The sequence below is a fragment of the Lepisma saccharinum genome, chromosome 24 (genome assembly GCF_977018435.1).
Source record: "Lepisma saccharinum chromosome 24, izLepSacc3.1, whole genome shotgun sequence".
NCBI classification, from domain to species: Eukaryota; Metazoa; Arthropoda; class Insecta; order Zygentoma; family Lepismatidae; genus Lepisma; species Lepisma saccharinum.
In genome coordinates, this window is record NC_139252.1 from 42,187,355 (window position 1) to 42,291,775 (window position 104,421).

At 38.8% G+C, this 104,421-nt stretch overlaps 3 protein-coding genes across 10 annotated transcripts; 2 read left to right on the forward strand and 1 right to left on the reverse strand.

The window, feature by feature from the left end:
- The first annotated feature begins 1,038 nt into the window (after positions 1–1,038).
- LOC145978230 (heat shock 70 kDa protein cognate 4) lies at positions 1,039–16,876 on the forward strand. 2 transcript variants are annotated; one of them, XM_083110704.1, is made up of 4 exons: positions 1,039–1,195; positions 11,386–11,602; positions 13,238–13,605; positions 15,230–16,876. In XM_083110704.1, exons 2-4 carry the CDS (start codon positions 11,395–11,397, stop codon positions 16,616–16,618), a joined length of 1,965 nt encoding a protein of 654 aa, XP_082966830.1. In that variant the 5' UTR covers positions 1,039–1,195; positions 11,386–11,394; the 3' UTR covers positions 16,619–16,876. The 2 variants fall into 2 exon arrangements, with proteins under 2 accessions (XP_082966830.1, XP_082966831.1); XM_083110705.1 differs by having other exon boundaries at positions 13,238–13,596.
- A 13,661-nt stretch (positions 16,877–30,537) lies between these two features.
- LOC145978051 (uncharacterized) lies at positions 30,538–52,137 on the reverse strand. 3 transcript variants are annotated; one of them, XM_083110457.1, is made up of 4 exons: positions 52,066–52,137; positions 39,957–40,155; positions 38,528–38,670; positions 30,538–35,216 (listed from the first exon to the last, which is right to left on the reverse strand). In XM_083110457.1, the coding sequence occupies exons 2-4, from the start codon at positions 40,150–40,152 to the stop codon at positions 34,731–34,733; spliced, it is 825 nt and encodes a 274-aa protein (XP_082966583.1). In that variant the 5' UTR covers positions 40,153–40,155; positions 52,066–52,137; the 3' UTR covers positions 30,538–34,730. The 3 variants fall into 3 exon arrangements, with proteins under 3 accessions (XP_082966583.1, XP_082966582.1, XP_082966580.1); XM_083110456.1 differs by having other exon boundaries at positions 52,020–52,072; XM_083110454.1 differs by lacking the exon at positions 52,066–52,137 and adding an exon at positions 51,907–52,050.
- A 1,659-nt stretch (positions 52,138–53,796) lies between these two features.
- On the forward strand, positions 53,797–101,861 carry TBC1D5 (TBC1 domain family member 5). 5 transcript variants are annotated; one of them, XM_083110504.1, is made up of 17 exons: positions 53,797–53,922; positions 59,903–60,020; positions 60,534–60,648; positions 61,282–61,543; positions 62,661–62,831; positions 64,979–65,067; positions 68,417–68,467; positions 68,993–69,101; positions 71,764–71,897; positions 74,586–74,728; positions 80,140–80,246; positions 84,417–84,524; positions 86,101–86,173; positions 87,781–87,856; positions 89,532–89,619; positions 95,098–95,247; positions 101,121–101,861. In XM_083110504.1, the coding sequence occupies exons 2-17, from the start codon at positions 59,999–60,001 to the stop codon at positions 101,373–101,375; spliced, it is 1,953 nt and encodes a 650-aa protein (XP_082966630.1). In that variant the 5' UTR covers positions 53,797–53,922; positions 59,903–59,998; the 3' UTR covers positions 101,376–101,861. The 5 variants fall into 5 exon arrangements, with proteins under 5 accessions (XP_082966630.1, XP_082966633.1, XP_082966634.1 ...); XM_083110505.1 differs by lacking the exon at positions 53,797–53,922 and adding an exon at positions 54,080–54,153; XM_083110506.1 differs by lacking the exon at positions 53,797–53,922 and adding an exon at positions 54,638–54,659.
- Positions 101,862–104,421: the final 2,560 nt, after the last annotated feature.

Below are 104,421 nucleotides of genomic sequence, written 5' to 3' on the forward strand. Positions count from 1 at the left end.
ATCCCCACCTTGGAAACCGTTCTATTAACAATAACAGGGTTACAGAACGTTCTCCGCCTTGCCTCGATAATTATTTCTCTCCTTAAATTATCATCACAATATTTTATTTCACACCACAAGAAACGAAAAACCCCATTTTATCTAGTTTAAACCGAAAACTATCGGGGGGGCTCGCCCCCTTTGGATATGTGCCTGGTTCTGGGCCCTGTTATCATCACTCTGAGACGAAGGCTTTCGGAAATTTCGTAGTTGGAGGACATGGGTTTTCAAAGTACTCATTGCCATTTATTTGATCATGTACTCATATCGCTCATACGTATATCTGTTCTTTAATTTTTAAAGGAAATTATGCTAAAAGGAGTGAAAAATTAATTGCAGGTCCGGTGTCCAAGTCTCGTTTAGCTTACCTGAGCATAAAGTAAACATCTATTTATCTTTTGAAGACGCATTAGAGTGGGGGTACCCATGCACTCCCCTTTGTGCACGCCTATATTACTCATATACATATGCGGATGAATTCCATGATTGTGTGTGCTGTGTGTCACGACCTTGCACCATGAAAATAAAAAAAATAGCATAATCTCTCCCCAAACGTTTCTAAATCCTGTTACTTCCCTTATCATAATTATCGATACTCATATCAACGCATTTAATCAAAAGTGTGCAGCTTAAAACATTCGCGAATATTCGCCCAATTTTCTCAAATATTCCCGAATCCCGCGAAAAGCCCAGAGTTTTTTTTTGTCCTCCGGACAGCTCATCAGCAGCTGCCGTGATCCTACCACGTTGTCAATTTTGCCCACGTGATAATTAAAAGTGTGACCTATGTAGTAAATCATACTCCAGGCACACAGATAAATTAATGAGTTCGTCATACGTTGCGGGAAATAAGATAAACAATTAGTAAAATAAAAGCAATAATGCAATGAAGTATTCATAATCAACTAATTCTTCGCCCTCGTAAGCACAAGCTGTCAACGCTGGAAACCGTGATGCAGCATAGTGGAAATGGAAAGCACTGGTTGGCTAATCGTGGCTTGTCATTGGTTGAAATGTAGGAAAGTTCCAGAACGAGCGCGGGATATAGGCGTCCTGTTCCGCGCGTTTTCCTCTGATTCAGTTCAAGGATTTTGTACAGTGTAGTCGTTGTGAAAACGATCATCAAGTTTTGTCTGTAATACTTCAAACCAAAGAGGTATGTAATAGTTCGGATTCTTTTTAGAACGTTCATACATTCACAAATTGCGGTATTATGTTATAACTGGAAAATGTATGTAGGAAAAAACTTATTTTTTCACTGTTTCTTTGTTCACACGTGGCGGTTCTAAGGACAAAGAGTAAAAATCGATATAATTCATGTCATAACTAGAGCATGTATGTAATAGTGGTTCTTCTTTAAAAAAAAAATACCTAATCAGTTTTGCAAATTATTGGAAAGGTTTGCTTAAATTTAAATGTGCCGATACATACACGTAAATATCGGGGAATTTAAATCCCCCGTAACCTGCACGTGGCTATCGGGATAATCCATATCCACTTCCACACCTTATCGTTATACGCATTCTTCTTTGTTGAATCCTATCTGTTTAAGCATTTTTCTGCGTTCTTTTAGTTTCAAAGCTATGTAAATTCTCTTGAAATTGATTTGTTTTAAGTTCCAGAATTGATGGTAACGTGAACTTGATTAGGACGCACGTACAGGCCTAGTTTAAAGTTCAAAGTATTTTTGTTCGCTCGAGAAGTAGCAACTTGTGGTCATCCGATTTCTTTCTATTGGAATTATATTAGTTATTGGCAAGCGAGGCATTCGCAGCCATGCCGCGTCTTTTTGCCTTGTAATCTGGCAAGATGGCGCTTGCTGCTTGCGATTTCAATCACCATGGGAATAGCTAAAAACCGTACAGTTCGGAAGGAATGTACTAATTCTGGGAGATGGGGACATTTATTTAGTTTAACACAAGACTATAAAGTTGTAGGACATTTTGGAAGTAAGGCATACGAGGAAGCAATAATTACGTAATGGCGTGGGCCGATATTGACAATGCAAGATACCCCAATTGCACTTGGGAAACTAGAACATTCTAGTATAAGACCGAAAAGCGTGCTTAGAGCATCATCGGTTCCATGACTAACTTAACGGGGAGTGGTCTCGTTTAGTTTGAGTTTTATCGAGTTTGCATTGCAATTTATAGATATCCTAACCACTAGTGCTGAACAGGGGAGGGGCCATGGGGTGTTCCCCCCTCGAGCGGTGAAATTTTTAAATGTAAACCTATAAAAAGCTTGAAAAATACTTCAATTTTGTCCTTGCATGAATGAATGAATGTTTAGAGTGGCAGACTCCAGAAGTGTGGGTAATTGTGTAGTATTGCCCGGACACCTCTCACTAGTTTATTTGGTTAATTTTAGTATTGAAACTTACCTATTCTGCATTGTGGAAGAATCTTTGGTACTATTATCGTATGGGTGAAACACCTACGAATCATATATTTCGGACTTCTTTACATTGCTAACGTGTTGCGGAACATTTCTTAAGGCGAAATAATGCATTTCTAACTAAGATAATGTTTATTTTCTCTATTTACGAGTACTTACTGTTACTTGTTGTTTCGAATCTGTAACACATTATGGCCGTGATAGCATACTGGTTTAGGGAGCGTTCTGAGTGTGTTTTGTCGATTTATGCAGTGGTGCAACCTCGTTAACCGGAAAATATCTACTTTCGTGCCCCTATTTGAAATTATGCTAATACGTCGCATTTACATGTAGAACTTGTAAAATAACCTTGCGATTTACGACGTTCATTGTCCATACACAGCAATTCGGAACCATCTTTCTTTCGCAATTCGTTAATGCTCTTCCTTTACGCACAACACTCTTGCAACCTTGAATATTGACATCAGACGAGGAATGCCTACGTGGTTAGGTTAGGCCTGTTAGGTTAGGTTCCATTAGCATAAATACAAAGAAAAAATATTTTCGCTAAGAGACGCGTTACCTTTGTATTGCCTAACATGAAAAAAGGTCTCTCCTGTGACGTCAGAACACAATGTTGCTAGTGTTGTTTGATAAGTGACACCCATTCGGGTCTGAACCATCTTTCTTTCGAAATTGGTTAATGCTCTTCCTTTACGCTCAACACTCTTGCAACCTTGAATATTGACGTCAGACGAGGAGTGCCTTCCTTCAAAATGCCGTGTTGAATTACAAAATCAACAACATTTTCAACACCTGGCAACAACTTCACCGCGCATCCTCTACACGTCATTTTGAAGCGACACTCGCTACGGGGTTCACATCATCTTACCCAGGGAACAATGTGCTCTCGTGCTAGTGAAAACACGGCGAACCTTGAATATTGACGTCAGACGAGGAATGCCTACGTGGTTAGGTTAGGCCTGTTGGGTTAGGTTCCATTAGCATAGATACAAAGAAAAATTATTATTTTCGCTAAGAGACGCGTTAGCTTGTATTGCCTAACATGAAAAGATCTTTCCTGTGACGTCAGAACACAATGTTGGTACAGTGTTGTGCGATAAGTGACACCCATTCGGGGAAAAATGGCTTGTTCCGAGCTCGACAGGTGGTTCTAGTGAAAACACGGCGAGGCTGAAACACTGGCTACGGGGTTGCATCGTCTTAACACACGGAACATTGCACTCTCATGCAAAAAGCAAATGGCGGGAGCAGAAACAGCGTGTTGGACAGAGATTTTCGCAGAAAACAAAACGCATTCACATTAAAATGGATCAAATCTACATTCGGGAACTTCCAAAACGCTCAAGAAAATGATTTCCGTAAGTACTTTCTCCTGTAAATTTGAAGGAATCCGTTTCACCCATACGATAATGTTACCGAATCTTTAAGATGAAGTTATGCCTTTTTCTATAAAATAGTGTAAACTTTTCACATGAAGTCATTATTTGTCTTCCTTGTTTCGCTTGTGTAACAGACAATATGGCGTGCACTCGTCAAGGATCATCACGTGCCGTGCTTGTGTTTTGTAGATTTGCAGTGCGAAAGCAGTGTTTCAAACCTTGATGACCGAAAACTAGGTACTATTACGATTTTTTTACAAGTTTCCATGATTCTTGCATGATTAGCTCCACGAACCATGCACAATAAGGTTAGGTTAGGCAAACACAGTTAAAAAAAAAACAGAAGGGTTTAAGACATTTTTTACATGTCTCCATGATTAGCACCATGAACCATGCATGATAAGGTAAGGTTAGGCAAACACAGTTAAAAAAAACAGTGAGAAGGGTTTAAGACATTTTTTTTACAGGTCTCCATGATTAGCACCACTGTAAAGGGTTTGACCATTCGTCCGGGAGACCGAAGTCCCCAGTTCGAGGTGCCAACTACTCTACCGCTGGTCCATAGGTTCAGGGTTCCGCGGCTGCCCGATTGGACGGTCGTCGGTCCTTGGTTCGCGTCTCCGGTTAAGGAAACAAGATTCCTACCACCAGCTAACGGTTTAATTCCAGGTTCATGTCACCGGGTCGGTTAATTACACCTCCGGCGGTAAGCCACGTCGTGCATAAAGTGGTGCTGTTATTTATTTATAGCAATAATGATAATAATAATAATTGTTGTAATAATAGAAAACTATAACCCTTCTGGTCAATGGAGACAAGCTATACAGCTTCAAACTCAGGACTAAAACAAAAAATATTGACCATACGAGGATATACATATATGTATAAATGAATCAAGAACACCTGTAGGATAACGAATATATACGTGTATTTGGCAAAAATAAACCCAACAATGATAATATAACACATTACTTGTACATATCCCCTCGCTCTAATTCCATCATGCACACACACACACACACACACGCCGCAGGGGTTAACACAATATACCATTACATGATAAAATATCTAACCGCCTCTTTGGTTTATTTCCTGTGTACCTTCGAATTTGAGATTTCTATTAGCCCCTTAGGCTTGCTTCCAATGTAAATACGCGCGGCCAGCACTCTGTCACATACGAGATGCGATTAGCTAGGCGTCATAGTTTCCAAAAGTAAATAATAATTGACATTACACTTGTTGAGGCACTACTATGGAAAAGAATAAGCATACACTAAATGAATGACAAGAGGAAATTAACTTGATTACAAGTACACGAGTGCTGATAATACAAACGACCGTAATATAAACTAGGATATATTCAAAATGATTAACTCAGCTATACTATTGAGTACCTAGTTTTCTAATACCTATATATATCAAAGAGCACGGTAAAAAGTTAAATAATTAATTATATAAATACTCGGCCCGAGAATAGGAAAACAATAACAAATAGTAGGTCTTTTACATTTATAGAATTTCAAAGGGTGAGCGAAATAGGTTCTTAATTTATGAAGATTTACAGTACTTTCGATTTGATTGGCCTAAATAATTAGTAGTTGCAGGCAACATTGTTAGATTTCATCTCGCTTTGTGTTATGACAAACCAGTGGCGACGTAGGTGGACATATGTTCACTCACACATAAAGACATAACTGGAGGATACTATACCGACTCAATGGCGGCGTGGTCCTCGTTGCGGCATCCTGACTATACTCGTGGCTATGCCAGTCTGTCCTCCTGGCGGGCAAAAACTGTCTCTTCGACTTAGACGTAACATTCACTTTTCTTCCTATTTTCCATCGCGGCGACGAAGATGGGTGGAAAAAGCACCTCGCTTCCATCTGTCTGCTCGGGGCGTTGCATCCGATCATGGCTTCAATGGCCGTTCGGGGATACGCAGGGCGTCAGGTCGTCTAAGGGCAGACGTTGTTTCATCTCTCTCTTTTCTCTATCTCTTCTCCTTTTCTCGACGTAACATCACGTCTCACTGTTGTACTGTCGTCTCCCACCTGTGTTGGCAATGCGAGTTGTTGCTGCGGCGTGGCTTTCATCTCACGCCGTTATGCAAGCGTCGTGGTGCGGTTCTCTTGACTTAAGGCGTGGTATACTTAAGCAGGCGTCGTGGCTTCTTCTCTTGGCTTCATGGCAGCAGTAATCGGAAACCCGAAGGTCCCGTCCCTCTCGTAGTTTTCAACCGCCCATATTTATTCAATGTCCCTCCTTACAAAAAAAGGGGAAAACACCTGGAGCACGTGAAACACGTAATTAACACAGCCTCAATTCCTGGCACTGTCACTGTGATCACACACTCACGACAATTAACACGACGCGGTCGAAAGGTTAAAACAAAGCAAAGTTCTGTAACTCGCGCAAAGTGACGCGGAGAAGGTGTTCGGTCTGAATATGGCGCTAAACTGCGTCGGTCCTCTGGAGTCAGGGGTATTTAAGGAAAACGAGTATTTACGAAATTCTAAAATACACTCACATAAACTACAAAAAGGACTGGTGACAAAAGTAATTGTCACACCACGAACCATGCACGATAAGGTAAGGTTAGGCAAATACAGTTAAAAAAAAATGACAAGGGTTTACAACATAAACAGCCACTACGTGTCGAACAGATGGTTTTAGATTACGGGAAGCATGGGGTTACGTCATTGAATGCAGGCAAATAGCAAGGAAATGGCAGCAATCTCCTCTACGTGTTGGAAATATTTCTCTGGAAAGAAAAAGGAATTCTGGGTCGGAAAGCTTGATCACTGGACCCCGCTGATTTTCTTCATATTTGGCATACTCAATGAGGCCTCCTAATCACGAATCTGAAGTTAAAATTTTTCTGAAACTGCTAGAAATTGGAAAATAAGGCTTTAGTTTTCGGAATGGAAAGTCTGTTTTCGCAATTTTTTTGTTTCACAAGCAAATATATACACTGGTGTGCAAAACCTAAGGACGAAAGTAAGTTTCGCATGCTGTGTCAGTTACAAACGGCATAGATCGGTGAGACTTGAACTATACATACAAAGTAATGTTACAGTATGATACAAGAAAGAACAGAGAAACACGTGATGATCAGAACAGAAAATGACGTTTTTAAGCATAGACCGGAAATTACACGGAAGGCATTGCAACTCATGATGGCCCCGTGACATTACAGAAGTATTGAAATGGTCCTTAGAAGGGTGTGTGATCACCACGGACAGCGATGCATGCTCTGCAACGTGCTCCCATGCTGCTCACAAGGTTGGTAATGAGTTCTTGTGGTATAGTAGTCCATGCCTCCACCAGCGCTGTTGTCAACTGTTGGATGGTTGTGGGTGTATATGGACGTGCTGCAAGACGTCTCCCCATTGCATCCCACACGTGCTCGATGGGATTCAAGTCGGGGGAACGGGCAGGCCAGTCCATACGCCGAATATCCTCTCGTTCCAAGAGCTCCGCCACTTGCGCTGTTCTATGCGGTCGCGCATTATCATCCATAAAGATGAATTCGGGGCCGACTGCTCCTCTGAAAAGTCGCACGTGGGGAAGGAGAACAGTGTCAAAATAACGTTGACCGGTGACTGTACCGCGTTCAAAAATTTGGAGGTCGGTACGCGCATGCAACATTATGCCTCCCCACACAAGAACACCTGCACCACCAAAACGATCATGCTCGACAATGTTCCTAGGTTCATTGCGTGTTCCCACCTCTCGCCAGACGAGTGTACGTCCAGAATCACTACTCGAACTGAATCTGCTCTCGTCTGAGAAGAGAACGCGACCCCACTCCTCAGTCCAGTCCTGATGTTCTTGGCACCACCGCAAACGGTGCCGCCGATGCGCGGGTGTCAACGGAACACAACGTAATGGCCGTCGGGCAAAGAGACCACACCCATGCAGTCGATGTGTCACTGTGGATCGTGAGATTGGACGAATCGCGGTCCTGTTAAATGTGTTCGCAATTCCACCCGCTGTTTGACGTTGGTCCCTGCGTGCCTGTTGCACAATGTAGCGGTCGTCCACTGCTGTAGTTGACCGTGGTCGACCACCACCTCTTCTTTGCACAGCAGTGCCTGTGGTTCGGAACGCTCTCCATGCACGTGAAACAATGCTGTGGGCAATCCCAAACTCCTGGGCCACAATCGTCACACTTCGTCCTTCTTCCAGTTTCCCGATGATTCTTCCCCGTGTGAACGCATCCAAATGTTGTCTCCGGGCCATGTTGTAACACCACCACAATGCACCTTAACAGCACTCTTGACTGATACACACTGTCTCGTCCCATTCATTCAACTGCTTCGTGTTGTTGGAGCTGACCCATTCGGCGCAATGGTCACGCTGGCGTCATGCCATGCAACTTCTTGGTCCCTGTGCATGTGTAGTCAACCTCTGGCAACATGCTGCCGGGCTTTCATTCATTTGCACAGACTACAAATTATTTTATGTTACTTTATCTATCTCGTCCTTAGGTTTTGCACACCAGTGTATATTCCTGAGGTTACTATTGTTTGGACAGATTTTTTCATTTCTGCAGAAGAAACTACTTACCGTAAGTTCCTGTAGTATTGTCTAACATCGGGAAGGTGTTAGGTCAATTACCCCAGGGTGGGAACCTGTTATTCGTGGGAAATTGGGACTCAAAAATTTCAAATAAAATAATAATTTTTAAGTTTAAATTTCCCACAGATTCGAGGACTGATAGCACCACAAAACATTACAATTTTCTTCGTAAATCAATGCGAAAAAGTTATATATAAAAAAATTGGATCGTATGAGATTTGTTCACGGGTATTTTTTGGGTTCTGAAGGTTGAAACACTGCATAACAAATGAAAATCTACAAAACACAAGCATGACTTGCGATTATGTGGGAAGGTGTACACACAATATTCTCATGCAAGTGAAAAAACTAAGAGAATGAAGTACTCGTAATGTGAAAAATTGCAATTACTTTGATGAAAAAAAACTTCAATGCACCTTAAGGAATGTTCCACGAAGCAGATAGGTACGTTCGAATGTCAAAAGTTGACAAAACGAAGAAGTTATAGGTGTCCGAAGGATAGTAAATTTTTACCAATCCGGATACTGCCAAGACACCAAATTTTACTGTTTCTTTAATCTAACCACACATCAATGGTTCGTGGGACTAACGTCAATGGTTCACAATTATTTTGCAATTTCTAGATCCTGATACTACCACGGCACAAAATTTTAACTATGTTTGCCTAACTGAACCTAACCTAACCACACTTCAATGGTTCATGGTGCTAGCGTCAATGGTTTGAAATTTCTAGACGTTTCAGGCAAATTTTAACTTGAGATTCATCATTAGCAGGTCTCAATTAGTAAGTATGTCAAATATGAAGAACATCTGAGAGGGGTCCAGTCACCTTAAGTCATACCCAGTTTTTCAACCTTTTTCGCTGAAAAATACCTAATTTTGTGGCTGGATTGGAAATTATGCTAATACCTCGTTAGCCCCACAAACTATTTCCGGTAGGGAAAGGTTTGGTTTGGTTATGTTAGGCAAACATAGTTTAAAAAAACTTCGACTCATCCTAGACACGTAATCTTGCGAAAACAGTGATTTTCAGCATGTTCTTGCACTATTTTAGTGTACATACAGTTTTTAGTAACAAAAAGCTTCAAAAATACTCCAAAATTGCATGTTTTAATTTTGCGTGGGTCATTCTTTGGGATCCAATATATTATTTGTGCTTTCCTAATGCTGGAACCCCTTTTACATTGAAATCTGTCTATTAAAAAAATGAGGTAATTTTCTAGTGGGGAAACTGCCCCATTATTTTCTGAACATGGAATTATCATGGCTGGTCAATGGTTCAGGTATAAGAAAATAAAGGAAATTTGAAAATATTTTTAATTTGTGAAATTCAGAACAATTCATACTTCTGACAGTATCTGCGATTGGGTGCCAAAACTGGGAAAGGGGAGGGGCAAGGACAGTTATTTTATCAGACTAGCATTAAGAGACCATAGTATGGGTCAAAAGTGGGGGAAAATTCGGGGCCAACTGACCCAAAGTTCCCTCAAATAGCTGCTGCTGTGTGTGTGTAAAATATATATATATATATAACACTGAACTGGCCCCTCCCTTAAAGAAATCCAGGGTACAGACCTGGTGCTCAAACAGTTGATTGTATGCATATTCAACATTCGAAGCTACTTTGAAAGGAGGAACTAAGCATAGTTCTATTTTGTTATTTTTTCAGAAGTGTTTCGAAATTTCGTCCTGTGCAACCATGTATACATGAATTTGGATAATGAATGATTGATCTTGGTTTTCCATGCACTTCACACGATCTTATATTCACTGAAAAATGAATAAACTAGGATGCAATTAATTGCCACCAAATGGTTCAGCTAGTAGAATGATTATCAACTACATACCTACTGTTTTAAATGACCTAACCTAGAATTTTCTCTAATTGTTTTGTAGTCAAATTAACCTGCTTTGTCTTATCAACTGGTGCACATAAGAAACAACCAAAGCAACCTCTTTCTGTTGTACTTCCTCAAAAACGCACTCTCGTTATTCTGTACAACAGATGTTCCTTCATGTAACATGCTGATGGCAACGATGAAAATGAAGTCATAAATAGTACAATCAAAAAACTCATTACTCCACTTTACGAAATCTCCTAGAGCTAAAAACAACCCAAATAGTTCGTATGGAACAAAATCTTCATAAATGACTCAAAAATCCAACACCTTCTCACAGGGGTTCGGAGGTCCATGGTACCTCATTCTTATGGATCAGAATTGGGAAACTGCCCAGGATGTTTTAACAATTTTCAAGTTTAAGAGCATTTCTAAGTCTGGTTCTGATGTTGAAGTGTTAACCGTAGCAAGGCAAGTTGACTGCTTACCATATAATCCCGACTACCATTGTCAATATATATTTTTTCTTTGTGAAGCTAAGCATTGAGGAACTAATTAGCGCAGAGTTTTACAAGCACTTTCGGAAGGATGTACTAAATAGCTTCCATCAGCACCTAGCCATTCCTTTGTTACTGTTGTCTTGATCATGCAAAACTCGTATTTTCAAGTGTTGAAAAGTTGTTTTTACTTAGACAGACCAGGTGGTAAGCTGTGAAAGCATTTAGGAACATTATTTTAATGCACATAAGGGCCCTAAAACTGGCACACCATAAAATTATGCTCACAGCAGGAAAACCTCTTCAAGCCCCACACACATTAAATGGAAACAGCATTTGATCCAACATGGCGATCATTTAATGACTGATCACTAACACATGCATAAAGGAATATATTGGACAAAATGTATTCTTCAGGAAACCCAAAAGAGGCTTCCTAAGCAGCGGTTTTGACAGAAATTGAACCATGTTAGAATTGTGTGTACCATGATTAGGTCATGGCTAATTTGAACTTGGACCAGATTTCACTGACCCAAACTTATTTGCATTGATTGTCAAAGTCTGGATGAAGGGACACTTATGGTATACATTGTTTAGTAAATTAATTGGATGTTAATGCAATATTTTAATATTTTCTTCCTCTTGTTTCAGTAAACAAATATGGCGGCAAAAGCACCTGCTATTGGCATTGATCTTGGGACCACATATTCCTGTGTTGGAGTTTTCCAACATGGCAAGGTTGAAATCATCGCCAACGATCAAGGAAACAGGACCACACCAAGTTATGTAGCTTTCACAGATACCGAGAGGTTGATAGGAGATGCAGCCAAAAACCAAGTAGCAATGAACCCTAATAACACAATTTTTGGTACGTGCAGATTTCAAAGCACCTGCTTTTGTTTTATTTGGATTTTGATATTGTGGTTCGTTATAAACTGTACTGTCATGTCTTGTTACATGGTGTATGGAAAGATGGTGGTAATTTTAGCAGTCACTGGGAGTTTGATTACAGGCAAGGAAGTTTAGGGTAGCCTAGCCTGCATGCAAACTATCAGTAATTTGTAGGTGACCCTCAATGTCCATGGTACCACTATGGTGACCGTTAATGAAATCTTTCAAGGTGTATTAAGTTTTATTAGTAATACTTTTTTAAAGATGTTGAAAGAACTGATTTGTTAGAGGAAAATGGATTGGTTGCATGACCATTGTAGGAATACTAATTTTGAGTAGGTTTTCCAGGGTTGTAAATGTCTTTGTGCAATGCAATATTAGCATACTCTTTCAAGCAGGAAAGGCAGTGTTTGCCATTTTCCATGAGATTTAGCATGCACAATTTTGGCCAAAAAGCTTAAAGGCTTGCACACAATCTAAATGAATACATTTTTAAACTCAAAATCTATTTAAAAAAAAAGTGTTGAAAAATCAGCTTTCTTGTGCTCTATTTTCATATGTATCTAATTTTGGATGTACTTGAACATGGCTTTGGGATAGTTTTCTCACAGTATCTAATGCGGTAGGACATTTGGAAGCATGGCTGCCATGCCTGAATCCGCAGTTAGTAGGCATGTTAAAGCTAAGGCCACGATCGTACTATATCTTCAAACTTTGACTACACATAATCTTCCATTGCCCATCTTGCAACAGCCAGAAGATTGTATTGTTTGCAGGTAGTTGGCTGAAGTAGCTATTAGGATCAGTCAAAACTAAGATACAATAGAATATTTAAAAATGCAATCTGTACCCTAGTTGTAGTTTTTAAATTTTTTTCCTGAACCATGCTTAACACGTTAACTGCCACGTGAGTTTTATTTCTCAGCGCTAGTTCAACTCGGGGCCTCGTGAAGCATATTTACCTCATGTGTGTGTACCTTCGGAGCCTTGTAGTGCACAGGCAACTCGCACACTACCACGCTATAACATGCATGTGAAGAGTGGTTCTGCGAACAAAATTTTGCAGAGGTTTTCATGAAAATGTTAATTATTGATGCTGCTAGTTGGTTAAAACAATTTAAAAAGCGTGGATCGAATGAATAGAAGTAAAACTTTTATATTTATTTTTGCCTTCAAATTTCACTTAAAATCTGTCTAGTAAACAAAAAACATTGTCACTCATAGCTATTTTTCAGATTGTGAGTTTGGTCTTGGAATTATTGCTGGCCAGCTTCTCTAACAATATCAATACATTAGTGCAGTGATGTTGCAAATAACTCATTCTCAGAAAAAGCAATAACAATAAACAATGTGCTGTGAGCTAAATATAACTTGCATGGTATGCAGCATAATAATTTATTCTAGCACCCTGTTATTTGCATATGATTCATGCACATAAATTAAATAATTTTTCATCTAATTGAGAATCATTTTGCTTGCTTGCTTGCAACGTTTTTACTATATTCTCGTAATAAAACATTGTTGCCCCCAGGATTTTTTTTTTGTATTGTGCCCGTCAACATGTTACATATAAAAGTGTAAGGTTATCTAACATGGCCATTCTTTTCTGCAGATGCAAAGCGTCTCATAGGCAGGAAGTTCGATGACCCTACAGTCCAGGCAGACATGAAGCACTGGCCCTTCACGGTCGTTAGCGATGGTGGTAAACCAAAAATCGAAGTCCAGTACAAAGGAGAGAGCAAGACCTTCTATCCGGAGGAAATCAGCTCCATGGTCCTCGTCAAGATGAAGGAAACTGCAGAGGCCTACTTGGGCAAGACTGTTACAAATGCTGTGATCACAGTCCCAGCATACTTCAACGATTCTCAGAGGCAAGCAACCAAAGATGCTGGAACAATCTCCGGCCTAAATGTCCTCCGTATTATTAATGAACCTACTGCAGCTGCCATTGCTTACGGGTTGGACAAGAAGGTATGTGGTGTAAGTGACTTTTATATTTTTCTAGTTTTGTAAGGATTCTGTGTTTACTGTTGTGTGTGGAGGTAGCTTATTGTAGGTTTGGCTGTAGTAAGAAAACCCCCGCTTTTCCTATGCATGAAAGTTCGGTATTAATTTCTATCCCCCAAAGCTTGAAAACTTGAAACTTCAGGGCCTGAAAAACTGATTGTAAATTCTGAAATATTAAAATGCTTGTCTAGCATTCAAGCAGCCTCCCCGATGGCGCAGTGGTAGCGTCGTTGCCTTGTAATCAAGGGTCCCGGATTCAATACCCAGCGGAGGTATAGGTGGTTCGGATCCAACTTTAAACTGTAGGCCCAGTCCCAATTAGCCTTACTGCGCATAAAGTGGACTTAAAACAACGAATCAATCAATCGAGCATTCAAGCAGTCATGGTTTTACTGTAATGTAGATATTTTAGAAAATAGGCTTAGTGCCTATTAATAGGTTTCTGGTATGTGAATGTTGCGCCAACATATGCATGTATTTTTGTAACTTCTGTAGATTCTAATCATGCATTTTCCCCTTTGCATACATGAAATTTACTGCCTTCAGTCTGGTGGCAAGGACACTCATGTTGACAAATAGACCCCCCCCCCCCCCAAGCAGCAACAAATCCATAATCTGACAATTTAAGACATGATACTTTTAACGTGAAAGTCCTGAAATTCTTGTTTTAAGAACAGTTCCCACTCCCTTGTTTTGTGGTGTAACTTAAAATTTGCTTTCAATGTGGGCCATTTTGACTTTCAACCTGATAAGTGATTTAGTGTTTGTGGATATTTGGCAATCTTGCCCCTAAGTCACTGCCAAGTTAGGCTGTGTGATAGTAGAGTTGAAGTAGTTTGCATGTGAATGTTGTTGGGTGTTTTCCTATCTTAATATGTAAATGCTTGCTCACGAGTGGAGCATTGTGAATTTTTTAATTATTAGCTTGTGGACTCTCACTTCTGGATGGATGGTAAGCACCTCAATCACTTTGAATGAGATTGTTACAACCCAGAAGTGTTCTTTGACTACATTAATAATTATGAAATAGCATTTTGATACTTCATTTGTGTGTGAACATTTTCCTGCTTTTGTGCATTAATTTATCAGCTTTTTCTTTTTTAGAAACCGCCACCATAACTCAAACTAAGGTGCAGAATTCACAACATTCAACCTGTAGCATGGAAAATTTAAGATTGGAAAATACTGCTTTATTTAAGTTTTTTAATTTCGTCCAGACTGAAGTTAGTTACTAGAGTTTCTGAAATGTTGCTTTTTAAATTCAAAATTAATGGCACATTTTAATTGCAACAAATTCTGGTGAATGAAATAGGGATACTTGCTTTCTGAAAAGCAATTGACTATGAAGTAATAATTATCAGTTATGACTACTAAGATTAGTCTGGTGCTATTCTATACTGCAGTGAATATAATACAATGATTTTGCAGATAAATGTAGCTTGGATATAAATTGTAAAAGAAAATTAGTCTTGTTGAATCTGTAACTGATGGATTATAAATAATTTTTAAACTTTCTGGGAAGTGCACAGTTGCAATGCTATTTTAGTATACATATTAAATTTTTCAGAAACTGATGTGCTAATTTAATTTCTTTTAGGGAACTGGTGAGAGAAATGTCCTGATCTTCGATCTTGGAGGTGGAACCTTCGATGTATCCATTCTTACTATAGAAGACGGTATATTTGAAGTGAAGTCCACTGCTGGAGACACCCATCTTGGTGGCGAAGACTTCGACAACAGGATGGTCAACCATTTTGTTCAGGAATTCAAGAGGAAATACAAGAAGGACCTAACCCAGAACAAGCGTGCCCTGCGTCGTCTGCGTACTGCATGTGAACGAGCAAAGAGAACCCTCTCATCTTCAACCCAGGCTAGCATTGAGATTGATTCCCTGTTCGAGGGTATTGATTTCTACACATCCATCACCCGTGCACGGTTTGAGGAACTTAACGCTGATCTGTTCCGCAGCACGTTGGAGCCTGTAGAGAAGTCCCTGCGTGATGCTAAGATGGACAAGGCTCAGATCCACGACATTGTTCTTGTCGGTGGATCTACCCGTATCCCAAAGATCCAGAAGTTGCTTCAGGACTTTTTCAACGGAAAGGAGCTGAACAAGTCCATCAACCCCGATGAGGCAGTTGCTTACGGAGCAGCCGTCCAGGCAGCCATTCTTCACGGCGACAAGTCCGAAGAGGTTCAAGATTTGCTTCTGCTCGATGTGACTCCTCTCTCGCTGGGTATTGAAACTGCAGGTGGTGTGATGACAGTTCTGATCAAGCGCAACACCACCATCCCCACGAAGCAGACTCAGACATTCACAACATACTCCGATAACCAGCCAGGAGTGTTGATTCAGGTTTACGAAGGTGAACGTGCCATGACAAAGGATAATAACTTGCTGGGCAAGTTTGAGCTTACGGGTATTCCACCTGCACCAAGAGGTGTGCCTCAAATTGAGGTTACTTTCGATATTGATGCTAACGGCATCTTGAACGTCACCGCAGTGGAGAAGTCGACTGGCAAGGAGAACAAGATTACCATTACGAACGACAAGGGTCGTCTCAGCAAGGAAGACATTGAGCGCATGGTTGCAGAAGCTGAGAAGTACAAGGCTGAGGATGACAAACAGAAGCTCACCATTTCAGCAAAGAATGCTCTGGAGTCCTACTGCTTCAACATGAAGAGCACAGTGGAGGACGATAAGCTGAAGGATAAGATCTCCGAAGCAGACAAGACCACCATTCTTGATAAGTGCAATGAGGTCATCCGCTGGCTAGACTCGAACCAACTTGCTGAGAAAGAAGAATTTGAACACAAGCAGAAGGAGCTGGAATCAATCTGCAACCCCATCATCACCAAACTCTACCAGGGTGCTGGGGGAGCTCCCGGAGGCATGCCAGGTGGATTCCCAGGTGCTGGTGGTGCTCCCCCTGGTGGCGCTACCGGAGGATCTGGCTCTGGCCCCACAATCGAAGAGGTTGATTAAAACCAACATCTTTCTCTTGAACATAAATGTACATCCATCCAAGGCATTTAAGAAACATTCCATGCTTTTTCACAGTATTGTTATTACAGGCTAAATTTGAAATCTTGTTTTCTAAGTGTTTCAAAGAATTGTAAAAGATGCAATGTTGATTACAATGTAATTTTTGTTAGAAATTCTTAAAAAGTATAAAACTGAATCCACATAATTGGCATTTTAAGAACAATTTTGGCATCTAAATAAAAGTTAACAGCACATAAATGTGTTTCTGTTCGCACCTTTTCAACATAGAAACTAGAATCTGGCTGAAAACTACACACTACGGGCCAAGTATGTTTTAAAAATGAGTAAGCTTTATTTTGGTTGCTCCTGGTCATGGATTTTGTCTAATTGAGTTTATTCTCTGGTTTCCTAGCAAAATGCTAGTCTAGCAAGGAAAGCCTGGATTGTGTTCACATATTTTTCTGTATAGGTGAATTGCGACAGAGGGATAAGATACGGAAGGGGCACTTGAAAAGCATACATATGCCTCTGTCAGGACTTTACTCTAGAGCCTTTGATGGGAAAGTGGTTATTTATGCGGCACCAACTCTTGACTTTATTATAAATTTGATACCAAAGTATTGTTATATGTTGCAAGTGCTTCTTTTTTCAGTAGGATTTCCTGCCAGGCAGACTTGCATTATGTGGTGCAGGTCCCAAACTAGGATTAAACTAATTTCAAATCTTGGGCCATTCGATAATGTGGCTCTCATAGTTTACATACAGCTGATCTTTAAAAAATTGCTACTTTCAATATTCACCAAAATAAAGAACCTATATGTGAAAACAAATCCCAAGTGACTAATAATTTAACAAAAGAATAGTTTATATTTATCTGATGTTATGGTTAGAATAGAATTTGGAGGTGTGCAACTCTGAAGTAACTTCTATAATAACTTATTCTCACCTATGTACTCTATGGCATCTAGTGTTCTGAAAATTTGGTGTTCTTACATATTCCAATTTTTCATTCTTGAGTATCACTTCTAGATTTGGCCACAACTATACAGTTTGCATTCTGGACATACTACATGGAAATTGTTCCATCATTTAGTTACTACTAAGGAAATTTAAGGGGGTTGAAGGTGAGCATGCTCAAAACTTGGAGAACCACCCTGTGTATGCAGAAATAGGCGTGGGTGTTTCAGGTTTAAAAAGCAATGGATGAAATGGTATTTGTGTTGTAATTCCAAAAAACTTTGATTTTAAAAAATGCCCATTAATAAAATATTTGCTGCCTTTATGCCATAGTATGTCCAACTTGCACATTCATAACTTCACTTGTGAATAATGCAGAACTGCATTAAAATCAGATGAATGGATATAGGAGGGTTGTAAAGGGTTTGACCACTCGTCCGGGAGACCGGTCTCTCCAGTTCGAGGTGCCAAACTACTCTACCACTGGTCCGTAGGTTCAGGGTTCCGCGGCCGCCCGATTGGACGGTCGCCGGTCCTTGGTTCGCGTCTCCGGTTAAGGAAACACGAATCCTACCACCAGCTAACGGTTTAATTCCAGGTTCATGTCACCGGGTCGGTTATTTACATCTCCGGCGGTAAGCCACGTCCTGCATAAAGTGGTGCTGTTATTCATTTATAGCTATAATAATAATAATTGTAATAGAAAACTATAACCCTTCTGGTCAATGGAGACAAGCTATACAGCTTCAAACTCAGGACTAAAACCAAAAATATCGACCATACAAGGATATACATCTATACATATATATAAATGAATCAAGAACACCTGTAGGATAACTAATATATACGTGTATTTGGCAAATATAAACACAACAATGATAATATAACATTACTTGTACATATCCCCTCGCTCTCATTCCATCATGCACACACACACACACACGCTGCAGGGGTGAACACAATATACAATTACATGATAAAATATCTAACCGCCTCTTTGGTTTATTTCCCGTGTACCTTCGAATTTGAGATTTCTATTAGCCCCTTAGGCTTGCTTTCAATGTAAATAAGCGCGGCCAGCACTCTGTCACGTATGAGACGTGATTAGCTAGGCGTCATAGTTTCCAAAAGTAAATAATAATTGACATTACACTTGTTGAGACACTATGCAAAAAGAATAAGCATACACTAAATGAATGACGAGGAAATTAACTTGATTACAAGTACACGAGTGCTGATAATACAAACGACTGTAATATAAACTAGGATATATTAAAAATGATTAAGTTGGCTATATTATTTAGTACCTAGTTTTCTAATACCTATATACATCAAAGAGCACGGTCGAAAAGTTAAAAACACAAACATATAATTAATCATATAAATACTCGGCGCGAGAATAGGAAAACAATAACAAATAGTAGGTCTTTTACATTTTTAGAATTTCGAAGGGTGAGCAAAATAGGTTCTTAATTTTTCAAGATTTATAGTACTTTTGATTTGATTGGCCAAAATAATTAGTAATTGCAGGCAACATTGTTCGATTTCATCTCGCTTTGGGTTATGACGAACCAGTGGCGACGTAGGTGGAGAAATGTTCACTCTCACACACAGAGAGAAAACTGGAGGATACTATACCGACTCAATGGCAGCGTGGTCCTCGCTGATGTCAACGGTCCTCGTTGCGGCGTCCCGACGACACTCGTGGCTAGGACAGTCTGTCCTCCTGGCGGGCGAAAACTGTCTCTTCGGTTTAGACGTAACATTAATTTTTCTTCCCTTTTTCCATCGCGGCGACGAAGATGGGCGGAAAAGCACCTCGCTTCCATCTGTCTGCTCGGGGCGTTGCATCCGATCGTGGCTTCAATGGCCGTTCGGGGATACGCAGGGCATCTGGTCGTCTAAGGGCGGACGTCGTTTCATCTCTCTCTTTTCTCTATCTCTTCTCCTTTTCTCGGCGTAACATCCGTCTCCGTTGTGGTACTGTCGTCTCTCATCTGTTTTGGCAATGCGAGTTGTCGTTGCGGCGTGGCTTTCATCTCAGACGCCGTTATGCAAGCGTCGTGGTGCGGTTCTCTTGACTTAAGGAGGCGTCGTGGCTTCTTCTCTTGGCTTCATGGCAGCAGTAATCTGAAACCCGAAGGTCCCGTCCCTCTCGTAGTTTTCAACCGCCCATATTTATTCAATGTCCCTCCTTACAAAAAAAAAAAGGGAAAAACACAACTGGAGCACGTGAAACACGTAATTAACACGGCCTCAATTCCTGGCACTGTCACTGTGATCACACACTCACGAAAATTAACACGACGCGGTCGAAAGGTTAAAACAAAGCAAAGTTCCGTATCTCGCGCAAAGTGACGCGGAGATGGTGTTCGGTCTGGTTATGGCGCTAAACTGTGTCGGTCCTCTGGAGTCCAGGGGTATTTAAGGAAAACTTGAAACTTCAAAAATCAACCGCCTCGCAGTTCATTAGCTTAGAAAAAATGCTGGACGGTGGTCTTTCTTCCAGGCTCGTTGTCCACTTGAGAGGTTTGGGGGTGAAGAAAAAAAACAGAGCAGTCCTCACACGTGTTGCGACAGAACTCCCCCTCGGTCGGCAACTAGGACGTTGTTCCATTCGTTGAACATGTAAAAGTCACCCTTAGTGTCAAAAAATTCCACAAGTCTGTATTGTTTTCCTACCCTCGCCGTCTAGAACCGAAAAGCCAATAAGCACAACTGGCTACAGAAAGTTGTTAAGAGTATTTACGAAATTCTAAAATACACTCACATAAACTACAAAAAGACTGGTGACAAAAGTAATTGTCACAGGGTCTTTCGGAAAGTAAAGGATATTGAGTTGTGCAAAGAGATTTTTATTTTTGATAATTTGCAGAAACTGAATATATGGTACAGGTTTTGATCACATACCTTTACCTACTTAATGCCCCTGGACACCAGTTTAACTATCCCTGCCTGGTGATTCAACCAATACATGGACAGCATCCTGTAGGTCATCACCTGCAAGGAACTTTACTTGCAAGGTGCTCCTTCATCTTGTGAAAGAAAGTAAAAGTCAGGCTGCGTCCATACTCTTGAATGACGTGGTTCACCTTTGTTTCAGTGCCACCTTTGTGGACCAAGATCACCCTCAATGCTCAGATCTCGTGAACATTTGTTTGTAAGAATGGATGCGGTTATTGCTATTTTATTAGGACTGATTAGGTTATATTTCAAATTTTTCATTTGGAAATTCTTAATTTTCTTTATAATGTAGAGGGCTAGGATTTTCATGACAGCATTTTTATTTTGGTAGATGTTTTCCCTAAATATATGGAAATTTATATTGTGAAGAAACTAATTGAATTGAGGTGTTTTTGAAGGGCATATTTGCCCAGTTTTGCACGGTAGAGCGTGTTTTCATGGATTTTCGCTTTTTCAAGAAATATCCATCCATTTTCGAAGTGGATTTGTTCTTACTCCACTGTTCACGAGGGTTTTTTTTTTGACTGCAGCAAAATCTTTTTAGTTTCATTGGAGAATTTACAGAAATTGTGCATTTGCAACTTGTGGCCCATAAAGTGAACTAAAAATAGTATGTATCTGAAAATATTTCAGTATATTAGATATTGATGTTTGAAACAGTTCAGTTATAAGGGCATATTCTGTAAAATTTTAGATCATAAAAGAATATAGTATTTTGCATATTTTGGTGATTTTTAGGTCATAAAATCCTAGCCCTAATAATGTATATTGCAATTGGCATGTTCATTGTTGCAGCTCGTAACTCACCATGTGAACACAGCATGCCAATGACCGGCTGCAACAGAACAGTTGTGTAGGCTGTATGCGCAAAATGTTATATAGTACTTTCCAAAGGCCTACATATGTATTGATTCCTGCCAATATGCCTACTTGAGTTACAGGGCCTTGAATAACAGTGTGGAAAAGAGCACCACTGTTTTGTGCGCTCTGGCTGGTTCCACTCTAATATGATACCGCTAGAGGCGCTGGTGTCAGTACAGCTGCATGGTATTAGTCTGCTTATAATGGAAGTAAACGGAGTTTTCTCTGCAATGTCAGGTTCTTTTACATGAACGAATATATTAACGAACATAGTCAACCATGTCCAGTTATTATTACTTCCATTAATAATACAGGGAGAAAATATACGCGTGAAATGCTCTTTGTAACTGAATGTTTGTGTATGAATTAGGTTCATTATCATCATTTGTTTTCAAGATATACAAACTGAAGCATTACAAACTGAAGCATTTGTATTTTTGGTCCATTTTCTTCTGCTCTAAACTAATTGTGGCAAGCTAATATGCAAACAGCAAATCTAGGCAACAGGATAAACCGCATGTTAACAACAACATGGTGACATGATAAGCCCCACGTGTTGCTCATGCTGGGCCCTTTCCTTCAATAGCTTGCAATGTGTTGCGGTGGCTTGTTCGTGCATGCGCGATGTAATGCGTGTCTTGCTTTAGGGAGATTGTGCACCAAACCGGCACGCAACACTTATCGTTTGAGGATTTCACAAACTGAACACTGGCCTGTGCTGCCCATCATGCCGCTACGATATGAAATGTTCCTCTTGCTTGGCTCGTTTTCAAGTGACATGTGTCGCTTCAGTATGAAAGTTGCATTGGACAGAAGAACCTGTGTTGCTTTGGTGTGAAATCCCCATATCGTTTGTTGTGTGTCGATTTGATCTAAAATCTCCTTCAGGAAACTGTGCAGTCGGAGCTTGTGTCCCTACGTTTCGAAAGGCTGTACTGATTACCAACTGCTCGCTTCCAAGTGACGCTTGTGGTTTGTCGCCTCGGTATGAAATATCTCTCAGGATATTATTGATATTCTAATAACATAGAAAAAATAACCTCTAGTACACAAACACCTGACGTCCGGAATCACATTGTGATGTTTCTTGTGTTACGCATGCTATTTAGTTATTAATGTTATTTTACTTTTCTTTCCAAGTTAATGCCATTTCGTGACTGCAAATCACTCCACAAATATAACGGTTTCCATCAATTCACGTACTGCCTTTCAAGACAAACACATCTACACAATATATTCCAAAAACTAACAAAGCTGCATTACTTTCGAAAAAGCAAATGCACAGATGTCACTATAACTGTCATTTCAAATACTCCCCCATTTTTAATGTAAGTTTTGGCTACAGCAACACACAGGTAATAATGTATATAATTCTTTAACATGTTAATTCCAAAGTGAAGAAATTGTTTAATTACAGGGCTGGAGTTGTACACTCACCTCAATTAGTACTCTGGTACTTTTTCTTCATACAGCATATTTTCAGAAGATACAATTCAATCTACAGGTGTATATATGCTGTATAAAACACCTTATTACTAACTTTGTTGACCCTGTACTACTGAACACAGGTAGACAACTTCATATTTCACATAAAAAGTTCAGTTTTTCATAGCAGGACGTCCCCTCCTCCCAATCAACACACACTATCTGTGCGAGGGGTGTTCACACCACAGTAGTTCATGTCAATCTAGGTATAATTGCTGAATCATTACAGTAGCATTATCACCTAACATTGGGAGAGCTATTGTAATGGCAGTATTACTTCCTATTTTTGCAGTGAGAGTTACGCATTACAATCAGCTGCAAACAGCAGTAGACAAATTCTCCATGCATATCCATTCTGTTCTTTTTTAGGAAATAGAATTCTACATATATGCTCATACATGCTTTTTTATTCAATTCTTGAACCCCAACATTGTGGGAAAATAAATAAATGAAGATGGTTATGAACAATTGACAATTAGGCTGTACTACAGAAAACCAAATATAAATTATGAATGAAATTGTGCTGCATTTGATTCCCAGTGGAAACACATTGCTCAGTGGTTTGGACCCCAACCTTAGGCCCACTTTCAACAGAAGCATTTCCTTTAACATTTTCGCTAGCATAAATGCTTGCAAAAATCTTATTGCAGATATTACTTTATATGGAAGCATTTCATGTATCATTTTGTAAAACCTTTTTATACAAAACATTCCTCTCAATGGATGATATTCAGCGAACAACTTCCCCCACAATTTATTGCACGAAAACATGATTTTGCCATGATATTTTGATTATTTTTTTTAAGGCTGTAACATATTACTGTAACTTTTCGCATGTGTATTGAGACAAGTATATAAGATATGCTGAAGAGTATATACAAATATATGCATAGAAATTTTACGAGGGTCACTATTTATATTTTGAGCCTAACAATGAAAAAAACAGGAATTTGGCATTGAAAACTGCTTTATTCTTTTTCGAAGTATTCTCCTTTATGGTCAATACACTTTTGCATTCGTTCGAACCATTTGTCAAAGCAGTTTTTCCAATCTTCTTGAGACACCTCCATAATATGGTTTTTGAACGCCTCTTCGTTGTCCACGCAATTTATTCTTGACATTCGGGAACAAGAAGAAGTCATTGGGTGCCAAATCAGGACTGTATGGCGGATGACCTATCAATTCGATTTTTTTGACTGTTCATAAAGTCGGTTGTTAAACGAGATGTGTGACAGCTGGCATTGTCTTGATGAAGAATGATCCGACGGCTTTTGTTTGTTTTCAGTATTTGACCGAAGACCTCTGGCAAACAAATTGTTGTGTACCATTCAGAGTTGACCGTTCTACGTTCCTCTAAAGGCACAGTTGCCACATGACCAGTTTTCCCGAAAAAACAGGCGACCATTTGTTTCGATGTGCTTCGAGCGCAAACAACTTTTGTTGGATTGGGTTCATCTTGAAACACCCATACAGTCGACTGCTGTTTACATTCCGGCTCATATGCATATATCCATGATTCGTCACGTTACAATCTTATATATGTCTTTTGAAGCACCACAATTGTATTTATTGAACATTTGTTTGCACCAATTGACGCGAGCGTCTTTTTGATTTTTTGTCAAGTTGTGTGGGATCCAACGAGAACATACCTTTCTCACAGCTAAATGATCATGTAATATTTTATATATGCTGGTGGAACTAATGCCTATGGTTGCCTCAATCTCACAGTATGTCACATGACGATCTTGCAGTATTAGGTTTTGCACAGCATCAATGTTTTCTTGGACAACAACTGATTTTGGACGACCTTCGCGAATCTCGTCGGTGAGCGAATGGCGGCCACGATTAAATTCGTTATACCAGCATTTCACAGTGGCAAAGGATGGAGCTTCATCGCCAAATGTGGAAGTAAGTTGATCGATGCACTCTTGTCTTGATAATCCACGTCGAAAATTGTAAAAATCATCGCACGAAAATGTTCACGAGTTAATTCCATTTTATTGTTGTCGCACAATCTCCAAGGCAACATAAACAACACAAATGAAGCTATTGACAAAACATTTGAAGTACGTTATGGTCAATAATGCCAGACGATTCCGTGCAAACGTCAAATTGCACCTAACTTCAATCAGTGTTACCAAGGCTCAAAATATAAATAGTGACCCTCGTACAATAAAATATACGCATACTTCGAACGCACCAGCTGATTAATAAGCAGTATTTCAAATTTTCTGTGAACATTATTAGAGATCGTACAACAACCACACAACCCCGTTACAAAGCATGCGGATGTAAAGAGTAACACAAAAGTCATATAACGCTAGCCATAAACACAGTACTTGCCTTTCAAATACAATTCATATTTCATCCCGGATTGGAAAAATCATGCCATCTTAACACGTTAACTGCCGTGCCGGTCCCATGGGCCCAACATCAAGATTTCTTATGAGGCTGCGTTGGTTGCATAGGATCGACGTAACGTCTAATTCAAATCACTTTGGCAGGCCAACGATCCTTCGTGCAAGCATATTTCATATTGGAAAGGCCCGGCACGGTGCCCTAGAATCCAACGGCATATGCATTTTTGGCAACTTATAAGCAGCAAAGCCAAATTTTTTAATATATTTATTATTATTGTTATGAAGCATGTATTGGGTTGGTGCGAATGAAATGTCCGGCCCAGGTGTGTCATTGCCAAAGGCCAAAAAAATCAAAACTACAATACCTGGTTAATCAAAATAGTCGCCGTCTGCAGCCACACACTTTTGTTATCGCTCAGCCAACAATTGGATTCTATGGCGAAAGAAGTCTGGAGTCTGCGATGCAAAGATCTGAACGGCATGTTGCATCGACCGATCATCAGCGAAGGTCTTCCCCGTCAGGAAGTGATCGAAATGCCAGAAGAGATGGTAGTCAGTGGAAGAGAGGTCGGGAGAATATGCTGAATGAGAAAGGGTTTCATATTGCAACTCATGGAGAGCCTGCACCGTCCTTTGGGCGACATGTGGACGAGCATTTTCGTGCAACACGAGGACACCATGTCTGTGGACCATTGCTGGATGCTTGCGGAGAGGTTTGCTGTGCATTTCATGGAGTTCAGCACTGTAACGATCTGCATTGATGGTTTCACCTTGCCTGAGAAAGACATGATGGATCACACCCACCATAGACCACCATACCAGCAACAACGCCTTCCGTGGGTGGAGTGGTGGTTTTGGAAACCGACCTGGACGTTGATCACGATCCAACCATTGTCCTGATCATTTATGATTGTCATAGCAGATCCATTTTTCATCTGAAGTGACAATCCGATGCAGGAAACCATCCCGGTTATTCCTTACACTCAGAGAACTGTGTCAAATCATGTGGTACCCATGAGTCCAACTTTTTCACTTTACCGATCGCACGGAGCCACCGAACGACAGTGGTATGATGTATGCCTAACTCGTCTGCAATGGCACAAACACTTTTCCAAGGGTCCACTACCATGACGTTCCCGAGGAGCTCATCCGAACATGATGTTGGTCGATGGCCACGGGGTTCATTTTGCAATGCTGTGTCATCGGAACGAAATTTGACAAACCAGCGGCGAATGGTTCGTTCATTTAACATTCCTGGCCCAAATGCACTGTTAGTGTTTTTGGCAGCTTGCTGAGCAGAATGTCCCAGTTTGAATTCGTAAAGACATTTCACTCGCAATTGTGTGTTCTCCATGATGCACTTTCAGACAACCCTGTTCAGCAACACACTGCCTACTGACTGTCTGGGTGCTCCAGCCTGTTTGCTGGATGTATACAGAGTTTATGACGTTAGACCCGTGACCTCAGTCAATCCCTGTGTTGTGTTGTTGAGGTGAGTTTCCCACCAGACGTCAAAGCGGACATTTCATTCGCACCAACCCAATATATTCTAACTAAGCAGGTCAAATATAAAGCTCAAAGTAAAGAATGCATTTTCGCGGTGGCTCAGTCGGTAACGCATCTGACTTCTATGCTAAAGGTCCAGGGTTCGATCCCTGGCCGGTTCAAATCCGGGAACTTTTCTAACGATGGAAGCTGCCCGGCGCTCACCCAGCATCGAATAACATGGGTACCTGGGGGAAACCCTGGGGGGTAAAGGCAGTCAGGGGCATGATGCTGATCACATCACCCCCACTCACGACCGGATCAAGAAAGTGTGGGGCGTTACCCCCACACCCCCTATATGCCTTCATGGCGTGGTGCTATGCACAGGGGAGCACTTTTTTTTTTCGTTCGCCGGTGGAGCACTGAATAAATGATTTTTTTGTTTGCACCGCATTGGTCCCATGGGACCGTCACACTATAGTATAATTTCGATTTATCGATATAATAAAAAACAAATTCGAAATTTGATAACATGAAGTTATTTTACAACATAAACACTACCCAATGGCATTAACAGCGCTGTCAGTGGATATTGAAAATTTCATCCGGCAGTTAACGTGTTAACCACCGATGAAGCTGTATAAAGGTATGATGTTCTCTCACAATTAATACATAAACAATGTCACACACACATACACAACGCATTAATTCACCAAAAGGAAACCTCATTTCAAAATATATAATAATAGTAATAATTAAAATTGTTAAACATCGGGTCATTTTCATGCACGCGGCATTTGCTTTGCTTCACGCTTGCTATGGCTTGCTGGAGCACGTGCGGTTTGACCAGATTTCCCATCATGCTCTCCGCTGCTGACGTCACATTGAATATTATCCATTGAATAGTTATCAGCTTTTAAAAATATAAGGAGATACGATGTTTATATTTCACTTGGCCGCCATTACATCTGCACTCATGTCCTAGATGCGACATCTGATTGGTTGTTATGAAGAAAGGACTTATTCTATCCATGAGAAATGCCATAAGATTTTTCACTTTACATGGTAAGATTTTGATAATGTCATAAATGTTATGGAGAATGCTTTCGTCTAAAGCTGGCCTTAAACTGTAGTTCCAGTCCTGATTAACTTATCTGGGCTGAGGCAAATATTGTGCATACATTTGATTTGGCATTGGACCTTCTCTAGAAGAAAAGCACATATACAAGAAGTTATACAGATGGTATTGGAATCTGTGTGGTTCTTAAAACACTAACAGAAATGAGATGAGAGCAAATTTTGGGTCTCGGCCAGTGGCATAGTCATTCTAATGTTTAAAATAATAATAATAAATTTTGTGCAATTATGTAATCTTGACAAAAAAACATTTCTAAACTGTTACTTTTCTCTCTGAAGCTTTATTGTAAATATATCATGTGCTATCTTCTGCAAATTTGAAGGACAAATCTCACAAGATTAGGTGTGAAAAAATATTTTATCAGCTTTGAGGGAGGGGTTGTGATAGTAACCAGAATAATGGTGGTATTCTTAGGGAGATATCACATGGAAGGGATAAGAAATACATGTCACTTAAAAACGATCCAATCAACAGGAATGTTCACACTAGCAGATTGACAAGATGCACAAACTTCCACTTGATTGGTCAAAACCTCAAGTGAAACACCACTAAATAATAACAAGCAGTTACAAATGTGAACTATTTTAGCATCGTAATCAGCAAAAACTGAAAAAAAAATACTTCATTGAGGTTAATGTCCTTCCCTATCCTGCATCACTAGAAATTACTATATTAACCTGTCGGTCGACTATGTCGGAGTAATGCCGATGATCAACATGTTAGCACCTCCATTTTTTTCAAATTTTGTTAATCTTTTTTTGTTCTCAATATTATTTTTTTATTCATTACGTGAATGTACCACATTGTTGTTTTGTCATGTCCAGTACTGTGACCCATGAACATTTCTTTGGGTGTGATGGTCATTTTTGACGGCTGATAATTCACTGTTGGTCTCATGATCACTTATGCTTGGCTGCCCCACATCACTATCTTATGAATAAAGAATATCACACGGAAGGGAACACTTCAACCTATTATATTTTCCCCAGCCGTAACAAAACAAGACAGCTAGACTGCATCTCAAACAGCTTTAATTTTTAGTGTTTACAATAGATATATAAGCAGATGAATTTCAATGTTAGCGCAGTGCTAAAATGTCCAACAATGCCAGGTTAAGTTTGCTATTATATTCAATGAAGTTTGAATATAACAGGTTCTTGTGAAGAATCAGAAGAAACTGCTACAAACTTTGTTTTCTGCTATGTTGTTCACTGTGCACAGGTTTCAGTGCCACATTTCAACCTGGTGGTGAAAATGTGAACTATTTTATTTCGTCAGCATTCCATTCCCCATTGTCTCCTCTTTACCAAGTTTTACCGCAATCTGCTGCTTCAAACTCCAGAGGATCCTGAATAGAACAACTTTAATTCTGGCAACCCGGTACTTTGAGAAAAAATAACCCAACTACAACAGTTTACGGTAAGTACTTTTTCTTTTTACGACTTTTTTGGCTGGAGTGCTTATTCAAAAATCGCACACGTGGAAACCTCCCACTGCAAGAGGCTCTACAGGTGGAAAGGCTCCCAGCATGTAAAGGTTAAAATAAAGCACCTTTAACTGTAAAAGTTGCACATTATATGTTATCACATCAAAATAGGATTTCAAATATCAAATTGGCATTCTGCAACAGCCAATTGGAGATCTAAAAAAGTACACACTTGCAGCTATATAAACAACCATGTCTGCTCTCTTTCTCCTGCTGGCAGAAATATGTTGCCTTTAATTTGCTTCAACAAAAGCCATTGTGTAAAAGCCAAACTTTTCAGCACTTTTTAGAATATTCAATACCCCTTGTTTTCAGTATCTGAGTTACTTAATGTTACTTTCCTGCCACTTTTGGCTAATTGCAACAATGAGGATGAGTGAAGATTAGATGTAATTGATGAAGGGACAGCCAACAACCCATGTTCAGGGCATGAACCTGAATATTTCGTGGCAAGTCTAAAAGGCAATCGCTGGCCTCCGTGATGAAGTGGTCGGAGCACCATGCTATCACACCAGAGGTCCCAGGTTCAAATCCTGACCTGGGCATGGATGTTCTTTGTGTCCCCCTTCACCAATTTCATCACTCATCCTCATCTTCGTGATTAGCCAAAAGTGGAAGAAGTGCAGAGTAAAAATCAATCTAAAAGGCAATCACTTAATGTTCTTGGTAATGGAACATTGATTTTAGTTCATGGAACTTAGTATACAAATATAGAATGATTTTGTTCTTAAATATATATATATATATACCACGAAATTAAAAAACAACTGGGCGTGACGATTACCACAAAAAATGTCTATCGCAAGATTTTTTATATAAAATGAAAGTTGGTTCTCGTAAAATAGATCCAATGCACAATTCCTTACTAATGTTTCCGTGACGTGACTCGTTGTTGCAAGAATCAATCTAAGTTCAAAATAACAGCACGTAACATTTAAAATGTATGCCGAAAAGTTCACAAGGTCTCAACTTACGATATAAGGTTGCACACGATACAATAAGGCTTGCCCCAGTTGAGAATAAAATACAAATACGACGTTGAACCTTGAGTGGAATTTGACGAACTGTGTTTGCAATACTTGCGTTGCTAGCGAAGAAAAAAAGGTGAAAAGTGACTGGGGGGACATCTATCGGTATAATTTGGTAATGAGGAAAATAACCTCAAGGGGATTTTTATGGATGCGAAATTTCCCGGGTGGGAAATTTTTACTTAATGTAATGGGATGACGTAAAGCGGGACTCACAAATGACAGATTCACGTCATCACCGTTACAGACTATACCTGGACTCGTCAGTGAAGAGTACCCGAGACCATTCTTCCATTGTCCATGTCCTGTGTTCTCTACACCAGTTGTCATGGGCTACTCCGTGACCATGTGACAGTGGAATGCAAATTGCAGATCTCCGGGTGAATAAACTGTGCCTGTTGAGTCGTCTGTACACAGTGTGTCTGGAAACAACTGTTCCAGTGGCAGCTGCAAGGTCTCGAGCAAGGCCCCCGGCAGTACTCCGTCTGTGTCTCTGGGAACTTACGGTGAGATACCTGTCTTCTCGTGGTGTTGCACACTGTGGACGTCCACTGCTGTAGCACCGAGACACGTTTCCAGTCTGTTGGAATCATTGCCATAATCGTGAGATGACACTTTGTGGCACATGAAGCACCTGTGATGCGACCTGCTGTCTTTGGCCCGCCTCTAGCCACCCAAGTATCCTTCCCCTCATTACATCATCAATATGTGTTCTTTGAGCCATTTCACACACACACCATTAGCACAACTGCACACTTCCTATAGGCACTGTACTCTGGTCAGCAGTTTCGCTCCTGTGAGTCATTTGTCTGCTTACAGTGCCACCACACACTGGATCAAGGTCATAGTCAACACAGGGTCTTTGGTACAGTACCCGGACATCATTTCAAGCTGCACCTCAAATATTTCTTTGTACAAGATTCAGATTATCCTTAATTTATGAGCATGAGTGTAGAATAATTCTACAATGCAAGCAACACATACATAAAGAAGGGCAAAATATAGGACACCTTTTGAAAACTCCAACAATTAACTACATGTGATTGCACATTTCATGTTCCCTTCAGAACCAAAATGTGTATATTGTAGGACAAAATGGAACAAAGAAAAAAAAAGAAAAGAAGTGGAATTGAATATAGTGGAATAAATGAACACATAGTGCTTTTTTCTGCATTACATAAGCCTGTTTGCAATGGGCATGGGTATCAGGATGGAGGTAGGGGATGCCTATGACCAGAGGTAGAAAAATACAGAGCAACTGGTTGCCATGATGCCTGAACATTCAAATTCAGTTCTAAACAAAATATATATTCTAAATATGTAGAGTTCACTTATGGAAATGTCCATTAACTTTTTTTAAAAAATAATAACGAGTACAGTATGTGTTTTTTAATGTCTTGTCTTTGTGTTTTCTATACTGCTGGACAAAAAAAACCAGACACTTGCATTTTTTGTGATAACGCAATGGGTCGATAAAAGCTCTGGTACAAGGGCTAACTAAATGTTGCAGAAACTGAATTAAGTACGAATGCATAAACAAAGTCCGAGCCTATGAATGGTGCATATGGTACTACATGATCTGCCGAACATTCTGTAATATACCTGCGAGCTGTTATTGCAATTCAGATGTCAAATATTAAAGTGTCCGGTTTTCATTGTCCAGCAGTATATATCATGTGTATAATAAACATGCTATTAAAAATTCCTGCAATGTTGTTAGCCGACTGTTAAAATCTGCAGTGCTATGGCAGGGAAGGCCACTCTGGGGCAAGGATTAATTACTTTTAAACCAATCTTGTGTTAAATAATAAATGTTTTACTATCATATTTCATAATGTGTAGCATTATCTTTGATGGATTCATGGCTTTCTTATAATAATAATAAAAGCAAGCTTGCTCCTGAGAAAAGGTTTTTCTTATTGATTGAGTTGGTGTTTTAAGTCCACTTTACGCACAGTAAGGCTAATCGGGACTGAACCTACAGTTTAAAGTGCGATCCGAACCACTATGTGCCTCCACCAGGAATCAAACCCGGGACAATGCTACGACTGCACCATCAGGGAGGCCCTCATGAGAAAAGGAGCTGGTGCCTGAATTATTTTAAGTTTTTTCTACCCCTGCCAATGACATTCCGGAAAAATAAATGTTTGACAAAAATTATAAATTTCATACATATAATTTCATCTTATCTTTGTAACAATTACCATAGGAGACTGATAATTAGAACAATGGTTTATATCTGTTAAGAATGGTAGTATTTACCCTGACCCCTGTGGCAGAGTGGTCAACATAATGCACCACAAGGCTAGAGTTCCCATGTAAAGCTTGAATGTATTGTTGTGTTTGTTCCATAAATCATTTTGTCAGTTCATCATTCATCCTCACTGTGGTGATTAACGCACGACGCAGAAAAGTAACATCAAATAACCAAAAGAGAAAGATCAAGCAGTGCATACTGTGACCAAGAGAATACCTTACTTGCCACTCTGGAAAATAATGCAAAGTTAATCACTAGGGAGCGGAAGTTGATGACCTAAAAAATATAGTTATATGACCTATAGAATGTCCTAAAAAATGGAAAAAATGACGTACAAAATGACCAATAAATTTGTTAGATTCAGGTTAAAAATTGAAATGAAAATTAAATTAAACAAAATGCAATCTTGCTTTAAAAAAAAGGCACCAAATGATACCACATGCACGTTCAATTAAAATATGCAACGAGGATTTCCAATGGAAACAGGGTCTGGCCAGGGTATTTCCAGCCTCTTCTTATCTGATCTTATATCTGAGTTTGCCCCAGACGGGCACCTGGTGGTTTCCCCAGACACAACAAAAACTGTCACCAGTTCAGTTTTCTTTTGCTCGTAAATTGCAATCCTGCGAGATATAGCCAATTATGTTCACATTGGTGAAAATACTCATTACCAAGATGAAAGAAGTGACAAGATATGATGAGACAATACACCGAATATTACGAAAAATGCCGAAAATCTGGGAAAATGACCTAAAACCTGACAATTGGCAAAAAATGCACATTCAAATTAACTTTTTTGGGTTCTAGACGAAGTGTAATATTGTGTATATTTAATGGGTATCGTGTCCGAGATGTCAGAAAAAAGATGACATTTCATCAACTTCCACTCCCTATTAATCACATTACTTGAAAATGCTCTGATAATTTCATACATGAATTTGCCTTCCCTTGTGTATCAGCATGGGTAAAAAAGCACTATTGAAACAGACGAATGACCTCCGGGACCTCTGCCACAGAAACTGGAACAATGTAAAATAGGTCCAAGTTGAAATGTTCATTACAATAAAAATTAATATGTACCATAAAAACAATAAAAGTCACTTACATAACTTATTTATATCTCGTGATATCTTAAGAATTCCAGTCTCACTGGATCTGAGAGGATGAAACCTGACGCGACAAGCCACAAAGCGACATGAAGCAACGCAACACGATGAGTCACAAAGCAACATGATGAGCCATTTTGTTAGTTAGCTTAAATCTGATAGCAGATTTCGTCCATGTACGCAATAGGTGTAGGTCTGTCTTTTACAATTAGGAAGCAGGTTAACGGTACATATCAGTTTACACTTCAATCAATGTAGGCTATATGTAGAATTGATGTATAATTTTATATGTTGTGAATCGAATCAGTTTGTATTACCTTAAATGTATTGCTTATGTTACTAACATGACTTTTGTACTTTGAACTTCACAAATGGCGTATTCTCCCATATCTGGCTTACCTCCAGGAAACCAACTTTTTAAATATATTGCCGTAAAATTCGAAGCTGTCGGACTTCTGTTATTGTTTTATTGCTATGTAATAGAAATCCATGTAATCAGCAGTAGCAATCATCTATGTTCACAAATTCTTAAATGTTGTACCTCGCACAGGTTGAAGACAAACATTTTATGCACCAACATTAATCTAGTTATCCACATTTCTGTATCTGTGATCTCCTGTGTCAGAATACAATCATGTTTAACTTGCAATGAAATAAAAATATGGCCACCATGATACTGTCCCCCAGCTCGGAAATTTTTGCTTGAAGTTTCCGGTCTGTAATTAGATGTCTGTGACTGAATTGAATGGATTCACACATGCTCAGATCGTTTTGTCCCTAGACATTCACTGTTTTGTCACAAACCGTTGCAACATGACTCTAGGTGACTTGAGTCAAATGTTTCGTCCGATGTGCCGTGGCCCATAAGAGCCCCATGTCGGTTTGCAACAAAAATGACTCATCATGTCGCATCGTGTCGGATCCAGTGTGCAGCTGACCTTAACATTCACACACACACTCCCCATCATATTGAGCACCGTTGCTATCACTTTTTCAGTAGTTCCGACAAAAGTTGCAATTTCTTCTGTTCCATTTCCATCTTCTTCCTATGCCTTTCTTCTCGTCTCCGCTCTTTCTCTTCATACCTCTGTTCCCGTTCCTCTTCCCACAGTTTCTCTCTTTGCTCCTTCCTCGTGAAATAATCGTACACGAATGCGGTCAACTGGCCACGCTTTTTATTAGTTGATGCACTGTAAGTCTGTAATAACTCCTGAATTATGTCAGAGTCTGGCTGTTGTTGCGTTTCGGTCATTGTACCTGATTCGATAATTACTGTCTCACTTTCCGGAATCTGGATGTTGGATCCCAAAATCTGAGATCCCGTATTGGGCTTGTCACCAATTAGTTCGTACAGAACGTCAAAAAACTGAAACCTCATGGCACATGATCCTGTCTTCTTTATATTATCCAGCACGCTTCTGTAAGTTTTTAGGAGATTCTTCCATTTGTTGAGGCATTGCATGGTTGTTACCTATGAAAAAAAAGGGGGAAAACATTAAACTACATTTATTTTGTATTTATTATATTTAGAGCACAGTTTTTATGTAATTACCATATTTGCTGGTGTATAAGATGTATGGGGAGGGGGGTTGTACTCGACGAAGTGTATTATTGAAGGAAAAAATCTAATGTTGATGCTGTCTACAGCGGAGATTTAAATTGTGGAATTTTGCGTGGCATGAGAAAAAAATTATGCAAATCCACGGAGTGGAGTCGGCAATGTCCACCATGTAGCATGACGTCAGTTTAGGTATGGAATCTAGTCACGCCAGGATGTAGCTCAGTTAAATAAAGTTGAGATTTCAATTTGGGTCTCGCTGGACCACCTCTACCCTGAATAGTGTGGATGAAGGATATGGGAGCCTTAGTCTGTTGAATGCTACTTGCCGCTTGATCGATGATTGGCCATCGGCTTTGGGTGTCAGCGGTGGTTGGATGGAGATGCTGGAGAGACCGCTGGCCTACATGTTGACGACGATAGGAGGCAGCTTGTTGCTGGAGCGCTACTTTTCTGGACTCGGGCTGGCTTCTTGACTTCTGTAGTCCGGACTGCTACAGTCATACTGCACGCTTGTTGCAGCCTCGTGATGTTGCAATCTCTGGGAGTGGTCTCATTAATCAGCGTCGATTGTGTCAAACATGTTGTGGTCTCGATTTACCATCTCCAGGGGTTTTTATCCAACAGAATTTCATCATGACGTGGTGAACTTTACACCTCCAGCTGTTCACTTGGCATACACCCTGGTGTTGGTGGAAAGTTACAGTGTAGGTGCACTCACCGCTACTAAGGGCCGTTGCCTTGTTGACTGTGCAGAACCGAGTGGAAATTTCTTATTACTCGGCTCTGCATCTGGTAGAAGTTGGGGTGAATGAGCGTTCAACCCGCAAGCTTCAGAAAATTTAACAAATGGAGATTTCGATATTAATGCTCCCAATTCCTTTATCAGTTTATTTATTTACAATCGCAGTGGTTCAGTTGGCAGGGCATAAGTTTAATTTCCAGAGTGGATGATTTTAGGTGGAAATTTTTCTCAAAGTCCATGCATGGAACAGCCCTGGGGTTCACTCAGCCTCTTAAGAAATGGGGGGATGGGAGGGCATGGTGCTGATCACATCTCTAATGTGTGGGACGTCCTACCTCCACATCTACCCACCCATATGCCTTCACAGTATGTTGCAACAAGTAGAATGTAGCTATACCTTTACATATTTATTATTACAGCTTTTTTTTTTTGCAGGTAATACATTAACTCTTATGTGACATGTTACATAGCATTCATGAGACAACCATATCTAACAAGGTTACGGTTGAAATACAGTACTAAATTTTGAAACTCCAATACATTTATTTTTATTTAAAATCACTATAAATATGTAGAATTGACTGAAATGGATAAAAGTATATCAGATAAAAGTTAATATGAGATTCACATTAGTGTAATTTATAGACATTCGAAGTTTCTATGGGACAAAATATGCTAGAATAAAATAGGTAATTCCACAAACATACATGCAAATATACTTTCATGATTACTTCAGAATTTCAAGCAAATTTGAACAAAACAATGTCCTTAATCATGCAAGAACTATTTTAGATAGTAACTAATGGAATCAACGCTGAGGACATGGCTGCTTAAAATAATATTAACACTTCAGTGGAGCACAATAGTGATCTGTGTGACTATTGACAAAAGCGTTTTCCAGACAACTATCATTTTCATATATACAAGGGGTAGTCATAAAGTTTTAATTATCACCTCGAAAAAATAAAGTTATGTAATTAATTTTTTGTGTGTTTGCAGGTACATGTCTGCAGTCCTGGTACACATTGAAATCCCCGCGCCACAGTACCGTAGCATGCCGCTAGAGGAGCCAAAACAAAATGGCGCAGCCCATTGATAAAGTGGAGTATCGTGCGGTAATTCGTCTTCTGCATTTGAAGGGAAACAACGCTGCAACAATCCATACTGAGTTGGTGGAAATGTACGGCTGCAATGCACCATCATATGACACAGTGGTTAGGTGGCGCAGACACTTCTAGTGTGGTCAAACAAGTCTGAATGACTAACAACGAAGTGGCAGACCATCTCTCCGTAAAGAATCAGGAATCGCAAGAGAAGTGGAGGCCCTGGTGCTCGAAGACCAGCGTATCACAATCGAGGCGATAGTGGAAAAAGTGAAAATCAGTCATGGATCAGTTTTCAAGATCTTGCATGACATTTTGAACATGACAAAGGTTGCCACCCGCTGGGTCCCGCGACTGCTCACACCTATTCAAAAAGCCCGCCAAACCAAGGCAGCAGCGGAAATGTTGCAGCTGTGTCAGGCCAATCCAGATGACTTCTTTACCCGCCTAATCACCATAGACGAGTGCTGGGTGTATCACTATGACCCTGAGACAAAGGAGCAAAGCAAGCAATGGAAACATGTGGATTCACCACCACCGAAAAAGGCGAAGACCCAACCATCATCAGGCAAGGTGATGGTGAGTGTTTTTTGGGACTGCCATGGTGTGGTGCTAACAGATTATGCTCGTAAGGGGCAAACCATCACAGGAGCATTCTACCGAAATCTCCTGACGAGGTTACGGGAGGCTGTCAAGACGAAGTGTCGCGGGAAGCTGTCCAAGGGGGTCTTTTTGCTCCACGACAACACCCCAGCTCATTCTGCACAGGACACAGTCACACATGCTGCTTCTTTGGGCTATCAAATTTTGCCTCACCCATGTATTCTCCTGACATGGCACCCAGTAACTTCTTCCTCTTTCCTCGGATGAAGAAACCATTGGGTGGTAGGCATTTCCAGAATGACGACGAGGTGATTTTCGAAGTGGAACGTTTCCTGAACAGCCAAAATGCAGACTTCTACAACCAAGGTCTCTGCCAAGTCATTCATCTTTGGAAAAAATGTGTCGCATTGAAGGGTGAACATGTAGAGAAGGACTAACACCATCACCAAGTTTCATGGTCGCAGCTTGATTTTTTCGAGGTGATAATTAAAACTTTATGACTACCCCTCGTATAAGTACATAAATACGGAGAAACTAGTACTCACTTTTATCCGCGAAGCTGTTTTTTCTATTTCGATTAATTAATACTACCACATCTCTCTTTTCCCAATTATGAATGTAAGTACATGTTTCTAAAAATCTGTTATAAATGTATGAAGTTGATGTGTCCAAACCACAAGAAAAACCTGTTTGCTAAGTGAACCAGAATACTTTAAACAGACATTCTTGCTATAAAACTGGATAAATTTTGACAAATAATGGGTACTGCATACCTGAATTCCTTGACCAGCTAATTCCATTGCAATGCTACTCCATACACGGGTCCTCTTTCTAGTATTAGCAAAATCCTTCAAATGATTCTTGTAGCTGTTGATCAGGGCAATGGTTTCGTTGTATGCCCAGATCTTTGTTGCATCTGTTAATAAGAAAAATAATGATGTAGAGTATTTCATATTTTTCTCAAAGAAAATATAACAAATCAAACAGAGAATATGTTTCAGATGTGCATGCATTTCCACATTAACTTCTACTAACTGGAATAAATATGATGAATTTATAGACTACATCATTTCAAGTGTCCACGCAAACTCTATATGATTTATGTGTGAGGGGATGTTTCCCTACCCTTGACTTTTGTACCCCCTGGAGAATGTGAAATATTTTGCATGGTTTATGAAGATTTTTGTTGTTCTTGAACGTTTTCAGTTGATTTTAGCTGTCAGAAATGTGTTCTTGTGTGAAGTAAAGTATGTCTGTCACCTTAGCGTGTTACTTTACCGTGTAGCAGAACAGCCCGAAGGCTTTGCGCAAGTGAATATAGCACCCAAAACGACTTTCCACAACAGCAGCTATAATTTTACGTAGTTAGGTTAGGATTGGTACTGATAGTTATTTTCGACGTGTTCTTTCGCTAGTTTAGTGTGCATAGAAACAGTTTTTACTAACAAAAAGCTGCGAAAATACTCTGAAATTGCAGGTTTAAACTTACGTGGGCCATTCTTTGGCATCAAATATCTCCGTTCTTTTCTAAAGCTGGAACCACTTTTATATTACGTAAAACATTGAAATCTGTTGATTAAAAGAAAATTTGTCGTAATCCTCGAGGGGGTACAGTGGGTAAACAGCCCACTCTCTTTTGTTGTTGTAGATGATGTTTTGTAAAAATGATATATTTTATAACCAAACAACATTAAATTCCCCTGCCAAAATTAGGGCTCTGACTACCAAAAACAAATGTACGTAGACCCTCCATTTCGAAAATCCTGGGCACGCCACTATCTGTCAAACCTTGGAACTAACAGTGTGCGGAGCTCATAACATTCAACATAGTCAGAAACCAACACAACTTTCTTGGTTAACCTTATAATAAAAATAAAATATGTGGCTGTGGTAGCTCAGTCGGTAACGCATCTGATTACCATGCTCAAGGTCCCGGGTTCGATCCCCGGCCGGTTCAAATCCGGGAACTTTTCTGACGTTGGAAGCAGCCCCGGCGTCCACCCATCGTCGAATAACATGGGTACCTGGGGGAAACCCTGGGGGGTAAAGGCAGTCAGGGGCGTGATACTGATCACATCACCCCCACTCATGACCGGATCAAGAAAGTGTGGGGCGTTACCCCCACACCCCCTACACGCCTTCATGGCGTGGTGCTAAGCACAGGGGAGCACTTTATCTTTTTTTAATCATTACAGAACTTACCTACTTCAGCTAATTGTGTAGTTACCACATCCTGCACTATGGTGTTTTCTGCACCACCTGCAACATTAGGCATTATTTTGATTGAACCATCAGGAAATACTTCCAGCTGTGTGCTGTTTACAAAGCAATTGTGAAGTTTCACACTATCCCAATCTTCGCCCAAAGTTGCACTGCAAACTGTGCACGTGAACTGCATTCCCTGTAACAAAAGTGCTTACATTGTAATTCTGGATAAAACATTCAACATAATATAATGGGTCAAGGTTGGGTTTCCCAACACTTCTGGAATGGCTGGGACTCTCTCAGAATCGAACTCTCTCTCCCTGTTAAACTTTATTATATCCTGGAATGATGAAGTTTAGTATTAGAGTACTGTGATGAAGACTTTTCGCTCTAGCTCTCAATAGTTCACATGGGCAAAGCTAGATCACATATAAAATTCTTAGGTCTTCTGCTTGAGCGAAAAAGCTGGAACGAGCAGAATACACTCAAACTCTCAAAGTCTATTAGTACACGTATTTCCATCATTTGTCTGCGGTAGTGGACCCTCAAATATTGATTGTGAAGTTAAAGGCATAGTGAAATTGAAAATTAAGTGAAAATAGTCATCAACTCCATGATAGAATGAAGTTTTATGTCACTTATAATGCACAGTGATATGTGATAAAATAGATGATTATGGGCTGAAACTACCTATGCTGACATGTTATGTTCTTACGATTATTGTGACATCAAAATGATGTTCGATTTAATGTTATAACTGCATTGTATTATTACGCAGAATATGATTATCCTTCGGTAAGTGAATAATGATGTACACGCACTGTGATAAGATATTTTTAATTGCTTAGGCAGGTGTGTCAGCATATGTATCCATTTTTACGTTTCAGTCTGTAGATATTGCATACTTTCATATACATATATTGTGTGGTGTTACATAATAATATACGGAATTATGATTTTTAGAATTGTAATTGCATAGAGTGGTTTCCATCGATGTATGGGTTTTAGGCTGACAGTGCTGCTTTAGGCTCTAAAATATGGGATGTTTCCAATCATTATACTGGGTGGGCCATAAGTCAGTTGGGAGCGAATGTAGAATATAGAGAATGTCTCTAATTTCGTTAATATTTGGTACACTAATTAAATTTGGCCTTCTAATCACGAATCTGTTGTTAAAATGCCGCGGACACGTCTGGAAATGGTGAAAAAAGCTGATGTAAGTTGAATTTCTTTTTAATAAAAAAACTTTTTCGCATTGCTTTACGAACAAAATTTTAACTATGCTTGCCTAACCTAACCTTGCCGGAAATGGTTTGTGGGGCTATCTGTGAATGGTTTTTGGGGCTATCCGTCAATGGTTTGTGGGGCTACCCGTGCATAGTTCGTGGGGCTACCCATGAATTTTTACACGCGTCCGCGGCATTTTAACAACAGATTCGTGATTAGAAGGCCAAATTTAGTTAGTATAGCAAATATTAACGTAATTAGAGACATTCTCTATATTCTTCATTCATACCATCAGTTGTCACTACCCAGCATTCTTATATTGGGTAATATGCACTAGTCAAGTTCACAACTGACTTCCACTACGCTAGGCAAAATAAAGTATAACGATTGCTAGTGACAACTGACTTATGGCCCACCCGGTACTTTGAGTGTTCTACGTTTGAGCGTAGGAGACTCGAACAAGTTTGAGCAAGCGAAAGCGGTCCCATGCAGCACTCTGATTTATATATTTTTATTATTATCTTTTTCTTTTGGTATGCATTTACAAGAGGTGCAGAAATCGAAAACAAAGATGTTGTTGGGTCAAACTCCCTCCACCCAATTTTGCTTCATTATAGGCCGGTTGTATAAACATCACTAACTGGAGATCAGATTTGACCTACAATCCATGAGTGAACTAAGTTCAAGCTTCTATCATGTTGCATAAAGCAAAGTGTCGATTTGTCGATCTTAGATCAAATCCTGATCTTGGGTCAAAGAAATACATTTGGCAACGTGGCAAATCCAGACATGTCGCTAGTGTGCCTGTGATGTTGCCAATTGTCCAACACTGAACAGCAAACATTTTAAAGTCGGTTTTGGAAAATGTATGTATTAAATATTTGAATAAAGAATAAATCTGAGGTGCTGGACGTAGTAAATATTCGAACATTTTGCAAATTTTGTAAAATCACGTAAATTGGATACTAAGCGGCCATTTATTGCTTGTGCGAGTTCCACGTGGATGATTTATCATTGACAACGAAAGCAACTATCGGTTCTCGGTTGCAAAGGGGAGAAAAAATGCTTGCATAAATAGAATTTTTTAAAAAAATCTGTATTTCTTTTTAATGCTAAAAAGAGAGATAACAACTTTCTTATACTCGGATTTGGAGCTATTGTTCATGTAATGAGATTTTTATTATATTTATTTTGTGATTACACGATAACGTGTTACAGGTGGACCATTAGTTCCTGTAAGTAGTATACGGAATTTTCCTTGCACTTAATTGAATAACCTACGTTGTGACATGTAAAATGTGTTTGCGTTTTCCCATGAAACAACAATCGCGTTTGTCCTCTCGGATGTAAATTATGCCCAAAACAAATAATATTCGAAATAAAATATGTGTTATTTATATATCGAGAGGAGAGAAAGCTTTACCAACTAAAATGCAACATGCTCGGTTCATAAAGCAGTAGATATATACACTACAGCCAAAGTTATATGCTCTGTTCCATTCTGCGGACAAAATGGAATTGCAATAACACTTTGCTGGATGCAGTAAAGCAAAATGGTAATATTTTTATATTCCCTCTTCATTCCAACGCAAGTTTTACAATGATATCAACAAGAAAACTTAAGCGGGTCATATTTTTTTCTGTTTGTATCATCACTCGATTGTTCTCAAATTACTTTTCTCTGATCGAGCAATTAAACAATGTTACAATATGCTCTTGCAGTTATTTAAGGCAAATTTCAAGAAAAAAATACATGGTATTTGAAACAGTAAATAACAATGACACACGATATATGGAAAGAAAGAAAAATGGAAGAAATATTTATCATTGTTCACCTCGTTGTGCATGCTTCTTCTTTATTATTATGGAAACAGGATTTTATGAATTGATTCTCCCGTTTTGCCACATACGTTCACTTGCAACACATTTTACAAGCAAATATTCGTTAGTACAGCCATGTTACAACAGCTGAACTACGGTCAATGTCTGCTGATCGGAGAAAAATCGCGGGTCAACTTTGATCGCAGATCGCAGGGACTTAATCTCAGTTCAACTTTTATACAACACAAAATCAGAGTTCAGCGTGACTGCAGATCAATTTTACTGGCTAATCGAGGATCAACTGTTTTATACAATCGGGCCTATGTAAATATAGTTTGTATGTGTGTGTGTGATTTGGTGTTTTAAGTCCACTTTATGCACAGTAAGGCTAATCGGGACAGGACCTACAGTTTAAAGTGGGATCCGAACCACCATGTACCTCCACCGGGTTTCGAACCCAGGACCCCTTGATTTCAAGAAATATAGTTTGTAGTATGTTACAGTGGAATTAAGTGTTTTCATGCTAATTTTTAAATTTATGGTACATATAAATTGATGGCTTTAAATTTTGAAGAACATGACATTAATAACTGTATTAAATCAAATATTGTTTGATTTAATTGTAACCCTATTACAATAATAATAATATTGTTTTGTTTACTTACAAATTGTGGTTGTGATTGATAGCTTGTTTGATCAAGTTAATTGGATTTTGTATTTACTGTAGCAAATCCAGAAACAAATAACAGCTGGTATTCAGCACATACTAGGGTATGACTGAAGATGACCGGACCCCTCTCAGATTTTCTTCATATTTGGCATACTTACTAATTGAGGCCTGCTAATGACGAATCTGAAGTTAAAATTTGTCGGAAACGTCTATAAATTGCAAAATAATTGTGAACAATTGACGCTAGCCCCACAAACCATTGACGTGTGGTTAGGTTAGGCAAACATAGTTAAAATTTCGTGTCGTGGTAGTATCAGGGGATAGCTCTTTGATTACTTTTAACGAGATAAATTTTTCCAGGGTGGGGGTGTTGGCCCCACGCCCAACCCCCAACCTGGGGGACCAGGATTTTCTTTCAGGGTTTACTCCCTTAGCCTTTGGGTCAACACCCTTTCCTCAAGGCAGAGGATTTTTGGTTCTTCCGCCTCCTTCGCCGTTGAGATGTTTATGCATCTTCATCCGTCGTCAGAGCCGTTAACCGATAGAATATAATAAAGAAATTCATATGTGTTTCATAGATTTGGAAAAGGCATTTGACAGGGTACCTTGGATTAAATTATGGGAAGTGCTGCAAAGAAGAAAAGTGAATGATAACCTGATCGCTAGCATACAGAGCTTTTACAATAACTGTTGTAACTACATCCGTACAAGTAACATAAAATCTGATGAATTTTATACATCAACTGGAGTAAGACAAGGCTGCATTTTAAGTCCACTTCTGTTCATAATTTTAATTGATGAAATTACAAAAACTTGCAAAAGAAAGATTAAACCCTTTACTGTTGGGAATTGGCTCATGAGACCTGTACAAATATCAGAACTAGCTTTTGCAGACGATCTAGTTTTATTTGCTAAAACTGAAAAGGACTTACAATATAATTTAGATGTATGGAACAGAGAACTACAAAAGGTAAATATGAGAATTAACACCAGTAAAACAAAAACAATGATAATAAGTAGAGAACATAGAACTCATACCATTAAGATAGAAGGCGAGAGCTTGGAACAAGTAACAAAGTTCAAGTATTTAGGGTCTATAAGTGGCCGCGGTGGCTCAGTCGGTAACGCGTCTGACTACCATTCTAAAGGTCCCGGGTTCGATCCCCGGCCGGTTCAAATCCGGGAACTTTTCTAACGGTGGAAGTGGCCCCGGCGCCTACCCAGCGTCGAATAACATGGGTACCTGGGGGAAACCCTGGGGGGTAAAGGCGGTCAGGGGCGTGATGCTGATCACATCACCCCCACTCACGACCGGATCAAGAAAGTGTGGGGCGTTACCCCCACACCCCCTATACGCCTTCATGGCGTGGTGCTAAGCACAGGGGAACACTTTACCTTTTTTTTTTTTTAGGGTCTATAATAAGCAGCAGTGGGAAAATAGATGAAGAAGTAAATAATAGAATTGCTGCAGCAGGAAGATTATATCATGCTCTAAATAGAAACTTCATAAATAAAAAGGAAATTACGAAGAAAACAAAGTTGACAGTTTACAAAACAACGTATGCACCTACACTAATTTATGGGTGTGAATCATGGCCACTAACAACTAATTATTCTAGCAAACTTGAAGCAACTGAAATGAGATACCTAAGAAGAATAGAAGGAAAAACAAAACGAGATAGAGTAAGGAATCACACAATTCGAATGAGCCTTAAGACCCAACCTTTACAACAACAAATAGAAGCGTCGCAGTTGAGGTGGTTTGGTCATGTCCACAGAATGAGTGAAGAAAGGATACCTAAAAAGATATGGCAAGCTAAAGTAGATGGAAAGAGACCAAAGGGAAGACCAAGCAGACCTGGGACGGCTGGATGGAAGAAGTTTTGAGGAGAAGAGGATTGGATACCAACAGGGCAAAAATGTTAGCCAGGGACCGAGAAGGATGGAGAGCTCTTTGCAAAACCTCTACACCTGACGGTAGAAGAGGATCGACTAAGTGAAGTGAAGTGGTAGTATCAGGATCTAGAAATTGCAAAATAATTGCGAACCATTGACTTGTAGTTAGGTTAGTTTTGGTTAGGTTGGGCAAACATAATTAAAATTTGGTGTCGTGGTAGTATCAGGAATAATATATATTTGCTTGTGAAACAAAAAAAAAATTCACGAAAATAGACGGTTTCCATTCCAAAAACTAACGCTTTATTTTCGCTTATTTTGCAATTTCTAGACGTTTCCCACAACTTTTAACTTCAAATTCGTGATTAGGAGGCCTCAATTGGTGGCCGCGGTGGCTCAGTCGGTAACGCGTATGACTACCATGCTCAGGGTTCGATCCTCGGCCGGTTCAAATCCGGGAACTTTTCTAACATTGGAAGCGGCCCCAGTGCCCACCCAGCGTCGAATGACATGGGTACCTGGGGGAAACCCTGGGGGGTAAAGGTGGTCAGGGGCGTGATGCAGATCATATCACCCCCACTCATGACCGGATCAAGAAAGTGTGGGGCGTTACCCCCACACCCCCTATACGCCTTCATGGCATGGTGCTGAGAACAGGGGAGCACTTTACTTTTTTTTTCAATTAGTGAGTATGCCAAATGAAGAAAATCGGAGAGGGGCCGGTCATCTTCAGTCGTTCCCATACTAGTTTTCAAGAACATTTCAATATAAAGGAATTGAATATGCATGCCTATTATGTGGTAGAAACAAGTACAGGGAGGTTATTGCAGCATGCCACCGCAATAGCGTCGGCCGCTTGCCGGCCCAGTCAAGCAACAGGTGCCGGCAAATTGCGTAACAGATAGCCCGTTACACAAACCGCTTGTTTTGTAATGTTTCCACTTTTCACAATTATAGTTACAATTACAACTTAAATAAGCACGTACCTTGCCGCAAGGATGCTGGAAAAGGTGTCCTCTAAAATACAAATATTTCTGGCACTTTATTTCTGCCCATATCGCTTCTGACAGCAATGACTCATCCAACATAAAGGATTCAATTTTTCATTCTTGTCTTGCCTTCGAATAAACAAAACCGTGACTCTTATTTTGCAGATAACACAAGATTAATCCTTTTGAACACTAGAGTCAGTGGCGTGCCCAAGATTTTCGAGGGGGGAGGTTACGTATACATTATTATGCAAAACGAAAGCGCAGATAAACGAATTATTTAACAGTGTCACTTAATTTTAACGTGTGAATATTTTTGAAGTAAAGTAGCGATCATACACTGTGTGCGTTTTTCTTTCTGAGAGCGCCATTTGAAATAAGCACTTTTCCCCTTTTGCTACTATGGGATAAACTGAATATAAAAGGCTATAACTGCTCAACAACTGCATCTTTTTAAGAAATTTAAATTCTAAATGTAAGAATGAACAAAAAGCAACATTTTATGTAAATTCCGACAATTGTGAGTCCAGGGGGAAACGGGGGCCAAATCCCAAAGTTCTATTTTCCCCGTAATTACGCAAAATTTCTGAACGTCGTAATTTCCATATTTTTTTTTTTTTCAAAGTTGCGGCAGGAGCATTACATATCCTCATAGAGTAGTCTTTTGTTGTGCTTCCCTCAAAATTTGGTCCATCCAGTGTCTATAGAGCCGACGCTAGAAGCGAAATTCCTCAGATGTCGCAAGAGCGTCAGCGGCTTATCGGAGTAGTGGTAAGCCGCGAGAAGCCTCTCGATACTACGCGAATGCGACAGCTGTCGGCTACCAGTTGTTTAGACGTGTTCACTTCGGTTTGCGTTTATCAGTACTCGTGTTGTTTATACTGTGTTATTGAGTTGGTGTGCTAAAGTGCTAGTGCTTTATCGTGTGTTATTTGTTATTCATTCATTAGTTATGCCGCCAAACAAATATAGTCTTGAACAAAGAGTTTTTATGTACGATACTTACGTGAAAACGAACTCTTGCAGAAAAGTAGTCAGGCGATTCGCAAGAAAATTTCCTGGCAATCCTGTTCCGGACAGACATACTGTTTACAACCTCGTTAAAAGATTACGAGAGACAGGATCTCTTGAACCTAAGAAACGTGTTTCCAGACGACGTGTTCTTACGGAAGAAAAGCTAGACGAAATTGGTGAACGACTTGAACATACTCCAAAAAAATCCCTCCGTCGGCTTGCTCAGGAAACAGGCATTTCAAAATCCTCAGCACGAAATGCCACTAAATTACTTAGATTAAAACCCTACAAAATTACAGTGGTTCATGAATTGCAACCGCGCGATCACGCGACTAGAGTTCGATTCTGTAACTGGATGCTGGATAATATTGTTGCTGGCAGAGTAAATCCAGAATTAATCATATTTTCAGACGAAGCTTGGTTCGAATTGAATGGCCGAGTTATTTCACAAAACAATCGCTATTGGAGCGCAGAAAAACCTGACCTTGTGCATGAAGTTCCGCTCCATCCTGCAAAAATTGGTGTGTGGTGTGGTTTGAATGCGCACAGAATAATAGGGCCTATTTTTTATGAAGGTACTATCAATGGTGAAAGGTATCGAAGAGACATACTACAACCTTTTTTTGAACAATTAACGGACATTGAATGCCAGCAGTCATTTTTTCAGCAGGACTCTGCTACTGCTCACACTGCTTATGAATCACTTAATTTTATTGCCGAGATTTTTGAGGACAGAATTATCAGTACTGAGTTGTGGGTGGCCCTCTCGTAGCCCCGATCTTACTCCTTGTGATTATTATTTATGGGGAACATTAAAAAACAAAGTGTATCAGAATAACCCGCGTACAATAGAGGATTTAAAAGAAAATATAAGAAGAGAAATTGCCAGAATCACACCTGAGGAGCTTATGGATGTTCAGAGGAATTTCATACGCAGATGCCGGAAATGTATTGGTGTTGAAGGAGGTCATTTTCAACATCATTTATAACACAGAAGGTTAGTGATCATCATTATTATTAGTTTTAAATATAATTTTACACTTTCGGTTTGCTTTATGCGCCGCGATGCTGTCTTCCCTTTCTGTCAACCGAGGATAAAGTAGAGATGTCTAAGAAAGATTAGATGTCTGAAATAAGGTTGTAATTGTAACTGTAATTGTGAAAAGTGGAAACATTACAAAACAAGCGGTTTCTGTTACGGACTATCTGTTACGCAATTTGGCGGCACCTGATGCATGACAAGGCCTGTAAGCGGCCGACGCTCTCGCGGTGTCTAAGAAAGATTACATGTCAAAAATAAAGTGCCAGAAATATTTGTATTTTAGAGGACACCTTTTCCAGCATCCTTACGACAAGGTACGTGCTTATTTAAGTTGTAATTGTAACTATAATTGTGAAAAGTGGAAACATTACAAAACAAGCGGTTTGTGTAACGGGCTATCTGTTACGCAATTTGCCGGCACCTGTTGCATGACTGGGCCGGCAAGCGGCAGACGCTCTTGCGGTGGCATGCTGCAATAACCTCCCTGTATTATGAATATAATTATTAAATGATTCGGTAACTTTACTATTGGGGTGACAGATTTCTTAGTTTTTTCAGGAGAAAGTACTTATGCAAATCATTTTCTGTAGCGTTTTGGAAGTTTGTGAATGTAGTTTTGATCCATTTTAATGTAAATGAAATGTTGTTTTCTGCACAAATCTCTGTCCAACACGCTGTTTCTGCTGCTGCCATTTGCTTTCTGCACGAGAGCACAATGTTCCGTTTTAGATGATGTAAATCCCGTAGTCAGTGTTTCAAACTCGCTGTGTTTTCACTATAACATGACATGTCGAGTATTTTTAATTTTTTTAAAAATTATTGGTAATTATCCGATAAAGGCCCGAACACCTCTCACTCGTTTATTTCGTTAATTTTAGTATTGATACTTACCTATTCTGCATTGCGGAAGATTCTTTAAGGTGAAGTTATGCCTTTTTCCATAAAATAGTGTCAACTTTTCATATTACAAGTCATTATTTGTTTTCCTTGTTCTGCTTGGGTAACAGACACTATGGCGTGCACTCGTCATGGATCATCGCGTGTCGTGCTTATGTTTTGTCTATTTGGAGTGGGTATGCAGTGTTTCAACCTTCTTAACCAAAAAATACCCACTTTCGTGTTCATTATGTCATCACAAACCATTGATGGATAGCCCCACGGACCATTTCTGGCAAGGTTAGGTTAGGTTAGGTAAGCATAGTTAAAAAAAATTCGTAAAAAAAAGGCACGTTTGGAAACACTGGCGAGACTGCATGACTTTCGACGCTCGCGCCATCTGCACGTACATAATGGAAACAACGGCATAATGTTACAGAAAATGAAAGTTCCTTACATAACAAGTGATTATTCCTTGTTCTGCAGCATTCTATGGCGAAGTTTTCAGTTTCCGCGAAAGAAAATACCTCCAGTAGTTTCTCCTGTACATTTGAAGAAACCCGTTCAGGCGATATCGGATATTTACCTAATTTTTTTAACTATGCTTGCCTAACCTTACGGAAAATGGTTTGTGGGGCTAACAAATGGTTTTTGGGACTAACATGAATGGTTTGTGGCGCTAACGTCAATGGTTTGTGAGGCTAACGTCAATGGCTTGCTAGGTATTAGCATAATTTCAAACCCGGGCACGAAAGTAGGTATTTTCCGGTGAACAAGGTAGCAACACTGCATAAATCAACATAACATAACACACTCACAACGCGCGATGAACCAGTACGCTTTCGCCATAATGTATGTTACAGAATCGAAATAACGAGTAACAGTAAGTACTCGTAAATGTAAGAAATAGACATTATTTTCGGTAACGATAGAAGATGGATTTCTTCAAATTTACAGGAGAAAAGACGAGAAAGTACTTACGGAATTGCGTTCTTGAGGACTTTCTGAAGCCGGGGAAATTGTTTTTTCGAATCGTGCAACTTATTTGGCCTGTAAGGTATTTTTCGTCATTCATGCATCTCCGTTGTACGATAGCTCGTGCCACCATTACCGTCGACTACGTGAATCAAATCTTCCGTGCGTTCGATTATGTAACCCCCTGTCAGTGTAGCAACCACGCGGTAGTTTTACAAGATGACGTGTGAGCGGTTGTTTTTTTTTCCACTTTAAGGTAAGACTCTAGTTTACGTCCTTTTCCTAAGCAATACCTGTCATATATCGTTGGAAAGCTTATTTTATAAGGAATTCAACAACGTAAATCCCAAAGCGAGGAAAAATTTCCTGAAGGAGTAAATCGAGAAAAACCGATGTTGTCCGGATATGCGTAATTGAACGTACTGAGGAATTTTTTAGATGATGAAACACATATTTAGGGGTGAAATGAGTGCTAATAGAACCTAGCCTAACAGGCCTAACCTAACTTCGTAGGCATACCTCGACGCCGTGAATTGATAGTGGGGCTATCGTGAACAGAAAGTGTAAAAATAAAAAGGTTCTTACCCAAAGAGATACAGGGTGCCGCACCACGAACGCAAAGAAGCAATCACCATGCAGATAAGGACGTAAGTAGAGTCTAGCCTCAATTTTCGCTTAAAAACCTTTTGTGAATAGTTTGTGTGGCATTTATTGGTTCATAAGTTTGGAAACACTGCACATCAGCTGACGACAGACGTGAGTCAAGATTTGCCCGCCGAATTAGCAACGACCAATAAATGATTATAATGTTAAAAATAACGCTTTTTGCATGAAAAAAAAAGTGATCCCCAGGTTGAAAAATGTTCCGGTATGCATATGAGGTAAGTAGAAATGATTTTTATTTGAAAATAAACGAGTTTAATGTGCCTCCGGCTTATACAACTGGTACCTTATTTTCGTTAGAAATTCATTATTTCACCTAAAGAAATGTTCCGCAATGCAGAATAGTACGTTAGCAATGTAAGATGTGATTTGATTTATTTTACCTCGCCTTTTATGCCACTTTTGGCTAATTTACGAAGATGGGGATGAGTGATGATATGATGAAATTGATGAATGGACACTCACAAATATCCCTGCCCAGGCCAGGATTCGAACCCGGGACCCCTGGCGTCGTAGCGCGATGTGCTAACCACTCCGCCACAGGGGCCGGCAGCAATGTAAGAAAGTGCGAAATAATGATTTATAGGTGTCATCCCTATAGTATAGTAGTACCAATGATTCATTAATTCTAACGTCATCAATAATATATTCTGCTCTTAACAAAAAGTGTAGGTTTCAAGTATGAAACTTTTCTTTGTAGTTAAATAAATGTTACGTCAACAAAACACAGTACCAATGATAATCTATTGTCACAAACCAATGTAACTAAAATACCTCTTGTTGTGTCATCTAATTTACATTTAGGACGAGACTTTTAAGAAAAAGGCACGTAAAAAAAGCTGACAATTTAGGAAAGAATATATACTTCTTTTTTAAAAAAATACTACCTAATACTTTCAAAAATACTACCCGATACGGTTATGGATTGCTCACTTCTGCATTTCTATAAGCGATAATTACTGCCTGAACCTTATGCCTTTTCTGGGGCCTCGCTCCTTATTTTTCGTTTGTAAAATTGCTTCCCGCTAATATAGGCGCATATAATTAAGTTAGGTAGAACATATTTGGTGTTATTGACGTTTCTGTCATGTACTGCGTCGAAGAACGAGGTTTGCGTTCAACAACATCCACATCTGAATCCCTAACACCAAGACAAGGCATAAGATGAAGTTTTCAAACTTCAGGTTCCGATATCACTTGTAGAAATGTCTTGTCCTTAGCATTTATTTCCCTGCCTGAAACAGCTGCCAGCTGCCTAAGCCAAGCGTCAGGTCAACCTTGCAGCAGGTTTTAGCATATGTAGATCCAAACGTGCGCGCAAGAATATAGTTCCACTGAGACGGGTTCTATTCCGACACAACTGCATACTTGCAAGAAAACAGTTATTTAATTTGTAATATACAGACAAAATAATACATTGATTAGCAGGTATGGACTTAATTGGTTGCAATCACTGTGCAGACGAACTTAGAACCGCAGATTCGCCAACTCGAATCTGTATTGCGTTGAAGAGACATTGAAACTTTAGAGCGAGTCGAGCGAGACTGAATGCGTTGCAGAGCGCGTGAAATCGCTGATACCAGTGTTGCACATCCCACTATTTTAACCCTATGTTTATTGTAGAGCGGCGAGAATGGCTGAATCTCCTGTTCAGCGCGCGGTTTTACCCGAATGTTATTTTGGGCTTCATCCGAAAGGAAATGTTCTTCAAAGTCAAGCAAGTTGTTTTAAATGCATAATCCTCCTTGCGGCAACAAGATCAAAGTAAAACAGGGCGTGAGGTGATTTGCCGTCAATGTGCACACGAATTGTATCACGGGTGTTGAATGATTTGCGGTTTGAGTTTAGCAAGAGGAAACGATTGTTTGTTGTTTGACGACAAAAGAATCTCCGCGGTATTAAAATATATCGCAGTGAGAAGAAACATGTTTATTATTTGGACGAGACGTCCTTCAACTCTGTGAGTGGGGGAAGGGGGAATAAACCATGGAAGGATACCACCATGCAAAACCACCGCCAGGGCTGAAGAAACCGACGATGAGGGGAAGGGGGAGGCTTATTGTTTCACCCACTGGCGGCAATGAAAGCTTTGTTGAAGGCGCATATTTACTGTTCCGCGCAAAGAAAGGGAAGGGTGATTATCAGCAACAAATAGACAGACCAAGATTTGAATCCTGGTTTAGTGAAGTGATTCATAAATTGAAACCAGAGTAATAGCGACAGACAATGCACCTGATTGTATATATCACCAATAACAAATCATGCTTTTTTGGTGGTACAACTTGAAGTGCGTGTGTCTTACAGTAACGGATGTATTGCGAACGAAGCAACCAAGTTTTTCATAAATCTATTTCTTTCTAAACCAAAAACAATAATTTGTCATTAAATTCAAGAGGGGCCTATCGTTGTTTACTTTTATCTTTGTTTATTTTTATTTTTGCGTGCTCGAAATATACACACATGCTCTCATGTTTAGAAGTTGTTTCGCTCTTATATTAATGACACATTTATTAAATAATATATGCGCAGAAAGTACTTTTAAAATGTTATGTTTCAGGAGACAAAGAGAAGCAAAAATACAATCCACTTGACATGCATGCGGGTTTTGATGTGTTGTGCGGTTGGCAATACTGTAGATTTTCTCAGTGTCTCCGATGTAAGCAGCTCGGCGGTTGAGGAAAGACTGGCACGGAAGATTCTGAGCTCAGTTCTCGCGCGGATTGATACATAAAACCTGCTGCAAGGTTAACCTGACGCTTGGCTTAGCGTCTATCGCTTCTTGAATGTCAGGTCAGTACTCGGAATCGAATAAGTGAAGACATAACTAATGTAAATTTCACCGATCACAACTAATGTTTTTACCAAATTTAAAAAAGAAACGCAACTAATAATCGTAATTTGTTACTTGAAGTAGCTATTTTGACGTTGTTGTCCATGTAAAACAATCTTCTTAACACTTTTTTCGCTCGACATTTGACTGACACGTATCTTTATTTGTATTTTTTTGTAAAGGAGATATGGGTAAACAAAAATGTTTTGTTTCTAACTGTAAAATAAAAATCGAGTGTATTCAGTAATAGAGTTATATTAATTTGTCTGAAGAAAATTCAAATTCTTTTCTTGTTCGAATGAAGGAAGCATAATTGACTTGCTGTTGTTGACTTTCCATGGTGAACGTTTTATCCTCATCTGCATATTTACTTTTCGCTACTGCTTGCAGTGACTTCTCTACCTAATTTTCTAGCGCTGTAGTTATCAGAGTAATTTAGATTTCGTGGTGTTATTTTGATAAGTGTACAACGTTACTTAACGCAGAAAAGTGATCTAAAGACTTCTGATTATGACATGACTATAGTGAATTGCATTTTGGAACCAAGTGTCTGCACAAATATTGGCGTCTGTAACTCAGTCACAGGAGCGATCTCCGTGGAAGAGTGGCAGAGTAGTAAGCACAGCGTGCTACGACGTTATAGCAGTACAGGGGTCCAGTGTTCGAATCCCGGATTGGACATGGGTCTTATTTGTGTGTATGTCTTCATCATACCACGGTAAATTTCTCGTATCGGACAAACGGCTGAAATTTGCTACTTCATTTAATTTGAATATTCGTACTTACGTATTCTGCATTGAGAAACATTGCTGAAGGTGGCATTTCGCTTATTTCACGGAAACAAGCTCTATTTGCGACTTATCGAGTAAGTTTTCTTCGTTTCTTTTGCCTTCGGTAACACGCAAAATGGCGGTCAAAGTTTCACTACCGTATTCGGCATGCAGTGTTTCCACCCCACTGCACCCAAAAATACCTATGTAGCCCCACAAACCATTGACGCATAGCCCCACGAACCATTCATACATAGCCCCAGGAACCATTTCAAGTAAGGTTAGGTTAGGTAGGGTCACGTATAGGTTACAATAGTTAAAAATTGGTTTAAAAAATATGCTTAGCCCCACACACCATTCTCGCATAGCCCCACGAACCATTGACACATAGCCCCACAAACCATTTGCGGAAATGTACCTTCTTCAGTTACAAAAACACGTGTTTGGAAACGCTGACCGGGATTACGTCATCACACACAGGTTACCCCTCGAAGTAAATGGATGCAAGAGCTTTCGTGCATCGGTCACACATTTATATCGAAAAATAGATGATTTGCCAGCAAAATTCAATTAAGGATGCGAGAAAACACTTCCCAGAACTTCGGCAAGTATAAAGAAACTGCAATCGGTAGGTAATTTTTCCTGTAAATTTGAGAAAATTCGTTTGTCCGATACGAGAAATTTACTAAAAAATCAAACAGGAATTACCATCCTGCAGCATCTAGATTCTAGAATGATTGCATATGGTATTCAGATTCTGCAACATTAGATGGTACAAGGGGGTATAGATGCCATGGGAACCAACATTTATTTTAATTATGTCAAATACTAACCCAAGTGCTGAAATTAGAGGGGGTAAGAACTTTGATTCCTGCTTCTGAAACAGTTCTGGTAAAACTTTGATAGCATCCCAACACCTCTCACTCATTTATTTCGTCATTTTTTGACATTCATACTTACCTATTGTGCATTGCACAAGATTCTTCAAAGTGCTATTTTGCTTTTTGCACGAAAAAAAGTTCAATTTTTGACATAAAAGAGTAATTATTAAACCATTGACGTTAGCCCCACAAACCATCCACGGGTAGCCCCACAAACCATTGACATTAGCCCCACAAACCATTGACGTTAGCCCCAAAAATTCACGATAGCCCCACGAACCATCAAGGGGACGAGGTATGCCTACGAGGTTAAGTTTGGCCTGTTAGGTTAGGTTCCATTAGCACTCCTTTTGTTCAATTTATCATATACAGACAACATCGGCTTTTCTCGATGAAAGATGAAAGAAAATACCAACAAGAAGTTCTAAATGCTACAGAAACTCATTTTGGTAAGTAGTTTCTTGTGTAAAAATGAAGAAATCCATTTGGACGCTATCGAAGTTTTATCACATACGCACACATGGAGGTCCGCAGGATTTTTTCCAGGGAGGGGCAAGCAAGGTAGTTTTTTTCCATGGGGGGCAAAGGAGTCATATTTTCCCCCATACTAGTGATGCCTCGCAAAAAAACATTATTTCAGTCTGAAATTTTCATGTTCCTTCCAACGTATTTGTAAAAATTAATATAAATTATTGTGGTTTTTCTTGTATGTACGCATTGCTTGCATGATAGAATTATTTTCCTGTAGTTTACAGGAAAATAAATTATTGTGGCTGAAATGAAATTGTGTGAAATATATAATTTTAAGGTGAACATTCATTTTCCAGGGGGGCATGCCCCCTTCCTTCCGGTCATCCATGTACGCACACATATATATTTCTCACCATTATATTGTTCAATTGGGTAAAAAGTGATAAAAGAGGAAAGATTTTCTAGAACAACTGTTTGCCAAGAATCTCTTCATGCATAACAAAACTCCCTATTTATGAACTCTTACAGCAAGTTACATTTTGCCATTTTCAAACTTGACAATAATTGAGAGACATAAAGTAGGGATAGTTAATTTATATCTGTTTGAAGTATTGAATTTAGTGCAAGGCAGAGGCATGGCGTGCATGAAGAATTAAAATGTTGTTTCAATAAAACAACAACATTGATAAATATGCTAATCAATAGCATTGCCGTCAAGTAGATATTGCAAAGAACATTTTGTCTGGAGCTGACAGAAGGGAAGAGGTAACAAGGGCAGAAGGTGCCAATGCAAGGGGAGAGCGGGGGATGACTTTGGGACAGTGTGCTATGGGGTTATTTGTATTCCTGTTCAGGGACCCAGTTGCCGGTTAGGCCTGCGGGCACAGGCTGGTGTTGTCCAAGACTATTAGAAGGATAAGGCTGGGGCCATACCTGATCACGTGGTCCTTGACGAAAGCGTGATGTCACCTGGTGCCCAGATCGCTCTGCATCCTGGTTTTGCAGCGGAATCAAAGCAGTAATTATGAACAAAAAGGACCTCTCGTTATGCCCAGATGCTAGTTGGGACTGAATATACAGATTCACTTAGGATCTGAGATAATGTATGTCTTCAGAATTGGATTACACAGCTATTAACATTTGTATTACAGCGGTAGTTTTTAGGTCGTCACATATCTCTGTGAAACCTTAAGTTCATGTAAAATTGATGTTAATATGCCTGGTTATGCATTTTGTTATACAAATAATGATTGAAAGCAAAAGTTATGGATGTGTAGGAAATGTAAAAAAGAAAGAAACTTATCTATTGCTCGAATTTAGGAGTGGGGGAGGACCTATTTTCACTTTAACTTCTTCAGTTTGGTAACTTTGCTTCGACTATTGATAGTTATGTATTCACTAATATTGCTTATTAGGATTCCAGTTCAGAGTCTTATAAATCTTTGATCTACATGAGAAGAAATGTGAGGAAGTTCACAAACACTTTAAACAACTTTCGATTTTGAACGAAAACTTTTAAGTACTTACTGAATAAAGTGTGGGTCACTTTCTTTACATCTGCAAAGAATGAATCAGTAGGTTGTGAAATAGGGGTACCCAGAGGTGGGTTTGTGGAAGCTGTTTGCGCCCACTTAACTTTTGTGTGTGTGTTTGGGGGGGATTGTGATGAAAATTTGACTGAATAAACAATAGAGCAATGGAAGAGGGAAGTTGACTACGTTGCCATTTAAGCATCACTGCTATATAAATAGCAAGTTGTGTATTCCCAAGGGAATTATAACTGTTACTATGTATTATTACTGTTGTTCACGAGACTAGACACGAGAAGAGATGGAATATGCACTAGATGAGACAGGCCCAAGTGTTGTCTCTGGGCAACACTATCTACTATTTGAGGTGCACAATGTCCAGCTATTAAATATTAAACCATAAATTGCCACGTGAATTGTAGTTGGGGATTGCACTTGGTATGGGAAGTTTCCAACTCTAGTAAGATTTGATTGATTGAATTGTTGTTATAAGTCCACTTTATGCACAGAAAGGCTAATCGCGACTGGACTATAGTTTAACCACTATGTGTCTTCACCGGGTATCGAACCCGCGACCCAACTCTAGTAAGGAATTGAGCAGTAGGTTGGGAGATATCCAAGTCTTGAGTATCACTATTGCGCTTAGACTGTTGTGGGAATGTTGGTGTGACGATTGAGAATTAAATAATTTGGAGGAGGCCGATATTCAACTCTTCAATACCAACAGTGAACCTAAAATTGATATGGAAACTTTGGTGGGGGACTGGATATTAAGTTGGGGAGGGGATATGAAACTCTGATCTTACATGGTCAATTGTAATGAGACTACTGGTATTGCAATTTGCTAGTAAGTCTCGTTATGTGCATTCAATTCGTTGAGTTATATAATAATTATCACTCCCTGTTTTCTTGTGTCGTCGTATGTCACGACTCGTCGCAACGCTTCACTCTGAAGGCCTTACAAACTGCAACACTTCACAACCAACAATCCACAAATACAAGAAACAATAAGCGAAAAGAACAAAACAGATCAGCCTTTCAAAACATTTAACACGTTTCTTTCTGTATGGGGTAAAGGCTCATCTGGGTTTTGTCCGCCGATGATGTCACACCCACGCCAGTCGCGAAAAAAGGCGTGTCTGACCCCAGCCTTTCCTTCTAGTAGTCTTGGATGCTGTCACATTGGATTGGCAGAAAATAGCTAAATCCTACCTAAAATGAGAATATTATTTCTCTGAAACAAGTAGAGCTAGACTGCAAGGCCAAGGCTGGATTGAACTACAACTGAGACCAGTTAGGTAATAAACAAAAATATAGTTCCTTGGTGTGATTCATGATTGGGACAAACCTTGCTCCAAAATACTAAGTTGGCAACAGTAATATGTACAGCTGGACTTCTCTTCCACTATTTGGCTGTCGCTGGAGGAGCGGAATTCGGTAATGGTTCTGATTGTTTTATGATTTCTCCTAGCACAAAGACTAATTATCGTAGAATTTCGGAAATCATTGTCACGCAAAATTTGAACCTTCCTTAAAGTAATGAACATTGTTTGGACTTGAAAAAGAAGTTATTTATGTTGCAAGAAACGACTTGAAAATTACCTTACGCACTTCTCACATAGAAGCGTGGAAATGAATGTAGAAGTAAATCGGAACCTTAGTAGAATGCATTAGGGACTTTATTTTAATGCTAAGGGAACCAAACCTAACCTGCCTAACCTAACCATTAAAGCATATATTGAACAAAACCTTAAGTAATCGCTAAAACTCCATAGTATGTGTTAACAGACGTACATCGAAATCGAACCATGTAAAAATTGCATTCATAGCATGATGAAATCGCAATAAAACAAATGGAACTTCGGCCCGGAATTCTGTCATCTGCTCGTAACACAAACTTCAAACTGACCAGAGAAAAGTGTGGTTCTTCTTCTTCCCCTTTCCACCTCATTTTCAACAAAATAAATGAAGAAGTGACAAGGGTCTACCACTATTCAATGGATTTTCATGGTAGCTGTCTCATGAGTGGTAGTTTTTGCTAGGAGTGTTTGTGTTTAAATCACTGAGCAGATACAGAAAAAGAACGAAATGAACAAAAATCTAGATCGAAAGCATGTTGTTGTTTTTTTTTTGGGGGGGGGGTTGGCTGTAGATGATAACGTCTAGCAGAATAATTGTTATACTGATTGTCGATAACACTTTTGAAAAAGTCACGCCACTAGTGCAAGAAAAACATATGATCGTTACATTCCAATATATGTTAACTATATCTTTAATTTTTATTAGCAGCTATGAAACAACAAAACAAAATGATGTGACAGATGAGATGTAAGAAATAATACCAAGCAGCTGAAGACTAAAGTGTCTTGCAGAATACGAGAAGAAATGCAAACTTCTCCTGCGAAAGGTACATTCATTTTACGTAACTTTTTTTTTGTGGTGGGGGGGGGGAGGGCTGGCAGTTGTATTATTCATCCAGTCATGAACTTTTCATTTTAACAATATCATCAAAAAGTTGAGGGAAGAAAAAAATTGTAAATATAATTGGGAAGGTTAGAGAGTTAGATTTTCGTTGTTTTCAAATTGTGAAATAATTTCATCAGTTTGTCAGAATAGCACAGGATTTTATAAATTAGCATGAAAAGTGCTATTTAATGCCTAAATTGTAGACTCAGAAAATATTTTTTGGGATACAATATGCTCATTACAGTTCAACGACAAAATATTTCCAAAGAAAATGAGGCTCCAGCAATGTCATTCCAAAGGACAAGTAACTTAAAGGAACAGTTTCTATTTCTATTTTTTTTTTTTTTGTTCATTTTGAAATGTGTATACCATTGTTGCAGATATGTGGAAAATCATTAACCTAGTTGCATCAGTGGAAAGTGGAGATAAAAAACAATCATTTTTTGCTTTTCAGAAGAAACTCCAGATGATGATGTCCAAGAAGGCTGTAAGAAATCTGAGAAATGCAGAGACTGCCAGTTTGATCGGCCTAGTTCGTTTGAGAAGAGCTTATCTATACAGAAATATGAGTAAGACATATTTTATTTGACATCTAATAATGCTTTTCTTTTAATGTGTGGTTGTTACAAGAAGGTAAACACTTTTTTTGATGCAAGGAGAACACATGCTCCACAAGAAAAATAAAAAGTAAAAAAGACCTTTGCCAGAGAATTTGTTCTTGGCAAAGGAACATTGAAAGATATTAAATAATGAGGTTAGCAATATAAAGATTTCTGTAAATGTACAACATTATTTAACACAGAACATGACATCTCAAGACTTCTGACATCAATTGATATGTTGTTTTAAGTCCACTTTATGCACAGTTAGGCTAATCGGGACTGGACCACTTGTGCCTCCACCGGGTATCGAACCCAGGACCCCTTGATTACAAGGCGACAACGCTACCACTGCGCCATCGGGGAGGCCCACTTCTGACATCGAAATCTTGAAATCTCTGTGTTTCATTGTGGTTGGCATAGTTTGCTATGACAATTGAGGTCCTAGTTTCGAACCCTGGGAAGGGCATAGAAGTGTGCTTGTTTCATATATTTCACAAGTTAATCATTCATCCTCATTGTCAGGATTAACGACAGTCTTGAAGAAGTGGTGGCATAAGTAACAACAAGAGAAATATTTAAATTTTTCCACCTTCTTTGCAGAGATGAATGGCAACAGCTTATAGTGTACGATGAAGATCTGGGAGAACTACGTCGCCGAGCTGTTTTGGGAAACTTAAGGGTTTCTCGCTTTCGCAGTGTTTGTTGGAGGATTCTGCTCGGTGCATTGTCTGGAGACTCCAGTAAATGGCTCTTGCAGGTCCGGAGAGGTCGGGATCATTATCGTCGGTTGCAGGATGAGTTGTTTGTCGATCCCTGGCAAAGGGGTCAGCCGGAAGATAATCCCTTGTCACAGGAAACAGAGGTAAATAATGTAATTCCTCTGCATGGTGTAGTTAATGACTTGGATAGGCTTTCTCATATGAAACAAAACTGTTAAAAGTATTGACAGAATTATCATTAGACCATTACGAGATCTTCATTCCTGCATACAGAATGTAGGCTGTTCGATTATAATCAAACTTAGATCCTCGGGAATGAAAGAGTTTTACAGTACCTGTAATAGCCTGTTTCAGTTGTAAGTGCTTATTTCTGGAATCAATGTCCATTTTCAGTTCATTCCTTTGTTTTCTCGTCATGCATTCTGATCCTGTTCTTTTTTTGGGTGGGGGTAGGGTTCTGGGTTTCTGCAAAGTAACTCAAAATTCAGGTCATATTTCAGAGAGGGGTAGTATGGGGATTATCCAGAAATGAACCTTCAGTGAGCTGGTAAAATAAAACCAAAAGAAAGGGGTATAAGTTAGTACATACAGGGTGTTTCAGAAAAAAGGTAACAAACTGCACTGAATCCATGTCCAGTTACCTTTTTTTGAAACACCCTGTACATTTATTATGTCGATACCTACACTACTTCTCAACATAATCACCATGCAATGTGAGACACTTGTCAAATCGACGCATAAGCTTTCGTATTCTCTTATCCTGCCTGAAACTGCAGCCACCCTTAATTAGAACTTATCAGTTCATCATTGTCCTTTAAATGCTCTCTCTTCAGCCTCACTTCCATCCTTGAGAACATATAGAAATTGCTAGGTGCAAGGTCTGGACTGCAGGGAGGGTAATCAAATAAAATTAATTGTGTTTGCAATACATTTTGATGACTCTTTCACAAGATCGTCAGTCACTAAAGACTGCCGGGATTCACCGGTGGAGGCTCATGGACAACGGTTCTAATCTCACTTTTAACTGTAAGTCATAAAGCATAACTTGAGCATAAAGGTGGACTTATAATACTTTGTCAACCTTACTAAAGGCTGACCCTTATTAATAAATCTTACTTTCATATTGACTCAAAATTTTCATAGTTACTAAGTTCCATACATAATTTCAATAACCCAAATTTCATGAAAATTGGAGATGGTCAGGTTGGGGGCTGTGTTGATTTCGCATGGAATGACTCCCTTTCCTTTTTTGGTTTACAGAGCATATGGCACCAGTACTTCTGCGACAAAGAACTGAAGGCTGTGATCCGACAGGATGTAGTAAGGACCTTTCCCAGTGTGGACTTCTTTCGGAAGAAAGAAATTCAAGGTTCTATGGTAAACATCCTATTCTGCTATGCTAGGGAACATCCTAGGATGTGTTACAGACAGGTAAGTGAATGTTGGGTGCAATGCATGATATGGTAAGGAATGGTTTCAGTAACCACCCTTACAATGGACCATTTATGTAATTTATGACTTATTGGACATTGACGGGCGACAGACCTGATATCAACTGGATACCCTTTTCACCACATGGTTATCACCATGTGACATCAGAGCGTACCGTCACTGTCCCTTTTCAAATCAAATGAAAGTCCAGACTATAGGCTAAAGGTTAAGATTGGAGGGGAGAGAAGTGGCTTAACCATAAATGGCAAACTATTGCACAAGTGATTGACAACACATGTATTCAAGGATCTAGAAATAGAGATAGTGAATCGTGTGATAATTGCCCAAAGACCAAATATAGGTTACTGTGTTAATCCAGTAAAGGTAAAAGTAAGGATGTGGTCTTAGACGTAAGGAACCACCAGGTTTGGATGACTTTGGGAAGATCACTGGTAAGCAGAGAGGAATTAAGTCAATTTGCTATAACCTCCCTCCCCTCACTCCTGTTTCAATATAGGTAATGGCAGGCTCCACCAGGAATCGAACTCGGGACCGCTCGCACCAAAGGCAAGAGTGCTAACCACTTGGCTACGTGCGAGCCTTTATGTTATTGTATGATGATGATTAGGGAACGGAACTTTATGTGCTATAAAAACTCAGTAATATTTTTTTTTATGTGTCATAAATGTTGAAAATATGTGACAAAAATAAAAACCATTTGGTAACAAAAACAAAATATTACATGCATTTTTAACACCTGAAATCAATTTCTAAATGCTTACCTCTTAGTGAGCTACTTTTTAGAAAAGTTGCAGTGGATCACCATAGTTTTTTCCAAATTCTCCATTGTAAATCTGTGACAATTATCTCTAAAAAGCATCTTATATTGTGAGAAAGATCGCTCCACGTCACAAGAAACAATTCTTGCATATTTGAAGCACGGAATGTCACTAACGTTGAAGTTTTCCAAAGCTTCCTCTTCCTCTACTTCACCTTCCAAAACACGTGCAATTTGGTACAAAGTTTGAAAACCTTGGTTTTTCCCAAAAATGTCTGTACATTTAGACATTAGCACTTGTGCGTTAGATCCAGTGGGGGGGGGGAGGGTAATTCCCCCCAATAGGATCGTAGGCAAGGTGCCAGAAGTCTGCCAGCGAGCATGTTCAATGACAAAACAAACCTAACACACTCGATATGAAAGAGTTGCAGAGAATAAACATTTTTCTTTCGAGGATTTCGAGGTAGCTGAAGTCAATGAGCGATTTTATGTATTTAAAATGAAAATTTGCAAAATATGTATTTACATACGGAAAACTGGAAAATATGTGTTTTTATGTAAAATAAAATTTGCTGTGTTGACATATAAGGCTATGATCAGAATTTTGGCAAAAACGAGGGTCTCTATCGTATCGCAGAAAAAACATTTATTTACCTAAAGTTCCGTTCCCTAATGATGATAATTAAAAATTTTGATAAACCAATGGGGTAACAGCCCGTCAGGGCCAGTGCCTACCTACCGACTGGTGGAAGATCATCCAACCAGTTAAGTGTGATGTGTGGTCAGCATGAAGAACCCCCAGTTGTAGGTTTTCAGTGACCGGATGCTACTCATTCGTAGCTCCCCAATCCTCACGATGGTAGGTGGCCACCGGTACCAAGCACTGGCCGAGATCCCAGGAAAAATTGTTACACTTTTCCCAGGAGATTCGAATCTGCACACATCCCATAGCTGGACCCAAAGCTTGCACCTTAAATCACATGGCCACAGTGTGGGACATGATGATGTAATTCATGTGTAAAGAGTGAGCATTCTTATTTGCAGGAAACATCAGTTATGAAACTTGATAATAACACTATGGCAGTATTGAAACATTGCCAATTGAATATATGCTTTAGTGCTTGTGTACAGTCACAGACTCTTCTGGGTTGTAGAACTTTCAATGGAATTGTTACAACCCAGAAGTATCTGTGACTGTACATAACATATGCAATTTTTAATGTTTCGAAATATAAGTGCAACAAGCAATGCACACAATATCTCACATTTGCATGCATATCGTGATTTTATTGAGGGTTGTAATTAACATATGTGTGTGCTGATGTTGCACAATTTCTTGTGATATTCACAAATGTTAATTTCTTTGTAGGGCATGCATGAGATATTAGCACCATTGTTGTTTGTACTTCACTGTGATCATCAGGCATTGTTGCACACAAAGGAGCAGGTTCAAGTCAGGTGAATGTTCATATTTATATTTTTATATCTGTGTAGTGTCACTGTTGTAACATTTGAATGGCTTATTGCAGAAAGGGACCTGAGTCACTTTTGCACAATTCTGAGAAAAACAATGAAAAATCGTATAATATTAATAGTGTAAGAAAGAAATGTGCCGTTGTTGGCTCAAATATTCAACATAATGAATAGTTAATTTTGCAACCCTCAATGCATCCCCCTGCAGTATGCTGCTAGACACAGTGGAGATGAAAAAATTAACTCCGATACCTCAAAAATGTGACTCAGGTCCCTTTCTGCAATAAGCCATTCATTTACAGGCCAAAACACTACTCTACTGAAACAACCGTACTTCGTTTTATAAAAACCTTAAGGCTTGCTGGGTATAACATTTTATTACACTTTGAACACAGTCTTTTAGATACACTGTTCACTATACCAATATTTACAGATGGCAGCACACACTGTTACCTATTGTTCACTACACTGGACGCCAATAATACCTTCCGTTAATTTACTTGACAATGCCTCAGCTCCTCAAACTTGGGTCTCGACGAAAGGAGGGCAGGGACCATCCATTTATACTCACAGTGAGGTGCCTGGGGAAGAAAGGGACCTAATTTTATTTTTGGGGTCATAGTCCATATGGGGTCCACACAGGCCTCTCTCATCAAGGGTTGATCTCGTACTCATAGGGGGAATCAGGAGTCCGAGGGTACACTCAAGCTGGAGCTAAGTATCCAACTTATGTTAGAAGGTACCACTTCACGGCCGAAGCTGGTACGGATGGTTCAAGGAGCCCAAGGGCACTCTCAAACCGTAGCTAAGTATCAGACCCAAGGTCCGACGGTATCAACCATACAGCTGTAGCCAGTATGGGCAGATAAGGAAAAGAGACCAAGGATATGCTCTAGCTGAAGCCGAGTATCAGAGTTATGGTCTGAGGTTATCAGCCGAAGCCGGTACGGGCGGACTAGGTGGTGGCGAGTGGAACTACGTGGTGAAGTGCGCAATTGGCACGAGCATTGAGAGCGCAGCGCAACCTCACACTGCCCACAATGGAACTACATGCACTCTACCCATGGCTATGCACATAAAGACTTAACCATGAATATAAATGTGTTCCAACCAAAACAATGTACAATAAATTACATGTTTACAATGAAATAAATAAGCCTCGCAGTGCATAATATCATTAAACATATTGTTTTAACATTTAAATTTTATAAATGCAACATTCACAAGCTACGCAGGACTTGAATTAAAGTCAAAACCGACATCACAATGTTTTAAAGATTTGATTTTAACACGTACAGTCCTTGTAATGACTTGGGGTTATTTACACTGTGTTGTACCTACTGCCTACTGCTGTCATCAAAATTGTAACATTAATCTCAACTAAACTCACAAGTCCCTTATTCCTGTTTTAAAATTTTTCTGGACTTGCTATATCCTTCTTCAGGGATATAAAACTGCTTGTTAGTAAGATATTGTTTTGGTTAAAAATACAGTTAAAAATAGGTAAAGAGGTAAGGAAAATACATATAGATAAAAATCCATGTTGTCATTGAAAGGATCTAGGTAGAAACAAAAATGTGGAAATCTGAACTAAAGTGTGTGTTGTCATTTACAGTAACAATATTATCAGGATCCATATAAATTTTTTTTTTGTTTCTGTTCGAAAGTATTGTTTGTAACATTCAAGTGCTTTTTTTTTAAGTGGGGTAACTGCATGGTGCCTGAAAAGTCACACAATCTTACTGACTGAACGTACATAACTTTTATAGAAAAAGCGACAGATAGATAGGTAGGCTAGGTTTTTATACAATTAATTTCAATTTTTTTCTTTCAGCTGGGCATTGGTTAATAACATAGCCAGATGTTGGTCACATCTGCCCTCTGACACAACAAATGTTGCCAGTACCTTGTAATATCACAAAAACATTCTTTTTATGAATGTCATAATTAACCTCGCAAATCTACTGGAATCCATTAAAATGCATAACATTTATCGTTCTTTTTACATTTCGATAAATACTCACACAGACCATTGATGCACATCGAAAATTATTGCAAGCTGTTTTTATTAATATTTCTGTTTACTTCGTACAAAAGCTTCTTTACACCTTAGTAACTTTTCCCACATACTGAACGTACATGTCAAGGACCATTTTCTTGTTTAATAAATATATACATAAACAAAGTTAATTCCCAGTGCAAGGTTCATGTCTCTATCGCTTTTGTACAAAATTTTTGTACGTTCAAACTCGGTTGTGTGACTTTTCAGACACCCCATATAATATACTGTAATACTTCAATACAAAGTAATGCATTTTAATTATATTTCATTATTTATTGAATTCAACAAGTTACAAAGTCCATTAATACAGTAGATACAGTTAAATATATTTTTTTAAATGTGTTTCTGCTTGCATACTCATCTTGTTTTTTTATCATAACTATTGCATTGACAAATTATGTATGTTTATGGTGAAATGTGATAATAGTATTACTAAGTTGTCGTAGGTTCATACAAATGATGCTGATAATCTTATTTTTAATTAACAATTTTATTGTATTACCCATAACTGAGATTTCTATTAAATGTCCAATGTGGCCTTCTGAAGAAAGAAAAGAGAAAATTTCATTGCTTCCACTTGTTTTCCTTGACGGAATTCAAAAACTAAGTTGGAGGAGTAGATGTTTGGCAGCTATTTCATTATTTAACAGCTTCCACAAGAGTACCATTTCCTTTAGTGTTCTTGTATTGTAACAGCTTTGTGAACTGACATTCATTCATTAGGTTCTCAGTGTTCATATGTGGGATAAACTTTCAGAACTTTGCATTTTAAAAATTAAGAAATTTTGATTGAACTGTCTCATTTGTTTCACTGTACTTTTCTGAATTTTATTCCATATAACTCATGTGTATTCTAATTTTGATCTTATATGTGAATAATACAAAACTTTTAGTGTCTGAAAATACACCCATACTGGCTGCGGGTCCATATGCCAAGCCTTGCTAGTGTGCAAACTGCAGTCCAGTGTGTACTTCGTGGAAGGGAGGTTGATATTTAGGTGTCTTTGAACAGGGTCATCCATTACACCCACATATGTTCTGTGTGTTTAATAAACGTAAGATTAGCACAATCTTGATTCTATGTTCTTGAGGTGAAAAATCTTATTGGAAGGTGCAAGATCCAGGAAAATTTTATTTCATGTTCTATGTTGGTATCTTGAAGAATGAATGCATAATGTTGGAAAATGTTAAATCAAGGTTCCACTGTATTCATTATAATAATATTACATGTTATGTATTATATATTGTTACAACCATATCTCTTTTTTACAGTGATGTAATTCAGGAAATTCTGGATGTTTCGTTCTTGGAACATGATGGCTAGTAAGTATCAAATATTATTAAGTGTGGCTATTAAGTGTTGATTGATTTGCTTTATTTTACTTTGCTTTTTGTGCCACTTTTGGCTAATTTGCGAAGATGGGGATGAGTGATGATATGATGAAATTGATGAATGGACACTCACAAACATCTGTGCCCAGGCTGGGATTCGAACCCGGGACCCCTGGCATCGTGGTGAGATGTGCTAACCACTACCACGGAGGCCGGCTATTAATTGTTGAGATTGTTTTAATTCTAATATATTATGGTTTCACATGAATTTGTAATAAATTTTCTTTGAAATATAACAAAATAAATAAGTAAATAATTCAGATTGTAAATTTCAGGCATTTCAGTGGTATACATTTTTGATGCAGCATTTCAATACAAATTTATGATCTTATATACTCTTGGGCTAAACTTGAGTTTGTTATACATGTTGATAGTGTAATTATTTTTACTGTTATAGGGTCCTTATTTGGATCCCTCTTTATTTAATAAAACAATAACATATGTTCTTTTTTCCAGTTCTCTGTTCCTGCGAATTATGTCGGGCATCGAATCATGGTACTGTGTAAATGACATAATGCCAAACAAAACAGGGTATTTTCCTTCTCAAGTGTGCAAACTGTCAATGGTAAGGGAATTTTGATTTTTTGTTATATCTTTTATTTATAACATTCAATTGAGTATTTAAGATTTTAGTAGACTGGATATGTATCTAACGTTAAAACTAAACCATGTGACTATATTATTTTTTATTCATAACATTCCTTTGTGTATCTAATAATACCTGTATTTGTATTTTTCTTATTTAGGATCACTTTACTGCCATTTTGGCTAATTGGTAGAATGATGACTAGATGAAATTGTTGAATGGATATTTGTGAAGATCGTAATTTATATTACTAATTCTCAATCAATGCAAATAGTCTGTGTAGCCACATTTCATAATATAATATAAATATATTGGCTCCTGAAAAAGATGTATGGTCAGTACATTAAAACATCGAGAGTAAGTAATGACTTTCAGCCATTAAAGAAACAAAAGAATGATGATAATTGTTACAGTACTATATTTTACAGTTGTCACATCCTGGGGTGAGACAGAGGCACACAGGGGCGAGTACCTGTATGGTGGGGAATGTCGGCCGGTCACTCTACTCTACCTAGCTTATCCATATATGGAGTTCACGGGAAGAATAGGAGACATACCTTTCCCTGGTATGCCTACGGACTAGCCTTGCCTATTTTAGTGCATAAAGTTATAAAGCTGGTAATTTATTATAACAACGTTAAGGGGGGAGAGTGTAAGTGCGAGAGGTATTCCAAAAGAGATGCGAGTGTCTGTGTATGCGTGTGGGGAATACTTACATTAAATACTATTATCCCAGACGTCTCTTTCTACCGTGATGGCAGGAGTGCCTCCTTCCTACGCACGGCTGCTCCAGATATTCTTAGGGCTTAATCTTAGAGTAAGTCTTTAGTCTACTAGAATCATAGCTGGAGTAAAGAAAACTTATTCATGTAGAACTCTTTTCCGTAAACTTAATGTGTTAACTCTCCCCTGCATATACATTTATGAATGCTTAATTTATGTTAAGCAAAATATTTCCAACTTTGCCACAAATGAGGAAATACATGGCCTAAACACAAGAAATAAAGACAGACTTCACATAAAACACTGCCGCATCAACTTATGTAAGAAAGGTCCCTTAAACTCTTCCATAGATCTCTACAATAAACTACCACAAGATGTGAGGAAAGAACCAAACTTGATGATATTCAAGCACAAGATAAAATCAATGCTTCTGAAGCATGTTTTTTATTCTATAGCTGAATACATGGAAGCGGCTTTTACATAAGACAAATGTACATAATGTAGTATAATCACATATTATTCTTGTAAAATTAAATGTTAAATGAAAGTGGGTAATTAGTATATTTTCTCATGTTATATTTTTTTGTGATTTTGATATAATAGCAGAGTAAGACCCAATTTTTTACAATTTTTGGCTATATATTTTGTATTTGTAAAATCTATTAATGTACCTGTATTGTAATGTAAGTATTGACATGTCCTATATTACCATGTACTGTAATTTGTACACACCGGTAGTCCTTGGACGCAAATAAACTAAACTAAACTAAACTATTACCTTAATAACAGTCACTGCGGACTCGTATGATATTGGTAATCATGGAGATAACAGATAAAGCAAAGTGTTGGATTTTATAGTTTTAATAAGCAACAAAACAAATAAAGAATAGAATTAAATGTAATACAAGGATCAAGACGTACAAGCTTTTAAGGCGTAATGATGGTTACAAGATGATTACATTGACCCCTACTTGATCCAAACATAGCTCTCCTAATAACGGAGGTGTGTCATTATACCAATGAATCTACTAATTATAATCCTAGCTAATTCTGGGTGTGTATTTTAGTGTAATTAATGGTGTATGTAAGTGTTGTAGTGTATGGGCAGAGGGTGTGCCATACTTGTAATATAGGGGAGTTTGTTCCCTGGAGGAGTAATCTATTTATCATACTAACTAAACCTTTATAAAAAAAATATGCTTACCTTTGTCAGAAAAGACTGTTACCACCGAGATCGTCGAGATCAGCGATCGTCTCTGGTGAGGGTGTCGATGAGGGTAACAGACTGAGCTCAAAAGCTTTGAGCATGACGTTTTAAAGTCAGATTATCAATAAGTGGGAGGTTCCCTATTCTGTGCAGTGCTCGCCCACGGGTCAAAAGGAGGGAGGATAGTGGTGGAATGGGGGGGGGGGGTGGAACCACAAAAAAGGAAGAAAGGGGGATTTATGCCATATGTGCGTTGGTGACGCCATATCCTATGCTTGGTAACAAAGTTCCTGTTGCGCCCTATGTGCCTATGCCGGCGAGTTATCACTCTAGCAAGAAATCGGCGGAACCAAAAGGGTATCCGGTTGCGTCTGTTTGGGGTGGTTAGACATCAACTAACCTTTGACCTTCCCAGTAGGATGCTGGCAAATAATGCCTTCACTCAAAGTTCGTATTACCACATGCGCACAGGCAGGGATCTAACAGGGGTCCCATTAGGATCACGATTCACTTCCAAAGTTCTTATGAATTACATATGGCATGCTCAAATATAAGTTGTAGGCCCTAAGAAAAGAAGTCTACCTAGGGAGCGTACAGGGTGATCACTGCCACAGAGGACTTCGTTTGAAATTTAAAAAAAAAAAAAAAAAAAAGGAATGTCCGAATTTCTGGAGGTGACACAATTAATTTCCATCATCCTTTTCTGTACAGGAGAGCCTAGGATCTGCTGAAAATGAAGTAATATTGCAGCTAGATTTCATCAGGGAAAATATACTAGCACCAAATGATAATACACTGCACCAGCACCTCAAGACACTCGAGATTCCTTTGCAGCTATTTGGCATGTAAGTACGTGTTCAATATGACATAAATACATTTTTACAGCAACATTCTTTTTAAAAATCATACATAACAAATAAACCACCATACAAGACAGTTTCAAAGTATGTCCTAGCTTTCGACTCCATCTTGCAAATGATGATGATTTCGAGATGAAAGCAAAAGCTTGGACATGTTTTGTTCAGTTTGATCAAGAAATTCATAGCCATTATGCTGTGGGGACCTTTTTTGATAGGTCATTATTCTTGAGGAACAGTGGAAATGTACAACGGCTAAGTTCTGTGTAGCATCAATATTCACCCTCTATGATGCTAAATTACTGGTGAGAAATTTATTTCACGTAACATATATATGTTCAGACAACATAAAAGCTTTGTTAGATCTCTGAAATCCATTTGATCAGGAACGCAATACTTACTTCTTCTAAAACTGGGGAAAAGTGCAATTTTCATGTAAAAATCTTTATAATTATACTAGGGTTGGGATGGATTGATAAAGTATATAGGCATATTAGTGTATTCATACAATTCCATAGAAATTGTATTATTGTGCCAATTTGTTATTATTTTTATATGTAATTCCTTGTACTCTGATTTTGTAAATTTCTTATATGCTTTTCTGAGGAACCACTTTAGTACTATCAGCAGTTATCGAAAATTTTTCTTCAAAGCTAGCCGCCAGCTCTGAAAATCAGGTGCCAGGAAACCACCTACTAGCAATTGTGCATACTACAGTATGTTTCAAAAGTCACGCAATCCAAGCTTTGAAAATGTATAACATGAAAATCGTAAGAGATATTTACACCGGGTTTTCTGCACTAAACTAATCCTGTAGGCTATCACTGGGTTCATAATTTTAGGTTAGCATTTATCTAAATAAAAGCAATTACATTATTTTAAAAAACATTGTTCATTTGCTGAAAACGTCTGAGAACTGATTTTCAACAACAACCAACTCTTAAACAATTTGTGGGATCATTTGTTGGTGTTTGACTGGTTGTAAAACAGTTGCTTTGTGAGGTACAGCAGAAGCAGGGCATTTTTATTGGAAAATCTCTTGCACATGAGTGTAAGAATAAGTAGTAAAATACTCTTCAGCAATGCACATGCACTGCTCCAATGAATACGCCATGCTGAATCAATCAATTAAAAAACAAGCACAGTAGCGGCGAAAGTGAGCAAAGAGAATTCAATGTAACCAGGGGCAGCCTAGGATTCTCTCAAGAGTCAAATTTCGGACAAAATCTTGATTTACGATTTTTCACGTAAATGTATAGCCAATACTTAGACACATGTTGCATGCGACTGTTCAATATTTCGACCTGCTAGTGTTGCCATATACGGAGATATGTCCCAAAAATGGCACTTTTCACTCAACCCATAAAATCGTCAGTCAAAAATTCATCAAATGTTGAACATGACCAATATTGGTCGCAAATGACAGACTGACATGGCATCAGTCATCAAATGTCTAATTATGACCCCTCGATAATTTCTTACATATTTTTCTTACTCAGAAGTTCATTTCTGGAAAAAATTGAATGCTGCTTTCCGTCAGTTATTAATTTATATAATTTTCTGTACGGAGTGAACTGATAATTTTAAGCATTGAAAAATATCTCAATGGGTGAGGCTTTATAATCCAGAAAACCCGGTGTAAATATCTCTTACGGTTTTCATGATATACATTTCCAAAGTTTGTGTTGTGCGACTTTTGAAACACACTGTATAAGATGCTGAGCATCACGGTATTCAAAACATCGCTAAATTATTTGAGAAAGCAGGAAATGGGGTGTTGGGGGACAAAGGGTAAGAAATTGTTACTGACTGGAATGTTCACAACGTTGATAAAATAAAAAAAATCATTTGCTAACTTACGCTGTGCTGCAATTTGAACTTAGAATCATCAAAATTTCGAACATACGTGTATTACAGCAAAAGATCACAGTTGCCAGGCTGAAATTTTTAGTTGCCATGGCAACCTGGCTGCCGAGATTTTTCAAACCCTTACTTTACCTTATCAGTATCGCCAAACATTTCATATCAGTCCATCCCTAATAATTAAAGGCACATATTTTTTGTAAATAAAGAAGCAAAATTTCATTACAAAAACAGTCAATTTTGGGTTCAAAAGCAGTAAATGAAACAAAATTTTGTTGTTATAGCGGTGAAAAATTGGATCAAAACTTTTGTATATAAAATGACATTTTTTTTCTTGTGAATATAATTCTAAATTTGATTTTAAAACTGCACTTGTTACACAAAATAAACAAATCCCTTCTAATAGCACATTTATGTAGTTACCAGAGTGTTAAGTGTATTTGTGTACAAAGATACGCATTTTTGCTTCTCAAATATTTACAACAGAATTAATCAATTTTCCGTGAATTGCATACCTCACAGGATAATTCAAACTTCAGAAAGAGTCGCGTCAGTAAATAAACTCTAAATTTCGTGTTTATGAATCTACTTCACATTTTGCATCATTTCTTGACAAAAGAGGGTAGGAAAATGCACTTCACATCTTTCAAAAACATGAAAAATTAACATTACAATGTGTTATTTCGCATAGGGTAGATGGGTTTAGGTGGTAGAACAGCCGCAGGAAAGTTGAAATTGAAATTAAATTCCGTGTTTTCATCAAAAATGCATGCCTTTACTAATAATCTATTTTTTTATGTGATACATTTGCAGAAGGTGGCTTCGCTTGCTGTTTGGTAGGGAATTCCCCCTCCAAGATTTGCTAGTCCTGTGGGATGCCATTTTTGCGGAAGGAGACAATTTTGAACTGGTGAATTATGTTGTGGTGGCAATGCTGATCGCCATAAGGGTCCAATGTAAGTATAGCTATGTTTCTGAAACAGGACTGTAGAATGAGTAAAATTAATATCCAATTCAACTTGTCTATAAAGAGCTCTTTATTGTTAATGTCGGTTGATAATTTGATCTAATAAATATAACTGGTGTAGCTCATTACTAGGGATGTGTTTTTCGATTCAAATTTTAACAGGCCTATTTCTAGCAATACACTATACCTTAAGAACAGATCTACAGTCCGGACGTGATAAGAAGCGGCGTGCAATCAGAATGCAGAACGTGACCAAATTCTGTCTCCTCGTTGGCTGCCATGTGGCTGGGAGGTTTCTAAGTTGCCACGTTCGCACAAACACACGGACAGGCTAGTCAGCTGTTGGCAGGCTCGGGGAAAAAAGCATCACGCAAAATAAAGCACGTATGTATCAGTATGCTAATATATGTTATTTCCGTCATAAAGTGATAATTTAACGAATCATACATTCTGGCAAGCATGAAACATTTTATCTTCCTGCTCTACACAGCAACCGAAAACCTTCACTGAAAGAACCTTTGTTGAGTTTTTATTATATTACATTGCAAGCATCAGCTACCAGCATCTTTTTACTTATGCTGTATCGTATCAAAATTACCAACAAAAGAAAATGCATCTTGTGTTATGATGAACACTGTGGCAAATCGTTCTCCTTTGATTTCATGCCGCCTCTCTTTGCCTTCTTTGTCACGCCGCGATTGTTGAAGCTTCAGAACGCACAAATGAAATGTATTTCTTGAAAATTAGGGCAAATTACGTACAACTTCGTTTCGTTAACACGTTTTTAAATTATATTTTGAGGAACCTACAAAAATTCACCTCTAAAACAGAATTTTACAGAACTGAGATACTGTATTACGGAGAAGAATTTATCAAGAACAAATCATTGTGTATGAATTGATTGATTGAGTTGGTGTTTTAAAGTCCACTTCATGCACACTACGGCTAATCTGGAATGAACCTACAGTTGGAAGTGGGATCCGAACCACTATGTGCCTCGACAGGGTATCAAACTCAGGACTACTTGATTACAAGGCGACAACACTTACCCTATCACTGTGCCATCGGGGAGGCACATGTGGGTGTGTGAAGTGAGATAATTTGGGAAGCTATATGAGAATACAGGCTCTGGCAATACAGAGTTCAATAAATTACAACGAAACGCTTGGCAATTGCTCGATTTCCTTAACATTAATGATACATTTGGTACATGTGTTATTAATGCTTTGAGCTACCTGTATGTAAAAACATAAAAAATGAATGAAAGAACAGAAGTAGTAGTTAAAGAATCAGTTGTTTTTGCTTACCGGCTACCATTGCAGTGGCGCCATCCCAAGATCATCTTCATTGTTGGTTGGTAAAGGAACATCTTCATCTGAGCTACTACTGTCACTGCTGTCTTCCCGCCCAAGTGAAATTACAAAATCCTCCATTTGCTGCTCTTCAACTCCTTTTCCCATGCTTCGGAAATAATCTTAATTGTGTGTTCTATAGCCGAACACCACCTATCTGCTGTCACATCCCCGATAGCGTGTTCTGTCAATTGCAAAATTTTAGACGGTGTAAAAGGTGGCAAAGTGTTCCTCTGTGCTACCAGCCCTTCGACCTGTGCCCAAATACGTTCGATTGCATTGTTCATACAATGATAAGGCGGGAGACGGACCACCGTATGTCCCGCTTCTTCTGCAAGCTTGTCTATTCGATATATGGAGAACTGGGGTTTGTGTAACATAAGGAGCTGCAGCCTTCCTCATGTTTCTGTGGGCTCGTGAAAATCCTGAAGTAGGTCAATCCGGCAACAGCGCATCACTAGCAGAGTGGGTGGTTCCACGCCGCTTGCTAGCACATCTCGACTGTAGCTTTTACCAGAGTAATCTGAGAGCCTGAAAATGTAAGTTCAGGAAAAAGCTTGGGGACCTATCAAATTTGAATTAGCGGGGTAATTTTTTTTTTTTTTTTTTTTTTTTTTTTTTTTTTTTTTTTTTTTTAAGAAATCTATACATTACACATGAAATGGCAAGCAGTTTAATGAAAACAGGTCATTTATGTAAAAGTTAATGATTTTCTAATGTACAGACAATTTTTCAGAATGTTTTATTATTTATTAATTTTACAATGGATCCAACTGGTTTAAAAATCAAATATTTTCTATGAGCATGGCAAGAGTGAAATTGTATACTATGAAGCCATTTGTGTTGAGAAAACATTTACCAGCATGGTTTTCATTTTGATTGATTTAGTTTATTTTACTTCGCTTTTTGTGCTACGTTTGACTATTTTGCGAAGATGGGGATGAGTGATGATATGATGAAATTGATGAATGGGCACTCACAAACACCCATGCCCAGGCTGGGATAAGAATCCGGAACCCCTGGGTTTTCATTTTGAGTCCACGATTTAAGCAGGGGTGGGGATTGGGTGACAAAACTGGGTGAGCAAAGAAAGTTTACTTTCTCTTGGTAGACAAGGGTTAGCATAGTGCCTGGGGCAAAAAATTGGGAGGAAGGCAACTGCCCCCCCCTCCCCCGCCCCCCATTTGCTGCCACTGGAATTAAGGATGGTGTTTTTAGATTTTCAATTGGAGCATTCATCTGTCTCTCACCCAGACCACACTTCGTAGAAACATGTACTGTTACAACCATTTTGACCTGCACTGTGGCTGTACAGTCTATGGCATCATGCTCTGGGCTCCATCTACAGGATGCGTGCAGGTTTGAGTCTCCTGGGGGATAAGAACTTTTCTCCTGAGATTTTGGCCAATGTATGGGACATCGTGAGGAAATTGGGGAGCTACGAATGAGTAAGGTTATAAGTAGTCTAACCAGGTCATGGAAACCTACAGCAACAACTGAGGGTTTGTCGTGCTGACTACATGTCACCCCATAAGTGGGTGGGTGGATGATCTCCCACCTCGGGTGAGTGAGTGAGTTGGATCAGGTGGGTGTGAGGGGGCAGTTGGTAGGTAGACCCGGACCCTCAATGGACTCTTGCGCCATGGGTTATTACAACCATTTTCCCCTTCCTATAGATACATTTTTCTTTATTATTATTATTTTTTAAAATTTTTAAGACTGCAGTTTCCCCAACATGCAAGTGATTTTGACAAAATGTGTAACAACCGTAAGTGCTCAGTTAACTACCTTTAATATTACAATGTTTGCACGTGATGTGAGCCAAGGTTTAATTAATATTTTTGTTTCGTAAATGTCTGTGTGTTTTTCGTGCAGAACTCTGAGCAGTCATGTCTCAAACACTAAGTTTTTCTATCTGATAGACATTGACGATTGATTACATTTCTCTAACATTGTAGCATATGTCTAGTGGGATGCATAAGTAATACCAGGCAAATTGTCCATCACAATGATTATACTTTCTATTTGTTTTATGGGATAAGAGCTTCAAGAATTGAAACTAGGGCTGAGCCGATACCAATACTGATGTATCGGTATCGGCATCGGTGAGTATCGGTTGATTTTCTTATACCGATATCATCAGATACCAAAGATTTTTCAGTGGCTAGAAGAGTGGGCAAAGGAAACAGCTCATGTCAACATTTGTCTTTTTTAAAGTTTGTTCACTCTTCCTTGTGACAGATTGGGAGACCAGCATAGGAAGTTCAATAGATTTTCATAGAAACACTAGATAAAACCCCACCCTCCTGGGAAGCAGATGGTGAGTTCAGAGGCATGGGTAAGTGAAAGATGAACCCAAATGTGACCATGAAGGCATGAAACTTCTTAGTTAACGCTGTGGGAAATAAACCATTCATTGCCAATTCTTGCTTGAAGATCGTGGTCTTAAGATAGGTGGATGTTTTTAACCCCCACCGCACTAATGTCAGGTCAGGTAGTTGCGGAGTTCTTGGAAAAGAGGGATGAAGGTCACTGCGAAATTATATTTGTGTTATCTACATTCAAGCGCGAAGGGGAATCAGCAATTTATACTTTTCCTCTTCACTTGTGTCTTACGTGTGACTGCCTGTATTGCCCAATGATGGCTATTTATTTCCGCCGAAAGCCGGCCTCCATGGCGGAGTGGTTAGCACATCGCGCTACGACGCCAAGGTTCGAATTCCGGCCTGGGCATAGATGTTTGGGAGTGTCCATTCATCAGTTTCATCACATCATCACTCATCCCCATCTTCGCAAATTAGCCAAAAGTGGCACAAAAAGCGAAGTAAAATACAGCAAATCAATCAATAATTTCTACCGAGATTAGATTGGGAACATGCGGCTTTGAATGATAGTACTAAGAAAGATAAGCTAATTGGGACTGGACCTACATTTTAAAGTGGGACCTGAACCACAATGCGCCTCCACTGAGTATCGAACCCACGATCTATTTATTACAAGGCGACTGCGACACCATCGGAGAGACCCCTCTAAAGATTTATGTACACCACTTACAATAATGTACATGAAATATTTATCAGGAACTTTACTTTTCATCAAATGGACATAAATTTCCTTACCAGGACAGTTGTTTTTACACAAAGTGTAGCGGTCTTAACTACACGTAAGCTAGATGATGAATATTATCTGTTTTATCTCTGATTTTATAGCGCCTTTTTACTATTTATGTAATAACAATATTTTTTAGTCAAGATAGAAAGAACAAAATAGTATTAACGTTGTCTTTCCTCCGTTTCTTAGTCTGATTACATACAACAATACTCCATACGCATCAGAAAAATTAAGTATTAATTAATTAATTTTCATTTTAGTACAAATAATTATATTAACGTATTAAATAGAAACAATTTTATTATTATATTTCTGAGACACTTGGCTCGGACTGGTTCCCCAAATTATATATTTCTAAATAAGTGCCTAGTGATGAGACTGGTTAGTATGACTCGGTAACTAGCCTTTGTTATTTTGTACTGGAACTATACAAGTATCGGTATCAGTCATGGTATCGGCATCAGTATCTGCAAATGGTGGTATCGGCTCAGCTCTAATTGAAACACAGCATCAGACAAGCTGCTGATAACTTCGAACCAGCATGCATGAAAATCCATTCCTCAAAAACATGGAGGCAAAGATAAATAAACAAAAATAATCAAGGACAATTTGCTGAGCAGTGCTTTTGCATCCCACTGTACCATGCACTTCAAAAAACAGTAGTTTTTAAACAATGAGTTGCTACAGTTATTGAATTGGTATTGTAGTCTTGAAGCATAGTTAATAGATAGATAAATATCTCTTGGTGCCACCAAGTTATTGTAAGTACTACATAACAGTAGTCATATTGCCCATTACTGCAACCCTATCACCAACAAATTCCAACAATTACCTAACCCCCACCCCCAAATCTGTAGGCTTTTGGAAATTTTAAATTGTCACAGGGGTAAACTTTTTAGTGTCTTTTAATTTTTGTATTTTCTTTTTCTTTTTGCAGTATTAAGTGGGGATTACACAACTTGTTTGACTTATTTGATGAGATATCCTGGTGCTGTAGATATTTCGTACATCATTGAAAATGCATTGTATCTGAAGGATTCCAAGGTTAGTTCCATGTGTTTCAGTTAATGATGCATGCACTTTTTACACACGTTCACTAAAATATCTATTTGGGACAATGTTTAACATGTTCTTACCATTTAGAAATACAGTTGGAGCATTAGCTGATCACTAGGGTGCATATACGTGTGTATAAGCACTAGAAGCTTCTAGAACACCAAAGTTGACACTAATCATGAACTTATTATTTTGGTTTTCTTCGTCAGTTGCCTTTAATTATTTGTATTTGCATTGAAATTGAATCGGGAATTTTTTCTGAAGTGAATGCAGTTTTATTGTTTACTAAGAGAGTTATGTTGTGAAGTTAATGTTATGCATTTGAAGCTAATAAGTTCAACCCTTAGTACGCCGTGCAGTCTGACGAAAGTAAGCCCAGTGTCGCCGAGGCTTTGAGCACGAAATTTGAATTTGTATACATAATGGAGAAAAATCGTAATAACTCTGGCACTATGAGACCAATCTACTTCGGATAACTTTTGTTTTGCAGGTAGAACATCAGTGCATGCAACCATGTAAAACTTGGATGCCCCAACCGCGGGGAGGTTAAGGGCGGGGGCTGCATCCCCCGAATTTCAATGAAAAGAACATAAAAATGTGGAGTTCTTTTGCTTTTTTTTTTTTTTTTTTTTTTTCAAAGAATGGACCTTCCGCAACAGAATGAAACTTGATTCATGTTCGTGGGTGCAATAAAATTTGAATAATAAGGCAAAACGTAAAACTCTGTTTTTTTCCTCAGAACAGCAAATTTTAGCCAATTTGCATATTATTCATAAAATTGTTATAACTCGGACACTATGGGACCAATCTATTTCGGATAACTTTTGTTTTGCAGGTAGAACATCAGTTCATGCAACCATGTAAAATTTGGATGCCCCAACCGTGGAGGGGGGTGGGGTTATGGGCGGTGGCTGCATCGCCCAAATTTCAATGAAAAAAAAACAACATAAAAATGTGGAGTTTGCCCCCCTCTTCTCCAGCTACTTTGGGGAGAAAACCGGAACTTTTGCTTTTTTTCAAAGAATGGACCTTCCGCAACAGAACGAAACTTGATTCATGTTTGTGGGTGGAATACAATTTGAATAATAAGGCAAAACGTAAAACTCGTCTTTTTTCCTCAAAACAGCGAATTTTAGCCAATTTGCATATTATTCATAAAATTGTTATAACTCGGACACTATGGGACCAATCTACTTCGGATAACTTTTGTTTTGCAGGTAGAACATCAGTGCATGCAACCATGTAAAATTTGGATGCCCTAACCATCAGAAGGAAGGGGTTACGGGCGGGGGCTGCATCCCCCGAATTTCAATGAAAAGAACATAAAAATGTGGAGTTTGCCCCCTCTTCTCCAGCAACTTTTGCTTTTTTTTCGTTCGCACTTGCATCTTGTGTAGCTACTGTGAATCTATTTCTTCCCTGTTGACTCGGCTCTTTGTGGAAATATGTCCGGAAGGAAACGATTGTGCGTTAGGGAGATCGATGAGCTGTTATATGATTCACAGCCACTGCTCAGAACCGATTATGGCCAGGCCTTTCCTAACAGAGGAGGGGAGGGAGCCTTTGCAATCGTTTGTTTTGTCTATACTTCTGGATAGACTCACGCTTCTGGCCTCTGGTTATTGTCAAGCTTCATTGCATTTCTAACATAGAGGCGACAGAAAGCTGACACCACCAAACCTCATCCAATCCTCCCTCTTTTTTTGTTGCATATTTGCAACGGCGGCGGACTAAGGGGACCTAGTGTTAAGACCTGTAGCGATGAATTGCTCCCTTCCCTTGGTAATCAAATGTCCAATATTTATCTGTCGTACCCGTATGGAATTTGACATGAACCTCTTTCTCAAGGGTATTTACCTCTTTCCTTACAGCATCCATGTCCTAAACTTACTAATACGAGGGTTACAGCAAAACTCGTGGCAACTATTTCTTTTTTCCACAATAATGCGGGTCAGGCAAGAAATCGTAAAATATTCAATTGGAAGGTCACGATATATGAATGAATTGATGAATGTATGAATTTTTAACAACATAGAGATCTGTATCAGGATAGAGAAAAAGACAAAATAAGAAACATCAATCATTTGTTACAAATATCGTCCTTAACATTGTTGCTTCTCTTCCATGCCGAAATGCTGCTGAACACCTTGCAACTGTTCGGTATGGTAGAGCATCATTTCCTAAAGCTTCCACAAGCTCAGTGTGGCATTCTCTCGCATTCCTACCATGGAGAACTGCTGTTTTCACATAAGAATGCTTTTATAACACCATTAAGCCTTGTTTCCATGATTATGAAAAACTAAATATGCTGACCAAGGCAGTAATTTATTTTATAAAAACATAAACTAACGTAACGTTTCAACCTTCTAGCAAGGTCTTCTTCAGACTGTGTATCAAGTACAAAAGTAACCAGATACAACAAAAGGGCATTATATATACACACAAAGATTACTCCCTCCAGACTATTTAGAAAGTTGTTTGGAACTTTCTAGCAGATGACTTTCACTTGCCAATTTTACTTTCACCTAAAAGGCTAAACACAATTACTTCCATATAGAATGTGGTTGGACTTTTAATCTCATGCTCTTTTCCCTTCATTTTTCTTCCTTCTCCTCTCCTCTTTCTCTCTTGTCCTTTCCACTCTTTCCAACATCTTCTTCCATTCTTTGTTTAACTTCAGTCCCCCATTCCAGTTCATTGTGTCTTCTTCACCTTTCTTCTCTATTTCCTTGGCTTCCTTCCATTTTCTCACTAGCATTCTCTTCTCCCTTCCTATCTGCTTAGCCTCATCCCACTCTATGTCATGTCCTGTTTCTCTCGTGTGTTTAAATATTCTCTCTCTTAAGTCATACATCATCCCTATGTTGTTTCAACCTGTCTTTCAGCCTTTTTTTCGTTTCTCCTATGTACACACTCTGACATTCTTTACATTTCACTTCGTAGATAATCCCTTCCTCTTCCTCTTCTCTGTTTTCCTTTTTCTTGTTAGCATTCCTCGCTATTCCTAAGATGCTTCTCCCTCCCTAAGAATACTATTTTGTTCTTTGTATCTTGACTAAAAAATATTGTTATTACATAAATAGTAAAAAGGCGCTATAAAATCAGAGATAAAACAGATAATATTCATCATCTAGCTTACGTGTAGTTAAGACCGCTACAATTTGTGTAAAAACAACTGTCCTGGTAAGGAAATTTATGTCCATTTGATGAAAAGTAAAGTTCCTGATAAATATTTCATGTACATTATTGTAAGTTCAAAAAGCACTTTAAACAGTCCCGATTTGCCTACCTGTGCATAAACTGGTGACTGCAGCTGACAAGCCTAGATAAATGCTTAGTCAGCATCTGTTTAGAGTATACAAAACCCAAGTTGGGAATAAAGGAAGAGTTGGGGGGGGGGGACATTTTATCAAGTATTATGGAAAGGAGACACTAACCCTGAAAATGGGCATTTATAGACACTATAAAAAATGCATTATCAGGCCCAAGATGACATGGAACGAATTTAAAACATTACTGGTTATTCCTTAAATTAGGCACACTACGTAAATTTTTCAGCGAAAAATGCAGTCTCGACCAGGACTCGAACCCTAATCTCTGACATACTGTGCCAGTGAGCTACCGAGCCAGCCTGGCTTTGCCTGATTTTTCACTGTCGCTGTTTTACCTGTGTGGAATCTTTTAGTGCTACCGCAACAGGATCTGTTGCCTTTGAAACACTGTAGACGTGGATGTTGCCTGGTTCTTCCCAGCGTAGAGATGTCAATTCCTTAAGTTAGGTACACACAGGAGATGTACTACATAGATTTTACAGCGAAAAATGCACAGATCCTGTTGCGTTAGCACTAGAAGAGACGATTCCACACAGCTAGGCCAGCTCGATAGCTCAGTGGTAGAGCAATGGCACAGTATGCCAGAGACTCAGGTTTGAGTTCTATTCGAGCCTGCATTTTTTGCTGAAAAATCAACGTATTTATTGGTTATGGTTTACTACACAGGAATAAAATAGGTGAAAAATAGGCCTTCTATTGATCTTACTATTTGTACAGTGTTAGCCACATGTTATTTTGTGGCCCATATTTATGATTGTTGCATTATTACCTTGCTAACCTAATACGTTGTCTGTTGATAGTAGTGAGGCTTTTATTTCTTTTGCAGAGATATTGCCAGCCTGCAATGACTACATTTCCACATCTCCCTGTTGTTACTGTTGGAGGCAGAACTGATATCAACAGAGGCCCTCAGGTTACCAACTCAGTTACTACAGTAAGTTACTTTGGTATGAATGCTGCATTTTTTTAGTTAGCTGTGGATCCTCACCTAATGCATTATTAATACAGGGTGTCTACCTGCTGGTAATTGTGTATGAATTCTGCATGAATTTTCTTCAGAGACATTAATAATATGTTTCCAAAGCATATATTTGCATTTTGAAGTGGGGGAGGAGGGGGTATTTTTTAAACTGTCTCCCCCTAGATACATTGAACAATTATATTATTATTTTGAGACATTGTCAGGTGGTTTTCACTTATTGTTGGACTTGATTTAAAAATGGGGTGGGCAGAACAATCATTCATCCCTTAATCAACGATATCACAACTTTGATGTCTCAAGAGCAATTACGTTAATTCTAGATTTCAAGGGAGAGGGTGGCTATCTTTTTAAATTGTAAGAGTAGCGATTATTATTATCACTTACATTAATTGACCATCTTTTGTTAAATCAGATGACTCAGGGGACATGATTGTCGATGTTGCATGTCAAGAAATAAAGGAAGGACTATCATTTTAGACATCAAGGTCATTGATTATCATTTGCTCTTATGTTTATCGATGGCTTATTGTTAGTGTAAAATATTAATACAGATTAATTATCATTATAACAATTATAATTTTTCCTCTTGAATTTTTGGAAATTTAGCATTCAAAAACCTACTTGAATTTTATTTGAAATTAGCTGTTCAGTTCATGTAGAGTCACGGACACTTCTGGGTTGTACCAGTATCATTGACTTTCAACGGGAACTTTACAATCCAGAAGTGTCCATGACTGTACCTTCTGGGATTTGCGGATCTATCACTTTGCTTTGGGTTAAGTGAATTGTTGCTAGTAGTAAAAATGTTCTTTGCATTTTGATTTCTTAGTGAATTTGATTCCAGACTGAAGCCAATGGTGGTGGTGTATTTTTTACTTCTTTAGATTATGTATCATCTCCATGTGTTTAGGCTAATAAAGGCAGTGAGGTTGAATAGTGATAACATGAAACAGCAATGAAACAACTCTGCACTTGACTGGGACTGAAACCCAGAAATCTTTAGTGACAATGTTTAGATATCTCACATTATCTTTTTGGTGGCTGTCTTTTAGATCTATTTCTCTCTTCTAATCATCTTTGAGGGTGTGCATGCTGTAGGCTAACATTGGCTATCTTGTGTCGGTCTTGCCAAGCTTAATCTTTAGTTTGTTTGTTTCTGTCAAGGTAATATTATTTTCCCCCGTGTTTATGAGGTTTCCATTATTGTCAGGCTTCTTAGAAACCATGACATTTACCACCATTCACGTGAGGAAACTATCGACTTACAATATGTTTGGTGATATCCGACTCAAGTTTGTTTTGTACTACAAGCAGTGATCAGCACTTTTGTACTGAAAAGTAAATTATGTCAGCCAAACACAATTGAACTGACACTGACCAGTTACAATTTCAAAGTGTGGAAGGTATTGTAAACAAATTGACAAGATGTTTATATAGTTAAGACAAATTGATATTTCAAAAATTGTTTTTACACCATACCATTCCTTATAAAAAGAACTACAATATGTGTTTCATTGCATTATTATAGACGAACCACAGAGGAGGAGCCATTTCCAGGAGTAGTTCTTCCATGTGCCAACAAGAGATCTCTTCTGAGGAAGGTATGCATTAGTCAGGTCTGAATTTTTGGGAGGAGGAGGGTTGTGCTGTAAACCCAGGTCTCCAGTTAAGAATAATTGTTTTAAAAAGTGCTCGCAATATGAATACGAATAAATTAGATGTTGGAAATGTGGCAACCGTCTCACATTATTTGGGCCTAAAAGTAAAAACTGAAATTGTATTTAATGGGTCCCCCAGGCCTTCACACATGTAAATTATTAGTGGAATAATTTGAATTTCAGTCTGCAAATGCTCCTTTCACAGTTTTATGTGAACATAGTAATAGATGCATGACTTTTTCTTTCACAATTAAATTTTATAACTTAAAACCTTCCAAAGTAACAATGTACATTTTCCACATAAGATTGTAACGGATGCAGATTTTCAAAATAATATGATATTAAGCAGAAAATATAAGAAACTAAGTGTAAATACATTTCCTTGTTTTAAGTGGTAATTCATTAAAATAGGCACATGCAGGAGATGAACTACATAGATATTTCAGCGAGAAATGTAGGCTCGACCAGGACTCGAACCTGGGTCTCTGGCATACCATGCCATTTATCTACCACTGAGCTACTGAGTCGGCCTGGCTTCACCTGAATTTTTACTGGTGCTGGTTTACCTGTGTGCAATCGTCTCTTCTAGTGCTACGATGATGGCACGGTATGCCAGAGACCCAGGTTCGAGTTCTGCTTGGGGCCTCCCCGATGGCGCAGTGGTAGTGTCGTCGCCTTGTAATCAAGGGGTCCCGGGTTCAATACCTGACGAAAGCACATAGTGGTTCGGATTCCACTTTAAATTGTAGGTCCAGTCCTGATTAGCCTTACTGTGCATAAAGTGGACTTAAAACACCAATTCAATCTATCAATCAATCGAGTCCTGATCGAGCCTGCATTTTTCACTGAAAAAGTGGTAATTTGAGTTTGATTCCTACATCAGATACGGCTCATGAGTCTCAGTGACTGGAGTTCATTCAGTGTCATGTAACATCAGTACATTGGGGTAAAGGTTACGAGAGCATAGTATTGGTCACAGCATATTCAAACTTAGTGAAAGCTCGTTTTATGTTCACTTTATGCACTGGTAGGCTTTTTCGGACAGCCTGCAGTTTAAAGTGATGTAAGAAGCGACACAAACCACAATCTGTTTTCGGAACTACTAATTATAAGGTGACAGAAAAATGAGTTATTTAAAGGTGTACTACATTCAAGTATATATATGTAGCCTTCATTAACGTGTTTTTAGTGCATGCATTGAGTAGTGTCAATAAATTTTAAAATTATTTTTATGTAATTCCTTTGAAAACTTACTGGAATTTGTAGCATGACTGAGCATGAACTGGTATTTTGTACCAACAACGAGCTACCAAACTGCTTTTTTTGTTTACAGAAAAAGAAAGCAACATTTGTATAGCATATTAGTCTACAGGCAGAAAACTAAAAATAAATAAAATTCTACCATAGCAGCTTTTAATTAATGAAAAACCATGCCTGTCATTTCATAAATTCTTGCTCTTGAACTTGCAGATATAAATTTTGCTGAAATAGAAAGCTATGAATGAGTTGAATTAAATTTGTGGCAGCCTTTAATGTTTGTATTCTTGCAGGTCGATCCAAGCTGAGTTCTAAATCGAAGACAAAGACCTCTGAAGATGCACCTCGTAGTGGTACATTGACAGGCAAGTGAGTAGCTTATTTAGGCATGTTTGGTTCTTTTTTACCATTTCACAATTGTTTCAAGTTCAGATATATTCTGATATAATCTTTTTACTAAGGGTTATCAAGGAGCTTTGTTGTGGTTGCTTGAGTGGATTTTGCAACAGTGTTTCAAATGAAAGAACATTCACACTCGTACTCATACCTGGGACTGTCAATGGTAAGATCATGAGTTGATTGGCCAACATGCTCAGTTACCGAAGCTGCTTTTATTACAAATTTTAAGGAAATTAAAATTAGCAATATGTATCTATTGTCCCGCACTGTGGCCATGCGGTCTAAGGTGCATGTTCGAGTCTCCTGGGGGAAGCTTAACAACTTTTCTCCTGAGATTTCGTCCTGTGAGGAAATTGGGGAGCTACGGATGAGTAGCGTAACTTGGTCATGGAAACCTGTAACGACGACTGGAGGTTCCTCGTGTGACTACTTAATTGGTTGGATGATCGCCCACCTCTGGAGATGGGAGGAGGCCAGCAGTCGGTAGGTAGACCCTTGAACTCACGCACTGCTGCTCCAAGGGTTATTGTTTAATATGTATCTACTAGTATGTGGTGTCAGATGTCTTCTTATTCAGCATTTACCCTTATCCGGGCAACCAGTGTCTTATCAGACACTGTTGATTATATTTTTTGTCACATAATTCAACGATACTTCCTGTGAACGTGATATTTTTTGACTTTGTTTGTTTCTTTCTTTTTTCTCATTTCACAATATTTGACTTTTTTTGATAAAGTAGGTCAGGTGCAAAAAAATATTTTCCATTTCACGTACGGAAACGGGCAAGCAGTGTCTGTTGGACACAGTGTACAAACGAAAGTTGTAATATTACTTGAATATGTATTAACAAATGTTTAATCAAAAATAAAGTATTTAATAAGACATCACATAAAAATATTATTAGCGATAAAATAGAAAAAATGAAAAATATGTGAGCAAATAAAACAATTTCCTCACACTACCTTCCGGCCTAACATGTTTCATATACTATGCTGCAAAAATTAGAACAACATGCAATTACGATGATGATGATTACAAGAATTATGGACATAACAAAGATGATTAGGTTAAATACCATGTTACTCGGTTGTTTCCACATCGATGAAACATAAAAATCTTATAATAAAAGGGCAGACACTGCTTGCTCGGACACGTTACAAAAAATAGCTTGCCCGAATAAGGGTTAATAATTATTTTCATTGTTATGTAATTGTTATGTAATTTTGCATTGTATACCAAGACTAAGCTGATACCGATGTCAATGTATCAGTATTGGCAAGTATTAGTTCAATTAGAAACAGTGGAGTCAGAGGCATCTTGCGGGGTTCGCAAAAATTCTTTGACACTTTTGCTAAGTCTTATGTAATTCTTTGCAATGTAATAATTATATATTAATATGTATAAATATTCTGAAGTCAACTTTTAATTACAAGTGAACCAATACTGGTACTTATACCTCTGATAGGTACAAATGAATAATTTATCCCAATCATAAATGAATAATTTATCCCAATCATAAATTATTTATATTCGCAGCATTTTGCATAGATACTGTTGACATTGTGAATTGATTCTTTTTTTATACATACCCATATGTTTCTGTCTGTAATCTGTATAAATTAACCCATATCAACATTCTCTGCAGGTTGAAGAGACTCTCTGTGAAGAAATGGGGAACACAGACAGCAGAGAGAGCAGATGATGTAGGAATTATAGATGGCTATGCTCCAAATGTAAGATTTACATTCTCTTTTGTTAAAAATCTTAATTGTTGTGACACAAAAGTAGATTATACTTAATGTTCAATTGTATATAGAATAATTGTTTTGCAGTAGGATTCACGCCTGGTATCCTGTAATTATTTTCACTAGAGGGTCAATTTTGGTTTTGGTTAGATATAAAAGTTGGGGTGTGAATTTTGTGTATTTTTTAAACTTTCATTAGCATATATGACTTCCCTGTTGCATTGAACTGGTTTCTTCAAGTCTAGAAAACAAGCTAACCAAACACTCTGGCATTCCCATGCCCATAGGTTTATTGCCACAGCAACATAAACCTTCCCTCCCCAAGATAATTTCAGTTGTAGTCATATTCAGGTTTATCTCGATGGTGTGCTTTCACCTTATCTTGGCCTTCCCACAGATCTTCTTCTATCATGTTTCCCAACACATATTCTGTGAACTCTTCTTGATTTGAAAATGTCCAAGTAGATCATGGGCTCTTTTTCTCAGAGGTGTATTTGATAAACAGATCTATAAGTACATGAATCTTTACATTAAGGCTTAGCCAGAATCCTTGGCCAACACCAGCAAAGCAGTTCCAAGAGGAGAAGAAACTTCGAAAACTGCTTTTCTAGTATTGGCCAGAGGCCCAGTCAAGCCTTGAAAGGGAGTTGGTATTTCCTATCAGAATCATCATATTGTTTTCTCCTTTCCTTATTTGTTATATTCTTATCGGGATCTAAGTACAGGGTAAAGAAAAAGGGACTTGTGAGATGGGCTCAGACCATGTTCAGATCGGAGGGATGCCTCCATCCTCCAGGTGGAGGTACATACCTGAGTTCTTTCTCCTACGATGTTGACTCACTCAAGTCAAATCCAAAACTGATCTTGAATTTTCCTTTTGATCTTCTCAGATTGGTTCAGTTGCTTAGATATACAAATTCCAATACATGTCCATTTAGATCTCAGGCCGGTACCTTTCTCCCAGATGAGGCAAGTAATGTAATTTGTAAGGTTTGCATTCCAAACCGAGACGAACATCCTGTCTCTGTAAAATGTAATTTTTATGAATACCTTCTAATTTTTACTTACAAATCAACAATATTGTCGGAAGCTACTGGCAAATTTCAAAGTCAAGACTGTCAACTGGTAAATTTCCATATTATAGATTGTTATAACAAATCTGTTGTCACACAAAGTTCAGACAGGGAAGCATATGGTACCATGAAACTTTGCCAAAACTGTGTTTATGTATTTGTAGAAACTGTAGTTGAGTACAAAGAAGTTAGAATTTATTTATATCCTTTTTATAAATGTTAATATGCACCTGTTTTGAATATTCTCTGTTTGATGTTTTCAATTTTTCCTTGAGTTGAGTGTGCACTTGTGACTTATCTTGTGTATTCTTCCATTGTAATGTGTTTTCCATGGCAGTTACCATTGGCAGAATACCTTTAATCCTGGTTGTACTTCATTATTCTTAACAGTGCATATTGCTTGTTGCACTTCAAAATAATAAAACATGCAGTTTTCATTCAATAAGCACTCTCTTTCCTGTTTTGGAGACATTGCAACCCATTCCTAGCGTCTTTTTCAAGCTTTGAAGCTGATGTTACAGTCCTCCATGGCCATGCAGTCTTAAGGAGCTGTGCTTTGGGCTCAGACTTCAGAATGGCATGGGTTCGAGTCGTCCTTGGTTCAGTCTCTGGGTTCTCGGCCTGTGTATAGGACCGTTGGCAACCCACCATCGTGAGGAAAATGGGGATCTATGAGTGAGTAGCGTAGCCCGGTCTGGGAAATCTAAAAATGCTGAGGGTTCGACGTACTGACCCAGCGTTATCCTATTACCGGTTGAAGATCTCGACACCTCTACCTCGGCTTGCGGGAGGGAGACTGCCAGTCGAGTCTAAGCCCTACAAGGGCTGTCGAGCCATGGGTTATTTATAACTCATGTTTCATAAAAGCATCATCTTTTTTACTTTAAAACGATTATTATTAACCGTGGACTTAGGGACAAGATAAAGATTTACCTATTTTTCAACATAGTCTACACATACATCTAGTGTAATCCAGTAAATATCCTCCTATCGAAAATGTCTACCCTGTATATGAACAAATCTAAGAAAAGCATGTTTCGTGTCATTGTTGCTGATATCTACAAAGCTGTGAAGGGGTGGAAACCATTGTGTCAGATCACGCAGGTCTGTTGATAGATTGGTCCAGTTCTTGGCTAGATGGGCTGCTGCTGTTCTACGAGGTCTTGCATTGTCATCACGAAGTAGAACATCCGAGACAGCCTTGCATCTTACCTTGGCTGGCAGCTTTGAACTATGTCAGTGTGTCGCAGTATCTGTTTTCATTTAGCATTACACCTACCAGGAACAGAACCTTGTAGGATACAGCTGCTCATCTTTAAGGCAAAGAGGGACAATTACACACCAGTTGTGCATTTATTTCAATATCGTCAGATTGGGCACTGCTATTTTAAAAAGGGATTAGTATGCGAGAGAGTATGAATTTCTCTCCATGTTGCAAGTGGAAACTGTTTTACAAGTTGATTAGTAAACTAGACACGATGTTTGAAAAATATGATTAATAAGTATTTACGGAATCCCATGTCTTCCTTATGGGAAATCAACTTCAACTTCAAGTTACGGCTAAGCAAATGGGAGTTTCGACTTTTCCTACTACTATGATGTAATTCAACGTGTCCTTTTTCCGTCCATGTACTTTTCGACGTCATTGGATGTTTGATATTCCTGAGAGAACGACTAAAATAATGGTCCTATAAGCCTAATGCATTTCTCCTTGCCTCCTACGGCCATCCTGGCAGTGTTGCCAAACCTGATGTGCATAGAAGAGTCAAATTTCACAATTAATGGAGCTAAAGATGACTTTCAGCTAGATTAACGAAGGCTGCATAAAGTGCCTCCTACGGTAATCTTAGGTGTCGGAGGGGTGCTATTACCGTTAACTTTGAAGTGATGGCAATTTATTCTCAATTTTCACTGCCTAGATTTGGCAGCATCACCCATCTCAATAATCCACTGATGCTCATATGAAATCGAAAATGAAGGATTCCCGGATAACGATATTGTTATCTTCACCTCAGCCATGGCGTTATATAAAAGAAGCTGGTGAAGTAAGAGGGGGTTGGGTAACCCAGCCAATATAACAATATTACGTCACGTGTAAAATGTACTCATGGCAAAAGTTGGTCTTTGTGGACCGGAGCCAGTGGTGGCATCATAGTGGGGCAGGTGCCACAGTTCACAGTCAAGCGAGTGCACGAAAGAACCAGATCTGGCTCCAAAAGACCGAAGTTGGCAACAGTGATCGGCAGCTGTCGCAGCGAGAAAGACCTGGGGGAAATAGTCCCTCTCCCCCTTAACATACTGGCTCTTCCTATAATAATGTGGACTTGCTTCTACCTGCAACTGTTCGCCTTCAAACAACTGATTACGAGGGTCACTATTTATATTTTTAGCCTTGGCAACACTGATTGAAGTTAGGCGCGATTTGACGTTTGCACGGAATCGTCTGGCATTATTGACCATAACGTACTTCAAATGTTTTGTCAATAGCTTCATTTGTGTTGTTTATGTTGCCTTGGAGATTGCGAGACAACAATAAAATGGAATTAACTCAGTGAACATTTTCGTGTGATGATTTTTTACGATTTTCGACGTGTATTATCAAGACAAGAGTGCATCGATCAACTTACTTCCACATTTGGCGATGAAGTCCCATCCTTTGCCACTGTGAAACGCTGGTATAACGAATTTAATCGTGGCCGCCATTCGCTCACCAACGAGATTCTCAAAGGTCGTCCAAAATCAGTTGTTGTTCAAGAAAACATTGATGCTGTGCAAAACCTAATACTGCAAGATCGTCATGTGATATACTGTGAGATTGAGGCAAACATAGGCATTAGTTCCACCAGCATATATAAAATATTACATGATCATTTAGCTGTGAGAAAGGTGTGTTCTCGTTGGATCCCACACAATTTGACAAGAACTCAAAAAGATGCTCGCGTCAATTGGTGCAAACAGATGCTCAATAAATACAATCGTGGTGCTTCAAAAGACGTATATAAGATTGTAACAGGTGACGAATCATGGATATATGCATATGAGCCGGAACGTAAACAGCAGTCGACTGTATGGGTGTTTCAAGATGAACCCAATCCAACAAAAGTTGTTCACGCTCGAAGCACATCGAAACAAATGGTCGCCTGTTTTTTTGGGAAAACTGGTCATGTGGCAACTGTGCCTTAGAGGAACGTAGAACGGTCAACTCTGAATGGTACACAACAATTTGTTTGCCAGAGGTCTTCGGTCAAATACGGAAAACAAACAAACGCCGTCAGATCATTCTTCATCAAGACAATGCCAGCTGCCACACATCTCGTCTAACAACCGACTTTATGAACAGTCAAAAAATCGAATTGATGGGTCATCTGCCGTACAGTCCTGATTTGGCACCCAATGACTTCTTCTTGTTCCCGAATGTCAAGAATAAATTGCGTGGACAACGATTTTCGTCGGCGGAAGAGCCGTTGATGCGTTCAAAATCCATATTATGGAGGTGTCTCAAGAAGATTGGAAAAACTGCTTTGACAAATGGTTCGAACGAATGCAAAAGTGTATTGACCATAAAGGAGAATACTTCAAAAAACAATAAAGCAGTTTTCAATTCCAAATTCCTGTTTATTCATTGTTAGGCTCAAAATATAAATAGTAACCCTCGTACCCCATGTATATTAAATAATCAGACGACATGACCTGAAACATCACTGAAAGAAGAGAGCTTGTTGAATGTAATTTAAATGTTTTATCATTACAGAGAACTTAAGTGAAAAAATGCAGGACCTGAATCTTAAGTTTTTGCAATACCATGCCACTCAACCGAGCTAGCCATAATTACACCCGATTTTTCACTTCTGCTGTTTTACCGGTATGGAATTATTGTGTGTGTCAGTGTTACAGCAATATAATCTTTACCTTGAAATGCTGATGACGTCTATGGTGCCTATTCCCAGCATGGAATTGTATACAGATTCCATTGTGGTATAACTGACAATTCCATACAGTTAGAACAGTGAGGTGATACCAGGGTTTGGTCAGTAGATCAGTTGGTACAGCAATGGCACAGAATGGCAGACACCCAGGTTCAGGTCCTGATTGACCCTGTCATCTCCTCTGTGTGCCAAATCATAAGGTGATGTTTTATCTTTCGTAATTTGTGAAATTCGTTCACGTCATTTCAGCACTTTCTTTATGTTATATGTTAGATGGCAAGCACACACATCTCTCAATGCATTACTATTTCTAAATAGTGTTATTCATGTTGGAGGTGTTTTGGTCAATTTTGTATGTGACTCGTCTCATCATTCTCCTTGGCGTAACTTTTGTAAATTGCATAATGAAGCCCGTAGGTGGAAAATCCCCCAACTTTTTCCCCTGACAAGAAAGACTTTTCTTCCAGGATCCGGCCGTCATGAGGGCAGAGCTGCAACACACATATCAGCTAATGAATATGTGTGGCCAGAGATTGATTCAGCATCTGTCTGCTTTGCAGTCAGAAATCCCCACTGCAAGTCCTCCTACCCAACAAGCATTCACTGGTATCTATGAGGTGAGAGACGAGCAGGTTTTTTTTTCCTTGCATGACTTGTCTTTGGAAGGCATGATCTCTGTTGGTGCTTGGTAGAGGGTCTAGGCATTCTTTGTTCTTTGTGTTCGTTGCATGATGTGTTTACTTAAGAAGTAATATTTGTGACTACTGAAGATAAGGTTATGGGCTGGCACGCATGCTTGGAAATTGTAACAACTAAACGTGTATTAATTTTAGTGTGTAGGTATTCTATTTTAACTATATGCATCAATTTTCCAGTAGTTTAGCTTTAAAATATTTAAGGATTAAGTTATACTATTAAAATACATGGTATGTAATCACAGAATCCAGTTTTCACCCAGTACTGTGCAAAATATAAATTGATTGATTTGGTTCATTTTACGTCGCTTTCCTGCCACATTTGGCTAATTGTGAAGATGAGGATGAGTGATAATATGATGAAATTGATGAAGGGACAATCACAAGAAACACCCATATACAAGCTGGGATTCGAACTCGAGATCTCTGGCATCGTATCACTAAAAAAATTAATAGAAACTTTGATTTTTTAATAATTTTCAGGATAATTACACCCCACAAAAATGTTACACCCAGTGAAAGATCAAAATGCCAGAAAAGCATTGGCTTCTATCAGTAAATAAACTTCAACCGATACTTTCCGATAATAATACAATTAGTATCAGCCAATACCAAGAACATCGGCATCAGCTAAGTCCTAGGTTACATGTGTCTTTTCTCTCTTCACCTTGTGAAATAATAGTAATAGAAAATAAAAATATGTGAAAGTAGGAGACAGTAAACACTTACCATACCCAGAAATGAAAGGTCAATATTTCGCAGCCTGGCCACATTTTCACAGAAGAGATGATGGCATTGGTACTGCAGTATAGCCAGAAAGAAGTGATAATGTGACAGGCATTGACGAGAAAGTATTTTGGCCAGTTTTTACTGCATGATTGGTGGTAAAGTTTGGGGGGGGGAGTGGGGTTTTTTGGTGGTTAGGTTGAGGTTTAGTGGCATGCATGCCTGATATGTAGGCCATTTCCCATCACCTGGGGGGAGGAAGTGTCTGTGGAAAGGGGCAATATGTGGATATCAACCCATAGAGTCGTTAAAAGGTGGTGTATATATTTCTAGTGGCTGAAGATTCACCTGGCATTTTTTGTTGAATCAATGTGCATGTCTTTGCTAACATCCCATGGTCTATTTAGTATTTGACCCTAAAAAGGAATGGGGCCATGGTGTCATGTTTTAGTAGTCAGTTCCATGGGTGGTTCCTCTGGAACGTGGACCTCACTTTCACCATCTAGAAGGCTTTTTATTATTAAGGAAAGTTTACAAATGCATAGGTAAGTCATTTACTGTAATAAGTTCATGTTTCATTTTTCTGTGCAGTTTTTGTTCGTGATCGATTTCGTCACCTGTGTGGTGGCTTCATGAGGCATGTACTCTCAGGCAGAATGACTGTACAGAAAAATGAAATGTGAACTTACCTGTTTATGCGTAACTGCCAAACAGATATCTTTAGATACAATGGTTAGGTCACAAACTAAGTGAGATACTTGACAAAACCAGGGGTGCCCACATGGGTGTTTCATGACGTGCCTGCATCATGGGAATTTTTGGTGGGGACAAAATTTTATACCAATTCTATATATCTTCACACAAAAATGTGGGGTATCATTTCGTTTGATTGACTTGTTATTGATTTTTAGTTTTGGTTATTATATACAGTTTTTGTACCTACCTGTGGGTGATCACAGCCATGGGGTTGAAATGAAACACCACCTCTTAAGCCTTTAGAATCGGTTTGGAAGAGGGGATGTGTTGTTCGCATTAATACAAGGTTAGTGGAGCAGACAAACTGTGAAGAATAAGGTTCAGTACACTAACAATGGCAGTGGCCTGAGCAGTTTTGTACGTTTTATGTTAGCGAACATGAAAGTGAGCCTAAAGTACGTAAGAAAACATATATTGCTTAAATATGTCTGTATTATATTGTTCCGCAAATTTTATGACAAAAATAATTTGAGTAAATAATTCGGCATAAAGGGGGCGGGGTGAATATTCTACCTTTTTGGGGGAGTGCATCACAGTCCTTGGGGGGGGATGGGCAACCCTGGACAAAACCCAGTATACCTTCATAAGTTCATGATACGAGGAGGTACCCAAAAGAAATCGGAATCATAATGTTGCGCGGATTACCGATGTAGTTGTGCCGCTAGGTGTCATTAGTATGGGATATCTTGCATCAATCTGCAAGTTGGCATTATTCTGTGCTGAGCGGTTCGTTCGTAGTGTTTCATTGTTTGTGGTGTTGCGGCAAGAGTCTGGCGATTTTTGAGTGATTGTTGAGATGGCGGACCACAAGGAGCAAAGGACCTGTGTTAAATTTTGTTTCTTGTTGGGAAAAACGGCTGCTGAGACTGTTGTTATGCTTCGCCAAGCTTTTAATGAAGCTGCTTTGGGAAAGACACAAGTCTACAAGTGGTTTTCCCGGTTCAAAGATGGCGACATGTCAACTGAAGACTTGCCAAGGCCTGACCATCCTTCGACAGGCAGGAATGAAGAAAACATTGTAAAAGTTCGAGATGCCATTAATGAAGATCGTCGAAAGACCATCGAGCAAATTTCTGAAGAAGTGGAATTGTCCTGGAGTATCTGCCAGTGCATTTTAACTGACGATTTGAAGATGAGACGGGTGTCTGCTAAATTTGTGCCTCGCTTGCTGTCAGAGGAGCAGAGAAAGAATCGAGTGAATGTTTGTCGCGACTTGAAGGCTGAACTGCACAAGGACCCAAATTTTCTCAACCGAATTGTGACTGGGGATGAGTCCTGGCGCTATGGGTACGATCCTGAATAAAAACAAGCATCCAGCCAGTGGAAGACTCCAAATTCACCACGTCCCAAGAAAGCACATCAAGTTCTATCCAATGTGAAAATAATGTTGATTTGTTTCTTTGATGTGAATGGGATTGTCCACAGGGAATTTCTTCCCCAAGGACAAACAGTGAACCAGCAATTTTACCTGAATGTCTTGAGAAGATTGCGTGAAAGTGTGCGACGGAAGCATCCAGACCTGTGGAGAAATGGAATGTGGTTACTGCACCATGACAACGGCCCAGCCCACACAGCCATGTCAGTGTGACAGTTCTTGGCAAAGAACAACATGGTGCTTGTGCCCCATCCCCCTGTACTCACCTGATTTAGCACCCTTTTTTTTGTTCCCGCGGATGAAGAGGAATGTGAAAGGGAAGCGTTTCCATGACGTCAATGAGGTCAAAGACATTACGGACAAAACCTTGAAGAGTATTGAACCAGAGGAGTTTCAAAACTGTATTCAACAGTAGGAAAAACGTTGGGACAATTGCATTAAAGCACATGGGCAATACTTTGAAGGTGACTAGAGTAGACATGCTTACCTGAATGTACCTACAACATGTACATGTATGGTCAAAATAAAACAAGGTGACAAAATTCCTTTTTTTTACTTTTGGGTACCTCCTCGTATACTTATCCCACTTCATCAGCTTCCCCAAAACCTGCTGCATAAAAGTATTTGGGCTGCTGTCCTAACCACAGTTGCTCTCACGTTCAACATCTTGCATCATGCACGAAACATTTGCCACCACCATGCGCACAAAATTTAAACGATCATGCATCATTCTGTGGGCTAAACCATGAGAACATCATATTGCAGTTGATATGCTGTCGATCGTCATTCGCCTGTCATCTCGAATAATCTCAACGTACACTTCTCGAGGACGGGTGCTATGTTTTTAACTGACTGCTAACTGAATATCATCAAGTTGAATTGTGCTATCACCTAACGACACCTTTGGAAACTACAGACTAGTATTTTCAACTACTCCACATCAGTTTGTGACCTACTTACTGACTTCCTCAGATCCTATATAGTATTTTTATAGCAAAATATGTAAATACGAGGGTGAGTCAAAAATTATCTACACTTTCGTTCTACAATTTATTTACACAAAGGTAGGTGTTCAACACATACATCATTATTTGGCATAGTCAACTCCTTTGTCAATACACTTGGTCCAGCAGGCCACAAGCTTGCATATTCCTTCCAAGAAGAAGTTTTTCGGTTGGTCGCGGAGCCACTTTTGCACCGCTTCCTGCACGTCTAAGTCAGTTGAAAATCGACGACCTCGCAAAGCATCCTTGAGCGGCCCAAACAAATGAAAGTCTGAGGGAGCAAGATCTGGGCTCTAGGGAGGGTATTCCAGTACCTCAAAATTCAACTTGCTGATGGTGTTAACGGTGTGCCGAGCCATGTGCGGACAGGCATTGTCATGCAACAACAACACTGTCGTAGACAAGAGACCTCGGCGTTTGTTGTGAATTGCTGGCTTCAGCTGCTTCTCCAACGTTTCACCGTAACTCGCGCTGTTGATCGTAGTCCCCTTTGCCATGTTTAAAGAAGATGCTACCTGATCAATGGTAACTCACCTATTCACCAGAACCATCTCTCGAGCTTGCTGAATCTTGTCGTCCGTGGTGGATGTTGACGGGCATCCTGCTCCCTCTTTGTGTGTGACACTCTTCCAGCCACTTTTAAACTTCTCGATCCACGAAAAAACAGTTTTACATCATAAAGCACTGTCCCCATATTGTGATAACAGTCTACGATGAATTTCAGCCCCTTTCACACCCTCCGACCAGAGAAATCAGATCACTGTTCTCTGTTCCTCCTTGGTGCATACTTACAGTGGAGCGGCCATGATCTATCAGCAACAGAAGAAAGAGAAATGAAGCAATTAAAATCAAACTTTTATGACATAACCACAAGGGTACAACATTATAACATCCGAGGGCAGAAGTCAATGTGGCCAACCTAAGGAGAGTTATGGCGAAAGTATAGATAATTTTTTACTTTCCCTTATATAACAGCCATGACAGTTCAAGCCCTTGTGTCTAGCATGTGGCTTGATCCCTTTTGTTCTCAACCTTGTAAAAATAATATGTGAATTATGCTGCTTCACCAGGTGAAACAGAAGAACCTCAGTTCTAAGTTTTCAGGGGACTATGATATAAAGTCGGAAAATGTAAAAACCGAACCATAAAATCGAGGGTCCACTTGCTCAAACTTTTAGTATGCATGATTACAGATTCCTTTGTGCTTATCTTTTATTGCACCTTTCAAAAAATAACTAAAATTTTCTCATTTTTTCCAATAATGAAAAAATAGTTATTTTAAATGTATGCACATTTACAGAGTTTCCATGGATGTAGCAATCCTAAAAAAAAAAAAAAATTGGGATATTGAGTTTGACTGGAAAGTCAGGGAATATGATATTTGTTCTTGCTGTGTATATGTTTTTCTCATATTTATAATTTGCTACAGGAGGCATTCCAATATAAATATATTTGTCTCTTACACCTGAAACCAGTGCTGTAATATTTCCACACTAAAATACACCATAAGGTAAATAGGTAAAGCATCCCCCCCATCCCACACACACACATTGAAACATTCCATGTAGGTATGTGGTGTAATGTGGAGGTAGGGCCATGCACATTCACAATCTCAAGGTCATTTGTGGAAGTGATGCGACAGGAAACTTTGAGGTGTATTGTGCAGTCTCGAAGCTCACGGTGTGCTCATACAAGAGCACATGATTTGCCCGAGGCTAGTGTAGATACTCTACTTAATTGGTAGCAGAGGAATAATTTTCTTTCGGGAGGAGGGGAGGGGGTAAATAATTTCCATGTTGTTTTCTGTTTCTTGAAATTAACTAAGTTATGTCCAAAACATAAACCCACCCAAGAAGAAAGGATGTCTGGTAACTCAATGCATGTACAATGTAATTTGCATATTTTATTAATTTGAAGTTTTTCTTAATTTTCAGGTATGCCAACTCTTAACTTCACGCCATTGCAACTTTGATGTGGAACCAGCGTTCGAAGCAGGCGAAGTACGGACTCGGGCAGTTCCCCCCAACAAACTATCATTAAATACCGAGAGGGAGCGTGGCAGTATTCCAAGACTTCCACCAAGAAGTGACAATGCAATGATAGTGTTCAAACAAAGCGAAGGGACGGGAGAAGTGATAGGTGCCCCTGTGCCGAACCCTTTAGTCCTCAGCCATTCATTGGACAATTAAAGGTAGTCAATAAATGTAGGTTTGATTGATATTTTTACAATGAGAACCACCGCTTTTACGGTGAAACGTTTGCTGGAGTTAGTGTACTGTGATAATGATATTTTGCAAATATTGACAAGATGTATGGTAGTCAAACTGTGATTTTTGAAGGATTAAATATTATTGAGATTAATTTGAAAGCAGGAGCTGCTGCTATACAAATGATATAGCATGATTTTTTTTTGTTATTAATCAATGACAGTTTTTAGTGTTTGTTTGGAAGCTGTGTCAAAGTACCTTTTTTTTTTTCCAAATCCATTCCATATTATGGATCTCTTGTTATGTTCGTCCGTAGATTCAACTAATGTACTTTCATATTGTTCACGTATATTATTTTTGTTAAATAACTTTTCACTGGAATATTAAGCTGTGTGAACGTCGACCAACTTGAGTTGATGTGTTTTGAAAAGTTGAGTTTTTGCTAGAAATAAATACATTTTATTTTGATATTAGAGTTTGAGTTTTGGATAGGTTATGTCTCTCTCAGACCGAGTGGTTGATATTATTTAAATCTGCCCATTTTTATCTTTAGAGACTTGTGTAGGACATTTTGATAAGGTCATATTTATTCTGTCATTTACTTCTGCAGTTTTGCCAGACTGATCTAACACCATAAAAAAAAGTAACCCCTGGCTCGGCAGCCAAAGGGCCTAGGGCAATCTCCCTCCAACAATCCTACCTAGAGGTGTGGAGATCTTCAACCGGTAATGGGGTAATGTGGGGTCATCACGTCGAACCCCCAGCCGTTATAGGAGATTTCCGAAACTGGGTTATGCTACTCACTCGTAGCTACCCAATTTCCTCACGATGGTGGGTTGCCACCTGTCCTATACACAGGCCGAGAACCCATACCATCCTGCAGTTGGGAGTCCAAATCACAGTGCCTTAGACGGCGCGGCCACGGAGAAGGACTGGTCTAACACCATCTGACTTGTAATGAAACTGCTGGGATGAAATCATATATTGCCACTTATCTGACAAATTTACCGTATTTACTCGTGTATAATGCACACCTTGGTTTTTGATGGGGAAAAGCTACAAACAAAGTGTATCTCTTATACCTAGGTATAATACGCAGCACAATTCAGGTTCAAGAATTGGCTTTCTTAGTTGCAGGTTGTAAAGCTGTTGCTATGTGGACCAAGAGAAGAATATAGTCTTGTATGCAACAAGTCACCGACCCATGCCACTTGCCCTCCCACACCTCCACTGTGTTTACAGTCCCGTGCGAATTAATCGGAACAAGATATTTTTATGCATGATAGTCTCAAACTTGACTATAGTTTCATGATGATGAATCAATGACAAATCGTGTAATACAAATTATATAACAGAAAGAAGAACATATTAGCTATTAAGAAATATTACGAATGTAATTTATTGTTTCTGAATAGTGTAATTGATGAATTAGGTTATAAGTACAAAAAATATATAACGTGTGTAGTTATTGTCGTATTTCAATTAATTCGCACGGGACTAAAGTTCAAATCACAAACCCTGACACCTTCTGTAAACAAAACCACCTGTATGCAGAAAGCATTGCAAACTCATAGAAGTAAAATAATCCACACGAAAATCCAGCATTGTTACAGGATTCATTACGTAAGGTAAAACAACAGCCAATTTGTAGTATGGGATATGCTGCCACAAATGACGTATCACTTTAAACCCAATGCTCTTTCTTTTTTTACTTATTGCTTCACCTTTATGGTTAACTCTTTGCACCAGTAATCATTTCCCACAAATTTGGCTTCTTTCTTGCATGCGAATTGAATATATTTTACTTGCATTTCTTTAGACAAAATGATATAACATGCTAATATACGCGTATATTTCTAAGGATGATATAGATAGGAGTGTATTTGAAATTTGTTTGTAGATTTTATGTAAATTGTATCTTATGTAAACAAAATATATAATGGGCATAAACAGCCATATGCATTGCTGTAAGTCCAATAAATATATTGATGATGATGATCAAAACAAGACAAAAAGTTCGTAAATTTATTGCGGTTGGAAACTTTGACAAGCATCCTAATAATGATTTTTGTTCTGCCAAATATAGTGCACTTCGTAAAATAACTTGGTGACATGGCAAGGCAAGGTAAGTGTGAACATTTTGTACTAATATGCATTGTAACTTTCAATGAGCTTAGAGATTTGTGTACATAATGAGATTTTATAACATTGGTTATTTTCTAAAAATAATCATGTGAACAGCAAGAAAGTAGTGCAACTTAGTAATATTGCCTGACTTATCCTTAGAAAAATAACATGCCGAGTTCTATGCGTGCGGGGAAAGTCTCAGTGTTCTCCGAGCTTGTTTTCAAAACACCAGCAAGGACAGCCTTTGAAAAGGGGTGAGAAACAGATTCTACTCAATATTTATGTAACGTTCTGTCAGTGGTATCCTGAGAAACCAGTAAATGAAGTGGTTAAGTTCGTATCCCAGTGCAGTGGTGTGTCAGTGTCTGCAGTTTTAAGGGTTATGAAAGAGAGAATGACCGGGAGAGTAACATTGTATGCGGCTGCATATTCGTCTGATGTTTTGAGAGCGGGTTCTCACATTCAGAGGCTCTTATATAAAATGAATAAGTGCGGCGAGCTATGAGTGTAACAGCAGATGATTGCGGTCATGAATCAGCTGACGCGGAGTGATACATCAAATCGGTGAGACCGTTTGTTTACAGAAGGTCTCAGGGTTTTTGATTTACACCATAGACCTCATTTCTGATTGGCCTACTTTATTTGAAATATTTTCTCAACGTTCATACATTTATTAGTGGGCGAATTCACACACACGTACAGTCCCGTGCGAATTAATTGAAATACAACAATAACTACACACTTTATGTATTTTTGTACTTATACCCTATTCATCAATTACACTATTCAGAAACAATAAATTACATATTCGTAATATTTCTTAATAGCTAATATGTTCTTCTTTCTGTTATATAATTTGTATTACACGATTTGTCATAGATTCATCATCATGAAACCATAG

Excerpts from the sequence above, each read along its gene's own strand:
- LOC145978230 (XM_083110704.1), top strand. The coding sequence starts at position 11,395 with ATGGCGGCAAAAGCACCTGCTATTGGCATTGATCTTGGGACCACATAT. Across the intron at positions 11,603-13,237 it reads CCCTAATAACACAATTTTTG|ATGCAAAGCGTCTCATAGGC; the intron begins GTACGTGCAGAT and ends TCTTTTCTGCAG. Across the intron at positions 13,606-15,229 it reads TGGACAAGAAGGTATGTGGT|GGAACTGGTGAGAGAAATGT; the intron begins GTAAGTGACTTT and ends AATTTCTTTTAG.
- LOC145978051 (XM_083110454.1), bottom strand. Across the intron at positions 38,671-39,956 it reads TACACAATTAGCTGAAGTAG|ATGCAACAAAGATCTGGGCA; the intron begins GTAAGTTCTGTA and ends TCTTATTAACAG. Across the intron at positions 35,217-38,527 it reads TAGCTGGTCAAGGAATTCAG|GTAACAACCATGCAATGCCT; the intron begins GTATGCAGTACC and ends TTTTTTTCATAG.
- TBC1D5 (XM_083110504.1), top strand. The coding sequence starts at position 59,999 with ATGCAAACTTCTCCTGCGAAAG. Across the intron at positions 60,649-61,281 it reads TTATCTATACAGAAATATGA|AGATGAATGGCAACAGCTTA; the intron begins GTAAGACATATT and ends CCTTCTTTGCAG. Across the intron at positions 80,247-84,416 it reads TGTATCTGAAGGATTCCAAG|AGATATTGCCAGCCTGCAAT; the intron begins GTTAGTTCCATG and ends TTTCTTTTGCAG.